At 51.2% G+C, this 143356-nt stretch overlaps 2 protein-coding genes across 8 annotated transcripts; one reads left to right on the forward strand and one right to left on the reverse strand.

The window, feature by feature from the left end:
• Positions 1-2150: 2150 nt before the first annotated feature.
• On the reverse strand, positions 2151-80680 carry MAST3 (microtubule associated serine/threonine kinase 3). Of its 7 annotated transcripts, none has more exons than XM_050934285.1 (28): positions 80634-80680; positions 68128-68159; positions 35653-35741; positions 34935-35007; positions 34148-34168; positions 31885-31963; positions 30547-30704; positions 28013-28088; positions 26535-26744; positions 26332-26433; positions 25269-25401; positions 23159-23226; positions 22504-22589; positions 21574-21782; positions 20410-20548; positions 20013-20145; positions 19634-19799; positions 18121-18222; positions 16932-17054; positions 15666-15775; positions 14832-14986; positions 14116-14348; positions 13032-13232; positions 12193-12419; positions 11858-11980; positions 9906-10042; positions 8980-9161; positions 2151-8212 (listed from the first exon to the last, which is right to left on the reverse strand). In XM_050934285.1, exons 1-28 carry the CDS (start codon positions 80670-80672, stop codon positions 6984-6986), a joined length of 4635 nt encoding a protein of 1544 aa, XP_050790242.1. In that variant the 5' UTR covers positions 80673-80680; the 3' UTR covers positions 2151-6983. The 7 variants fall into 7 exon arrangements, with proteins under 7 accessions (XP_050790242.1, XP_050790239.1, XP_050790238.1 ...); XM_050934282.1 differs by lacking the exons at positions 68128-68159; positions 80634-80680 and adding exons at positions 64325-64414; positions 67322-67786; XM_050934281.1 differs by lacking the exons at positions 68128-68159; positions 80634-80680 and adding exons at positions 64325-64414; positions 66683-66789.
• An 11484-nt stretch (positions 80681-92164) lies between these two features.
• On the forward strand, positions 92165-109710 carry IL12RB1 (interleukin 12 receptor subunit beta 1). Its single transcript, XM_050934297.1, has 15 exons — positions 92165-92231; positions 96324-96438; positions 97417-97586; positions 98154-98311; positions 100023-100068; positions 100845-100955; positions 101135-101208; positions 101625-101841; positions 102285-102458; positions 103007-103105; positions 104552-104698; positions 105071-105214; positions 106610-106706; positions 106799-106880; positions 107515-109710. The coding sequence occupies exons 1-15, from the start codon at positions 92189-92191 to the stop codon at positions 107971-107973; spliced, it is 2136 nt and encodes a 711-aa protein (XP_050790254.1). The 5' UTR covers positions 92165-92188; the 3' UTR covers positions 107974-109710.
• Positions 109711-143356: the final 33646 nt, after the last annotated feature.

Genomic DNA, 143356 nt, shown 5'->3' on the forward strand with positions numbered 1-143356 from the left:
ACATATGGAAGAGGAAGATTTGCCTTTTCAGTCTTGCACATGCTGATGACTCTTGCAGGGTGGGAAAGCAGAGCATCTAGATTCAGCTAATGCATATTTTACATATTTTGTGAGAACAGGCCCAGTTCCATGTTTAAATGAGTGCTGATGAGATGCTGCTCACCTGCCAGCAAAGCACACTGGATTTGGGAACTGGCTGACAAGGCTCACTGGAAATACATTTCAGAATGCACAGAGGCAGAGTTTTATTTTTGTCCAGGATAAATACAAAATCCAATTTTCTGGCCCATGTTTAGTGAGCACTTTGTCATTTATGCACGTTTCTGAGGATCCAGGGTGCTGCCAGAGTCCGTTTGTCCATCCTAAATTAATTTCAGGCCTCCCACAGATGACAACCACTCATAAACAGAGTAAGCTGGGAAGACATTGGCTCAAACATCTGGAGTGGAATCAATAGCAAACAGGCTTTCTGATTTGTCCAGGTGGTCATTGCTGACCCCAATGAGAGAAGCCAGAACAAAATGGATAGAGGACACATCCCCAAAGAGGTTTGAGGGGAAAGGGAGGAGAGGAAATGAGTAGGAGGCAGTAAGGGAAGGGTTTTTCCTTAGGTTTGGGGGAAAAGGTGGTTGACAAGATCTCACACACCGAAGACTGGAGTAGCGCAGGTGCTCTGAGCAAGGCCGGAGAGGAGGGAAATGACTGGGTCAGTGGTGCGGGAATTCAATAGGCTTGAGGTCACAGAACTGTGCAAGAGGACGTGGAAGAGTATGCCCAATTTTGAAAGAAATCAGTGAGTGGAGAAAGGGATTAAACTCATTGGGTAGGGACTATCTTCTGTTTGTGCAGCACCCTTGTGCCATGGTCCCTGAATGGGGCCTCTACAAATAAGGGAACAGAGATGAAAGGGGAGGAGATGGGGAAGGAGAAAGCATGCAGTGCTTGATGAAGACCACATCAAGTGAGTCACCAAGATTGTTAGTCAGTCCAGGCCATGATTAAGAGGCCTTATGCAGTTCAGCAGAGTAAGGGGAAAGACATCAAATCGGAGAGGTTGGAGGATGGGGTGGGGGATACGACAGCCACCCAGAGAAGTAGCAGAGAAGAGTAAGGCAGGTTGGTTGGGTTGTAGAAGATGCCATGGGAGAGTAGCTGGAAATGAAAGAGAAGCTTGACAGCAGTGCTGGTGAGGGAAGCAAAAAGAGTCTGCAATGAGGCAGAGAATTGGTTTTCAGAAAGCGTGAGGAGACAAAGGAAGTGAGATGGCCGTCAACGGTGCACAAGCTGGGGGGGGGCATGCCCCTCAGGGAGGCGAAAGAGGTTGGGGGCACAAAGGAACTGGAATCCCATACATCCTACAGGACCCACTGCCATAATAGCAGGAGGGGGATAAAAAGAATAGGTATTGCAGAGCAGGACAGGAGCAGGCTTAAAAAAAATAGTCCTCCCGTACTGGAAGCAATATGAATGCCCTAACGGCAGCCACTCTCCAGCTGCCCAGCTCTGAAGGCAGCGCCGCGCCAGCAGCAGCGCAGAAGGGATTACTTCAGATTAAAAGTGATGAGGGGGAGTGAGGGTGACCAATGGTAAAGGGGGCACGACTGGAAAAATTTGTGCACCCCTGATGTAAATCATGGGTCGCAGTGAGCTTGTTACAGGCAGAGCAAAGGAAGGGAAGGAGGTCATGAATGGGAAATATTTGGTGGTGCCAGATACTATACTCTAGCTTCTTGGGCTGGTCACTCTTGTGCATCCTTTTACTTGAGCAGACCAGTTGTCAATGCCACAGATGAAATCCTGGCCTTGAGCCTGCGGGCTGAGTTGACAGCATCAGCTAATGCTTCAACTAATTTCAGGATTTTACTCTAAAATCTACTGGCTGAGGTTGGGATGTGAACTGCCATTCAACAAGATCTTCACACAAAGGAACAAACAGGCAGTGGAGTCACAGGCATGGAATTGCAAAATCTCGCAGGAATTGAAGCAGTTGTTACAGTGCATGTCATTTAGTTCGTGTTACGTATCAGGAAGATTGGGTAGTGAACATGCAGGAGTAATCAATTTTTTTCCAAAATGTTTTTTATAAGCTTCAGTATCAGCAGTTCTGAACTAAGTAGTTCCCCCCTTGAACAGAAAACTATGAACTTCAATTCCATCTCAAGGAACAATTTTATTACAACATGAAACTTTTTCTGAATATATTCATATCAAGACCAGTGTTCAGTACAATACAGGAAGACAAGGTCCTGTTTACTTTTAAGACATTTTCCATAAAAATCCTTTGAATACAACTTCTGAAATGAGTTTTATTCTTACATAATAGTTCTTCAGCCACTGTCTTGCTGAAACCCTTTTACACCTGCTCAGTGTAAAGGAGATGTCCATTTTTAAGTTTTTTCAAAACAACAATGCTAACTTCCTGAGTGGTTAATAGAGAAGGCAGAGGAAGCAAGCAGAAAACCTATCCTAAATAAGCGAGATTAAATTAAAAAAAAAAAAAAGGAAATAACAATGGATTTCACAGAAACAGGATTACAACAGAGAGTAATTGTTGGCAACATCATTTCAGAAGCAAAAACACTTCATTCTGCACTGTCATCTAGCAAAGAACTATTTCGTTCACTAAATCCCAAGACCAGAAAGTGCTTCTGTGCCTCCACAGGCGGCTGATGTAGAATTAATACATGCTCTTGGCCACCAACATTATTGTTTGCTTGTTTTCTGGGTAAACTACTACAAGGATTAACACGAGAGAAGCAGTCAATTTAAAACAGCCACACAAACTTAAAAAAACCCCAAATTCTGTTTAAATAAGCAATCAAAATAGAAAGCTAGCATCACCAGTTACTCTCAAGTCTGAGGTGGGAAAAGGAATCACTTCACGGTGAGATTGGTGCTACAAAATAGCATAAACATTAGCATTATACAAATAATAATAAAAAAATACCTTTCTGGCAACTTTCCGCACATGGTTAGATATCATCGCAATACAAACTATACAGGGAGGGATATAAATAAGTGTTTTGACATAAAAGCCCAATACTTGCACTGTCAGTTTCTGCAAACACTGCAGTTAGAAAAAACACACATGCATTATCAAATGTAAACATTTACATCATATAAAACCTTAGAAATGCTGGAAAATGCCAGAGGGACTCTTCATACATATCCACCAGCACAAGAGGGAAAGGGAGTTCAGAAATTACAACTAAAGACAACTGAGACAACACAGAATGTAGTTTATTACATTTTTAATATAAATGTAGGGCTCTAATTAAATGCTCTGTTCACTCAGAAACCTCTGTGGAATGTCTGTATGTTCTGAGAGCACTTCCTGGGGAAGGTTTTAGAAACTAGCTGTATGCAGAATACAGCGGAGAAACTGCAAATCACTGACAACAGACAAAAACTCTGTTAATATTTGCATGAAGATACTGAAACCTGGCTCAGGGAAGGAAGGAAACAGATGGATAAATTCCAGTTGTGCTTTTCCTAACCAACTCCCTCTCATGTGGAACATCTCAGAAAAGATGATCAAACGGATTAATTTATTTTGGCTCAGAGCTATTTAAATCTCTCTCTACAAGAAAAAAAAGCATTAAACACAAACAAAAACCCACTATATGATTATAAAAATCAATCTTGTCTAAAACAAGTGGTCGGAAAACAAGACACCGCCCCCCCCCCCCCCCCCAATTCTAAACAGTCACAAGTAATCAGTAACCCTTCAGCTAATTTTCATTTGGTTCAGACACACAGGTCCCTGAATGAGCTTTGAGGTCTGACAGATCTATCAAACCCATAGCTTGCCTACTTATTACATCTTCATTGGCAATCCTATTGCTTACACAAAGCCTGAAAAAACAAATACTTTCAGAGAATAGGAATAAGCAGTACAGTGCTGTAGTTCTCATGCATGAGATACCAGATGGGGTGATCATACAAGTTCTTACAAACCTCTACAACTATCTAGGTTTTGCCTACATGTCTGAAAGTACAAATTGACCATTGCATGGACATTTAAAAGTGTGCCCAAGCTCAGTCTTTGGAAGTCAGATCATGAGAATTCTACTTTTTCTTTTCCTTTAAAAACTTTTAAATTGGAAGTTAAAAAAAAAAAAGGAGTCAAATCTTGAGCTGCTGTTAATGTGGCAGGAATGCACAAGTGCCAGGGGAGCACCAGTGAGTCCTTGAAAGTTCACATAATCTGCCCAGATGTCATAAAAAGAAACCCGCACTAGAAACCCAGCACACCATGCAAATCCCCAGCTATTATTTTCTGTTTGAAGGTTGAGTTCCTGTTCTAGCCCCTGAACAAGGCTGACACAATAGAAATAGCCATTGATACATTCTATTTGTGTTTTGTTTATTAAAGAATATACACTTTCCAAATGAGTTAGGAGAGCTTCAGTTTGGAAAAGCTAGACTGGCAGGTGGGCACTGCCCTACCCTACTCCTGGGAGCTGCCACTGAGAGCACGTTTATATGGGAGAGAGGAAAAGGACATACCTGGGGTAGAGAACACATTAAATAATTACAGCAGCTTTGTTGGTGATGAGGTTTGAATGAGGGATTAGGGGGCAGGAGGGGAGATGTTCAAGTCTTTTTTTTTTTTTTAAATGAAAAATGGACAAATCTGCAAGTTCCTCTAAAGAAATCTCTTAATGTTCCCTCCATTCCTGGTCCTACTCACAGTAAAAAGCTTAAGAAGGTGCCTTTTGTCAAGTCAAATTTATAGTCTTTCTTGTTTCCCTTTAACATGGGAGCACAATCTGAATGGGACCAGGCTAGCCAAGAGCAGCGGGAAGACAGGATCAGTTAAACAAGGTTAGACATCTGGTGCCAAAAGGTAACCTGTACTTGGCTGCTTACTCAGCATGTAAAGCCAGCGGGCAGGGTTTGTAGGCTCACCCTTTACAACAGGGCCTTGTGCTGAACAATGACAGTCCTCACATGCTGCAGATTCAAGGAAAGGTAGAAAGCACCGAAAGACATTAGCCAGTCCAGACTTTCCTTGCCCATCATGTCTAGTCTTCTGATTTGGACTAGAAGGTGCATGAAGACAGGGAACACAGGACCTACCAATGTGACAAGAGGAGACAGATACTGCTCATAGGCTAATCCCAGTTTTGTGGTTCTTTAGCTGTTGTCAAACTGCTTCTTAGGTGTCATCTTCTGATTCCAACAGATGGAATCCTGGAGCGGCTTATAAACTAACACACTAAGGCATATTCTAGCCCAATATATCAAGTCTCACTAACATGATTTAAAGGAGTCTAATCCCTTGGTGCCTCCCCTCTTGCTAGCGGCGCCTCAAGTGAAAATCCCTCAACTTCCTCAGCTGCTAAAGAGCAATTTGGATCAATCACCAAATGCCAGGAGATCCCCAAGCTCTCTTGCAACTAAGATTCACATGATAAAATCACTCCTGATGAGCCAGCCTGGTGACCATCTCATTGCCATGAGGCAGACATGGTAAGATTCTTAGCAGAGTCTCTTGTTCTGTGGGGAGGAAACACAATTAGCACCTAGAAGAAGGGAGCAGCTCACCTCACTGTGCAGAAACCCCTCTGGCTGAGCTAGCAGCCACTGGAAGGCTCCGAATATGTTACCATCCAAGCTCACTTAGCCAAGAAAGATAACCGCAACATGGAAAGAATTGGAGGCGACTTCTGAGGTTACTAAAACATTCATTTTCTACCCCAAACACCATGGCTTATATGCAGCATCAATTAACATAGATGGGAACCAGCCACACACAGCAAGGAAGTTCTCACTCTCACTCACAAAATCAATCCCGTCTTGGCAAACGTGCACAGCGGCCTGGAGCCGTGCTGCCCTTTATCAGTACCACTGTGTCCTAGAATTGGCCAAGTCAACATGCCAAAGAAGAACTGGAAGAGTAATGGTTCAGCACACACGCTAAAGAGGAGCTGTTGTTTGAAATGTATGTACGACATTCTGGGGGAGAAACGTTCAATGCCAGTGACAGCACAAGGCCAGGATATGGAAACTATTCAACAAGGTTTGTCTGGGATTTGTAATACTTGATTCATACATTCTTGGTGGGCATCAATCACATGTGTATCCCCTGCCCAGGAGCATCATAAAACACCAACGCAAAAATTCTTCCCAAACAAACATATTGGGGAGAGGGAAATTTATGCCTAATTCTGAGACATCTGGCATTGGCAAGAGTAGGGTACTGGACTAGATGGACCATTGGTCTGTTCCAGAACAGGAATCCCATCACTATAAAGTTACTGCTTTTACCTTTAATGAAGACCAGCTCTTCTGGGAGGAATAAGACACCTGTATGAAGATCAAAGCACCAAGACATACCCTGTTGTGCATAACCTTACCAAAAATGGTATTTTAAAGCTTGTCTCTTAACTGTTTTCTTTGCGTATTGCCACCTGAAACTGACAATAACAAAAGGGGCAAAACTAGTGGTTCTTAGAAATTACAGAAAACATACAGTGCATTTCAGAGGTGGGATTATAAACACTTACAAAACAGCGGTAATGCTTCTTCTAGCACAAGTCAGTTGAGATGCCCTCAGACGCCTCCTCTTAGCTTATAAAGGTAATAAATTAGTTACAAGGATTCACATCTAATCCTTTCTATTTACAATGGGGTCCTGCTGAGGAAATGCCATCACAACAGAGCAGCTTCCTTAGCTCTACAAAAATATTAACATCTTTCCAGTTAGTACAAAAGCCTTTTGTAAGTAAATTCATCAAATTATTCCTCACCCCCTGCCAGGTCTGATGTTAAAAATGTTTCAGATGCATTTACTCTCACAAAATGCAGGTATGTAATTTGAAGAGTGCATCTCAGCAGCTGGATGGTATGTCAGTCTCCAACACAGATGTGCTTTTTCTGGAAGCTGATCTCTTGTGAAGTTCATGCAGAGCTGAAGAAGCCCTGTCACTTTATCACTTGTTCACCTTTAGCAGTTCCTTTTGCTTAAAGTGTGGCTATTACTCATCCTTGACTTTTTTACGAGCTTGATCATGCATCTTTTGTTGATTTGCTCTGGGCATCTCAGCGTCAGTGCACTCATGCTCCTGCATTCCTGAGCTCCCCCACAACTTCAGTCTTGGAGGTGCTTTGCTCAGCTGGGATGAGCCCACCATGTCCTTACCACAACATGTCCTATGCGGGGACCCAGAAGCTGGTGAGGGCTCTTGTCCTGCACAGAGCTCTCTCTGCTCCCGGTTCTCTCTACACTGGGAGGAGACACTCTTGTATTCCACTGCTGTAGTTCCATCCATTTGTTCAGTATAGACCCTGGCCATCAACTGGATAGGGTAGGACCCTTGGCATTCCCACTCAGCTGTGTTAGTCTCCTGTTCATCGCTCTCTGACCCTTGAACTGCTATCTGGGGCACCACAGTAGGCATCTGCTCTGGGTTTGGGGGCTCGGAAGAGCTACCAAATGCTGAACTTGGTCTGGTCTCCACCCAGGAAGCTGCATGAGGGGCAAGTCTCCCTGGCGCACGCTCCTTGTTCAGCTTGGCCTCTGCTTTCATGCCATCCTCACTCACAGGCACCAGCTCTGGCTCATCAAAACTCACTTCTTGGACAGCTTCTTGCTTTTTAAAGGAGTCTCTGCGCTCTGACAGGTTCAGCCTCCTCATGACAATGACCTCCTGGTCGCGGTCGTGCCTTTCCCCTGTCCAGTCTCTCATTCGGGGGGTCCCTGGGTAAGCCACAGCACAGAGCTCTCCCACCTGGACAGGAGTCTCCCGCTCCCCCAGAGCCTCCCCAGTCCCATCTCCTGGAGGCATTTCCAGTGTGAGCTTCCGGCTGCTGATGGTTTTCTTTTCTGCTATATAGGTAGCAATTTTCTCAGCAGACTGGACTCGTTTTAGCAGAGGGGACCTGGGGCCTTCAGCACTCCTGGGCCGAGACACTTGCCTGACAATGGTAGGGGGAGACAGGGTCTTGCCCTGGAAGGAATGAACGTTTTTGCTGTAACTTGGTAGTGGCGATGGAGACCTCTGAGGAGAAGGCGGCTGTGGGACTGAGGAAGGAGTACATGCAAGGGGAGATGGGGGGATGCTGCTGGTGGACTTGCGACGCCCCACCTTGTAACGCTGACCACTGAGCTTCGGCACCAGCCCATGAAGAGAGCTCGGTCTGATGTGTCCTGCAGGAGAGGTGGGGGTGCTAGAGGATGGGGAGGTGCTCTGTGGGGAGACAGAATCTGCCAGAGAAAGAGAAAGAGAGAGAGAGACAGACAGACACACACACACAGAGAGATCAGCTCACCCGAGATGAATACTATGCTCGCATTCCCTACACATCACAGGGTTTGGGCAAGGTCAGCATTTCCAGCATCAGCCTCACATGTGGTGGGCCTGAATGAGAGGTCCGCCAAATCAAGGCACTTCCTGAATGGCTTGGAACCTGGCTACCTTACTCTGAGGGGCACTGCAAGTTATAGGGGGACCCACGGGTTCCAATCACTGCATACGAACCCAGCTGCAACCGCAGCTGACCTAGTGCTCCCTCTGGTCATTCTACTCTGTGCTTTATACACTGCGATTCACCTTCTTTGCCCCTTACTGTGAATTTGCAGGGAAATGTTCCTTAACTCTGGAAGATTATTCCCAAGAGCCACTACAATCCTCCAACATGTCAAAATACCTTTTGAAAGGCAAGTTAGCAGTTGGGGCAGACAAGCCCTTTGGCACAAAGCACTGTCACCATAAATGCATGAGTGACAGAGACACCCATCTGTACAAGTTAGCATACGTGTTCTCCTCTGGGGGAGCAGGCTTAGAGCATCCACAAACCCCCGAGTGAACCCTGGTGATCCAGTTACATTCCCAGCCTTGATCCTGTTGCAGGAACAGCCTGAGGGCACACGCTATACAGCCAGATACACCACCCCTGGAATGGACAGAGCACAGGGCAAGCCATCTCACAAGTAGCAGAAGCTATAGTTGGGTGCGTGATCAGAACCCCTACCTAATGGGAGGTCTGGAGCAGGGCTGCGGCAGGGAGTTGTAGGTCCAGGTGACAGACTGTGTGTGGGAGATCCTGGAAGGCTCTCGCTTGATGACAGGGAGTGATGGAGGCCAGATGAGAAGCTCCGGCTGGTGTGCAGTACAGTCGTTTGCTTGGAGATCTTTTTGAAAAGGCACTTTCTCCTTTGAGAAGAAAAAAGTCGCAGAGGAAGAGTTTATATGGAAGGGCCCATTAGAAATAAACTTCACAAAACCTCTTTTTATTCCCCTTGGGCATTAGAAAACAAGATTCCTCCCAAGTCTGTCTTCTAGGGAGGTCTACAACTCCAGGCTGAGTTTTCAGCCAAGAATTCAACTATTCAGGATTCTGCATGCTATGAACAATGGGGAAAGGAATTTACTGCATCACCATTTCACACAAAGGATGCCTTATAAAAATATTCTTTAGCAAGCCGCAAAGAGCCAAATCTGCCAACAAGCACATACAGGAACCTTACCATTAAAAGCTACTGCAGCCATTAATATCCAGGGCATTTTTAAAGTAAAAATCTCTATTCTTTGCCCTTGACATCCACAGCCTGTTTCACTGAGCCTTTGACCTCTGTTCCCCAGGGCATGCTATAACATGGCACTACCAGGCACTGTGGCTTCAAGAAGCTGAGTAAATTCCTACCCCTTCTGTTTGTGTGAAGCAAGGGGATGCTGGCCCAAGAGCAAATACAGAAGGTGCTGGTCTCTTTGGCTAACACTGAGAAGTACCATTCTCCCTGGTTGAGGCAGCATTTAGACTTTTTCCTTTCCCATCTTAGATGAATAAACTCATAGCTCCCCAAGATACATCAGGGCTTGTGTGCCAGCTTCTCGTCAGAGCTACACAGAGATGCCTGATAATGGAAGCCATCCTGTTCCCAGTCTATTTCTACTCACCGGTCCTGACTGTCCCTTTTCCTGCTTTTCTTACTCCTTCTGGCCATTCTAGTCTTGGAACTGTTTTTCCGAGCAGGACCGACTTTGATGGATGTGTTCTCGAGGGCGGTGGTTCGCAGCGCTACTTTATTGCCACTCTGTGAAATGCACCAAGCGAGTTGTTGCGACACGCAAGACACAAGCATGTTTACAGCAGATTCTAGGGCCAGAGGGGCCCATCAGAATCATCTTGTCTGACCTCCCGTGGAATAAGTGACTTGGTCCACCAAGCCAACAGCAGGAGCCATTGCTGGAGTTGGGATCAGGACTCGGGTACTCTTGGCTCTCTCTCCACTGCTTAGACTGCCAGACCACGTGTATGTTAGTAAGAAGGCTGAGCTTCCATTTCAATGGTGCTCGCACACTGAAGCTTGAGTCTCCAGCACCACTGCCCTGAGGGTCCCCCCGTAATTAACCATATCGAGGAAGGGTGTAAACTCCATAAAATATCTTGTCCGTGGGCCACGTACGTACATACGCTTGTCTCACGGTCGCTGAGTGAGGAGACAGGACTATAAGGGAGCGGACCCCCCATCAGGGCCCAGTCTGTGAAGCACAAAGGTCCCTACCACCCCACTAGAATTGCCTTTTGAAGAGACAGATGTTTTGGGCAGCCAGCATCCACAGGGAGAGCTGCATTTCCACCAGGCGGTCTCTAGGGCAAGGGGGTTCTCAAACTTCTCAACAGCATTTCTAGAGAGCGTGGGGTTGGATGTGCAGCGGTTCTGTAATACTCTATCCATACTGTACGCAGACCTGGTCACTGGGATATTACTGTATACACATATTGGTCTAGTTTAACAGGGGGCTGTAAGGAAAAAGAAGCAGGAAGTGAAATAATGGCTTAAGAGAAACTGCCCCTCAGCCAACACTTGTGGGCTATTATGGGCCATTGGCTCTGAGGACTCAGGCTCAATATCCTGCTGAGCTTACAGGACCGGTTTTGTCCAGAAGGGTCAAAGCCCAAGAACACAGAAGAACAAAAGGGACTACCGTAGTTTAAAAGGGACACGCTCTGAAGAGAAGGGTAGTTATTCTGGGGAACCAGAGTTCAGACACATGTTGGGTGTGTCTGAAGAAGTTAGTCCTGCCTACAGTACCGTTGGGGTGGTAAGCCACAGACATGCATTTAAAATCCTCTTTTCTGAAGAAGCTTTGTTCCTACTGTTAAAATAAGCAATAGGTTTAAGAAGGTTGTTTGGTCACTGAACAGCTCTGGTCACACAATCCTGAAGGGAAGAACCTGGGTGTCTGAACCTGGACCTACTGGTCTGTACACAGGATGCTCTAGCCCAGGGCCAAGTCTAAGAATGAGAGAAATGTGAAATTACACCCTGGGATAGGCAAAGTCGTGAGGCCCGACACCTGAGGGGAGCAGTAAGAGACCAGAGAGGGGCAGCTAGCCCTGCAGACAATCTTCCCACCCCTTCGCAATCATGCAGCCCCACCCACCTCCCCTCGCATTTGGGATCTCACAAAATCCTTAAGCCAATTCCAACCAGTGCTTACAGGGAGACTACATTCTGCTGGATTTTCAGCTTCTTTTAATAGAATTTGCCGGTGGGAAGCAAGGAGGAACAGCCAGGTCCCAGTGACCTGCCAGCTCTGTACAGCCCACGTTTGAGAACTCTGCTCCAGGGAAGCAGACACAGCAGGCAAGTCAGAGCCACACTGGCGTAGGGCAAAGCCAAGCAACAACAGAGAGGGGGTTATCACTGGACTCCTGCTGATTTGTGAATTCCCTCTCTCTCTTTCAGATAGTTAAACAAAAAGTTTGCTGCTCAAAGTCTTGACCAGCAGCTCACTCCCGGGGGCTCAGGAGGCATGTGCAGGGGGAGCAAAGTGTTAGAAGAAGCTGCACAAAGACAGCAAAGCACCCGGTGTCATGTTTACATCCAGGGCAGGCTGCTTACCTTCAGCAGCAGCTCCACAACATCCATGTGAACTAACCCTAGCACAGACTCTCCATTCACGTGTGTGATGAGATCCCCAGCTCTCAGCCCAGCTTCCTGGGCAGGGCTCCCATCTTCCACGCTCTGGAATGGAAGAAACAGGAAACGTTACTTAGGCAGATCTTCAGGATTATTCACACAGCATTTAAGCTTCATTGCCTGTTAGCGCCACCTCCCTCTCCTCTTGAGAGACCATTAGTCCCCTTCCACCACGGCTGCTCGGCATGCAGATCATAGCGCTTCATGCAGCACAGCACTCCTCCCTTCACATGCAGAATCCCCAGCCAGTCACTTACCCACACCATGTGATGCACCGCGTACACGTCGCTGTCCCCCATATACACACGAATAGCGCGCAGGGTGAAGCCGTATTTCTTTCCAGAACTGTGGATAATGATGGGCGGACGCAGGCTGGTGATGCTGAGGGAGGAATCCCGGCTCGGGGATGAGTCCCGAGAGGATGGATTGGAAGAGAGAGAGTGTGGGGAGATGGGGCTCATGAGGGCTCCACTGGCACAGTCATCTGCAAACAACAGGCAGTGTCCATTTCACCTTGGATCCCCCGCACCTGCCAGCACTCTGAGCAGCACGGAGTTGGTCCTCTCACACCAAAGAGTAACAGGGCTGCCAAGCGCTGCTGTTATTAACAGGACTTGGCCTGACAGACCACCATACGCAGAAACTTCTTTGCCTGAGTGAGGAGCACCTCAGTCCACCCCACAAAGGAGCCTAAAAATCTCACTTCCTTACCATTGTCTGTGCAGTTTGCCTCCCTTTGCTACTCTCTCAGCTTAGGCAGAGGGCAGATTTGCCAGCTTCCCTCTTACCAAGAGCTGGTTCCACTTTCTGGCTCTTGTTCAGTGTTATCATTACATGGGTCCCACTGCCGAGAGGCACAGAGGAACCCAAGAGGGCATAATTGAGCAGGGACTGCCTGGGAGGCCTTCTTGGTAATGCTCAAGCTGGTGAAAGTGTAACACAGACAATAAGAGCTACAAAGGGCCGCCATTTGGGGGCAGGACAGCTGGAACCAAAGTGCAGGAGTGCATGGTAGAGATGTCCCAGTCTGAAACATGCATTCGCTAATTACACAGCTAACACCATGCATCAGATTCACTAGCTGCTTCCCACTGACCTGAGGTGATGATCAGGGACAGGGCTGAGACAGAGGCAGATTTAGGCACTCTGCTTCCTGAAGACACACTCTGCTTCTCCGGTGTGTTCTTCCGACTCCCCAGCCTGCGGCCCAGCCCAGGCTCCAGGGCTCTTGGGGTGGAGCTCTTGGTGCCGGTGCTGTTGCTCCGCAGGCGGATGTGGTTCAGACTGACAATATCAGCTGGACAAACAGGGAGGAAGGGAGTCAGCAAGATGGTACTTCTTAGGGGCAGTGATGCCACTGCAGTGCCATTCTGATGCTGGCCAGCTGGTGTGATCCTGAATCAATCACTGGAGCAGTATCAAGTCTAAGAGCCACAGTCCCCTCCTCATAGGTAACCAGGGACTGGCAAGGTTTAGACTCTGCTGCTAGGCAAATGCCCAGCCAGGGCCATCTTGTCCCCAGTGGGTTATTCCCACACATGCCTGTCTCCCCAGAAGCCCATCCCCCATTTGGCTCCCTCTTCCATCAATTGTTCCTGCCCTAGCCTGTCAGTGCCCATTCAAGGGTACATGTGGGGTGTGGGTGTGGCACACCCAGCACCTGCACAGACCACACACGCTGCCACCCCGTCCCTCCCAAAAGGGATCAAGGAAAGATGAGCTAGCACACACAGGGGAAGCTATCACCATCCCCTTGAGACACCAAGTGATGCAAGCTCGAACGCCCGGCCACTCTGCACAGTGCAGGCTGTTCTGAGCTTAAAACACCTACTCTGGAGGTCTCCAACTGTACCTGTCAAGACAGGCAGGGAAATGACAGGGGAGAGAGGAGAGTGTGCTGTGCCAACAGGGCATATATACAGAGCATCTCTCCCCTGCGCTGGAACCATGTGGAGCAATGGAGAACCCTGTAGCTAGGATTACCTGGAGGCTCCCCAATGGCCTGGGCCTCTACCAGCCAATCCAGCATAAATGCCCCACACAATGTATACAGGCTACTTCCCCAGCAGAAGGCCAGACACGACGCTATGTCCCAGACTTAGCACAGAGCTTTGCCAAATGGCAAAGGTGACGCTTGTGGTGTCCTTAATACCCCACTCCGACATCCACAGCCCACGTACCTGATAACGCTGAGGACTTTGCTGCTCCTCCTGCCCCTGCTTCAGGGTCCCCCAGCACAAACATCGGCCTCTCAGCCTTTACAGAGCCTGGGCAGGGGCTCTCATCTTCGGAGGAGAATGCAAACTTTGGCATGGTCTCCAGGCTGAAGGTGCTGGTGAGGGTGGCAGTGCTGCAGCTTCGCTCATGCCGGGAGGAGTAGGCGGTTGAGCCGCAGGACGTCCACGATCGGAGCCTGTTGATAGGGGAGAGATGGTCTAAGAGACTGACTGAGGCTGGGGACACCACCACTGACACAGCACCATCACCATACCATAGGGCACAGCTCCCTTGGGCCATTTCTCCAACTTCAGGGCTAACTGCACTGCTAGCAGCCAAGGTCCCTGCTCTGGGGACTTCACCATCTCATCATGGTTCCAACCAGTCTTCTAGGAGCAGGACTTGCCCACTGCTGGATCTCCTGCTGCCCCCTCAGCAAGGGGACTCCCCCACCCTCTGTCAGGCAACTGCTGGGAGCAAACCTCAGTATTTTACCTAGAGCAGAAGCAAACCCCAGTACAAATAAGCGGCAGTGCCCAGGGCTGGCTGAGCTGCCAAGCCATAACAGTGTGAGAGTCCACACACCCCGCTCATCCCTGCTGCCTTCGGGAGTCCGCTTTCCCCTATAGGCACAGGAGCCTCGTGCTTCATGGAGGGAGATCTGGACAGTATGCACCACCTGGTCTCTGTGCCCGACAGCCGGCTCTTCTCTTCATCTCCTGAGCTCCTGTCCCACCGCTCTATCCTGTCCTCTTTCTCCTCACTCTGACTGCGCTCGGAGGACGAGAAGCTCAAGTTGGAGTGAGTTGCCAGGTACTCAGAGCTGCTATAAACCTGTAGCAAAGAGACCAGCAGAAGGCAGAGTTCAGCCACGAACCCACAGCACTTTACACCTTACGGTCCTGCCTCTGCCGGCATGGCTCCACCAAAGTCACTTGAGCTACCGAAGCAGACACTCTGACCATACGTCTACAGAAATCACCCACCCACCAATGAAATGCTGCCACCTCTGAGGTCAAATAGCTACCACATCTCATAGCGCACAGCAACTCCAGAAAAAAATTCAGGACAGAGTGAAGACTATGGGACCCTGGTGAACACTCCAGGGTTAATTCTCCTACCCTGGGGCATGGTGCCATGGGATCCTTATCCCAGAAAAGTCAGGATCCAGACTTGAGTTCTCATGAAGGGCAGCATCTCTAGCAACACCTTCCTCCTTAGCACCATGCTGGGGTGCTGGGTCAGTGCTCATTTTGAAGAGCACCCCTCGCCCGTGAATCACCAGCAGCCTTTCCCAGAGCATTCACTGCAGAGCTTTCAATGGTGCTTCTGCAGCAGGTGAGCAGACTCCCTGGGCTTTCCCTTGCCCGAGAGCTCAGAAAGCCCCTCTCAGGTCACTAGTAAAACCTGTGCTCTGGCAGAGAATGACAGCTTGGGGCTTTGGCCTCACGGGAGGGGGAAGGTCTCTCTAAACCCCCAAGCCCATTTGGTTCCACGGGGGCATTTCCAGTACCTTGCTGAAGCGGTGAGAGCATGATGAGAACTGGCCGATTTCCACAGATGATTCCTCATCGTTAGTTTCATCATCCTCGGAGCCCAAATGACGGTACCTCTCAGAGCGAGCTGAAAGCAAGAAGTGATAATGCAGCCAGGACTAGTCCTCCCATGAAGGTGGGTCACTCCTCCAGGGAGCTACAAACCCACCAACTTGGCCACACTCACTGTTTACAGAATATAAAAACATCTCCCCTGCTCTCTGCCAGAGCCCCTCACCGCAGAAATAAAGGCTGATGCAGGGATACCATCACTGTCACATGGGGACCAGTTCAGAGGAGTCTTGCTGTCCAAATGACACAGGGGTAGACCTCTTGCTTACAGTGCCAGAGGGCCAAGGTTTAAATCCCAGGGAAGCCCTGGCACAGAAGTGAAAGTTATTTTCTTTTGCTGATGCTAGGAAGTTTTGGAATGGATCTTAAAGTTCATGCTTCAGGGCTTATGCCAGTCTCTAGATAATAGGGGATTAGGTTTCCTGCAGTTTCCTATGAAGTGTCTGGTTCTGACCACTGTCAGACAAAATCCTGGACTAGATGGACCATGGGTCTGATCTGGTCCAGCAAGTCCTATGTTCCTCAGCGTGTGAACAGCCCATACTTTAAACACATCAAATTTCTAAATAATTAGGTCATCCGTGTCAGGCTTGCAGGAGTAGGGGAATTAACCATGCATTTTACAACCCCCAAAGTGACCCCCCGTGAGCCTCAGGTTACCGTGCACTCATTTATCTCCAGCTTTAACCCCTGATGCACCATGTTTTTGCCAGCTACGCAGGTCCATGAGAAAGCAATGCCTTCTGGCATGCAGGGCAGAGCAGCGGGAGCTTTCGTCTCTATACACATTGCTGAGGGCTATAGGCGTGTGCAAAATCCCACAAGTGAACCCTTCTGGCCACAGCCCTCTGCACTCAGCCTGACCTGCCAGTCCCTCCCGCCGTGCCTGGCAGGTAGCACGTCAAGGAGGTTGTGAGCCAGGGCACCATCAGCAAAGGGCTTATCTGAGCAAACCAAAGGAGCTGGCACACCTGGAGGCACTGCCACCTGAGGAATGACCAGGAGAATTTCACTCCACGCAGCAGTGACTTTATCATTCGTTTCTACAGCAAAGTCACTGTCAGAAATTTGCCCATAGCTTCCTGGAGAGTATTTCTTTGTTCTGGATAATTCTACCAAGACTCACTGCTGGGACAATTGAGTCAAAGACAAGAAGCAAGAATTGGCCTTACTGTCAAAGTAACTGGTATCATCCTCAGCCTCCAGCTGGGGAATGAATTCAGCCTTCTGCCGCAGCAGCCCATTCCAGTCCAGGTTGTGGAAGAAGGAATGATGCTTCACCTCATGGGCGCCACCTAGTGTCCAGCACAGAATCGCGTAGGTTAGAGCAGGCCTGACTTCAGGTCCCAGAACTGTCCCCACAGCCCAGGAGGTGCTCTCACTTTGGAAACAAGTTTATTTTTAATCTGACCCCTAGGGCAGATGGCTTGGATAGAATGGAACCAGCCTGGATTTAGGTTCCCAAAGCCAATCCCAACCAACAAGGTTCACAAGACCAAAATCTGGCCTTGGCCTCCCCAGCACGTCTCTAACAACAGGACAGATTCTGCTCTCGGTTACACCAACAAAGGGAAATCCAGAGTAGTTCCTTGACATTTACAGAGTTATGAGGCAGGATCTGGCCTATTGTCAAAATTATTGTTGGAGCTCTCATTAGCAAGGCAGAGAACAATGAGCAATGGCTAGAACAGGAGGAGACAGCAGGACACTAAGGCCGGAAAACACAGTGGCACAGAACTGTAGCTATGCCCTGGGCTATATACACCAACAGAGGGGTAACAACTGTGCTAAGCCGGCAAATGCAGGAAGGTGAAGGTGAAAGGAAAGGCAAACAAAAAACTAGGTGGGAACCAGAGAGAGAAGTAGGGGTCTTCAGGACAGACACACCAACATTTCAACACCTGCTGGAGCCAGGAGCAGAAGCCGTGGGTTATTAAGCACCAGGTGGCCACAGGGCATCAGGAGCATGCTTTAATCCCATCAAGTAGCTACCCACATAGGGTGCCAACATGCAGTCTGCACTGCCCAGATTCTCCAGGGAAGCGGATCTTTGGAGGGGAGGGGAATGTTTCCACCCCAACGGTAGAATATGGTTTGTAGAAAAGCTATGCTCAAGGCTGAGATGGGCAGTACCACCATGAGGGAGCAAAGTCCACGAGGCAGACGCTAAAGAAGAGCTCTTATAAACATGCTGGGGATACTTCTAATTGCCTAAGGCAGCGATCTCAAAGGTGAGACAGACATCAACTGAACAGACAAATGCTGATCAGCCAGGAGCCACTCCGGCCATCTCGCCGGTGACCACACCCTGTGCTGCCTGGCGGATGTAAGCTGTAAAAGTAGGGTACAGTAAGCGCATACCGGTGCCTAATCGTTCCAGAGGGCAATGCCTCAGCAACCTTGTGATCAAATCCTGAGCATCAGCAGGAAGAGCTTCATCACCTTCAGGCCACATAATTTCATCTGAAACAAAATGGAAAATGATGAGGTGACCCCTTCCTTTGAGAGCAAAAGGCCGTTTGCATCAGAACAGCCAGGGCAGAGAGCGGATCATAGACACACTGACTGGAGACTTGTAACTGACCACTCCACAGATGACTTGCACTACACCTTCTGGGGCCCCGCATAGCTAGTGGTCTGAGACTCCATGCAGCGGGCACTCCAAGGCTGGCTGGGATAGGAGCGGGCAGAAAGCTGTAGATTCACGGCCTGTTTTTCTCACAATGAACACCTCAGCCCTCCTTCCTTTATGGCTGCAGGGAGCATCCCACTTGGGTCGGAGTTAGGAGCGAGTTGAAGGAAGGTCATTATGACTTGGAACCTTAAGGCAAAGTACCTTTGCTAGGGAAGTTATTTTTGCACAAGCAAAATGCTACAGAGTAATGCAAAGCATGTGCTAGTCGCCTAACTCTGGGAAAGCTAAGACTCCCATGTCCACATTCAGTGACTTTAAAGCTACATCACAACCATCTCTGATTCACTAATCATATGGTGAGGGTGCTGCAAGACCTGGGTGACGCCCAACAACCTAATCCGAAGAGTTATTGTTACAAGAAAAATTAAGCAGTAATCAAAAGAGAAAAGTGAAATGGCAGCTGTACAAGGACAGCCTTGCAAGCCACGCTTCTCCCAAAGCCTGGGAAGGAAGCGAAACCCAACCAGACATGGCCCATCTACACTACGAGAACACCCATGCCTACTCAGATGATGAAACATCCCTGTGGCCCAACCCTCATTCCAGAGCACACCATGCTAAGGAACAGCATTCGAGTGCAGGCAATGATTAGGCTGTGAATTCTCCTAAGCCAGCTTCCAAAACATCTCTCCTTTCTTCATCCTGTCCTGGGTAGAGAATACATTGTCCTTCCTCCTTCGCCTGGAGTCAAAAGGAGGCAGGAATAAAAAGGAATCTGTTCATTTAGAGGATCCCAACCTCCTTGGGGCCACTGAATCAGTTCAAAAGACTACATGTCTGGCCCAGTACCTGCCACCTGCGAGCCAGCTGCACATTCTAACCTGCTCCTACACCCAGCCATAATCATGAAAGAAGCCCAGGAACCTCTGCAGGCAAATGTTCATTGGTAAGTGTTTGTAAAGCCCTTTGAGAACCTTGGATGGAAGAGGTTACAGAAGGGCAAAATATCATCTTGTTTATAAGCAGATGAGCTGTGCTCCAGGGCCTATAACAGGAAGCGGTGCCCGCATGGTTCAGAGTCTCAGTGTCCCAGAAGCACTAACCCAAATACCCAAACAACCCATACCTAGTGCTGATATAACACAAGAAAAAGGAGGGCTAGGAACACTCAGACCCAGAAAGCTCCTGGAACGAAGACAAGAGGATGGCTCAGGGTATTGACCATTGCTAGAGACCTACCGCTGATCACCTGCCCAAAGAGCTCTTCTGGGGTGTCTCCGAAGAAGGGGACGCAGCCCACAAGGAACTCATACAGGATGATGCCCATGGCCCACCAGTCGACAGGCTTCCCGTAACCTTGTATTAAGATCACCTCTGGTGCAATGTATTCGGGAGTGCCACACACCTGCATTCAAAGAGGTGTTGGTAATACTGGAACCTCTGCTCTCCACAGCAGCCCAGGCACTGCTGCAGCGTGCCCAGAACTATGCTGTCTCCGAGATGGGAAGATATGGATACAGCATTCCCACCCTCCCCCAGGGACCAAGAGAGATTGTTTGAACCAATGGCCCCACCCATTACAGTGTGGGATCTGAACCTACCAAGATCCTGGATGTACCTGCTTGTCCATGAACTCCCGAGTGTCCTTCTCAATGTGCCCTTCATACAAGTTCGTGGTCATATTCATCAGCCCAATCTTCGACAGGCCGAAGTCTGTTAGTTTGATGTGGCCCATCGAAGTGATTAACAAACTGCAGGAGAGAAGATGCACGTGTAATCTCACTGGCTCGCTCCCTAGCAGAGCCTGGTAGGAAGCAGGAGCCCACTCCAAGAATTACATTGAAACGGCTGACTGCTTTCTGCTCATGACTTGGAATCACTCAGGCAGAAGCAGCTCCCATCACTCTGAGTGGGGAAAGGACACACAAAGGAACCTCCCACCCCTTTCCTCACTTTAGAATCTGACAGCCTCTTGCCCAGGCTCCTCCAACCCTGAGCCCCCTTCCTGTCCTTACTTGTCAGGCTTCAGGTCCCTGTGCACAATCCCGTAGTTGTGAAGATATTCCAGAGCTAGAACAGTCTCTGCAAAGTACATCCGGGCCATGTCAACTGGCAGAGGACCCATGTTCTTCAGTAACGCGGCACAGTCCCCACCTACAGAAACATACAAGCTCTCCATGAGCCACAGGCAACTGTGCAGCATGCAGGACTGTGCTGAGGGCATCCTCATGTACTTCAAGCAACCTCTTCTTAAGAGGAACGTAGGACTCCCTACACCAAATCAGACCCTGAGCTGTCAAGTCCTGATACTGCCTCAGAGTGGCCGCAACCCAAAGCTAGAAAGAGGAAAAGTATCCCTGGCCAATTGCATATGGGAGAAAAGCCTTTCTTTCTGAACCTGCGTGGCCACTGCTGATCTGCTTCAGGTAGCACTCAGCTCTCCAGTTTCTGGAATGTTGCACTGGTACAAGCGGAGAACAGCAGGTCTAAGATTGAGACACATCAGAGGCCACTCCAGCAAGGAGGGTCTGTTGCAGCTCAAAGATGTTGGTTACCTGGCGAATGCATGTTTGTTACATGTTTCGATGCAGATGGACAGGAGAGGCTGGCAGAGGGAACAGACTAGACACATTAAATCACCATTCACAGAACTGCTTCAGAAAGAAGACTAGATTAAAGCAGGGGGGTATTTTTAATTTACTCTATTCCAAAACAGTGCCAGTGGCTAACACCACTTTGCCCCACGCACACACACCTTGCAGAACCCTCATTTTTTACAGAGAGGGAAATGGAGGCAGAGAGAGGGTAACACGAAGGAGCACCTGTCTCCAAGTCGTTTGCACAGACCAAGCTCCTCTCTCAACAGGTAGCAGATGGTTTTGGAGTCTCTGCTCTGCGAAGGAAGGAGGATTCTCCATTCCTGCAGGAACAGGACAGGCACGGGGAACAGAGGGCAGTGTGACATGTGCTCACACAGAATATCACAGAGACACTCAGCACCGAGGGGCCCGATGGCCATGACAGCTAAAAGCATTCTCAGGCCGCAGCCTTCACTTTGGGGATCTTTGTTTTCCTACCCTAGGACGGCAGGTTAAGAGTTTTGTTTTTTTTTAAATCTGCTCTAACAATCGCAGTGTAAAGCCACCATTTGGCCCTTGGGTGACCAGCTTGGCTCTCACCTTCCACGTATTCCATCACCATGCACAGGTGCCTTTTCGTTTCAAAGGAGCAAAACATGCTGACCACAAAGGGGTTCTCGGCAAAGGTGAGAATGTCCCTCTCCACAAACACCTGCTGGATCTGGTTCCGCAGAATGAGGTTTTGCTTGTTAATTTTCTTTATAGCAAAACGCTGCCTGGTTTCTTTGTGCCTCACCAGATACACGGCCCTAGGAGGGAAGAAAGCGATGATAGCCCCCTCCACGCTGCAAGCACTGCAGGGGTCAGTACTGAGTGCATGGGGCTCCCACAGCTGCTGTCAAGTGTATCGACCAGAACAGCTGGACTTGTTGCTTCAAAACACTTGTAAAGCATCGAGAAACCTGCATCTCCCACCACCCAGAGCAGTTCCCAGTGAGAGCAAGCAGGAGCTCAGGACTCTGGCATGGGGTTTCAGGAGGTTAGCCACTAACCTGCCAAGCGCTGTGCTCCCCACATGCAAAGGGTGATATTTGACAAGTCAATTACAACGGGCATTTGCAAGCAGGCTGCCAGCTGCATCCTCTTACTGAACACTGGCCTTATTTACAACACCAGCAGCGAGGCAGGCGCCATTGTCAGACATGGCAAGCTGCTCCTCGCCAGGAGGATTTATGTGCAGTAGCTGTAACAACACACTCAATGGAGTTGCGTTGAAGTGCCAAGACTGACACAGTAAACAAGATACCTGGCCTGCTCCGTCCCCCTCTGCACACACCAGCATTGTGCCTTCTTTCCAGGGGAGCTGGTCTTGCTCAGACCAGGCCCAATACTAAGGTGATTAGTTCACACTTAGATCGTTTGCAAAAAGCAGCCAGTGTTTGCAGCCATGAGTGCATTGCTCAGTGCAGTCCCAAGCTGGTAAGTTCCTGAGCGCCCTGCACTGAAGTAGAGGCTCTCTCTCCAACTTACCCATAGGCCCCATTGCTGATCAACTTGATGGTCTCAAAGTCACTCTCACAGGGTTTCCTCCGAGAAGTGGCAGCTGATGCCCGGCTCTGCGTGAGACACACACAAAGGGGTGTTTGATCTTTCTGCACATCCTGGCACTGTGACTGTAAATACAGTGCATGCGTCCCCTCCACCATTCGCTAGCCCTGGGAAATGCTCCTGCCCACCTTTCCCTACCCTATGCTGTCCATCACACAAAGGCACGCTTTCTTGCTAAAAGGGGCTAGCGTGACCAGTAAAAGCAAACTTAGACCTACACTCAAATCAGGCTGCTGCTGCTCAGCATCCTCAGAAGCCACCACATCAGAAATCAACTGCACTTTGCAAACTGTGGACTGTCAAGTCAAAACTGCCTCAAGCACATGCCCGTTCCACGTGTCCAGGTGCCAACTGGAGGATCCATGTACAGGAACAGGGGTGTCCATGAGATATGTACCTTCAAAAATTCACAGAGTTTCAGCAACCCTCTATGGATGGACAGTTCAAACTCCAAGCTCCCTGGGAATGCAGACAGCCTCCTGGCATTGCCTTCTACGGGATGCCAAGAGTTAATTTGCTCAGTGTCAGAGAAGCTGGTTGGGAAATGCGAACACTAACTCAGGCTGGACGGCCTTACCTCATGGGAATCGTCATTCTCTGGGGTCATGGTGTTCCCACTATCAAAATGATCCAGCTGAACCATTTCTGCAGAAAAACGGAAAGAGCCAGCTGTCAGGAATTCAACAGACTACACAGACATGCTGCTGCTGTTTCAGAGGGAGGAGGAACTGAAACCCATCTATCCTGGATTAAAGGAACGCCACTGAGATATGCACACTGCTCCCTTCTGGAGAAGTTCTTTATTAGAAAATTGACCACCTTTTCCAGACATAGGTTTGACCCTGCTGCCTCAACTAGTATCATGCTAGCAGAAGGTGCCATCTACACACAAAAGATGCCTCGCACAAATTCACTGAGCAACCTGCACTGGGTGCCAACTTCACCAAAAGCCGCAGAGACGTTTTTCCTGGCCTACTCCCACTGCATTGTCTGGGTTTGCTGCACACACAACCCCTCTGCAGCCAATATTCTGACTGCTCAACGGGATGAGATGGGCTGCTATATATGTGGCATCGGCAGACTGGTCTGGAAAAAGAACACATACAAAACTTTGCCCACATCGAGCCTCTGCCATCCTCGACTAACTTCTGGTCTCTCACCCATCCCTCTGCAACTCCAGGCTCAGTTCCTCCTAGGGCTGGGAGCACCAAAACACCACGAGGAAGCGTGGCAGGCAGCGTGCAGCCTGACTCACAGATATCTGTCAGAATGGAAGCTTCATGCTCATTGAGGCCTTTACCACTAACAAAAGCTAATGCCAAAAGTAGACAGTGTCACCATCCATCCCCCACTCTGTGTTCCGATGTTTCTGCAGACACCCATTAACAACTTTGTAGGCCCAACCTCTTTGATGTCTGCCTGCCTGGAGCCCCATTCATGCAGGGAAATTCAGGGTCCTGACATCAAGGGGTTAAACATTTATATAATTCTAACTACTCTGCACAGTCCTTCCTGCGTTCTCCCACATGCCTTGGCTTCCCCTGGATTAAGTGTTCTTGAAAGTAATCTACTGTATTTAATATGTAGCAAGCGATAATGAAGGAGAATTTGGTTCTGGCATGGAGAGACTTGGATACAATCCTGGAATGCACATCCCACTCCACTGCCATAGTCCAAGCATGGGTGAGTTTGGAAGCTGATGCACTTTTATCCCTGCACAGACTACTTCAGCACTGTGCGCTAATCCCTGGACAAGCAATCTGAACCCTCGCTACCACAGCATGGAGAGAGGCACGTTTCCAAAAACAACTTCAAGGCTAATTCCAATCAGTATCAGTCAGAACCTGCTGAAGAAAGAGTTACCTGTTGGTTTGAGAGATCTCCTGTTTGACCTCAGAAGCATCTATTCCAATGCAATGCGTAAGGAATAGGAGGCAGAGTTAACGATGCTATCGGAACCTTAACATTTGAGCAAGTAACATCGCAGCCTGAATTCTGCATGAACACGGATTTTGGGATGCAATGTTTATACTCTTACCAAAGAGCAAGATCCAGTGGGGGAGAAAGCACAAATCCCATCCTGCAGCAGTCACCTGCACTGCGGGACTGGGAGGGGTTTACTGCCTTAGGCACACGTTACGAAACATCTGTACTGTCAATTCACCAGAGCTGAGGGGAAAGGGCAGCCCAGAGGATACACCAACAGCTACCTAGACCCGCCCTGCTGGCTGTGGAGCGATTGCTGACAGTCCTGCCACATCTGCTTTGATTTCATTTCATAGTGCGGGTCCATCTCTGTCATTCTGCCCAGCAGTGAGATGTGCTGGAGCAACAAGCTTTCGATCTGTCTGGGAGCACTTTCAGCACAGGCAGGGGCAGCACAAAGGTCTCCACACCATGCTGCCATGCCACCACCCCACTTTGCCTTGGAGGTGCCACCCTTTGAGAAGCCTGTTCAGTCCTTCTTCTTTGGCTGAGAATGCCAGCAAAGCTGCCATTAGCGTTAACTGCAGCGGTGACTTTTGGGATTTGGGCAGCTCCTAGCCTGGGAGTAGCAGAGACCTTCCAACACATGCTAGCTCTGACTAACTGGCAGCAGCCATGCGTGAGAGGCTCCCGCTCCTCTTCCTGATCCCCTGCCTGGTCACTCAGCCAGACACAGTCCAAGAGCTGTAAAACATCCCTACCCTCCAGAGGGTCCTTGGCAAGCCCCAGCTGGCTGATGATGTACCGTGGGATATCAGTTTTTATTCCTTGGCCTGCTTTAGCATGTCCTTCAGCGGCTTCCAGAAGATGATAGAATTCCTCAGGATCAAACTCCTAGCCAAAGGAGAAAAATTGCAGTCAAGAAGTGAGTTCTGCCTGTGTGTCCCTAAACAACAGCACCTCCACCACATCAGCTGCTTCCCCAGGAGGCCAGACACGATGCTGTGTCCCAGGCATCACAGCGCGTAGGCACATACGTATTCTTAAACGGAATTACAGTCACTATCATAGATTGCAATGATAGGGTTCCCTTTAGCTTTGGAGTTACGGGATGCTACCTGGGCATCAGAACTCTGCAGGAGAACCATAGCTCCCCTGATCTTGGGTCTGTGTCTGCGTTTCCAGTGTAATCCCTCCTGGCTGAAAAATCCATCCATGTGCCCATGTCCCAGAATTCAGGGGGCAAGCTGGCTGTATGCCTGAGCTGGCATACCTACTATTCCTTCTGGCTGTAAATGATTCCCAGACTAGCCCTACTGAGAGAGATTTGGAACCGTGCCGCCAATAACTTTAGGTTTTCTAGGTGGATTAATAACCAAAGGAGAATGTGTGTTGGAGGTTAAGTGTAACGGATAAAAGATAGAGATGGACAAGAAAAGAAAAACAGATTAGACATTCCCACCTCACAAGGAAACCCAGCACCATCCTGTACTGTAATATTCATGGATCTAAAGATCTGAATGTCTTCATCGTCTCTCTCTGGTCCCTGACCAATTTCCTTACCGGTGAGTCTGAAGCCCAGAGGCTGGGTTAGTGAGTACAGTCAAGCTTGTGTTAGGGTTACACAGTTACTGCGCACGCAACAGAGGAGCTGCACTGCTGTTCAGTTGTTGGGTGCACGAATGTTGATCAAGCTGTTTTGCGCAAAGTGATTCTTTCTAATTTATTTCATGAGTAACGAGCACTTCCCTTTCCAAATGAGGCACACCTATGACAGAGACCTGCATATGCGCACAGCCTGGCAGGCCACGCAGTACTACTTACCAAGCACTCCAGAAGGCGGGCAGGGCGGGATATTATTAGCAGCAGCTTCCTGACCAGCTGGTCAATGAACCTCACTTCCTCACTCTCTGAACGCTCCTGGGCCTACAGAGAACGAGGCAAATGTCCAAGTCACCAAACAGCCAGTGTCAGTGGCGGGCCAGAGTTGGGAGGAGGGGGGATTGTGAGAACACCTCAACACTCACATCGTGGAGCAATTTCTCCAGTTTCTCCTGCAGCTCCATGAAGTAGCGTGATGTGATGAGAGCTTGTTGGGACTTGGCCAGGCAGTCTCGGGCCAGCTCAATGATCTGATGGTGGATGAACCCCAGCACGCCATCAGCAAGGGGCAGCATACTGCTCGACGAGCAGCTAGTGATGGTCCCCTGCAGGCGCTCCTCCATCTGCGCTGTGGCCTGCAGGGCAGAGCAGGAGATGACTACAGTGGGACTGAGACCCTGAGCTTACATCCGGGTGTTAGCCATCAGCACAGCTGACCCTGTGCAAACTCCTACTGCAAGTGCGCTGCCCCAGGGCAAGCCATGACCTGCATAAGCGAAGCACAATTACACTAGGGGCCACATCCTCAGCTGGAGTGAACTTGGAGCTATGGCAGTTTACACCAGGCGAGGCTCTGGCCCTGTGGTTTGCACAGGTGCAGCTACCTCAACTGGCTAAAAGCCCCAGTGCACATCCAAGCCTGTGTTCATTTAGCGAGTGAGAGAGAGAGAGAGAGAGAGAGAGCGAGCGCGGCCATTCCTGACCATCCTTCTGAGAAGATTGCAGAGCAGGCCCTTGTGGTCCAAACACTCCTAGCTGCAGCACAGGCCTCTCAGTATGACAGTGCATCAGAGATAGGTCATTTCCAAGTGATCTGGCACTCAGCAGTTACCAGCTCTTTCCCCACATAAAACTTTAAGTAGAAACATATGAAACCACAGGAAGGATGAAAACAAAGGGGCTAGTTGCTTTGTTTATTATCTCCCCGGGCAGGCTCGCAGCTGGGAAATTGTCAGCTGACAAAATGGAAAAGCCTGCTGCTGGAAGCTATGTTAACTCTGAGCTGCTGTGCCCAAGCAATTCAGCACATAAGCCTGGATCCCAGCTAGCACAGAACCAGAGGCTGGCATACACTGGGCTGTCCTTTATGACTGCAGCATGCCAGCAGCGTACAAAATAGTTGTACTAATCCTCACATTAGGGATGTGCTGGAAAGAATGTTCCTCTTATGTATGCGACTTTGAGCTGTGCCATGGCACCCTAGGACCAGTGCAGCTGTACAAACAGTCAGAATGAGAATTTCCCTGATTTTGTGATATTATGTCTCGCTATTTTAGACTGTGCTGCAACTGCACTGATATTGTTTCATTTGAAAATCTCAGCACCATATTCACGTGTTCACATGGACATTGTTTTAACCAAGAAGTGGTCTCCAGAGACTGTTACTGAGACAGTTTCATGTTGCTGCAGTAACACATGCTCCACGGTGACCAGGAGAGGACATTATGAATCTTCTGCTCTCTCCTCAGTGAATTACCAGGTTTCCAGCCCCCTCATACACCACCCCATAAGGTAACTTTGTGTCCCAGGACAAAGAACAGAAATGATTTTGCTGGGGACTGAACTACTGAAAAGACAAAGACACATTATGTTGGAATCATCTTTCTGAGCTTCGGGCAGTTACCTTCGGGAATCGTTCCTTGTAGACGTGATTCATCATAACAATCTCATTATCAAAAGCTCCACTTGTTCGTCCAGGGCTGCGGGGGAAAGAACAGGTTTATCTTCAGAAAACCAGGTAATTATGGGTTTGTGCAGTCTTAAGTGCCTCTGGAGACTCATCACACTTTGTTTTATAGTCAACTGCCACGTTTCACAAGCCATTAAAGCACATTCACACCAAGCACTCAGCATCCCGACAGGCATCTCCACCCCCAAATACGGCTCCCCAACGCACCTCAATGGCACCAACAGCAACACAACTCACTGCTGCCCCTGAAGCTTCCCCTCTGGAACTGCTCGTCATTCCTGACTTGTGGACCATCCCCCATGGCACCCCTACCTGTTAGTCTACCACAGAGCTCTCCAGGAGGAGAGACTGGCCGACAGAAGAGACCGCCTGGCAGCTGTCTGATCTGAATAACTGTCTGCAATAAGCTACTCCGACCTCCAAACTCATAACATTTATAAGCCAAGGTAGCTTTGAATCTAGGTCTCCAGAGCTGAGAGACTAATGTGTCCATTAAAGAAAGGGCTTGTCCTTTTGTTTTCCCTTGGGGTTATAATTCCTGCCCCAGTCCCAGCAAAGTATAACACCACTGGAGAGATGCCTAGACCACAGCCAACTGTGAGCAGGCCAGCAGTGTGACAGACACCCGGGGTCTCTTGAGCTGCTGCTGTAGTTGCCTTTTCACTGCTGGCAGCAAAAAGCTGAGTTTTGTTTTTTGCAGGGCACAGAGGGATCTTCATGTGAACGGTTTATCTGTTTTAGCCCACCAGTGAATTCAGCGGACCCTCCTTTCCCCCTTGGCCACAACGCCGCCACCAGAATCTTAATCCTGTTACACAAAGCCAGTTACAGGGAGCAGCCACCAACTCGTTAACCAAGATATAACAAATGCCAAGCTCAAAACCAGTTTCAACTCTCTCCCTGTTCTCATTTCAGTGACTAAGAAGTAAGCCACAGCTCAGCAAGGGACTCTTTATACGTGCTATGTACAAGTGATGGCAGCCATACAGCTAGCATTTCTTTGGTAAAACATTCATCCACTTGTAAAGCCCTTGAGATAATTAATCTAATTTTAATGAAATTTCAGGCGACAAGGCCCAGGACCAATTACAGCTCTCGCCCAATAAGAACCCAGGGAAGCGTGGTTACAAATGAGGCCTCTAAATACATTCAACAACGGGAAAAGGTATTTAACTGAAATATTCCCTGTAAGGATGCAAACTTGCTGAACTTGACAACTGGAGAACAAACCAATGAATGGAAACATGACATTCCAATGCACAACAAGTTTAGGAAGGGGCACTGTCAGACTCAGGAGGTCTGCATGTTTAGTCTATCTTAAGTTGCAAAAGTTGAGGAGGAGCTGCCAGGCACTCTGGCTTGTACTTCTCTGCTGCACTCCCATGCTGGACCTTTCTTGTGAATTTCATGCAATGTGCCTATGCACAAGAAGGGAACAGACAGATGCATCTACACACAAATACACTGCATGAAATCTGTGAGAATGCTGTACACCTGCTTGCGGTTCTGGGTCTGAAAAAGCAATGGTTGTGGAGAACGGGGGTGAGGGAAGAAAAAAGGCATTGCAAACAGATGTACCCAGAGCACCTAGCTTTTATTTAATACACACAATGCTTCTAGATCTAGTTACATAAACAGATTTTTTTAAATCTTTCAACAGTAAGTCTGATTCCTGGCCTCTTGACTTTGATCCTAACCTGCAGCAGGGTCTGCAAGGACAGATTTTCAGGTATGTCCTGACCTGATCTTAGGATCAGTTGAGAATTTACCTCTCAGTGTGCTGTGACCCACCCAAGGATCAGCGTGAAGATATGAGTCACAAGGGCAGGACACAAAACAAACATAACTTCAAAAAAAGCTTCTGTAATCTCAGCTTCAGGAGCCTGCGTCTCAGGTGTAAACAGTTTCCAGTAACAAAAGCCTGAGGCTAGCAGACTTGTGTATGGCCGGTACACCAAGTACAGACGACAGCCTCCCGAGAGGCCCGGGAGCACCAAAAGGATTAGTGTGAGATTTACTGCACTGTGCTTTGGAATCAAACTCCTGCCATTTTCCATTCGTGGAAGCTCTGCAGGGAAAGCAGTGGCATTTCTGTAGAACAGTGTCTGTGTAGTAAAGCATAAGCAGTACCAAGTTTCACACCACCAGACTCTAACGGAGAGCAGAGAGTCAGACTGGTGGTCAGCATTAGTGGTACAGCCAACCTGTGACCGGGCTATTCCATAACTGTCTACTAGGGGGCATCTTGCACCTTCCTCTGAAGCTGCACGTGCCAGCCTGTGTCAGAAAGAGATGGGCCTGCTCCTGTCTGGCAGTGCCTAGGACAATGAAATGCCTCCTTCACCAGCATCATTTACAGGCATCCGACACAAAATCTAGCACACGTACACACACGTGTGCACACACACACATGCATGCACACGTGCATGCGTTTTCGAAAGCCCGAGGCAGCCAGACGCTTTGGATACCTGAGGCTCCTGGATCGTGGCCGCAGGCAGGGGGAACGGCGCCCCTCCTCGTCTGTGACACACTCTGTGCTGCGGAAATGCTTAGAAAGGAAATGTAGCTCATCCAGGGTGGGCTGGTACGGTAACTGGTGCAACCGCTCCTGAGAGGATGAAGACGACTGGATAGAACAACAAATGCAAGCAGTTAGGAGCAAGCTAAATTCCTCCACTGGAGCAGGACGAAAACAGAGAGTTCATTAGAAACAGCTGCCTCGGACCCCTTTACTAGACTGGAAATACTGATGGGCAGCCTGTGGGCCTTGCTTTTTACAAACGCTCCCAAATTTGCTGCACATAAGTGTGAAAAATGGATTGCATTCGCCACCACAACATGAGATCAGGCACTGACAGATCTGACCTGCGACTCCTCTGCTATTCAAGCTCCCTACAGACCCTCAGTCCTTGTCTGTAGCATCCTCTTCTGGTACAGCTCTGGGCTCCCCAAACAGCTCCACAGTACATCCCAACCCAGCCATGCAGCCCCCAGGATTCATTTGCAGAAAAAGAACCCGCCACCTACAAAGTGCTGCAGCTAACTCAGAAGCACACTGTAAAAATAACATCTGAACAAAACATCTGGCCATGCAGAGAAGCCCCAGAGAATGCAATGTTGAGGAATGGAGACTACGGAACTCAGGGGAGATTTAAACCCTATGTCACATGGTGGCACTGGCCCCTTCGGAGGGAGGAGAGTCCAGAGTCTCTGAATCCCAGTTAGGATTAAAAGAGGCACCTGGGCCTGAGGAGACAGACTGGGTGAGTCAGGTGAGGGCACTAGGGACCAGAGACTGGAGAATCATGAGGGATCACGAGGCCCTACCGAGAAAGAGGGAGGAATGGTCAGGAAGCCAGTGGAGGGGGCCACCCAGCCCACCTTCCGGTGCCAGAGAGCCAGAGCCGGGAAGCTGAGAAGGGCTGGGAGACCAGATGGGGCTAGCCTGCTGGATCTTCCCATGCCAGAGACAGCAGGAGATGCCTGCTGGCTCTCTGGGCTGTAGAGCTGAAGCCAGAGGACCTTAGAGCAGCTGAAGCCCAGGCACGAGGCATGGGGAGGGACACGAGCACCATACCAGAGAGGAGAGCGTGGTGAGAGACGCTGAGGTTCATGTATGGACTGTGGGGACTTCTGTTGTTACACTTTGTACACAAAGGGCTTTTGTTTGTATTAAATTAACGCTCCAAGGGCTGTATTTATACTCAAGGAGCGTTTAGATTATTTCTGGGAACAACTGAAAGAGAAACCGAGGCAGGCACACCAGGCAGCCACTATTTCCCTCTCCTGTTACTGGATAGCTTTACCGAGACAGTGGAACTGGGGGTGTTAGTCCCATAGCCAGACGAGGGTAGCGAAGCCAGTGACCACCTTCTGCCATCAGCCCTGCAATAGGAAACACATGGATCACACAGGGAAAACTTTGTTTAAATGCAAACAAAGGAACAATGAATGTCAAAGTGCTGTGGGCAGGAACAGGCACCTCGCTCTGGCCCAGCCAGCTGCAATCCAAAGCCTCTTATGCCAAGTGTATTTTGATATCACTTCACGTAAGTAACAACGACTTTGTACAATTAATTTTATGGCTGAGGGGAATGTAATGCCAGAATCCTAGAAACTAGGTTATGTCCCCTGCTGCAGCAGAGGGACAAACTCATGCACGTGTCCCTGTGAACTGGTGCTGTTCTCAGTCAGTGAGCGGGGCGACAACTCCATGTGACAGCTCTATTCTGTGTTCCTTCCATGACTGCGCTTCAACAAATTCACTTAGGGAGAGGAAAAACATTAAGTTGGGATTTTTAATGAGAGTCAAATTTGGGCCCCTGGGATTTTATTCTGCAGAACAGCACGATTCCTACGGGCGTATGAAAAGTGAACATGCACAATGGACGCACCCCCTCCCCGCCCACGCTATAAACAAGATGCCAGAAATTTAAAACTTAGACGGGTATTTCTGCTGGGAGTGTTTTCTAGTAGACTAAGGGCTTTGGAGCCTAGCCCAGGGCTCTACATTCCTATGTCACTTCACCTCTCTGGCCTCAGCTTCCCCATCTGCCTAACCCAGCTGTCATGGATCCACAGGCTTGGTGCTATGCCCCAGCTTTTAAACAGTCTCTTAGAGGACTCCCATCGTATGCAGACCACCAAGGACTCTCACTGTTCCTTCAGGAACGGCCATGCAGCCTCACTGCCTTTGAGACTGAGCCTCTGGGCTTCAGCCATCCTGCTTCATGCTGTGACTTCTGCTCAGGGGGTCCAACTGAGAGACTCCTGCTTTGAGACTTGTACATGCCCCAAGGAGTGAGGCACTGCAGCTAGGATGTGCAGGATACCACACGGTGTTTTTCAAACACAGTAGGGTTAATTAGTCAACTGGAACGCGGAACTGGGAGTCCTTAGATTAGCAGAGAAATGAAGGTGAAAATAGTTCATTCCAGCCAAGCCAGAGCAATCCACCAGCCAAACTGCAGCGAATTCCATCACAGGCCCTCTCTCTCTCAGACTCCTTAGCCAGTCCCAGGAGAAAGCTGCCAGCTTCTTCCAGAAGCCTGTTCTTTATCCCCTGCCGGTCACCTCCCAGTCCTTCGCCTCCAGGCAGGGCCATGCTGAGTTCATCCCCACCCTGTCCCAGAGCTTTTCTCTGTCCTTGGGGCTTCCATTGTCCTGCTGGACCTCTGCTGATTTGGGTCAGTTTCAACCAGTTTCTTAAGGAGCTTATTCACTACAGCCCAGCCAGCAAGGGGACCTCATGTCCTGTGCTGTCCCCAAGAGCAGACTTGACCCTTTTACCTTCGCTGGGTACCAATACAAAGTACAGAGGGAAACTGAGGCACGCATAAATTACAGAACATTCCTGCGTTATCCCAGCAGCTCGCCGGGATAACTTAGGAGAATTGGCCAAGCCCCCACAATAAGGCCTTTAGCAGTGCCAAGGGCTCTCGCATCAGGAGCCGGCTCACCCTCGTACGTTGCTGGCATTATCATTTTTCTGTTTTCCCATCATTAGCCGCTTGAGAACAAAGTCTCATTTACTCCATGCTAGCTCTTTCCCATTTGGTAGACAAGGAGCTAACACTTCCCGTTTTCCCTAATGATTCTTGAAATTAAACCTGACCTCCTGGTTGTTTATTTCTGCCTAGGTACACCCGGGAGGTTAATGGTATCAGCCCAGCAGGGCCTGGAAAGAGCTGTTCCCATCTCCACCCTGCACATGCACTGGTGATTGTTCCTGTGACCTAGCTGTAGATTTCAGAGAAGCAGCTGTTTAGAATCCAGGACACTGTTTATAATCTGGTGAGAAGTTTTAAAGTGGGGCAGAATTTGGGTCTGGACTCCTGGCCAACGGCTGCATGAGGGGAACAGAGCCGTGTCTGTTCCTGGAGCCACAGAGAATTATGGAGGCCAGTCACAGACTGATTAAATCGGGCAGTGCCACAATGGGGGTTATGCTCAGGACAAGCACACAGAGACAAGGGACACGTCAAAGTGGAGCAGGCATTACCCACTGAACACAGGCCCCCTCCATTCCGCACCTCTCTCTGGAAAGGCTTGATTCCTTCTCATAATTACCTGTCAGTCCGAGCAGCATGACTGCAGGGTGATGGAAGAATATCAGCCAGGAGGAAGGAGCGAGACACAGTGGCAGAGGAAAGAAGGAAAAAAAGAACAAGATGGTAACCGAGAACCACACTCCCAGGCTTGCTGTTGTTTCCTATGCTCACGGGTTACCATATTCTCTCTGTTTGTGGGAACAGTGGCAGCTCTAGCAGGCATCACAGCTCACGCAGTCTCCAAAGAGCTAAGGGTGGAAATCTGCACACAGCAGAACTCTGGGGATGAAGTGCTTTGAAGGGACTCAGGAAAGAGGGCCTCCCCTTCCTACCCAGCTGGTGCTGTCTCTAAACACCCGCCCAGAACCCAAAATAAAGAGTTTTGCTCTGTTATGTTAGTTCTGGCTTGAGTCAGGTGCAAAGCAGGCAGGGTTTGTGCAGTGACTCTGCCACTGGACCTCCTCAGTCCAAGCCCTGCAAATCCCCCTGGCCCTTTTACTCCAGCCATGGGCAACTCTTGTTCAGAGACAGATCATCATACTGAGCTGGGCCACAGATTAATTAAAGAACATGATGAGACGCCCAAGCACACTCTCACTCATAAGCACGTGCACCATGCGGACAATGCTCTCTGAAGGTGAAAGGCAGCAGCCAGCAATTACCCACTCCACCACCTTTTGCCATGAAAGCAATACTGTAAATGAGAGCTGATTCTTTCACTTCTCTCTCAGTCCAACACTGTCTGCTGGTATTTACTTTCTCTGTTGGGAGGAGGAGAGGGAAGAAGGAAGCAAGCCCCTGCTTACCTGCGAGCAAAGGGAAAGTTGACAGATGTGCTAGTGGAGAAGTTTCGTGGGCTATCCAAGGGGCTGCTCCCAGCTGCAGACAGAGAGAGAGAAGTTAATGCAACATCTGATCCAGCCCATTGGCTTGTTGTCTGGGATTTCGCCTCTGACAGCAGGGGTTACTTAAGGTTCGGGTCACAAAGTAAATTGTGATGTAAAGATTTCTTATATTCCTATTGGAAAATAAACCCATTCCCTGAAGACAGGAGATATCCTGTGGGAAGGTAACTGTCCCTGTCACTGTCACAACAACTGCTAAAAGGACAAAGTTAAAACATGGCCTCCCCCACTCCTATCTTTATTTATTAACCCATGTCATGTGCAGCTGCCACTCTGCAATAGATACAAACCTCAAGTCCAACACACACACCCGTCCGAAGGAGCTGAGACCCAGGTTACTGCTAAAATAGAGAAACCAACACTGCTGGCACACAGCATCTTAACACAGCACATGCACCATCGAGAAGGGATTTCATAATAATCTGAATAAGAAAAAAAAACCACAAGAGCAACTTGGTGTTGCCTCTCCAGTCCTTCCAACGAAGGATCTTGCAAGGACTGAAGGTGCCAGCAAGCTGCCTTCAAGCTGCCTTCGGGCCATGCATTGCCCCTCCAAAGTAACCAGGATAATACCACTGCAGGTGCATAGCCTGCTCCCCAGAGCTCAGACCTTCCCTACCTGTAGGCACAGAGAGAGGGGACAGAGGCCGTGAGAGGGTTGGAGACGGCGTTCCCACCACCAGGCTTTTCCTGTTACTGCTCCGGCAGCTAGAAAGGGAAAACAGTGTCATTGTTGCACAGCTCCCAGATCCCAAAGCGAAGGGAGTGCAGATGTTTATAAGGCTTTGGGAATTATAAACCATCTCAACAGTCCAAGTGCTTTGCTTTACAACCACAGAACCCCAATTCATGAAGGAGAGCCCCAGAGGAGCGCCAGCCCCCGAGCTCAGCACCTCTGATATAACAGACCAGAGCATGACGAGCCCAGCAAAAGGGGAGAGCATGGCCTCTCGAATGCTTTTGAAGAGGGCTGGCGTGACTGTATTTAACAGGAGACTGGTCTCCCCCAGGTCCCACTTGCAGTTCCAGCTGGACCTAGGGAAGGATGGAGCTCACAGACAGTCAATATCCAGCAAATAAGAATAAAAAAGAGCCAAAAGGAGCTAACAAAGAGGAAGCAAAAAAGAAACTGCCAAGTCGTTTCATGCCCATAAATGAGAGTTTGATGGTTCCCAAATTCACTGTCGTAACCAAAAAAAATGCAGTAAATCACTGTTGTTTATGGTCTAACTTTAAACCACTTTGCTCTGAAACCTGTGAGCCCGAAGGACTAGCATGCCCTATTGCCACAGCTGCAGACACACCACTGGTGAAGCTGTGTTGGCTTTTGCTCCATAAAAAGACAGCTACAGCATCCGTTTCCCCTTTCAGCTGCGCTCCATCTCTATATTCAACCACTAGGACTTTGGCGACTACCTCCCCCGCCAGAGGTTAAATCTGGAGAGCCTTCTTTAAACAAAGGATGTGGAAAGCAGGAGCAAGAAATCAAGAGTGCAACAGAGCCAGGAGGGAGCGGAGAAACTTTTCTAGATGGAAAGCTATTCGAGAATCCAATCCAAGCAAAGGAATCACTGTGCTATAACCATGGCTATACCATGGCAATCTTCTGACTTATCCCTATATCATCAGCTCTTACAGCACAGAGGACAGGCATTGCAGCCTGCAAATCCAGGAAGGCTCACCATCTTGGAATCAGACCCATGGGCTGTGTCCCTGGGTGCTGGGATCCCCCAGTAATGCCCTTAGCAGGGAGTCTCCAACACGAAATGTCCAAGAATCATGAGATTGTAACAAAATCTCATGATTTTTAAGATGTACATGTGGGGATTCTTTTTGTTGTTGCTGTTTTTCTTTTTCAGAACTTTGCCACTGTTAGCCACAGTGCTGGTCCCAGGCCTGGATAAAAGAGGAGGGTTCTGCAGTTAGGTTTGCAACCCACTCAGCTAAAACTTTACTGCACAGAAAGAGTTAAACCAAAACCTGGGGAAGTGGGTGCAGAGGACACTCAAAACCCAAATCTGACAGAGCTTAGTGAAAGCCAAAAGGAAGCTGAGATCTTGAGACATGGAATCCTAATGATCAAAGCTGTAACAAGACTAGGCAGGTGGAATGTACCTACTTTGTATGGTGCAGCAAAGCTGGCACAGGTTACAAGAGAAATGAAAAAATACCATCTGACCGTACTTGGTGTAATAGTGGGACGAGATGGGCAGGGAGTGGGAAGATGATATCTGAAGGTGCTACAATAGTCGACTCAGGAGGAACACAGAAAAGAAGCGTAGGAATTATGCTGGACAACATCACAGTGAAAATCCTGCTGGCTTGGGAGCCAGTGAAAGAACAACCACCAAGTTGAAACAAGACATGTCAAGGGAACAATAATCCAAGGACGTGCACCAAACGCACAGCAAGCAACAGTGAAAAGGATTCAGTCTACAAGCAGGTGCAGCAGTCCTGGATGTCGTGCCTAACTACAACATCAAGCTGATGACAGGCGAGACTTCCAAGCACAAAATGGCAACAACTCTACTGACTGGAAAGAAGTCAGGGTCTCAGCAGCAGAAGGCATCCAAGCTGATAACAGCAAACGGCTCTTGAACCTCTGTGGCACAAACCCCTGTAAGAGAGGAGGCTGTCTCTTCCAGCACAAGAGTACTCCCAGGCTGACAGGAAGACCACCAGACAACGTGACTGTTAATCAGATAGACCATGAGTGTATAAAGTAACAGATGGGCATCTTCTTTGAAGGATGTCAGAATCAGCAGACGGGCAGATGTTTGCTCAGATCATTATCTTTTAGTAGCCATGTTACAACGTAGACTCAAAGATCACAAAGATGGGCAACAGGAGTGCTACAGCAAGAGAGAAGTTCAAGGACAAAGAAACACACATCAGATTGCACTTAGCAAATATTCCAGTGTTTTACAAGACCCGGCTGATGAAAAACTGGAAGACAGATGGTCAAACTGACAGAAGATGGTAGCTGAGACAGCAGAGGAAGTAGTGGGCCACCGAAGGAGGCAGAAGGAAGATGCATGGATTACATCTGGAACGTAAGCAATGATTGACAAAGCTCTGAAGGCAAAAAAGGAACAGTGCAAGACTGGCAGAACACTGAAAGGTGGATGCAAAAGACAGAGACAGGGACAAAGAAATAAAGGAGAGATGCAGGCAAGAGAGAAATGTCTGGATTCAGGAGGCTGCAGAAGCACAGAAGGGAAACTTTCAAGCATCTCTACAGATTAGTGAAAAACCTCTCAGGAAGAACCAGACTATCCCTTGTGATGCTCTTCAGGGACTCTCATGGATAGATGCTGAAAACATCTGAAGAACAAGCCAGACAACGGAAAGAATATTAAACTGTACAGAGCTGTCAAGTATCCGAGGGGTAGCCGTGTTAGTCTGGATCTGTAAAAGCAGCAGAGTCCTGTGGCACCTTATAGACTAACAGACGTTGGTTATTAATGAGAGTTTCCAGGTTAGAGAGCTCTTTTTTGATGTTTTCCTGTTTGCTGTATAGGATGCTGATCAGGTGGTTCCTCAGTTTCTTTGATAGAGTATGGCATAATCTCTCACTGTGGTCTGTGTAGTATGTAGATAGCAGTGGATTTTTTACCTTTAGTCCATTTGGTATGATGTCCATCCGTTTGCATTTGGAAAGGAAGATGATATCTGCCTGTATTTGTGCAAGTTTCTTCATGAGGTTGATGGATTTCCACTCCATACGGCTAAATGCAGTGCCTTGCATGGTGTCAAGTATCTGAGGGGTAGCCGTGTTACTCTGGATCTGTAAAAGCAGCAGAGTCCTGTGGCACCTTATAGACTAACAGACGTCTGTTAGTCTATAAGGTGCCACGGGACTCTTTGCTGCTTCTACAGAGCTGATGATTATGCACAGGTTTGAGAAATGCCAACACTAAATTAGAAATAGAAGCTGGACCAGTAACACCCAATGAAATTACAGCAGCCATCCAAGTCCTCAAACAGGTCTAAGCTCCCAGGACTGACAGAATTTAAGCAGAGGTACTGAAGGCAGGAGGCGATGTTCTGACTAAGCAGTTAACAAAGCTAACCAAACATGGGTGAAAGAATAAGTGTCACAAGACTGGAAAGATGGTATCATCGTGGCATTGCCAAAAAAGGGGGAAATTTTACTGAGGGCATGAACAGGAGAGGTACTGTAAGGCTATCAATGCCAGGCAAAGTATTGGCTACCATCAGCTGAACAGAATAAAGATGACAGTGGTTGCCATACTACAAGAAGAACAGGCTGGGTTCTGTCCAGGTAGATCATGTTGTGAACGGATATTCGCTCTTCGACAGATCACTGAAAAAATCTATTGCTTGGCAAACCCATCTTAATTAACTTTAAGGAAGGGTTTCATAGTGTCCATAGAGAGTCCCATGAAATATTGCTAGAAGCCATGGGATACCAGACAAGCAATCAACATAATAAGGAGTTTATATGATGGAAGCAAATATGCAGTAGGATCAGATACAGTCCTGGGTGAGTGTTTCGATATTGTGAATTGATTTAGGCAAGGGTGTCTTATCAACAATTTGCCTTGTACTATCGATGGACTGGGTGATGAAGCAGACAACAACAGGCATTGTTGAAGGGGTAAAATCGTTTAGTGTAGATGAGTTGACTTTACCAACGATACTGCTTTCCAAAGCACAACGTGGAACAGAACGACTGCCCTTCTATCAGAGGTAGAACAGGAGCAAAAATTGGACTGAAAGTAAATGTAGAGAAAACCAAGATTATGAAGGCACAAAACTGGAGAACGGATGCAAAGGTTAACGTGTCAGAGACAGGGATGTGGGCGGTCAGGCCGAGGGGTTCCTAGATCTGCTCTAGGAATTGTTTCAGGGCGGTTCTCTGGCCTGTGTTATACAGGAGGTCAGACTTGATAGTCACTGTGGTCTCTTCTGGCCTTGGAATCTATGATTAGAGTAGGAGTCGGAAGCCAGGAACAGGAACCCAGTGTCAGAGCCAGACTCAGAGCCGAGGGTCAGAGCTGGACACAGAGGTCAGGAATCAGAGACAACAGTCAGAGCCAGGTCACCTAGAGTGCAGCAAGGAAGGGGCAAGGCTGGGAACTAGCAAGCACAAGAGCCATCACAGGCGAACTGCTGTTGCTTGGCTCAGGAGCTGGCATGCTGACCCTCCCACCATTCGGGTGGTGGACCAAGTCCAGCAGCCTATTACAGGAATGTGTGTTAGGATGCCCAGAGACTAGCTCTGCTGCAACCCTGATTCCTGACAGAGTTGATGGAAATGAAAACAAACAGGTCCAAGTCCCTCTCTCTGTAGAGTGCAATGACATTTGGGATAAAGATACGCGTCGGAGATCAGGAAAAGCAAACCTCACTTTTGGAAGGATGAAAAACACTTGGCCAAGCAGAGGTGTCCACTCCAAACTAAAGGTCAGATTATACCAGGCGACTGTGCTGAGCACGCTACTGCACGGCGCAGAGACCTGGCCGAGGGCAGGCGCTAACGAGAAGAGACTGGAGGTGGCCCATCACAGATGGCTAAGGAAGACGCTACACATTTCCTGGAAACACAGAACAACAAATGGAAGTCGGGGAGCTGCCAGAGCCAGACGTGTTAGAAATATCATCAAAGAAAGATGGCTCAGGACATCGAGACACGTACCCCACATGGAAGATGGGAGACGTGCTAAGCCAGCCTTGAACTGGGTGCCTGAGGGGGGAAAGAGAAAGGGAGGAAGGCCAGGGGAGAACTAGCAGAAGACAGTGCCAGAGGATATTGAAGACACTGGTATCATCTGGGAGGAAGTATCACAACTAGTGACTGACGGTAACCAGGGGAGGAACTGGATTGCCAGACATGTCTGCGGCACAGGAGGAAGTAAGGTCTGACGTCAGGTTCTTGAGTGTTTAGGATACATGAGGTCACATTTTCATGGTTTTCTCTAAGGGCTAGAAATTTACTTGTTTAAAAAATATAGATTTTTAATTTCACATGATTTTAGCAGCTGGAGTCTGAATACCAATTATCTCAAGATTCCGGATACAATTACTCACTCATCTTGCTTGTGCCTACTAACAATCGACCAATGTATTCTATTTTTTTTTAAAGTTGTGATATAAATTCTACACAGTGCAATATAAAGCCATTCCCATAACCTTAAGCATTTCTTGCAGTGTATAAGCTGTACATTTTTTTAATTGAAATTCAGTTATAATTAGTGGTTCCTTCCAGGCCTCCCTCCATTTTGCTGAAAAAGGGCACATGAGACACCACCAGTGGTGGGCTGAACATCTGAGTGTATCAAGTACTGAGAGCAGGAAAACAGACACCGCAAGAGGGCTGGGCCTGTGAGGATCCATTTGCAGGATCTAGCTCAGTCTCCTTCTTTGGGATCTGCTGTAACAAATAACTTCCCTTTTCAGCAACAACAGGGGCTAGCTGCATGAAATTTATTAAAAATCCAGTATATTCTATTGCACGCAGGAGAACAAGTTTCACCTCCAGCATCAGTAACTTCCAATGCCTTGCTGCATCACAGACCTGTGGTGGCCAGTTTAAAAATCTGCCCTTCAGTGCCTCGACAGAGATGCTTGATGTGAGGAGCATATAATGAAATAGACTCGACTGATAAATTGTTCCAATCTCCTCTCCTCTCCTCTCCCATTAAACAGTCAGTATGTGCCTGGGGGCCAGACCCATGTCTGCGTGCTAGTGAGACTGCCTGCCATATTTCTGGACACACCGAATATTTATTATTTAACAATGAATAAAAAGTAGCAAACATTCACAGGAGACCGGAAGCAGGAAAACACACTCTACAGCGTCACGAACTAAAATTAGGGGAGATTTCCATAGATGTCAGACCAGGGACACATCTTCCATGAAAACATGAATACACCCAAGAGCCAGATTTAAATAACGTAAGTCAAGCTGTGTCTCTGGGACTGCTGCTACCCTAGACTGCTCGGTAGAAAGGCAGTGCAGAATTTCCATTCAAAGCTGGGAACAGAAACCCTCGCATCGGCACTAAAAATAATTAACTCCATTTACCATCATGAGGTACCCACATTAGCTCAGAGCTTCCAAAGAGAGAAAAGAAAACCAAGGAGCCTGGGAAGACGCTCTGTGGGGTCTAATCATGAATGCAGAGGTTATTTACACCAGGAGTAAGGCAATACGATGTTTTAACTCCAGACAGCTAATGTTTAGCAACCCCCACACGGCCCCTCCATAACTGCTGTATGTATTCTCGCTGCATCAGCGCACCACCAAGTTTCCATCTGCTACCGATTACACTAAACAAAGGTCAGTGGCCGAACCAGTCACCTAGTCTTCATTAGTCTGTCCTGCCATGCAGGGACCCCAACACCCCCCCGCAGCAGGAGGAACACCTGCTGTGGCTTCACGCAGACACAAATCGTACCCACAGGGCACTGCGTGAACATTTTTCCATGCACATTCATTGTTTTCTGAATAATATTCATTAGTCACTGGAGGATGGGCAGGAAGCTTCCGCAGGCTCTACCCCACTTTTCCTACTTCCCACACCTTCCCTGCATTTTCACTGGCACTTCATTCTCTTCATTTCTCACCTGCAAATACCTTGTGGTGCCTGCCATTCCTATCAGAGAAGTTGTTTATTTAGAGGCCATATTTTAATTACTCAGCTGATGGAACAATGCAGCATTGAGAGCCAATGCTGCAGCACCAGCCGTGAGGGATGCAAGGAGAGAAATACTTTTAACTCAAGTGTTAGATATGTGTCTTTAAGCATTTCCCTCTCTACCGAGGGGTGAGGCACCAGCAGCCTTTTCTCAGCCACAGTGATGACTGGGCTTGCAGTCTCTCTGGGACCTACCTCGCTGGAGCTATATCCCCAGTGCTCCCCATATTAATGCCTGGCCTAGAAAGACAGTTGTTTCCCCTGGCTGCAAAGGCATTTTCCAGAGCCCACACAGAGATCTGGGAGGCCAGGAGCCCAGCAGAATGCAAGAAAAGGATTGGACCTTTGTGTGGATAACGAGAACATCCAGAGCCACAACAGTAAATGTGGGTAAAATAAGATGTTTGGAATGGCTCTACAGCTCTTGCTGCAAGACATAAGCTGACCTCTAATTAACAGGGGTAAAGAAAAAGCCTTGGAGGAACCCTATGCCACAAGTTTTATTGCCCTTCCTCCAAAGCAGCTAGGAATTGCCACAGGGCACTAGACTGGTGCTCTGGAAGTTCCCATCTTCCTCCACCACCATTTTTCCTGGCCCACTCCAGTGGGTTTGTTTCGGTATTTGACTTTATTTTTTAAAAACAAGTTATAGCAGCTACAATAGCAAACCCCTCCCCTCTGCCTCCCCAAGTGTTTGAAATACTGACCCATGGACCGGTGAGGGTTCACTTTTACTGTAACTTCATGTTAGCAAATTTCTAATGCTAATTTGTAGCTACACTGAGATGAAGATTGACTGACATACATAAGATACCCCAAGAATAATAAACATGCTTGTTTAACAAAACAAATTCAAATGGATGTTTTGCAGTGATTTTGATTAATAAACGAGCAAGCTCTCATATCACCTCGTTAACTCATGTCAAGATGTCAGCTCCAGAGAAATGGTAAATAGTTAATCATAGCAAATCAAGACTGACAGCGAACATGTGCAGAATGCCACTGCTATCTTCCACAGATTCATAGATCCCAGGGCCAGAAGGGACCATTGTGATCCTCTAGTCAGACATCCTGTATTACACAGGCCACAGGACTTCCCCAAAAGAATCTTTACAACGGCAGCATGTAAATCCTGAAGAGCTTGGTGCAACTCACTGATTTTTGCAATACAATGCATCATTTTTTGTAGAGACACGATCACCCTGCACGCTCTCACTCCAGAGGTTTATTTTTAAAGTGAACACAAATCTTTGGCTAGGTTAGTTCCAGTAATCTCTATACAGACAGATTCTGATGATATTTCCTGTTTCTGCGCACTCCACCCTCAGTGCTACAGCTATCTCGCGCCATTTTAACCCTGCCCAATGCATCAGCTGCATCTGGCTCCCTTCCTCCAAAACAAGCAAGCCTTGTGCAAAAACGGCTTCTCACTCTTAAAGTTAGGAGTGAGGGGCACCAACCCAGCCCCCAATGTCCTGGCTCTAATCCTACATTTGTAAGTTTTGCCAAAAATGGAGTGGAAAACAGCTGTCAGCAAAAATCAGGCTATTTACAGAAGAATGTGACCCTCAGTGCGGCACATTTCCAAAGTCACCTTTCAGCAGCACCACAGCAACTATCACACCGTCAAGCACACTCTCACAGACAAGGAAACTGTTACAGCAACTGTGACCCAAAAGCCCCTCACAACAACCTGAGAGAGCACAAGAAAACCTGCTACAGAAGACAGGAAGTAAACACCGCAGCAAGTTGAGAACTGCATCATCTGACCTATCTCATTATCACAGCCCCAGGCCATGTCCACAGCATCAGTATTAGATTTATTTCATGAATATAAGCAAGGCAATCCCACCCCAGGCTGCCCCGCAAGTGAGACAGGAAGCAGAGTCTGAGAGCTAGAACATCAGTGCACGATGCATTCAGGTGTCTTGTTCCTTTCCTACAGAGCCAGGCCTAAGATGGGGCCTGTCACATTTCTCCATTAAATGTTTAAAGAAATAAGCATCTGGTTAAAAAACACCTGCCAATGCACCACACGGCCAGGGTGGCTCAGAGGAACGGGTCACAGGCCCCTTTGCCTTGGACATGGGCTCAAATCAAAACCTGGTCACAATATGACCAGCTGTTATCAGCTGGCTGCTGTCTAGTGGCTTGTGGGAAAGGACTGGATGGTCTAGACAAGGAATTGGCAACCTTTGGCATGTGGCCCATCAGGGAAAGCCCTTGGCATGCCGAGCCGGTTTGTTTACCTGCCGTGTCCGCAGGTCTGGCCGATCGCAGCTCCCACTGGCCGCGGTTCGCCGCTCCAGGCCAATGGGGGCTACAGGAAGCAGTGCGGGCCGAGGGACGTGCTGGTCCTACCTTCAAAACAGGCCCAGTCTGGAGCTCTGGGTCCAACACGGAGCCCTGCCAGGGCAGGAGGAGGCAGAGAGTGAAGCTTGCACTGCAGCTGCCCAGTTTGACTCTGATTGGAGGATTTAACTCTGGCGCATTTCACCAGCATTCACTTCAATTCAAACATTTTTAGTTCAAGTAAAAGCCACGCAAGGGGCCAAGCAAGTCCACTCAAGTTAGTGAAACCGGATCTGCTGCACAAGACCCAACTGCGGACTCCGCAGGCACAGTGCGCACTGTTCCTGGATGAGGATTGCAAGGCAATCCCAGGTGCTTCCCTGCAACGCCCCCACTCCGATGAGCCCAATCTCCTCCCTCTCTGGGCATCACACAGGTGTATGGGACATAATACAAACCACACGAGTCACCCGGGCACATTTTCAATATGTCCAGTCTGATATCACAGGAGAATTACACCTTCATTTAAAAAACAGGGTCTCAGTGTATAGGCAGGCCACAGTTCACACTGTAACCACGAGACAAGGCGCTGAGTCTGGACTCCTGGGTTCTATTCACGAATCCAGCACTGACTTGCTGTGAGACCTTGGGCAAGTCACTTCCCCGCTCTGTGCCTCAGTGTCCTTACTTCTGAAATGGGTATATGGCAACATCCAAGTGAAGAGCATTGAGACGGCCGGACTAAAAGCACGATGTCAAGTAGCTCATTTTTTAAAAATGAAACTGGCATCAGGCAATCAGATCAGGGTGCAACAGGTAATGTTGCTAGTATAGACCAGGGTTTAAATGGCTAACAATCGCAAAATGATGTCAGTCACAACTAAACTATTGCCTTCAAGATGACAGTGTAATTCAGCTGGCCCTGTTAACCGATTTCTCAGGCCCTGTCTACACCATTCGGGGAAACTGTCAGCCGCCTTCTAGCATGAACTGTAGCTCACTAGAAAGATGCTAGCTTGCTTACCCAGGCTTGAAAAAGTATGCTATCTGGGCCATTCACCTCAGATCAATTTACAGATAGCAGCTGTGATGCATGTGCTTAGTCCCAGCACAATCACACACTCCTCTCTACATTGTTGTAACTCAACAGTGCGTTCAGACAATTCCCTCTGCATGGTGACTTCTTTACTTTTTAACAGTCTGCATGGTCAAAGAATTTCAGAACTGCCTACTGGAATATAATGAAGTACAGCACAGAGCAGGCAGCAGCATCACCAACTCCAACTGTCCAAAATTTATGAGACAGAACCCCCAAAAATCATGAGTGGGCTTAAAACTCATGAGATTCTAAAATCAAATGTGTTTCGGGTTCTTTGCACTAACTGGGGGGCAGAGGGAGAGCCTTTAGGTCACACTTTGGTCACGTTTTCAAGCTTTTCTCTGCAACCATGAGGGCTAGAAACTTACTTGAACAAAAGCTAAAGCAAATGCTTAAGTGCTTGCAAGACCAGGGCCTACTTTTGCTGCTAAGTCCCGAGGCCTTAATCAATCAAACCCCATCCTAACACAACGGGCACAACTAAACATCTTGAAGCCACCTGCCCACGACACTAGAGTTCTGATGTGATAGCAAGATTTTGCTGTAAGAGAGACTGATGTCAGAGTGCTGTGCTGTCGTCACACCAACATGCAGTTCTGACACCCAGGCAGGAAAAAAGGGTCAGTTAAAATATCAAGATAAACGAAGATCACTCAGAGGCTGCTCCCTCCTGCTCTGCTGAGCTGTTCCAGCACCGCACCAGCCATTTCAACAGCCACGCGGCAGGAAACTAGGATTCCTCATACATTATAGGGCTCTTCATCGTACCAAACACCACGATACGTTTCTTAGCTATTATAAAATACACTGCACTGTAATTGTGTCTCTGGGTCTAGCAATACCAATGAACCACAAGAGCACTCCCCAAGCCCTTGGGGAGAATTACGGCCTCCTTAGGTTCAGCTGGATGCATATGACTCTTAGATAATCACTCTGATTATGTGTATTTTTTTAAAAGTCATTTCACGGAACATTCATTTCACAGATGTGCTTCCATGAGGACAACTATTATTATACAAGATAGAGCGGTGCCAGTCATACTCCCACCAATACAACTGAAGTTGACACTTTATCCCGAAATTGTTGTCCCCCCGCATCATTTAATTGGGACATTTTGTCCCCAAACTTGCACTCATCAAGTTTTACACATGTGGGTCAAAGAGACAAAATCTTTAAAGCTGTGGTTTGCAGGACTGGGCCCTGGAACGGACAGTTTTACAGTTCTATCTCAGTCTGTGTGCAAGTGAGTCAAATGCCCACATTGTATAAACATATCAAAGATGCTCACTCCTGGATTAAATGTGGTACCAGAGATTTCAAATCTCGCTCTCTATCAAAATGTTGCCCCCACTGTTCACTTGTTAAATTTTCATACATGCACCTTTGTGCTTTCCTCCAGGCTGCCCCTCACACCCTGTACACATTCTCAAAGCCCCGTCCCAGTTCTCCTTAAAACCCTTCTCAAAGCTCTCCTTTGCCCTGATGCTGCAAACAACTTGGCAATGGCTAGGCTGCTGCCATGCGGAGATCACTGCCTGTCGCCCTGACCGCTACTGTCGCATTGTTTCCTTGCACTCCCATCTGTAACCACATGTTGTCTCTTGGCTTATGCTCCAACAGTTGGGGCAGGGTTGTGGGTTTTTTTTGTTCTGGGTTTGTACAACAGGTCCTGGCCCCTGACTAAGGCTCGTAGGCACTAAGATAATACTAATAATAAATAGGAGCCCTTTTTAGGGAGCAAACATTTTAAAAAGTAGATTAATCACCCTTTTGAATTTGAATAAAATCTGAATTCCATGTTTTTAGGGAAGCATTTTATAGATTCATAGATTCATAGACTCTAGGACTGGAAGGGACCTCGAGAGGTCAGCGAGTCCAGTCCCCTGCCCTCATGGCAGGACCAAATACTGTCTAGACCATCCCTGATAGACATTTATCTAACCTACTCAAATATCTCCAGAGATGGAGATTCCACAACCTACCTAGGCAATTTATTCCAGTGTTTAACTATCCTGACAGTTAGGAACTTTTTCCTAATGTCCAACCTAAATCTCCCTTGCTGCAGTTTAAGCCCATTGCTTCTTGTTCTATCCTTAGAGGCTAAGGTGAACAAGTTTTCTCCCTCCTCCTGATGACACACTTTTAGATACCTGAAAACTGCTATCATGTCCCCTCTCAGTCTTCTCTTTTCCAAACTAAATAAACCCAATTCTTTCAGCCTTCCTTCACAGGTCATGTTCTCAAGACCTTTTGTCATTCTTGTTGCTCCTCTCTGGACCCTCTCCAATTTCTCCACATCTTTCTTGAAATGCGGTGCCCAGAACTGGACACAATACTCCAGTTGAGGCCTAACCAGTGCAGAGTAGAGCAGAAGAATGACTTCTCGTGTCTTGTTTACAACACACCTGTAAATGCATCCCAGAATCACGTTTGCTTTTTTTGCAACAGTATCACACTGTTGAGTCATATTTAGCTTGTGGCCCACTATGACCCCTAGATCTCTTTCTGCCATACTCCTTCCTAGACAGTCTCTTCCCATTCTGTATGTGTGAAACTGATTGTTCCTTCCTAAGTGGAGCACTTTGCATTTATCTTTATTGAACTTCATCCCGTTTACCTCAGACCATTTCTCCAATTTGTCCAGATCATTTTGAATTTTCTGAGCTTGTCTAACTAGACGGTGAAGCCACTCAGCCCTCACACAGGCTAGTGCCGGGGACCGTCAGAAAATACACAACAGAAAAAGATTAACGTTTTTGGGAAAAATGAGCTCTGGCCATTCCAGCAGCAGCCAGTCATTCAGTGTCGCTCCTCAGGGCAAACAGAGCTCTCCTGGTCTGGGAACAAGACCTGCTTGGTGGGAGAGGGGTGAAATGGTCTGGCCTGGTGCTGGCTGGGGGAGAGAGAAGGAACATGGGTAATACTTGCAAAACTGAGATCTGGTCTGCACCAAAGACCTGTATCGCTCAGGGGTGCGAACAATCCACACCCCTCAGCGACACAGTGATACGGACCTAACCCCACATGTAGACAAGGCTATGTGAGCGGGAGAACTTCTCCTCCCACAGCGCACCTACCGCCTCGCAGGGAGGTGGGCTAACTACGCTGACGCTAGAGCTCTCTCCTGTTGGCGTACAGCGTCTTCAATAAAGCGCGGCTGCTGCGCCAACGCAACATTTTAAGCGTTAACTTGCCTTGAGCAGCGCACTGCTAAGGCCCTATCCACATGGCAGGAACCTTGCTAACAGTGGTTATTTTAATGGCTGGGTTTAAACCCAGCCTAATTTGGGCAGAAATTCCTGTCCCAAGAACTGAAATCTATTCTAGATGATAAGGACAGAGATGCTGGTGTGGCTAGCACCACTCCAGCTGGAGTGTGCACAGGACCTGGATGGCAACAGTCTTGCCTGGGAAACTCCAAAGATCTTACAGACCAAACGCCCCACTGCTGAATCCCCCTACTTGTCTCCTTAGCTGGGGACTGGCCTGACTCTGAGGTGGCTCCCCCTCCAGAGCACTACTCCCTAGCCTGAGCTCCATCCTGCTTATCACCCTGGCTCTACAGCTGGGCACCCTGAAGTGTCTTTAATCCCCCTGCAATTACCTCCACTGCTCTGGGCCCGCCCCCACCTCCTCCAGCCCAGAGCTCAGCAGCTCCAAGCAGGAGAGGAACCCAGCCTGAGCAGAGCTTGAGTACGGAGACCTGGAACATCCTCTCCCCAGGGTGGCAGGACTTGGGGGCCCCAAATCCTGAGTCACAGGCACCCATCACACATCCCCCCCACTGCATGTAACCCCCCTGCATACAGAGACCCCTCACTGCATGTAGCCCCAAAAGCACTGGAACAGTTTTTAAGGGTGGGGGGGCTGAGAGCCACTGAACCAAACTGTAAATCCTGTATGTGACAGAAACTACTTCAAACCAGGTGGGACTCACCCAGCTCCAGGACCTATGTGTAGCCTCCATAGTGTACAGAGCAACCCCCCCCCCACAATTCATGTAACCCCCCAGGCTACAGAGGCCCCCTCTTCATGTAACCCCAATGCTGCATGTAACCTGTGCCACTGCTTGTGAGCACCGCTCACACATTGCAGTGATAACACCTCGCCCCCACTGCATGCAGCACCCCCCCATTCTCCTCCCCCAGCACCTAGCACTGCTCCCCTACTACATGCAGCCCCCCTTCCTCCCTCCGCACCGACTGCATGCAGCCCCCCATTCCTCTAGTACTGACCCCCACCGCATGCAGCCCCCCCGCACCTAGCACTGCCCCCCCACCGCATGCAGCACCCCCGCACCTAGCACTGCCCCCCCACCGCATGCAGCCCCCCCGCACCTAGCACTGCCCCCCCACTGCATGCAGCACCTCCCATTCTCCTCCCCAAGCACCTAGCACTGCTCCCCCACTACATGCAGTTCCCCCCTCCTCCCGCACTGCATGCAGCCCCCCTTCCTCCCTCCGCACCGACTGCATGCAGCCCCCCATTCCTCTAGTACTGACCCTCCCACTGCCCCCCACCGCATGCAGCCCCCCCGCACCTAGCACTGCCCCCCCCACCGCACGCAGCCCCCGCACCTCTTGGAGCGCTGCAGCAGGTCGCCCTGGCCCCGGTAGCCGGGCGGCGCCGCACCCCAGTAGCTCGGGTCCGACATCCCCGCCGGGCCCAGCCGGCACCAAACCGCGGCGCGGAGCAGCGGGCCCAGCAGCCTCCGAGCGCGGCGCAGCGAGGCCCGCCCCGGGGCTGGGCCCTGCCGCCTCACAGCCCGGCCCGCCCCCGCCAGGGGCCGCCCCTCCGCGCCAGGCCAGCCCCCCCCCTAGCTGCCCGGAGCTCCCCTTCCTGCCCCCCCGCACCTCTGCCCCCGTCCTGCCCCCCCCCGAGCTCCCCTTCCTCCCCCCCGTCCTGCCCCTCGGAGCTCCCCTTCCTCCCCCCCGCACCTCTGCTCTCCCGTCCTGCCCCCCCCCGAGCTCCCCTTCCTCCCCCCCGCACCTCTGCCCCCCCCGCGCCCGGCCAGCCCCCCCGTCCTGCCCTCCCCAGAGCTCCCCGCCCGGACCTCCGCCCCCTCTGAGCTCCAAGCCCCCCTCGTTCCCACCCCGTGCTCTCTGCCCGCCCCGTGCCTGGCCAGCCCCCTGGAGCCCACCTCCCTCCCCCTCCCCCACCCCCTCCCAGGATCCCAGCTCCCCTCCTCCCCCCCCCAGGACCTCTGCTCCCCTCCGCGCCCAGCCAGCCCCCTGGAGCCCTCCTTCCTGCCCCCTCCCGGGACCTCTGCCCCCTCCAAGCTCTGAGCCCCTCCCGGGACCTCTACCTGTCTCTGAGCTCCGAGCCTCCCCTTCCCCTCTGGGCCCCCCTTCCTCCCCCCCGGTCCTCTGCCCCCTTCTCAGCCCCCCTGGAGCCCCCCTTCGTCCCCCCCAGGACCTCTGTCCCCTTCTGAGCCCCCCTGGAGGCCCCCTTCCTCCCCCCCCGGACCTCTGCCCCCCACCCCCATCGGAGCCTGCCCCCAAGACCATAACTGAGATCACTGTGCCTCCAAGTCGTCCCCCCCACTGAGCCCCCCACATCTGCCTCCGGGCCTGCCCCCACTGAGCCTTCCTCCCACAACACCCCACCTTCCAGTCTGAGCCTACCCCCAAGCTCCACACACACACTGAGCCCCTTCCCAACCCAGAGCCCCTCCTGCAGTCCTGGTACCCCTCCAACTGAACCCCCTTCCCCTCCATATGAAGGCCTGAGACCCCTTCTTCTCCCAGCCCCCCTCTGCTGAGCCCCAACCCACCCCCAGCAGCCCTAAGACTCCCTCTAATTAAGCCCCCTTCCTCTCCCAGCCCATGTAGACCCAGCCCCACACACGCTGTCCCACAGCTGAAGTTTCCCTCTTGCCATGTGAGGGGCTGAGCCCCTGGCCTCTCCCAGCTGCCGCCCCCCCCCCAGTATCCCCCCTCTAACTGAGCCCTGTTTGGCCCCCAGACTGCATCCATCATCCCTCCTCCCCCATTGAGCCCATAGGTCCCCTTCCTGCCCCCAGGCTGATCTTATGCCCCCTTCCTTTCCCAGTCCCCAGCTATAGGCTTTCTGCTCCCACCGCCCAGGAGGGGCTACACTGCCCCTGTGGCTGCAGAAGGGGGGCGCTGGCAAGTGGGGTCATTGGAGGCACTGTCCACCACCCCACACCCATCCACCCTTCCTGCCCCACTGGCTGTACCCACCTTGCTGTGGTGTGTGCCGAGCCAGAGCGATTGTCATGGACACCGTGTGGCGTCTGTGTATTTCCTGCTGTCTGAGCCACAGATAAACAAGAACATCTGTAGAAGTACCACAGCAAGCCACATTCTGCTCAGCGCTCTCACCCATGCAGGCAAATCAGCCAGGCCCAGGGGAGCAGTAGGGCCTAGTGGAACTCCACTGAAATCACAAATTTTACAGCCTCTGTGCTGCTCCCATGCACATCACTGCCACGGAGCCCCCGCCCCTCCCTGTGCAGCAAGGACCAGCAGACACCCTGCAAAAGAGGGCCTTTCCCGCCTTACAGACAGACGTTAATTCCGGACACACTGCCAGGTGACAGGAAGACCGCCACAAGTGCACAAAAATCAAGCACTCAGTTAGGAAATGCCTGAAGGAAGGCTGCGCAGGCAACCACGTACTGCCTTTGAGGGCCAGATTTTCAGACACCCTCAGTGCCTACTGTTCTCAGTGGGAACTCCTGAAAAGCTGGGCCCATTTGTGGATACTGAGCCCATCTAAAAATCCTGGCCCATTAGGGTGAGCCAACTCCCACGGAACCTAATGGCAGTCTTCCCAGCGACTCCAAAGGGCGTTGGTCTATCACACAGAGCCCTATTTTTCACTAACCTTGTTCTCTAAAGCAACTGAGCAAAACTCCAAAAACCTTAAAACAAAAAATTCAACCTGGAGCAGAGACCAAGCCTGGAAAATTTCAACTTAAACAGTTTGCTAAAGTTATAAGCCACTGAAAAAGGGTTAGAACGGGTCATGTAAAGGAACCTTAAGTAAAGGTGTTGCTGCTGCCATGCCTATAACATTCATATTTCTACCGCTCACAGCATCCACCTCAGCCCCTCAGTGCAGGGCACATGTTTCAAATGACATTTTGCTTGTGTTTGTATCATCACCACATCAAAACAATCGAGGAATTGGAATCATCTCACCAACAGGAATCGCACTGTCTCAGCTGGCCACAGCACTGGCACAGATGTCCCTGGATTTTAGTCAGTGAAGATACTTGGGACAGAGAGAAAATTTAAGCCCAATCTCCCTTTTTCCTCTCCTCAAAATCCTAATTAATACTGAATCTGTGACATCCCAGTTGTCTCCACAGCAACCGTCTGATGTAATACCCAGTGCAGCAGCACTCCCACAAGAGAAGCCGTCCCATCTGGGCCAAATGAAGGATCTTCGGCACTAAGGTAGGAGGAGGAGACCGAATGTTACAAGAAAGTTAAACTGCTGTTTGCGTAAATGTTCTCTTACTTTGGGCTTGCTAGGGATGAAAAGCCTCCTTTAAGCACACGTCTGCTCAGTGAAGGAGGTGTTAAGCAAATGGGTCGCTGCAGGAACAGAACCCCAGAGCCACAGGAAAGCAATCCCCGCCACAGCAAGGGAATTGGGTTAGGCAAGAGCAGGAGGCTTTTCCACTCTGTGGTCACATAGTGTGGAGTGTCTTAAAGTTGCAGAAATGTATTTTTAAATCTGCCTAGCTTCTTCCTTCATTGGCAGAAGAGCTCCAGACAGCACGTTACAGATTTTGCATGTTCTTTTCTTAGGCTTGGTCTACACACAGCATTTGTACCAGTCTCTCACTATGTGGCTAGAGGTGTGAGTTTCTATTGGAATAGTGATACTGGTGCAATCCCCGTGTGGATGCAGTTGTACCAGTATACTAGCATAGAGGGAATACGCTGTTCTGCTCTACCGGCACTGGCACAGTTAACGGGGTACCGCTTTCGTGTTTAGACAAGGCCTCCAGAAAGCTGTGAACTTCCACTGCTCTTGCTGCATTTCACCCTTGAGAGGAACCACAATCCCCTGCAACAAGCCAAACTCAGCCCTACTGGCAAAGATCCATGTGGTGGTGAAGCTTAGTGCCAAGCGAGTCTGGCTCTCCAATTACGAGGCTTGTCTGTTCAAACCATTCCCTTTTTACAGGGAACGCTGGTAGCCTCCCATCTTTTCCTTTGGTACAGTTTAGCTCCTACACAACCAGGAGTTTAGTGCCTAGAAATCTAAATTAAAAGAGAAACCTGGACCCAATCTCAGCCTTCTTATAGCTACATTAATGAGAAATCCACTTCTTGCCAATCACACACAATGAAGAGTGTCCGATGCTTTTCAGCCAGACGGATCTCCCAGTGCATTTTACAAACCATGGACTTGACTCTGCAGCGGGACCCACATGCAGTGCTGAAGAAACGGGGACAAAGGGGAACAACTGTATTGGGGCCCTACACTCAGGAGTGTCCCCAAAACATCTGACTGGGGTGAAATTGAAGGTGGTGAGGCCTCGGCGAACACGATGCACCTGGGCCTCAAATTTCTCCTGACGGGCTTGACCACATGGACGGACCCCATTGCTTGTCCTTGGCCCCACTGGTACTGAGCATGCCCAGGAATCCATCCGTGCCAACCTCACTGCCGGGTCAGGGTCTATAGGGATCACTTCGCCCTGGACTGATCAGCGGTTTCCTGCTGAGCAGGACACATCACGCGTTTAACACCACAGAGCAACACTACATAACTTTTCAGGGCAGGAAATGAAGACAAATACCACAGCCAAGGAAAACGACACAGGGGATTTAGGGAGGCAGGAAGCAATTACTCATGCTGGAATTTAGCCAGGACACTACAGTTACCAAGAGTGCCCCTAAATCTTTAATGACTACAAGTGGTCAAGATCTCAGTTTACATCTTATCCCCAAATCAGCACCCCCAACAGTATTTTGCATGTTCGAGCATCTGTTCGTGACTGCAGGAAAGGGAAACACATGCTTGAACCTGGGTGCTTTGGAGAGTTCCATGCAGGTACTTGCTAGGCCCAGTCCTGCTTCATTTGAGAGCTGACAAGATCACAGCAAAAGGCAGTATGGGTGCAGCCTAATTAACACAAACAATAAGACACACAGTCGTTAAAGCAAGGGAGTTCTGAAGGCTCCCAAGACACCCAGAGCTCAGCCACATTGTGCCTATATAAAGCAAGCCACCTCCCCCAATCCAGTCATCATTGTGCTTCCAGCAAGACCCTTTATGCTGGAAGCACTGCATCACCATGACAACTTCCTCCATCACACTCTTCTTGGTGCCGCAGTTAGAGCGCTAATGCAGAAAGGAGCATCTGCATTGACATGTTCCTGAGAGCCAGCAATGGGTTTTCAGCAGCCACGCTGGGGAAGCATCGGAGGGTTTTTATTAGTGAACATGTCAGTGAGTTTGAGGGAGGGAACAATTAGCACATAATGATCTGACCAGCCCCAGTGGCCTCCAGCTGGGAGATCCAAAACCATGCCCCTAACCTCTGTTTGCTGGAAGCTGGGAATGGCCACAGGGGATGGATCACTTGATGATTCTCTGTTCTGTTCATTCCTTCTGGGGCACCTGGCTCTGGCCACTGTCACAAGACAGGATGCTGGGCTAGATGGACCTTTGGGCTGACCCAGCATGGCCGTTCTTATGGCCTTCAGCTTGCCTTTTTTCATGTATGTTGCCCAAGGGCTGGATTCAAGGAGAACAAAACCTTCAAAGTAAATTTCCAACCACCACTCTTTCCCCTGCAATAAGGTAGCTAGAGGAGCAAATTAAATTGCACCTAGAGATGGGAGTCCTCCCGCACTGTGCAAACATGGCTCCAAAGCCTTATCTACACTGGGGAAATTTCATGTCCCTCAGAAGATTTTACATAACCAGCTAGAGTTTTAAGGGGGAGGCATAGCACAGTGGTTTGAGCATTAGCCTGTTAAACCCAGCACTATGAGCTCAATCCTTGAGGGGGCCATTTAGGGATCTGGGGCAAAAATCTGCCTGGGGGTTGGACTAGATGACCTCCTGAGGTCCCTTCCAATCCTGATATTCTATGATGAGCTAACCCTGCACAGAGCCATCCACACTGGTCTCCCAGGCAGCTGTGGCATTGAGTTGGCTTTAGCAATCTTCACAGAATTTCCCTAGCGTAGACATGTCTAGAGCCTGCACTTCAGCAGCCCAGGCCCTTGCTAAACACTTCCCCACCTTTATGCAGAAAGCAAGTGGCAATTTTATTGTCATGCCCAGAAAGTTTCTTTTTGTATGCAAAATAAACGTCCTTCCTGAGACCCATGAATCTGATTACTACAGTGCTGGTCAACAAAGAAAATCTGTAGGCTTGCTGCTTTCCCACGGCCTGAGAGACCAGACAGATTCCATGCCTCAGCCATTCATATCCTGCAAAGTGCAGTTTGGATGACTCTTGCTGTATTTATGATTAAACTGGTTGCTGACTGGCTGGCAATGTCACTTATCAGAGACCTCCCTTACTCACCCTGCCTTGTACAGACACTTCTGGGCACAGTATCTCATACTTGTGTTGGAGATAGGGTGACCAGATGTCCTGATTTTATAGGGACAGTCCTGATATTTGGGGTTTTTCTTATATAGGCTCCTATTACCTCCCACCCCCATCCCAATTTTTCACACTTGCTGTCTGGTCATCCTAGTTGGAGAATTCTCTCATGCATTTATTTATATTAATCAAGTGAGATCTCTGTAACGTTGGAAAGCCTGCAACAGGGAAAGGAAAAACAGAGAGATAATCCCCCACCCCGTGTTTTAATTCATCTCCTGGCTTGATTAGTAGGGTAGGTGCTAAGTGATCCCAAGTGTAAATTGCTTGTTACCACCTTTTCAGAGAATATACAACAGCTGCCTGAAAAGCACAGTCTATAGCCTTTTAAACGTCAACTGTCAAACCAAAACACTGCAGCAAACAGGGCAAGTATCTGGAAAGCGTGAACAAGAGCAGTTAAGTGTCAGAGGTTCTCTAGAGAGCTTCCAACATGGTTTGAATCTTAAATTAAATTGTCCTAACTGATGTCGGCATACAGCTGCTGCAGTGATTACATTACTTGTGTGAGTTTACACTTTGCTCCTTGCATCGGCCGTGCGTGTCCTCACCAGGAGCACTTGTACCAATTGGACAGTCAGTGTGGGGCATTGTGGGATGGCTTCTGAAAGCCAGCGATAGTGGATGTAAGCAACGCAGTGTCTACATTCTCACTGTGTTGCCCTAACTACATCGACATTGACTCTACATCTCTCATGGAGGTGGAGTTCATAAGTCAATGTAGCAGGCGAATTTCGTTAGTGGGAGAGAAATTTTGGTGTAGTCATTTACAGAGTTAGGTCGACATAAGCTAACTTGCATCTACCTAACTCTGTGGTGTAGAGCAAGGCAGAGACTTTAAAGGGAGTTCTCTCTGCCTGAACCACTGAAGAATCACTCTGGAACTACTCTCTTGCTTGCAGATTACCTAGGCCTGGGTAAACAGGTGCAACCTCACTGATTGAAGAGAATTTGGTCCCATAATCCTACTTGTATAAGAATGAAACCAAACAGGCCTAAGAACTAAACATCAGCAACAAAACCCTGAAAAATAAGCATCTGCCACCCACAGGATTCTATTCTAATGGAAGTTTCACTCAAAAAAGCAACACTTTTCACCTTCTTCTGCAGCATGGGTCACTTGCAGGTTTGAACTAGTGTAAATGGTGAATTCTCCATAACCTGAAGTCCTTAAACCATGCTCTGAGGACTTCAGGAACTCAGCCAGGGGTTAGGGGTCTATTGTAGGAGTGGCTGGGGGGGTTCCAGGCTCCAACGTGTGGGAGGTCAGACTAGCCAATCTGAGTTATAGTGGAGATATACCCATCTCCTAGAGCTGGAAGGGACCCCGAAGGGTCATCAAGTCCAGCCCCCTGCCTTCACTAGCAGGACCAAGTACTGATTGTGCCCCAGATCCCTAAGTGGCCCCCTCAAGGACTGAACTCACAACCCTGGGTTTAGCAGGCCAATGCTCAAACCACTGAGCGATCCCTCCCCCCTGAGTCCCCATCTCCCTGCAGTGCATTCTGAAACTGGAAATAAGTTGAAGGCAGACATCTGGAATAAGCTTTGTGGCACTGCAGCATCTCCCCACTGTGGTTTGGTTTAGCATCTTTTCCCCTGTGGAAAGAACAATAACTACCGGAGAAAGAACGTGCATAATTCTGTGCCATAATGAAGCAGAATCAGAGGTTGGCATCAAACTCTAGCAGGACAATTAAGCTCAGCAGAGAAGAGGTGATTCTTAGTTTGACTGTTTCTGTACAGTTACCTCACTGAATTCCTTCTCTGTAAAATGGAAGCTTGTGACGAACTGGGAATGTTCTTAATGTTTGCTCTGAATACTGTGTTGGTGCCTCAGTGTCCCCATGGCAGTTCTTAAGTATCTGGCAGAGCAAAGGGCCAGTGCACCTAAATGCCTGACACTCTGTCTCCTAGCAACTGATGGCCTAGGCCCCTCCTCTGCAAAGGTGCCAGCTGAAGGTGTTGGAGACAAAGGGATCAGGTGACCTCCTGGCCCGGGAAAGGGGTTGAGCAGAGAGGAGGGGCTGGGAGGGGTGGTTAGTCTGGAGCTGGCTGGGGTCAAGGGTGGAGGGCAGACCTGGGGGTCTGGCTCACTGCCCCCCAGAATGGACCCAGCCGAGGGGTCTGGTTCGCTGTATCTACAAGCTCTGTTTTAGACCCTGTTCCTGTCATCGAATAAACCTCTGTTTTACTGGCTGGCTAAGAGTCACGTCTGACTGCGAAGTGGGGGTGCAGGACCCGGTGGCTTCCCCAGGACCCCGCTGGGGTGGACTCGCTGTGGGAAGCGCACGGAGGGGCAGAGGATGCTGAATGATCCAAGGAGAGATCCAGGAGGTGAAGTCATGTGAGCTTCTTGCCCTGAACAAGTCTGCTCCAAGGGAGAGGAGGCTCCCCAAAGTCCTGTCTGGCTTGGTGGGGAGGAGTTCCAGAGCATCGCCCGGGGACTCCGTGACACAGCTCATCCCTTCAGACCTTGGTGCCCCTACTGCCAACTTACTGATGCAGAAACACAAACCACTTAGAAACTCACAGCCAGTCGAACAGCCACCAGCACCCCAGGATCTCTCCTGGGTTCAGCTTGGAAAAGGTTTAGAATTTTGCTTTCTTAGGATGTTCTGAGGGCTCTCTGCACTCCCAGACCTGCTCTTCCCACGAGAAGTGTCAGTCCCACAGTGGGGGGTTGGATTTACATGTTGGGAGACTCCTCAAGGAGGAAAATGGCAAGATGCTGGATGGTGCAAGCCAGCAGAACTCCCTCTGCTGGACCACGAGAGAGCAAAGCACCATGGATTCCCCATCTCTGCTCATGTAAAAATGCACTCAACCAAAAAGTCTCTAGCCTCTGGTTTATCGACAGCATATGCTGGGCTGGTTGGCACACATGGAGTCTGCACAGCCACACACACACGCAGTCGTGGCATACACAAGCACAAATACATACACACACACACAGCGAATTGACTGTGCTCAATATGCACTCAAATCTAATTAGCACGAGAAGAAAGAGTCAAAGGGTTCCTAGGCAAACATCCTGGGGAGAAGGAGTATGAGTCTTTCTGCTGATGCCCTTGTGACATGACGTGTTGTGTCACTCAGACCCGCTTAGCAGGTTAGTGCCACTGGCACCAGGTATCTGCACCCTGTGATGTAGGAGAGATGCCTTTTGGAAGGGGCGTCAGAGCCCTGATCCTGCACCACTAATGCCAAGGCAGTGAACCAGGCCCTTGGGCTGATCTCAGAGAATCCAGATTTGGGGATCACAACAGGTTTGTCTGGAAAACGATAACACCAAGTGTAACAGATACATACATGCAGCCTCCTGGTGCAGACCAGCCAATCACTAAGGCCTGCCCTGAGCCAACACCCCAGACTCTTGCGCGCACAGGGTCCAGGGTCCTACCCACCTCACCACCACAGCAACACCTTCTGGACCTTGTGTCTCTCCGTGCCCCTCCTCCGTCACTCTGTTCACTCAACAATCATCATGACTGGGGCAGGAGCAGGCTCCATCTGGATCAGCCTCCCTACGTCTCTGTTCCCCAGCAGATCTCAGCTGAACACAGCCCCATTCTCCCTCGCCCTGCCCCAAACCTCTCTCCTTCCCCAATTGTCCTTAGTTACACTCAGTAAACGCATCAATTCAGCAAAGCACTTAGGGATAGAGCGTGTACAACAGGATGCACAGAATAAAGTCACACGTGCACACAGAGCAGAGCATGCACACGCACGTGCACACAGAGCAGAGCATGCACACGCACGTGCACAAAGTGTTCCTGTTAGCTGTAAGCAAGTACCCACTGCAGCTGTAAGGTTTTGAGACCCTCGTCTCTGCTGCCACCAGATCTGACCTCATGAGAAACACGGATCTTCAGACTGCCCTGGAAGCTGCCCTTCTCATTCCCAGCCTGATGCTCAGTCAGGAAAGTGCCTCTTTATGAGACTGCAAAAGAAAAACGCAGCCGCTCAGGCCCTGAGCCTGCAGACTCCCTGTGCTGAGGGGTTCTCTTCCTGCTCCTGGCCATTCCCTGCTTCTCTGCCCTTTTTGGCCAACCTGAAACCAGAGAACTTTGAATCCCAGAGAACAGGGTCCCTAGGGCAGGGCAGCCCATGGCCAGAGGTTCAGCCTCAGGTTTGCCTGAGCGGCCACACCAACATTACGGGGTGCTGGATTTGGAGCACATCCTGGGATTTAGGAAAGTAACAGAACTCAAACTGCATTGCCCGGGGCAGTTGAGGCAGCCCTTGAGGAAGCTCTCTCTGACCCTGGCTTCATCCCGCTCCCTCACTACGACTGCAAGACACACTGCACCCAACGTTGCCTGGCCGAGGCAGGGTTGAAACGTGCTCATTTTGCTCTGCTGCTCTTGAATTCATGTCACTCAGCTCAGCAGTGACCCGGCATGAACGTCTGGGGGAATATACCTCCGTGGAACAGGGCCCATAAGTACCGTCCACTCTCTGGGCTTTCAGTTCAGCACCAAGCTCTGCCTCCACAGTTCATGGATCCCGGGTACACACTGGGGCCAGGCCCTGCCTCCCAAGACAAAGCTCTCGGCTGGCTCCTGGGCTGAAATCCCTCCCAAGTGCCCAGAATGAACTAAGTACAGCTCCGGGCTAGAGGTGCAGCCCTTTCTCCCCAGGCCCACAGATTTGCTGCAGAGGAGCACTGCTAAGCAACCCTTGTTTTTCCATGATGCTGGTTCAGATGGACTCAGAAACCTGCGCCCTGCACACACACAGAGCTGTGTGCCCTGCCTGGAGAAACCTGAGTACACACATGGCTTCCCGCACGCAAACCAGCGGGGGCTGCTGCATTCAGAGGAGAGGATGCCTCAACCCGCAGCCCCATCCCGCACTCCGAATTCCTCATCCCCATCCCCCAGCCTGGAGCCCCCTCCTGCACCCCAAGCCCCTCATCCCCGGCCTCACTCCAGAGAACACACCCCCAGCCCAGAGCCCTCACCCCCTCCCGCACCCCAAGCCAATGCCCCGGCCCAGAGCCCCCTCCCACATCCCAAATTCCTCATCCCCAGCCCCACCCCAGAGCTGGCACCCCCTCCCGCACCCCAACCCCAGCCCAGTGAAGGTGAGTGGGGGAGAGCGAGCCAGCGAGGGAGGGGGAATGTAGTGGGCATGGCAGGGCAAGGGGCAGGGCTAGGGTGTTCGGTTTTGTGCAATTAGAAAATTGGTGACCCTAGCCCCTCCCTGGGGGGCTGTGAGCTGGTGGGGGGGGGGCTGACATGTTCCCAACTCCCACGGAGCCCCTGCCAGGTCAGACTGATGGAGCTGCTGCCAGACAGCGCGAACCCCCAGCCTTCCCGGGGGGCACATGGCTACTGGGAAGGGAACTCGGCTCCAGAAAATGCTCCCTGCAGCCTGGGAGTGAGCATGACTCCACTGGGTCAGCCACCAGCGCTTGGCCTGGGTGCAGCGGGTCCCCGGAGTGCCTGAAAACCACTGGGATCCATGGGGCACCTACTGAGCAGCGCCAGCGTCCTCCAGCCGAGCCAGAGAAAGCGAATGGCTGGGAAACAGCCCAAGTCCTTGGTGCATCGTCCCTGCTGCCATGACACTGCAATACCCAGGTCACGTTCCACCCTCTCCACACAAGGCTGAGTCCTGCCACCCATCGGTGCCCAGGGAACTGGTGCAAACAGGCACATTGGAACGAAAAGGAGCTGCCCAGCCTCTTCCCACACCCTTCTCCCCAAGCCCCTGCCACCAGAAATGCCCTCACCCCCTCTGCTGCTGAGCAGGCTTTGGGAGCAGCACCCTAGGGAGCCGGGGCAGTTACAGAGACACCCAGAGGGTACAGTCCCCTGCTGTTACATGCGCGCCTGTCCGCCTAATGGCAGCCGGGGTCCGAATGCTCTCAGTCCAGCTGGTCTCTCTCCAGCACACATCCACTGCGTGTGGGGGGCAGGCACAGCCTGGCTCTCCAGCTGCAGTCCAGCATTAATGCCCATTTCAGATGGAGCAGGGGCCGAGTGGGAATTAATCTGTCAGACAAAACCCTTCCCATTGCCCCATTAACAGGCTCTCCCTGTTGGAATCAGAGACAAGAGGAGGAGGTGAACTATTAGCCCATAATGCAGAGACCGCGCCAGCCTGATGCACACAGCTGCCTCCCCGCCCAGCCCAATCCAATCCACACAGCCGAGAGCGGGGAACCCCAGTCTGACCCACAGGGCCAGCCCCTCCTAGACAGACCTGCACAGCCGAGCCCCCTAGCCTGTCCCAACCCACACAGCCGAGAGCCAGTCCCCCCACAGAGATGCCCCCCCAGCCTGTCCCAACCCACACAGCTGAGAGCCAGTCCCCCCACAGAGATGCCCCCCGGCCTGGCCCAAACCACACAGCCGAGAGCCAGTCCCCCACAGAGATGCCCTCCGGCCTGGCCTGAACCACACAGCCGAGAGCCAGTCCCCCCACAGAGATGCCCCCTCAGCCTGTCCCTACCCACAAAGCCGAGAGCCAGTCCCCCCACAGAGATGCAGCCCGGCCTGGCCCGAACCACACAGCCGAGAGCCAGTCCCCCCACAGAGATGCCCTCCGGCCTGGCCTGAACCACACAGCCGAGAGCCAGTCCCCACACAGAGATGCCCCCCGGCCTGGCCCGAACCACACAGCCGAGAGCCAGTCCCCCCACAGAGATGCCCCCCTAGCCTGAAGAGACCCGACCCGCACAGCCAGGAGCAGAGCCCAGGCCATGCAGGACCCCCAGCCTGACTCGCAGAGTTGGGCCAGTGGGATCAGAGACAGGAGTGCTCAGAGCTGGGGAGTTGCTGACAAGCAGGAATGGATGGAGAAGGCAGTGGGGCAGGCTGTCCCCCATGTCAGAGATGCACAGACTGGGCCGGGAGGCTGCCTGCTTGGGGTTAAAGGCGCTGGCGCTCAGGCACTGGCCCCATTTCATAGCAAGAGAAACAAGGTCTCCTACCACCACTGCTGCAGGGCCCCTCGCATCTGAGCCCTGCAGTGCCCACCCCGACAGGCTGTGCTAGCAGAGTCCTGCAGCTCCCCACGTCATCCAGCAGGGGGAGCACAAGCCAACACTGGATCACAGCTCCAGCTGCAGGCTCCCCATCACCCCTCACTGCCCCTGCCCCGTCCAGCTGTTTGAGGGGAGGGGGCAGGTTAACTGCGCAGTGACAGTGGGCCCCGCACTGACCCAGGTGATCACGGCTATAACACAGCGGGCCCCTTGGCTGGACCCCCTTGACTCACCCCCCCGCCCCTGGGGCCATTCATGAGCAGCCTCAGGCAGAAGGTTCCAGGTGCAGCGGAAGGGTGGGCGCACTCCCCGGCTGTCCTGGCATGGCTGGAACACCCCCCCCCCTCAAGGTACAAGGGATGCTGCGTGGCAGAACACAGCCCACGGCGGCACTCAGACATGCCAGGTGCATTCAGCGCTGCAGCAGGAACCTCCTTTGCCTGCCCTGCCTGGGAGAGCACTACAGTTACTGATCTGTGCCCTGCTGCCCTGTGCGAAGGGCTCCCACTCTGAACAGCAGCCAGAGGGTTTACAGCCTGCTGCATGCCCCAGGGCGCACCCAGGGCTGCTCCCTTTCAGCTCTGTCCCGGCCCCAGCTGTGCTGGGTGGTGCTAGGGGACCACAGGGTCTTACCTCCAGGGATGCAGGGTTAGTAACGGGCTGCAGGGGCTGCAGGGGCTGCAAGGGCTCAGCAGGGTCGGGCTCTGGCTACTTGGAGACAAACTGTAAAGCAAGATGCACCAGACCAGTGTGAATTCAAATGCCGCCCCCTCCAGCGCCTCGTGCACCCTGGTGCTGGCCAGCAGTCACTCAAGGCCACACTCCAGGTTGCACAGACCCTCCAGTGGGACTTCCTGTGGGGCGTCTTGAGGGTCAGGACTAAGAGGCCCCTCAGAGATGGGGCAGGGCTGGACTATCAGGAGGGGCGAGAAGCAGCTGCACAACCGTTTATGTGCAATGAGTCCAAAACTGGAATTGCAGGGGGTTGCGGGCAGGGATCAAGGGGCCTGGGCAGAGCAGATGGGGAGCCTGGGGCTGGACTGGCAGGGAGCTGTGGCAGGTCTGGAGTGAGAGGCACTGGCAAAGCTGGGAGGGGGGCGTCAGGGCTGGGGAAGGAGGGGGCTCTGGGTCAGGAGTGAGGGGCACAGGCAGAGCTGGGAGGGGGGCGTCAGGGCTGGGGAAGGAAGGGGCTGCGGGTTGGGAGTGAGGGGCACGGGCAGAGCTGGGAGGGGGAAGCCCAGGGCTGGGGAAGGAGGGGGCTGCGGGTTGGGAGTGAGGGGCACGGGCAGAGCTGGGAGGGGGGGAGGAGGCCAGGGGAGGAGGGGGCTGCGGGTTGGGAGTGAGGGGCATGGGCAGAGCTGGGAGGGGGGAGGAGGCCAGAGGAGGAGGGGGCTGCGGGTTGGGAGTGAGGGGCACGGGCAGAGCTGGGAGGGGGGCAAGAGGCCAGGGGAGGAGGGGGCTGCGGGTTGGGAGTGAGGGGCACGGGCAGAGCTGGGAGGGGGGCAAGAGGCCAGGGGAGGAGGGGGCTGAGGGTTGGGAGTGAGGGGCAGGGGCAGAGCTGGGAGGGGGGAGGAGGCCAGGGGAGGAGGGGGCTGCGGGTTGGGAGTGAGGGGCAGGGGCAGAGCTGGGAGAGGGGGAGGAGGGGGCTGCGGGTTGGGAGTGAGGGGCACGGGCAGAGCTGGGAGGGGGGAGGAGGCCAGAGGAGGAGGGGGCTGCGGGTTGGGAGTGAGGGGCAGGGCCAGAGCTGGGAGGGGGGAGGAGGCCAGGGGAGGAGGGGGCTGCGGGTTGGGAGTGAGGGGCAGGGGCAGAGCTGGGAGGGGGGCAGGAGGCCAGGGGAGGAGGGGGCTGCGGGTTGGGAGTGAGGGGCAGGGGCAGAGCTGGGAGGGGGGAGGAGGCCAGGGGAGGAGGGGGCTGCGGGTTGGGAGTGAGGGGCAGGGGCAGAGCTGGGAGGGGGGAAGGAGGCCGGGGGAGGAGGGGGCTGCGGGTTGGGAGTGAGGGGCACGGGCGGAGCTGGGAGGGGGGAGGAGGCCAGGGGAGGAGGGGGCTGCGGGTTGGGAGTGAGGGGCAGGGGCAGAGCTGGGAGGGGGGCAGGAGGCCAGGGGAGGAGGGGGCTGCGGGTTGGGAGTGAGGGGCAGGGGCAGAGCTGGGAGGGGGGAGGAGGCCAGGGGAGGAGGGGGCTGCGGGTTGGGAGTGAGGGGCAGGGGCAGAGCTGGGAGGGGGGCAGGAGGCCAGGGGAGGAGGGGGCTGCGGGTTGGGAGTGAGGGGCAGGGGCAGAGCTGGGAGGGGGGAGGAGGCCAGGGGAGGAGGGGGCTGCGGGTTGGGAGTGAGGGGCAGGGGCAGAGCTGGGAGGGGGGAAGGAGGCCGGGGGAGGAGGGGGCTGCGGGTTGGGAGTGAGGGGCACGGGCGGAGCTGGGAGGGGGGAGGAGGCCAGGGGAGGAGGGGGCTGCGGGTTGGGAGTGAGGGGCAGGGGCAGAGCTGGGAGGGGGGCAGGAGGCCAGGGGAGGAGGGGGCTGCGGGTTGGGAGTGAGGGGCAGGGGCAGAGCTGGGAGGGGGGAGGAGGCCAGGGGAGGAGGGGGCTGCGGGTTGGGAGTGAGGGGCAGGGGCAGGGGCAGAGCTGGGAGGGGGGAGGAGGCCAGGGGAGGAGGGGGCTGCGGGTTGGGAGTGAGGGGCAGGGGCAGAGCTGGGAGGGGGGCAGGAGGCCAGGGGAGGAGGGGCACCGGGATAGCGGGGGGACGGGGCACCAGGGCTGGATGGCAGCGGGCGCGGCTGTGGGTGGGTCTGGAGCGAGGGGCACCGGACCGTGTACCCCCCACCCCCGCCCGGGCTCCAGCCAGAGCCCGGCGGTAGGGAAGCGCGCCCCAGACCCTGCGCTCTCCCGGCCGGGACCGCGGCTGCAGACGGTCCCGCAGCGCAGGGGGCAGCCCGGGGACCCGTCGGACCGCGCAGCCCCCCCGCAGCGCAGCCCCGCACCCCGCGCGCCCCCGGACTCACTCCAAGGTCAGGGACGGGATTTTCAGCCGGTCCCTCCGCGATTTCATGGCTGGGGCGAGCGCCCCTCCCCGCCCGGCTCCCAGCAGCACGCAGCGGCCGGCACCAGGCTGCGCTGGAGCGATCTGGGAACCGACCGCCCCCGCCCGTCGCTCAGCAGCTGCGGCTCCCGAAGGGGAGGCGGCCCCCGCCCGGCGCAGGGACGATGCGCTGTGCGGGGCCGGCTCTGTCCCCCCTCCCCGCCCCCAGCGCGGCCGGGCCGCCCCCGAAGACCCAGAGCTTCCGCTGCGCAGGGTGGGCTCGAGCCCGGCACCCACCGCATGGCTGGGGGCCAGGAGTGGCTCTCCCCGCCCCCAGACCTGAGGGGAGCCCCAGGCTGTGCAAGGTCCAGCCCCCCCCCCACGCCCCCCGCTCTCCCGTAGGGCCTGGGCCATATACAGGCCCATGAGCCTGCAGCAGCCTCCGCTAACAGAGCTGGGTCTTGAGCAGGGCTCACTTTGCGGTGCTGCAACAGACTTGGCACCAGCTCTGAGCCCTTTGCCCAGAGTCTGGGCAACCTTCAGCCCCACAGCAATCTGCCCCCATGTGGGAGGCCGGCTACTCACAGCCCCTGGCCACCAGCCCCGTTAGAGTCTCACTCACAGGTCCTGGTCCAGGCGGGAGTCACACTCAAACCACATCCTTCAGAGTCACTTGGATTTCCACAATGCATCAGAAGAGAACAGGGGCCAAACACGCTCAGTCCAACGGGCCCAATCCTGCGGGCTCCCTGCTTCCTGGCACAGGCCTTGGCACTGCACTGAAGTGCCACTGCAGACACAGGATCAAACCCATCCCTGGATCGACCCCACTGCATGATGCCAGGAGGGATTTGTCTCGGTGCCCAGGCTCCCCTAGCTCAGAGCAAAGTGCCTGGGGCGAGTGGGCAGCTCCACTGTCACTCCCGTTGGTGTCAGTCCCTCCACAAGGTACCAGTGAGAGACTCCGGCCAGAGCCTTCAGTGCTGTCTGGGCATGGAAAGGCTGTGCCGGAGCCAGTGTGGGATGGAGCCGCCCTGAGCACAGAGCAGCCTGGAAGGAGATAGCAAACCACCACCAATCACTTCAAAACAGCCCCATGCTGCACCCACCCCGGCTTTGCCCTGACGCGAGTAGTGCCCTGGGCCTGGCTGGGACTGAGGCGTATCGCTGGAGCTCCACACTGCAAGGGCCTGTCCCAGCAGGGAAAGGGGCTGAGTAAAGAAAAATGACACCCTTAAAAAGGCACCCTCCTCCCGACTCCAGCAGGGACCACAGTGCTGTCCCAGCCCCAGCTGGGCCCCGCAGCACAAGGGAAGGGCCAGAACTCTCCCCCAGGACAAAGCCCGTCCCAGAGGTTCTGGGCCAGGTGGACCTTAAAGCTCCTGCTGAAAAGCAGGGCAGGGCAGGCCCCCATCCACTCATACTTACATGCTTCCTCGGCGGGGCAGGCTCAGCTCCTTCTGCAAGGAGAGGGAAGAGAAGAGAGGGGTCAGCGAGCCGCTCTCCCCGCCATGCCATGGCAGCTCCTGCCAGCACCGTGACTGCCGCAGCCACAGAGCAGCCGGGGGGATTTCAGGCAGGGAGTGCGTCAGGCGACACAGTGCCCAGCCAGCGCATCGGACCCCACAGCCTAGCACAGGCTCTGCCCCTGCCCCCTCTGCCAGCTGGGAGGAGACAAATGGCTGCAGCTCAGCCTCCTCCAGCTCTCAACCAGCGGTGCCAGTGCGTGAGCCTCGCAGCTGGGTGCGAGTTACGGCTGCTAACACACAGGACATGGGGAACTCCCGGGTTCTATTTCTCACTCCCATGCTGGACCAGTGCAGGTCCTGGGGCATGTCTGGGACCGTTCTCTGGGGGCACATATTGGGAGCACGTAAGGCCTCACTGGCTGAGGTTTCTGAAGGTCTTTGAGATCCACAGGCGGAAGAGGCTCAGGGTCACCATGGAGAGGCGTGCGCCTCGTCTGGGGGAGCCAGCCTTCTGCCTAGCCGGGGAGGCTGAGAACGCCAGGCTCTGAGTAGGGAGCCAGGGCAAACCGACTGAGCTCACTCCTGGCTGGGGAAGGATCCTGCAGCATCCCACAGCTCTGCTCTCCCCGCATCCTGGCAAGCTGCAGCCCTGCTGGGCCTCTTCCTGCATCACTGGTCTGTCACCTCTCCTTGGGGTCAGACTGCTATTGGCACCGTGGCCCGGGCAGGGGCGGGTGTCTGGGCTGCCCATGTCTGGGTTCTCCCCAAGACACAGGTGCTGCCCTTAAAGCAACCCTAGCCATGTCAAACATCGGCCCCCAGTGACCCTGCCTCGTGTTCAGAGTCCTGTGGGAGCAGCACTCTCAGCTTCTCCGGCGGGTGTAACCCCCCTACGCAAACGTCTAACAAATTGCAGAGCGCAGGCTTATCCCCTCCCTTGCCCAGAAGGTCAGGCACAACGAGTGGCATTTCCCTGCAAAGATCCCTAACCCCAGCATGCAGGAGGGAGGAGGGACAGACGCATGGGGGAGGAGAAGCGAAACAATGACCTTGTACAGCAGCTGGCAAAGCTGCATTTCAGCCCCTGGGCTGGGGGTGAAAGGCTGCCCATCCCATGATGCTTTGCTTGGAGGCCTGGCACCCACCCAGCGTGAGCCCACAGCATGCGTGGAGCAGCCAGCGGGCAGCAAGCTCTGTTTACTTTTCCCCTCGTTTGAGAATATTTTTGCAAGAGCTGTTTGCTGGCGTGTGGCATGAGGGGATGAAGGTCAGTTCTTCGGAGGCCCCTGGAAATATCAGAGGGTGGTGCCGGGTGCAACTGCATCTGGGTGTGCACGTCTGTGTGCTGAGGGGCGCAGATGCAGGCTCCACTCAGAGTGTTCAGTGGGGTGCACAAGTGGTAGGTTGTGTGTGTGTGTCACAGTACGTGGGGGTGCCTGTGCCTGCACTAAGGTTGAGGAACATTCCCCTGCTAAGGCTGGTGCCTCTTCCACTGCCCTGCCAGCAGCCGGAGGACAGACAGGCTGAGCCCCACACCTGCTCAGATTCCCACGCTCTCCCGCAGCGGGCTAACAAATGCACCTGTCCAGCCCCACTGCCCCATTGCCCCAGCCCGTCAGCAGCTTAGACATAGATGTGAAATTACACAGAGTTACTGGCACAACTCTAGGGCCTTCGCACACACTCACACCTGCTCCCCCAGACACCCCCGTCACAGCATGGCCACTGACACATGCCTGTGTGCTCCCTGCATGTACGCAAACACACCCACATCAGCACAACCCCACCACATACACCTGCCATCCACACACACGCCCACACATCTCTTTCCTGCACAGCCTCTCTCCCCAAACACAGAACGGGGAAACCCCACCCATGGTACAGTAATGGAATGCTAAACTGTATTACACAGTCCAGCCGCAAGGTGGAGCTGGGTGCAACACCCCTTATTTAAGCTACCCCCAGCCACACCGGGCAGAACATGAAAGGCTCCTCTGGCACAGGAGCATGACCTGGCGTCAAAAGTAACTAGGGCCAGAGAACAGAAAAGACAAGGAACAAAGCAACAACGGCTGCAGGCTCTCACCAACCTGTCCCTCTCCAGTGCCCCGGAGAAACCTTCAGAGTGGACAGGCTGGAAACAAGATTTTGCAGCTTCCAAGTGCCACCAGGAAACAGATGATATTCAGGTATCTTCTTTAATCGATGCTCCAGTGAAGCAAGCAGAGAATATCTTTAGATTTTTCCCTTTACTGACACCAGTCACAGAGGTGACTAGGACAGGGTCCTGGCTACATTTCATGTATACTTTACACCTCAGAGAAATGTGGCTTATGAAAGAGCACGTTTTATTTCACCAGAGAATTCAAGAAATGAGGGAAAATGTTGACTGTTTTCTAAGAGCTCTCCATGCATTCACTGCAGACTGGGGTTTGGGGACAGCAAAACATGAAAATGTCAGGGACAGGCTGATTATAGGTTAACAGATAAAAACCTTTCACAGCAAAAGGACTCAGTGGATTATCTGATGATACTGGACTTTGGAAAGGGGATCCCTGACAAATTATCTTAAGAGACAATGCTGAACCCTACGAACACCAGAGACCATGGAGGAGACTAGCTACAGATTTATGGCAATTCAGTGAATATCATCTGGTCACAGTGGACTATTTTTCCAGGCATATAGAAATAATGTATTTGAAGGACATAACTGGGACACAGTGTTATTGAACAACTGACACGCATTTTTGCTCACTTTAGTATTCCAGAAGAACTAGTGACAGACAACAGGCCACAATTCACTGCAGCAAAATTTAAGTCATTCTAAATGAAATATGATTTTGATCATATTACCAGCAGCACCCACTACCCACAAACAAATGGAGAAGCTGAGATAGATGTACAGACAGCCATGAAAACGCTACAGCAGGAAGATCCTTTCCTTGCTCTTCTGAGCTACAGATCAAGACCTACAACAGTTCCTGGATATAGTCCAGCACAACAGGTGATAGGAAAACAACTCAGAACTACCATTCCAACTTTGGAAAAGAATCTGTTTCCAAAGTGGCCAGACAGTGAGAGACCAGCCAAATTGGATAGAAAAGCAGAGATTATGAACACTTTTATAACCGATGTCACTCAGAGAATTGCCCGGTCTAGAACCTGGCAATCACACGTGTGTCAGTCTGGATGGAGAAAAAGGACGGAGAACTCCAGCTGTCACCCAGAAAAAGAATTCAGGGCCAATCTGCGATTGAGACTGGCAGTAGGGAGTTCAACAGAAACCATCAACATCTACAGCTTGTTCCTCAGAAAGAACAATCAACAGAGCAAATGCTACGGATGGCGGGTGCAGAAAAGATAACATAAGGATTCCAAACACCCCACAGTCCGTCGTGGCAACTAATGGACAGGCAGATGGCCAAGTTGTTACACGTTCCATTTGTGTAATTAAAAAACCAGGGCAATTCAGAGACGCCTAACAGACCGATCCATGCTGAACCTCAAGGAGAGTGTGGTGGTGATGATATAAACTTTGTCAATGGTAGAAATGCAGAACGCGAAGGGGAAGATGGAACCTGATGCTAAACTATTACACTGGTCGGCTACTAGGTGGCGCAGTGTGTAACACCCCGTATTTAGACTAACCTTAGCCCCACCTGGCACAGCATTAAAGGATCTTACACTGATTCACTGGACACACCTGGGGCCTATCGCACTCAGAAGGAGCTTTGTAGCCGCTCCACATCTGGTGCAGAAGCCTGAGCTGAGCAGCACTGCAACCTTCCATGCACCAGAAGTACATGCCACAGTGTCAGAACAGCACCAACCCCCTCCTCTGCTCTCCAGCCTCATTTAGTCCTTTGAAGCCCCACCTGGCCCTTTCCTGTTGCTGCCCCAGGTGCTAGGAGCCCAGGGGCTAAGGAGGTTCCCCGGCTTTGCTTTTCATTCAGGAGCCATAAGAAGCAGGCTCCTCTCGGCCCAGATCAAAGCTGGGATGCCAAGAGGCAGGCAGGCATTTGCCATGGCAACCACTGCTGTCACAGTGCTGTGGTGCACCCGGAGGGAACGGCAGGGGAGGGGAGAAGTCACTGCCTTGTGAGAGCAGGGGCAGCAGGGATTGTGCACAGAATCCTGAGCTCTTGGAGCTGCAACCTCTGTCCACCCCCTGCAGCCCTCCCATTGCACCAGCCCATGCCAGGCCTCAGTCCACCAGCAGGGAACAGCAGTGGGGCTTAGCATCCATGTCTTCCACAGTACTAAGTAACCCACACAGCTGCTGGCGGGCGGGGGTGTGTGGACTGGGTGTTGTATCCTCTTTCACAGGTAGGGAAGGAGGCACAGAGACATGAAGGGATAGCAGCAGAGCTAGGAACAGACAGCAGATGTTCTGATACACATATGCACCAATACCAGCTCCCTGCTCCATCCACTCGACCACACTGCCTCCCAAAGGCCAACAATAAGGCAGCAGATAGATGCAGGGGGCAAGGCAAGGGCAGGGCATGGAATCACGGATGCTGTGGGGCAGGGTCAAGGATGCTGTTGGGTGGGGCATGGAAGAGTCAGGGATGCTGTGGAGCGGGATCAGGGATGCTGTGGGGTGGGGAGGAAGGGTTTTAATTTTGCAAAATTTAGAGATAGCTCATTAAAAAACAAGTAAAAATAAATAAATTAAAATAATTAATTAATGGAGATATCCCATCTCCTAGAACTGGAAGGGACCTTGAAAGGTCATCGAGTCCAGCCTCCTGCCTTCACTAGCAGGACCAAGTACTGATTTTGCCCCAGACCCTAAATGGCCCCTCAAGGATTGAATTCTCAGCCCTGGGTTTAGCAGGCCAATGCTCAAACCACTGAGCTATCCCTCCCCCAGTAACAAGTAAAATTGTTTGAGACATCATTAGTCCAGTTATCCCCTCCCACAATAACCCCCATTACTCAGATTATCCCCTCCCCAATAACTCCTACAGGATGCTCCCTATCCTGTTTGTTAATGATCAGGTGCAGTCTGATTAGCTTCGAGAACAGGTCTATTATGTGCACAGGCCAATCAGGGAGCATAAAAGCCCTACATTCGTGCAGCATTTTGATGAATCAGATGCAGCCCTCAGCCTGACAGCTTGCAGCAGGAGGGCTGCCCAGCCGGTGCCTGTTCCCCATGCTGCCTACTGGAGGCCCCGTGTCACGCTCAGGAGCGGATGGCTGGAGACAACCCCTGTGCAGGGCATGCATGAGCAAGCGGGTTCCCTGGAGGAACCGTTGAGCCCTGAGCCCTGTGATGGGGAAGGAGCCTGGGGTTAGAGATTAAACATTTATTATCGGGATGGCCATGATGCTCAACGGTTTGGGATTAGATCCAAGGGCCACGTCCCCCAGCCTCAGCAAAGGGGAGAGTGCAGGAAACCGGGAGCCACTTCACACTGCAGGGGGCTGACAGCTGGAGCAGCTCCTGCCCAGGATCCTACAGAGCAAGCAGCCCCCACCCCCCATAGTGCATGCCCCACACCCCTGCACAGCACTCCTTCCCATGCATGCCCCACAGGCCCTCCAGGGCACAGCACCCCACACTCTCACCTGCCTCCCTGCACAGTCACACACCCTCAAGGAAGGAGCTGGTTTTGGCAAGAGTATTTTAGGACTTCGAGTAGCAATTGTGCTGATGAAGGATTTGCCTCTGGGGGAGGAGGGCTGAGTTACACCCCACCCCCACATCCCCTACATCCCACCCGCATGGTGCAGGGTGCTTACCGATGATTCCACTTGGTGCACTTTCTCCCGAGATGCTGTTTTCCAATGGAGAAATATGAACGCAAGGCAGACAGTGGAGCATGCCAGATTAAATAACAGTAACACCGTGCCCTTGTGCAACAGCCCAGAGAGGTTCACTGACATTCAGAGACTGCACCTCACAAGCCCCTAGCAGCACAGAACTGTATGGCTGGAAGGGAAGGAACTATCAGCTCAGTCCCCTATGCTGAGGCAGGACCATGTACACCTAGACCAGCCCTGACAGGGGTTTGTCATCACAAGCTACTTTTGCAGATGGGGAAACAGAGGCACAAAGAGGCGACGTAATTTGCCCAAGGTCACACAGCAAGCCTGAACTGGGAACAGAGCCTCAGAATCCTGACTCACAGCTAGAACGGCCCTGGGAGCTGGGGTGGGCTTCCCAGTTAGGGAGACATACTCTCGCTAGCTTTCGCTGAGCTAACGTGCTAAACATAATGTAGCAACAGTAGCACAGGAAGCAGCAAGTGGTGGCACAGCCTAACCGCCCTGGGTCCATCTCCATGGGGCCCGGGTGGGTTGGTAGTACATGGAGTGGCTAACCTCTCCCACCTCTTGCCACTGCCCATGTGATGCTGCTGTTTGTAGCAAGCTAGCTCCGGAGTGTGTCACACCTGCAGCTCGTAACCCCGTCTCGTCTTATACCTCCTACAGCAAACTACAGCCATCGTTATGGGGCGCTTAAAGAAGAAATGAAGACGCAGTACCTGCCCAAGGAATTTCCAAGCTAGTTTTGATAGGAGCCTGCCCACCCCACAGCCATACTGGGGCACTAGGTCTGACCGGCACAAACCACCCCCAGTCCTGCATACCCTGTATGTGCAGAATCCAGCCTTCATCTCCTCCAAACACCTAGCTCATTGAACACCCAGATGGTGCCCTGCAGCAGGGCCTGGCAGAGGCAATCGCAGGGAGGGTGTGCACGCAGCCAGAGGCCACAGACACAGCACTGGGGGAACGCTCGCACAGGTGTCTGAGTGGTACTGGCTAACATTAGCAGGGGAAGGGGTGGGAGTGCACCGACCTGCTGGACTGGGAGTCTGAGTGGAGAATGGATGGACACGCAGCGGGAGGCTTCCTTTGGCTGGGGCAGCCAGGACACAATTGCTCAATGCTGCAGCAGAAATCACTGGAGTTCTGTGCTCACACAGGCTGGTGCTGCTGCAGCTTAGAGCATGGTCCTTCTCTCTCTCCTCTCACTTCTGGGCCAGGTTCTGCCTTCCATCCATGGGGCTCTGAATTCACCAGGGTAACGGCCTTTCCCTTCCATGGCAGTGGAGACAAAGTGCTGAGCATCCACAGGTGCTGCAGCACCCACCTCATCCCCCTCTGCAGACAAACCCTGGGCGCTCAGTCCCAGTCGCTACGTTAGCTCCTCATCCCTCTGCAGAGTGGGGGCCAAGAGGATGGACGGGGGCAGACAGTTGTCAGGGGACCAGGCCCACCCTCTGCTGGACTCCCTGGTGCCAAAGGCACCAGGCAGGAGCTGAGTGCAGGGAGCCATGAGCTACAGGTGAGGCCAGGCCGAAAGCCAATCTCAGAGCAGCAGTGGGGCTGCCCCTGTACGGGATGCACAGGTACCCCTGGCATTGTGGGCAATGGCTCCTGACTTGACTCACCCACATTCCACCTCAATGCCACACGCCAGCCTGGACCCCAGCATGTGGCCTCGATCGCCATATGCAAAGAGCACAGACTGGGGAGCAAAATAACTCCAACACGGTACATGAGAATGAGCCGCCTAGGGCCAGGGCACAGCAGCCCTGTGCATCCCTCTGTCCCCACCCGTCCCCCATCACATACATGGGGTGCTGTGCAGCCTCTCAGCCCCCCCATCACATACAAACACTGGCTTTGCATAGCCTCTCAGCTCCCCATCACGCACAGGTCAGTACCCCCCCACTGCCACACACACAGCCCCGTCACACCCATCGTACACACGCAGCCCCCCAAACACACAGCCCCGTCACACCCATCGTACACACGCAGCCCCCCAAACACACGCAGCCCCATCACACCCATACACACACAGCCCCATCATACACACGCAGCCCCCCAAACACACAGCCCCATCACACATATAATACACACACAGCCCCCCAAACACACGCAGCCCCGTCACACCCATCATACACACGCAGCCCTCCAAACACACAGCCCCGTCACACCCATCGTACACACGCAGCCCCCCAAACACACAGCCCCGTCACACCCATCATACACACGCAGCCCCCCAAACACACGCAGCCCCCCAAACACACGCAGCCCCGTCACACCCATCGTAAACACGCAGCCCCCCAAACACACAGCCCCATCACACCCATTGTACACACGCAGCACCCCAAACACACAGCCCCGTCACACCCATCCTACACACGCAGCCCGGCAAACACACAGCCCCATCACACCCATCATACACACACAGCCCCCCAAACACATGCAGCCCCGTCACACCCATACACACACAGCCCCATCATACACACGCAGCCCCCCAAACACACAGCCCCGTCACACCCATTGTACACATGCAGCCCCCCAAACACGCAGCCCCGTCACACCCATCGTACACAAGCAGCCCCCCAAAAGCACAGCCCCATCACACCCATCTACACACGCAGCCCCCCAAACACACAGCCCCATCACACCCATACACACACAGCCCCCCAAACACAGCCCCATCACACCCATCGTACACAGGCAGCCCCCCAAACACACGCAGCCCCGTCACACCCATCATACACACGCAGCCCCCCAAACACACGCAGCCCCGTCACACCCATCATACACACGCAGCCCCCCAAACACACAGCCCCATCACACCCACACACACAGCCCCATCATACACACGCAGCCCCCCAAACACACAGCCCCATCACACCCATCATACACACACAGCCCCCCAAACACACGCAGCCCCTCACAACCATCATACACACGCAGCCCCCCAAACACACAGCCCCATCACACCCATCGTACACACGCAGCCCCCCAAACACACAGCCCCGTCACACCCATCATACACACGCAGCCCCCCAAACACAGAGCCCCGTCACACCCATCATACACACACAGCCCCCCAAACACAGAGCCCCATCACACCCATACACACACAGCCCCATCATACACACGCAGCCCCCCAAACACACAGCCCCATCACACCCATCATACACACACAGCCCCCCAAACACACGCAGTCCCTCACAACCATCATACACACGCAGCCCCCCAAACACACAGCCCCATCACACCCATCGTACACACGCAGCCCCCCAAACACACAGCCCCGTCACACCCATCATACACACACAGCCCCCCAAACACACAGCCCCCCAAACACACAGCCCCATCACACCCATACACACACAGCCCCCCAAACACACAGCCCCATCACACCCACACACACAGCCCCATCATACACACGCAGCCCCCCAAACACACAGCCCCATCACACCCATCATACACACACAGCCCCCGAAACACACGCAGCCCCGTCACACCCATCATACACACGCAGCCCCCCAATCACACAGCCCCATCACACCCATTGTACACACGCAGCCCCGTCACACCCATCATACACACGCAGCCCCCCAAACACACGCAGCCCCGTCACACCCATCATACACACACAGCCCCTCAAACACACAGCCCCATCACACCCATTGTAAACACGCAGCCCCCCAAACACACAGCCCCATCACACCCATTGTACACACGCAGCCCCACAAACACACGCAGCCCCGTCACACCCATCATACACACGCAGCCCCCCAAACACACGCAGCCCCGTCACACCCATCATACACACACAGCCCCTCAAACACACAGCCCCATCACACCCATTGTAAACACGCAGCCCCCCAAACACACAGCCCCATCACACCCATTGTACACACGCAGCCCCCCAAACACACAGCCCGTCACACCCATCATACACATGCAGCCCCTCAAACACACAGCCCCGTCACACCCATCATACACACGCAGCCCCCCAAACACACAGCCTCGTCACACCCATACACACACAGCCCCCCAAACACACAGCCTCATCACACCCATACACACACAGCCCCATCATACACACGCAGCCCCCAAACACACAGCCCCATCACACCCATCGTACACACGCAGCCCCCCAAACACACAGCCCCCTCACACCCATTGTACACACGCAGCCCCCCAAACACACAGCCCCCTCACACCCATTGTACACACGCAGCCCCCCAAACACACGCAGCCCCATCACACCCATCATACACACGCAGCCCCCCAAACACACGCAGCCCCATCACACCCGTCATACACACGCAGCCCCCCAAACACACAGCCCCATCACACCCATCGTACACAAGCAGCCCCCCAAACACACGCAGCCCCGTCACACCCATACACACACAGCCCCCCAAACACACAGCCCCATCACACCCATACACACACAGCCCCCAAACACACAGCCCCGTCACACCCATCATACACACACAGCCCCCCAAACACACAGCCCCATCACACCCATACACACACAGCCCCATTATACACACGCAGCCCCATCACACCCATCATACACACGCAGCCCCCCAAACACACAGCCCCATCACACCCATCATACACACGCAGCCCCCCAAACACACAGCCTCGTCACACCCATCATACACACGCAACCCCCCAAACACACGCAGCCCTGTCATACCCATCCTATACCTGCAACCCCCCCAAACACATGCAGACCCATCCCACCCATCGTACACACCCAGCCCCATCACACTCATCGTACACACACAACCCCCCCAAACACAGGCAGCCCTGTTACATGCATCATACACATGCAACCCTTCAAACACACGCAGCCCCGTCACACCCACTGCTCACATGCAGCCCCCCCAAACACAGGCAGCCCCGTCACACGCATCATACACATGCAACCCCCCAAACACACGCAGCCCCGTCACACCCACCGCTCACACGCAGCCCCCCCAAACACACGCAGACCCATCCCACCCATTGTAACCACGCAGCACCCCCATCTCACACCATTGGTGCTGGAACTAGGGGTGCTGGGAGGGCTGCGCACCCCCTGGCCTAACATGGTTTCCATTAGATGCAGGATTAACAGTTTGGTTCAATGGCTCCCAGCATCCCCACTACACAAATTGTTCCAGCCCCTCCTCATCTCTGCCAGACACAGCCCCCCGCATCATCACCCCTCACCCGGACACAGCCCCCCCATCACCCAGACACAGCCCCCCTACTCCATCACCCCCACACAGCCCCTCCCGTCCCATCACCCCTCACCCAGACACAGCCCCCCCACTCCATCACCCCTCACCCAGACACAGCCCCCCTACTCCATCACCCCCACACAGCCCCCCCACTCCATCACCCCTCACCCAGACACAGCCCCCCCATCACCCAGACACAGCCCCCCTACTCCATCACCCCCACACAGCCCCTCCCGTCCCATCACCCCTCACCCAGACACAGCCCCCCCTCCAACACCCCCACACAGCCCCTCCCGTCCCATCACCCCTCACCCAGACACAGTTCCCCCCTCCAACACCCCCACAGCCCCTCCCGTCCCATCACCTCTCACCCAGACACAGCCCCCCCACTCCATCACCCCGACACAGCCCCCCTACTCCATCACCCCCACACAGCCCCTCCCGTCCCATCACCCCTCACCCAGACACAGCCCCCCTTCTCCATCACCCCTCACCCGGACACAGCCCTCCTATCACCCAGACACAGCCCCCCTATTCCATCACCCCCACACCCGGACACAGCCCCCCTACTCCATCACCCCCACACAGCCCCTCCTGTCCCATCACCTCTCACCCAGACACAGCCCCCCCTACTCCATCACCCCTCACCCAGACACAGCCCCCCTACTCCATCACCCCCACACAGCCCCTCCCGTCCCATCACCCCTCACCCGGACACAGCCCCCCTATCACCCGGACACAGCCCCCCTACTCCATCACCCCCACACAGCCCCTCCTGTCCCATCACCTCTCACCCAGACACAGCCCCCCTACTCCATCACCCCCACACAGCCCCTCCTGTCCCATCACCTCTCACCCAGACACAGCCCCCCCACTCCATCACCCCTCACCCCCACACAGCCCCCCCACTCCATCACCCCCACACAGCCCCCCCACTCCATCACCCCTCACCCAGACACAGCCCCCCTACTCCATCACCCCCACACAGCCCCTCCCGTCCCATCACCCCTCACCCAGACACAGCCCCCCACTCCATCACCCCTCACCCAGACACAGCCCCCCTACTCCATCACCCCCACACAGCCCCCCCACTCCATCACCCCTCACCCAGACACAGCCCCCCTACTCCATCACCCCCACACAGCCCCCCCACTCCATCACCCCTCACCCAGACACAGCCCCCCTACTCCATCACCCCCACACAGCCCCCCCACTCCATCACCCCTCACCCCCACACAGCCCCCCCACTCCATCACCCCCACACAGCCCCTCCCGTCCCATCACCCCTCACTCCCACACAGCCCGCTCCCGCTCCCGCTCCCGCCCCGGTTTCAGCGCTGGAGAAAGTTCCGTTTGCTGCCCGGTTCCCTCCCCGGGGACCCGGCCAGGGGAAGCGACCCCCGGGGGCGGCCCCAGCCGGGCGCTCCGGGGCCAGCGGTGCCGGGGGAGCCGCGCTCACCTGCAGCCCGCGCCGCCGCAGCAGGCTGGGCTCGTCCATGCCGCGCTCCCGGCCCTGCGCTGCGCGCAGCCTGCGCCCGGCGCCAGCCCCTCCGCGCCGCGCCGCGCCGCGCCCGTCAGCTGGTCCCCCGCCCTGCCCAGCGCCGAGCCGGGGCCGTGCCAGGCCCCCTGCGGGCAGCGCAGGTCCCGAGGAGCAGGTCCCCTGGGCCTGCAGCCCGCCCTGGTTCCCAGACTTTGGGGATCCCCTAGGCGCAGCAGCCCCCCTTGGACAAGATCTGCTTTTGCTTTTCAGTTGCACTGAACTTGTCAGCGCCTGGCCAGGCCTGGCTCCCTGCTCCTCCCTGTGTGCCCAGGGGTTGGCACAGCCACTTGGGGCAGCTGCTGGGCTGAGGACAAACCGCAGCTCAGCTGTACCGAAACAGGTGTGAGGTGGGTGCTCCCCTTCAGGCAGGCCAGGACGTGCATCTGGAACCCCAGGCAAGCCACCACTAGCAGAAGCACCCCAGGCCAGTCCCACGTGCCTCCCCAGGCCCGGCCATGAGCATGAGACCAGCTGTTCAGCCCAGCAGCCCCACTGACCCAGTGGGCCTGTCCCCCCTTTTAGCCCATCCTCCAAGCCTTGCAGGCCAGGGCTGACTGAGCCACAGGGGCTCATTAACACTTCCTGGCAGCATGGGGTTTGTCTGGCACACACTCAGCATCACCCTGTCCCAGCGACTTCCAGCAGCGACTAGCTTCTGGCACCTGCCCTTTGTCCTCTCAGCCTTGCTGCAGGGGGACAACATCGTGCTCTGCGTTTATGGCAGGCCCAAGCAATGCTCCGGGCACTTGAGGTGCAGGGTGGGGAGGTTTGGGACAGTCCTTAGTTCCTAGGGGAGTTCAATCCACAGTCTGGGGTGGCCCCCCAGAAAGCACACACAAGCTTTACCCTTACTGCAGAGAGCTCCATTGGGCCTGAGGAGTGGAGTTGTCAGCTAGGATCATCATCCTGGAACTTTGGGCTTTTTTGGGTACACCGGGCCCAGCCGTTACGGACTGAGACATTGAACTCGATTCAATCAGCTGTGGGAAGCCAATGCAGGGAGGCGAAGACAGGTCAGATTTGCTCATGGTAGCCTATGGCTGCTGAAGAGACGCACTACAGCGTTCTGCACAAGCTAGAGATTTCTTAGCACTGACGACTTCATACCCAGGTGCATTGCATTGCTGTAGTTCAGCTGAGACGCCATGAACATATGACAACCCCCTAGGGGTGATGACTCACCCTTTGAGAATGGTCCCTAAAATCAGTTAACGGAGTAGGTTTCCTTAGCAGCTCTTGCCATGTTAGTCGCTGCAGGGAATGTTTGCTAGGCCTGTCTGAATTAGACAAGGAGAGAAGTAATGCACATTTGCTGCCTTATATAGGGCATCCTCACATGCCCTGTGGAGACCAAGCACAGACCACTGAGGCCAAGTGCCCTAATGCAGCATGAATCCCAAGCTGTATGGACCCATCCACTGCCAGTATACAGTACTTAACTGGTAATGAAAGACGTACCTGGACTCAAGCATTTTTTATATTCATAACTGACACAGCAAGCCCAGAGGTGCCAGGCTCTGAACCGCCAGGCCCAGAGGTGCCAGGGCTCAGGCTTGGCAAGCCCCGGCCCAAATTAAGCACTTCCAGTATAGGAATCAGATAGCTGGATTCATGGTCTGAGCCTAAACCAGAGGAAGGGGGCCTGCTGGACCAACAGTCTGATGCAGTACAGCAGGAGATCCAGCTGGACCATAAGAATAAATGGACAGTTTTCACAGTAGAGAGAGGTAAATTGCAGGGTCCCCCAAGGATCTGTCCTGGGACCAGTGCTGTACAACATATTCCTAAATGATCTGGAAAAAAGGGGTAGACAGTGAGGCGGGAAAGTGTGCAGACTATACTAAATTACTCAAGATAATTAAGTTCAAAGCTGACTCCGAAGAGTTACAAGAGGGTCTCACAAAACTGAGTGACTGGCAACAAAAATGGCAAATGAAATTCAGTGTTGATAAATGCAAAGTAATGCACAGTGGAAAACATAATCCCAGCTATACAAACAAAATGATAGGTGGTAACAGCTAATTTAGACCCTAAGTAAGAGATCTTGGAGTCATTGTGGATAGTTCTCTGAAAACATCCACTCCATGTGCAGCAGCAGTCAAATAAGCTGATCGACTGTTAAGAAAGGGATGGATAATAAGACAGAAAAGATAAAGCTATTATATAAATCCCTGGTACGCCCACACCTGGAATACTGTGTGCAGTTCTTGTCACCCCATCTCAAAAAAAGATATATTAGAATTGGAAAAGGTTCAGAAGAGAGCAAAAACAATTATTAGGGGTATGGAACAGCTTCCATATGAGGAAAGATTAAAAAGACTAGAACTGTTCATCTTAGAAAAAAGATGATTTAGGGGGGATATGATAGAAGTCTATAAATTCATGATTGCATGGAGAAAGTAAGTGTTATTTACCCCTTCCCATAACACAAGAACCAGGGGTCACCCAGTGAAATTAATAGGCAGCAGGTGTAAAACAAACAGAAGGCAGTACTTCTTCAAACAACGCAGTCACTCTATGGAACTCGTTGCCAGGGGATGTTGTGAAAGCCAAAAGTATTACCGGGTTCAAAAAAGAATTAGATGAGTTCATGGAGCATAGGTACCTCAATGGCTACTAGCCAAGATGGTCAGGGATGCAACCCCATGCTCTGGGTGTCCCTAAACCTCTGACTGCCAGGCGCAGGACTGGACGACAGGGGATGGGTCACTCGATAATTGCTCTGTTCTGGTCATTCCCTCTGAAGCATCTGGCACTGATCACTGTGGGCAGACAGGACGCTGGGCTAGATGGACTATAGGTCCAACTCCACGTGGTCATTCTTCTGCTCTGAATGGGCTGCTCTGTTCTAACCACTCTTGGGCAGACAGGCAGCTTCAGCTCTCAACTTCCTGACTGTGTGTGTTAGTGGTCCCTGCAGGAGGATGTAGCCTCCATGGCCAGAAACAAATCTTGTCCTGAGATCAGGAATGGGGCTGGCTGACAGGCCTGCTGCAACTTTTCCTTCTCTGCTGCCTCCTGTGTCTCAGTGCTCAAATCCATCAGTCTTACTTTTGCCTGCCTCAACCGAAAAATGGCTCTTCACAGAGCCCAGCTGAGTTCCCTGTGTGTGGAAGAACAGAGCTGGGACTGAAGAGTCCCTTCCAGAGACCCAGCACCACTTGAGAGGCCCCATCTGCTTCCATTTGAGAGTAAACATAATCCAGGCTTGAAATGACTGCCCGGCCCAAATGACCATGGGGTGCTCCCCTGCACAGCTGTCTAGAGCTGGGGCTGAGTGGGGAGGGCCCCCAGAGAGAGGGAGAAAGGTGGATCCTTTGCCTTTCGAGGGCTGGGACCCACTGGTTGATGTGAAATGCTGCTAGCCGCTGCTGGAGCAGAGACACCTGGTGTGTGGGTGTGAATGAGAGAGAAATGGAACAGGTGGGTTGATGACACCTAGCATCCGAAGAAGCCAGTGAATCCTAGGCCCCCCAGACGGGCTCGGAACAGGTGCAGTGCTCACAAGGGACCTGGCTTCCATGGCGGCCGGAGGCTCTGTACAGGGGGAGACTGGATAAGGGGAGGAGGCAGGAGAGCTGGCAGTGGGTAATGACTGTGTCTGCTGGGCCCAGCTCACTGGGGCAGAGGGGCTGGGGGAGTGATGGGAGACTCATCACTTTAGCATGTCAAGAAAGTCTCAGAGCCTTCATTTCAGGGGCAGGGGCTGGCCAGGGCTCTCTCATCTGCGCTGCCTTCCCGCACGGTGCAAGGGATGCTTTTTTGCCTGGACAATGAGGACTCTGTGCCAAGCCTTGGTGCCACTCGGATCTGTTTGCCTTAAGTCATCTGTTTGGTCATGTGGCGGCGCCGGCCCCACCACCAGGCTCCCACTGACACAGGCGGCTTGTGACTAATGCTTTGCATTCAGAGGCAGCCCTTGTGCCTCTGGCTCCTGGGCAGTGGTGCTCACTGGGGCTTTTGTTCAGGATCTCAAGAATCCATCATCACCACAGGGCGGCCTTATCTCCTCCGCAGGAACAAACCCTCCCTGGTTGCCACCTCCCTGGAACAGAGCTGTTTATCCCTGTGGGAATGGAGCATCATGGGAGAGCAAAGGAGGTTGCTGCTCCCCGACCTGGATTGGCCTCACCCTTCTTCTGCCCACGATGGATTCAAGCAGGCTGCGCTGTTGGCTCCGAACCGAGTGCCAGCAGAGTTAGCCACGCTGGTCGGTGTTCACGAGTAATTGTGACATGTCCGTGAAATGTCAAACGGCCCCAGGAGCCATCTCCGGTGCGCAATGCCCGCTCCCAGATGCGGCTCCATACCAGGCCCCAGTCACTGCTGCACCAAACGTTCACAGCTTCTGCCCATGTGAGGAGCTGAGTAACAGATCCCACTCTAGGCCAGCCTCCCTGCACGTGCCGTTGTGTGGTCCTCATGGCTCCTGTGGACCCCACACTTTGCAGTCTGCTGCATTTGCTACAGGGCCAATAGAAACAGGAAGGAAACGCCAGGGGCTTACGTGCTGCCCCCACTAGCCATAGCTGTGTTCTTAATGGTTCCCACCATTGTTATTAGTGCCACACCATGGGCAGCAGTAGCCAGTCACTGTCACCCCCCTATGCTGCCACTGCAGCTAGAAAAGAAGGCAAAGTGCCACCAGGCACCAACATCCATCTACACTAACACTCCCACCATGGGCCACGAAAGCAGGGAGCAAGGCAGGAGGTGAGTGTCTCATTAACGATTGTGACGTTCCCTTCTGGTGTTATCTGGACCAGTGATCTGCTACGTCACTCCAATCCTTGACTCTGGGAGCCAGCCTGACCCTGCTCTGCTGTGAGAACCCCACTCCTGGGTGTTCACGCACAGCCTCTGGCATGGAACTGCTCCTTGGAATGACACTAGCCAATATCTCCGGTCCCAGACACAACCCTAGGAACCTCCCTCTTGCAGTGTCCAGTTATGCCCACTGGATGCTGCAAGCTTATATGAATTCGTCAATTTAACAAAGAAATTGATATGTACCAGGCTTGTTATCCCAAGGGGAGTCTCTGACACACTTCAAACCAAACGCACTGCTTCAGGTAGAATTATCACACAGATTTATTAACTATATAAGATAGATTTTAAGTGATTATAAGTCAAAGCACAAGTAGTTAGATTTGGTCAAATGAAATAAAAGCAAAACACATTCTAAGCTGATCTTAACACTTTCAATGCCCTTACAAACTTAGATGCTTCTCACCACGGGCTGGCTGGTTGCTCTTCAACCAGGCTCTCCCCTTTGATCAGCGTTTCAGTCGCTTGGTGTGGTGTCTGTAGATGTAGGTAGAAGAGAGAGAGCATGGCAAAGTCTCTCCCTTTTATCATGTTCTTCCTTCCCTCTTGGCTTTGCCCACCCCTTCAGAATCAGGTGAGCATTACCTCATTGCAGCCCCAAACTGACCAAAGGAAGTGGGGTGAGTGACTCACTCAAGAGCCCAACAGATCCTTTTGTCACTGCCTAGGCCAGTGCCTTTTTTTCCTGTGAGGCTGGGCTGGGTTTGCCCCATACATGCCTTGATGAGGTGTGAACTCCCCTCTGCTCTTGGAGAGTTTTGCTGGGCTTATTTTAAGCCATGAAGACACATTGTCAGCCTCATAACTACATACATGAAATTACAACCTATAACATTACTGTAACATTCTGCAACAACAATTACTATAACAATAATGCTCAGTGCATCATGAGCCTTCTGAAGACACCCGACATGACAAACTTTGCATTGGATACCACACAATCATACTGTAAGGATGAACATGGGGGAGTAGGGTGTTCCCACAGGGCACAGAACATCACAACGATAACCCAGGGTGACCAAGGAGACACGTCTTCCAGCACAGCTCTTCACATCCCAAACTCTGATCGATATTGAAAAGCCCAAGAGGCCACTCCCCACTTTAAGTGGAGAGCAGGGCACTGGGCAGGCTACCTGCTTCTCCATGTCTGAAGGCAAGATAGTAACCGACTGCTTTTCCTTTTTCCCTTTGTCTGTGCGCCTGTCTGCTTGCTCTCTGACGCCCCTTTGCCTTCCTCTTCTGACGTTGATCTTGGCAGCTCTTTCCTTTGGCTCCAAACTGGCCCTTTCCTTGCTCTCGCTCTCTCTCTGAGTTTGGGCTCATCTTTCTCTGAGCCTCTGTCCACAGCCTCTAGCTCAGGCCCCCCAAAAGGATCATTGACAATTAAGAGATTCTTGACTAGACAGACCATCCTCTTCTGCATCTCCATAACTCTTGTGACAGCCCTGGCCTGGGCTATGTGAGCCTGGGGCTGTAGATAAGCTCATTATTCTTGGCTTCAGCAAAAGCAGCCTACAAGCTCCAAGCAAGCTATGCTTTTAAACCTGAGTTAATTGGACTGCACTGCAGTATTTGCTGGGAGGCTCCACTCTGCATCCAGCCATTGAGAGAACATCTCTCCCCGCTGCCTCCTGTGCCGCAGACACGTCAGGAAGTCCAGTTCCTCCCCTGGTTACGGTCAGTCACTAGTTGTGATACTCCCTCCCAGATGATACCAGTGTCTTCAATATCCTCTGGCACTGTCTTCTGCTAGTTCTCCCCTGGCCTTCCTCCCTTTCTCTTTCCTCCCTCAGGCACCCAGTTCAAAGCTGGCTTAGCACATCTCCCATCTTCCATGTGGGATACGTGTCCCAACGTCCTGAGCCGTCTTTCTTTGACGATAGTTTCTAACATGTCTGGCTCTGGCAGCTCCCCAACTTCCATTTGTTGTTTTGTCTTTCCAGGAAACGTGTAGCGTCTTCCTCAGCCATCTCTGAAGGGCCACCTCCAGTCTCTTCTTGTTAGCGCCTGCCCTCGGCCAGGTCTCTGCGCCATGCAGTAGCGTGCTCAGCACAGTCGCATGATATAATCTGACCTGTAGTTAGGAGTGGACACCTCTGCTTGGCCAGGTGTTGTTCATGCTTCCAAAAGTGGGGATTGCTTTCTGGGTCTATTACTGGGCTACAATTCAAATCTTCAGCAAGATACCGCTGGCTCGGACGCAACGATAGAGGAGAGGAAGTGAATTCTCTGTCACTCAGAGAATGGCAGCTCTGTCACTGTGTTTTCTGCAGACATTTCCTCTTGCTCTGGTTCCCTTTCGCCACTCTCAGATAGAGTTGCAGAGTGCCCGGATATCTGCCTCGCAGCGTGTGGTGCTGTCAAAGGGGAAGATGCTTTCAGGAAGATGCTGTCCCTGTTTGCTGTCCCCTGACTTAAACTCACTCACCCTCCTTCCCATGATAGCAGGCAACCAGACGAGGGAACCACAGTATTTGCAGAAGTATTAGTAGCTCCAGGACCTGCCAAGCCAAGGCTGCTGGAGGGACGACACAGGCTTATCCAAGTACATGCCCTCTTGCTGGACTCTAGGTTGGTAGTTCCCAACCTTTGCAGGTACCTGTGCTGTTTTACTAAGAGGAGGTTTCATTGCACCACCCAGTGCCTGTGGTACAGTCTGGCCCTGCTAGAGGACTACTGGCGAGCAGCAGTGGCGCACCGGGGCCCAGCACGATGGCCAAGCACATGTAAGCAAGGCAAGGGAAGCCTCAGGTTCTACTCATGTTGCTATGCTGCATTCACCACAACAGCATCAGGGAACCATCCAGTAGCGCATGAAATGACTTGACTAGCATCTTCTGCAGCCAGTCGCCAAGGTCTGAAGCACTAATTCCAGTTAGCAGCCCCCACCAGAGACTGATGCCTGAGACACTAAACCAGGGCCCAACCCATCCAGTTGGAGAGACTATCGTAATGTCCCCCTTGGGGCTGGGAGTAGCAGCTCCACCAGCCCCTCTGCTATGCCATGCCCTGTCTATGCTGGAGCTCTGCTTCCGCCCCGCTTCATTTGGAGCCAGGCTATTTCCAGCTGCCAGCATGGTCGGGTCTTGTCCCCAGCGAGTTTACCACCAGTCATGTTGCATCTCTCCTCATCTCCGTCTGGATGGAATATCAGACCGTGGCTAAAGCCGGGATGCCAGAGGCTGCGGCATCGCAGGCAGTACCAGGGTCTGTCAGGCAACTGATACCACCAAGCATAAGTGACGTGCAGCGCTCTGAGCAGTCAGGCCCGGTGCACTCTGCTCTATGCTGCAGACTGAAAGGGCTGTAGCATCTCTTCCCGCCAGCTGGTGTGTGACCAGGCTCCGATGTTAATTCAGGCACAGCAATCTCTGCTGAGAAGGGCCAGGGGATCTCAGCCTCAGTTTCCTGCCCTCCCTGTGGAATCAGGATCCTTGGCAAAGGGATAAGTGGGCATTGCTGGCTGCATAGCTCTGTCCTCCCAGGCCAGTCAGAGACATCCCATCAGTGTGAGCTCTGACCTGGAACCACTACAGCCAGAGCAGCACCTGCTGATCCTAATTCTAAAGTGCTGGCTCTGCCTGGGATAGTGTCTCCCTGGTCGCAGCCTGCTACATACACACTGTTAAGGGAGTGACTCCTACAGTCCCAGCAGCAGGGGCATGTGCATTTCCTGCTGCAGATCCTGGGGCTGATCCCTGCTGATGGTTGCGGGGCCCTGTGTGGACACAGGGTGCTGTAGCAGCCATGACGGCTTGGAGCACCACATGCACAGCACTCTACAGCTGGTGGATCTGGGGGACAACACAGCCCTGGTCAAAGGCTCCTGGGCAGCTCCTGTAGCACTGGCCACAAGCTAGGCAGCGGGAAGGTGGGAGGGCTGTGTGCCTGCCCTAGAAGAGCTGGAGGTTTCCTACCATAGTACAAGAGCTGGGCAGAGGCCTGAGGCTCGCAGTACATTCGCTTGCCTGAGAAGAACAAGTTGCATGCACAGTACTGGGCATGCAAGCAGCTGCAAACAAGAGTCTTGACCGGGTTAGTCCTGGCCGTGCCACAGACCTGCAAGGTGACCTCGGCAGGGCCACACAGAAGTGTTTGGGGGCCCGGCCCAAGATCTGAAATGGAGGCCCTGTAAAGGGTAGGGGCCTATCCTCTAGCACCCTCCTCGGTGTAGCTATGTGGTACATTCTGGATTTTAAACCTATCTTAAGATAAGATCTCATCTCTAGCTCTAATGCACGGAACCTACAGGCCCAACCCTGTCAAATATTAGCATAAGGCAGTTGGGCCTAGAAGCCTTAATGTAAGTAAGTTGACCAGCAGTGATCCTAAGTCACAAGATGCCTTGAGATCTTATTCAAACAACAAGGAGTCCGGTAGCACCTTAACGACTAACAGATTTATTTGGGCATAAGCTTTCGTGGGTAAAAACCCACTTCTTCAGCTGCATGGAGTGAAAGTTACAGATGCAGGCATTATACACTGACACACGAAGAGAAGGGAGATACCTCACAAGTGGAGAGCCAGTGCACAAGATCTTATTGTGCAATATGCAGTTTTGCAGTGATCTTACATAAAATGCTGACTGGCAACCACGAGAAGTCAGTTGATACTGCTTTTGGGTTATTTTGAGTTAGCAACCTCAGCAAGTGCATAGCTGCAGGATTGCCATAGTAACCAGCTGATGTAGGTGCTAACAAGTTTGGGATAATTAATGTACTTGCCTACAGGCTAAGCACACCTCAACATGATTAGGGTGAGGAAGTTAGTTATGGGCAAAGGAGACAGAACACTTAGGAATATTCCTGGCAGCCAGCAGACCCTATAATAGGCCCATGCCTGATCTAGGTCCACTCCATACTCACCCCACAGTGGCGGCTCCCACCCCTACTCTGAGCATTGCAACTGGCACATGGAGTCACAGCACCACTCTGGTTTGGCCCGCCCTCCTCTGTCATGATGGGGGGTGTGGCTGGGCCAAACCTGGGTGGCTCTGTGACCTTGTGCACCAGGTCACACCACCACTCATTTGGGGGGCCCTCTCTGGGCCAGGGTGTGGCAGGCTTCATTCCCTGATACTTGTAAAGGGCTTGAGACCCTTGGCTGGAAGGTACCTCCAAGGGTACATCTACCCTGCAGAACAAACCAACAGCGCGACAGAGTCTCAGAGCCCCGGTCAACTGACTCTAGGTTTGCGGGGCTACAAACAGCAGTGTAGATACTCACACGCAGGCTGGAGCTTGGCCTCTGAGACCCAACCCTCTGGCTGGGTGCCGGAGCCAGAACAGGAACGTCTGCACTTCTAGTTCTAGCCCTGTAGCATGAGCTTGAGTCAGCAGACGGGGGCTCAGAGACGGGCGCTGTCATGGGGTTTGTCGGTTTGACTGCAGTGTAAACATACCCTTAGAGCCCAGGAGGTCAGACTTATGGACTGAGGAGTGTGGAGAGAGTCTTCTAGGGTAAACAGCAGTAATGGCCACTTGCTTCAAGTCTAGACACAGGGAACTGGCATGAGGGGAAAATTTCAAACACATCTTACATAAAACTTGGCTTCTTGTAAACTTTCCTGAGGGCTTTGCCCTCTCCCCAGGCAAGTTTGCTAATTACTTCTTTATTTAAACAAAGAGGTTTTCCTATCCTAGCCCATCTTCTCCTTTTGTGGATCCTCCAATGAACTGCTGTGCTGAATTTATTACAGGCACAGTTATTTCTACAACAGGTTGTGGTATCATAAGCAAGGGATCATGCCAGGATCCGATCAAACGGGAAGCTAGGGCTTAAGGGAACTATTTCATCCGAGGAGAAATTGCAGCTCCGTGTTCTCATCATGAAAGCACCTGCTTAAAGAGATGAGTTTTTCTCTGAAATAATCTTGCCTTAGAAATCCTAAATAAACCAGGGATGGAAAATCCCACCCAGAAATGCCAGCATCAGAAAAACTAGGAAAACCTCCTCAGAAAAGTTTCTTCATGCATGACAAACACACTCACATGTCCCTACAAACACATGCACACACACACACACAGGGAGTCATACTCTGGAAATCAGAGAAGTTCAAACACACACACTCATGCACACCTGGGTGTGTCAGGAAGATTCTCATCTCAGTTATGCTGGTGTAAAACTGATGTCAGTGGAATGACTCCAGATTTGCCCCTCTGTAACAGGGACTGGAGTGTGAAAGACTCCAGATTCAGTCCTGTGTGATGGAGATGGACTCCGGTGTGGGGTCTGTAAGAACACAATGCTTTTGCTTACTTTGCTCTTCTCTCTCCGGTTTCTACGTGTGGTGATCTTGTGGCTTTGGTGATGCTTTCCTGAAGTAACTGAACAGAATGGTGCACACATCAAAGTGGAATAGTTTTTTTGTTTCTCTTTTGCTTTTGGTAAGAGCGAGGCATGTAATGACACCTCAGTTTCTGCTCCAATGTGCACGCACCTTTAGTATGCATGGGAAATTTGTCACCTTTTATCAGAAACGCGAGTGCCGGATGAGTTGTTGTTGGAGATTGCTCTGAGTCCAGGAGCTCTGTGAGGCTCGGGAGGGTCAATGTGCAGAGCCAGTCACTGTGCCTGGAGTAAAGTCAGCAAGCACTGAGCCCTCGGTGTTTGTTCCCCTTGGTTCTTGTGTGGGAGCCACGGGGCAGATGATGGGTTGGCTGCTGTTGCTGGCTGCGCTAGCACTGAGAGGTAAGTGATTCTGTGGCATACGGAGATTAAAGATACTGTTAAAAGAACCATCAGAGGAGCGATGCTGGATGATAATGAGGCTTCCCCGCCACTTACTTTCACTCTCACAGACCAGGGGTTTGGCAGTAAATCGTTGTTGTTTTGGGTTGGCATTGGGGATTATTTCTAAAGCAACAGGGACAGGGTCACAACTCAATTACAAGGGCTCAGTGCTGAGAATCTGCCCTGGGCAAAAGGGAGCAGGAGCCACTGGAAAAGTCAGCAGGGTTCTCTTTAGGTCTAGTTCAGATTCCATGGCAGGAAGTTTCTGCTGTTCCGCCACGGGCTGAAGTTCTTCTAGAGCAGCTTTTCCAGAATGAGTATGAGGCTGGGAGTAGAGACGAACCCTCCGTTTCAGGAGCCCATATTTTCTGGCCAATGTCTGTTACGTTTGGACCTGCATCTGAATTCCTGAAGTAGCAACGTTTGGGTTAGTTACTCCTAGGCTGTGTGTCTCTAGTGCAGAGAGCTGAGCTGAGCTGGCAGAGTGACTGGTCAGGGGAGCTGCATTTCCTGATGGTGATTAGATCACCTTACTCCTATCGCTGCTTTTTTCGCCTTCCTTTTTGTAGTCCTGACCTGAATCTCCCCACCATGGCACAACCCGCCCCCCCCCGAGATGTCTCGTTCATAGTGCCCTGGGGACACTCAAAGGTACTGCAGTGCCAGGCCTTGCTCCTGGCTGGGGGAAAGTGTCCGATTCTTCACAATCATTCTGCTGTGAGAAGTGAGCTTCCAGTCCCCTGAGAGGCAGACGGGGAGGAAAGGGCCTTTGTTCAACAACTAGCTGGTGAGTGCACTCAGCCTTATTGAGTTGGAGATGGCCAGTTGCCTGGATCCTATGGCACCCCTTGTCCTAGAATCGTAGGACTGGAAGGACCTTGAGAGGTCATCTAGTCCAGTCCTCTGCCCTCAAGGCAAGACTAAGTATCTGGATCAACCCTGACAGGTGTTTGTCTAATCTGCTCTTAAAAATCTCCTATGACGGAGATTTCACAACCTCCATAGGCAATTTATTCCAGTGCTTAACCACTCTGACAGTTAAGAATTTTTTTCTAATGTCCAGCCTAAACTTCCCTTGCTGCAATTTAAGCCTGTTGCTTTTTGTCCTATCCTCAGAGGTTAATAAGAACAATTTACCTCCCTCCTCCTTGTAACAACCTTTTATGTACCTAAAAACTGTTTTGTTCCCCTCTCATTCTTCCCTTTTCCAAACTAAACAAACTCAGTTTTTTCAATCTTCCCTCATAGGTCATGTTCTCTAGACCTTTAATCATTTTTGTTGCTCTTCTCTGGACTTTCTTCAGTTTGTCCACATCTTTCCCAAAAGGTGGTGCCCAGAACTGGGCACAATACTCCAGCTGAGCCCTTATCAGCGCGGAGTAGAGTGGAAGAATTACCTCTTATATTTTGCTTACAACACTCCTGCTAATACATCCCAGAATGATGTTTGCTTTTTTTGCAACAGTGTTAAACTGTTGACTCATATTTAGCTTGTGATCCACTATGATTCCTAGATCGCTCTACCCCAGTACTCCTTCCTAAGCAGTCATTTCTCATTTTGTATGCATGCAACTGATTGTTCCTTCTTAAGTGGAGTACTTAGCATTTGTCCTTATTGAATTTCATCCTATTGACTTCAGACCACTTCTCCAGTTTGTCCAGATCATTTTGAATTTTAATCCTGTCCTCCAAAGCATGTGCAACCCCTTCCAGCTTGGTATCGTCCGCAAACTCTCTCAATGTACTCTCTGTGCCATTATCTTAATCATTGATGAAGATATTGAACAGAACTGGGAACCCTGTGGGACCTCACTCAATATGCCCTTCCAGCTTGACTGTGAACCACTGTCTGGGAATGGTTTTCCAGCCAGTTTTTCACCCACCGTATAGTAGCTCCATCTAGGTTGTATTTCCCTAGTTTGTTTACAAGAAGGTCATGCGAGACAGTATCAAGAGACTTACAAGAGACTTACTAGAGTCAAGATATACCAGATCTACCACTTCCCCCCTCTCCACAAGATTTGTTACGCTTTCAAAGAAAGCTATTATCGGCAGGACACAGGCTGCAGCTACTGGCCTTTTTACACAACCTGCCTGGTACTGTTACAAAAGCAATAAGAACAAACAAAATTGCATTGCATGTTACAAATGAAAATTATTCCTCCGCCCAGGCTATCCCAACGAGACACGTGGGGAGCTGTGGTCCCGTAAGTCATAGGGACTGTAGCTACCTAGTGCCTTTCAGATAGAGGTGATTTTCCTCTGGGAATCTGATGCGCTCACGAGGACTTTGAGCAGAGAGAAACAGAAGCCTTGCAAGGGGGCAGTGTAAACCACACACATTCTTCCCCCCTCCCACACACCTCATGCAAACACAAATGCCACATAGACCTTCTCTTACTCCACATGCAAACAGAATCTCTCTCTTACCTCCTCAATCTCTCTCTCTGCCCCATACAAACTCATGCACTCATACACCACCTGCACATGTTCCTTAGCACACACAGACACATCAGTCACAGTCCCTCACATACTCTCTCTCTCTCCCCCCCCACCCCCATACACCCTTGGACATACCCCTGCACACACAGACACACTTGCAGTTTGGAAGCATCAAGCCCTTCTGTAACGAACTGGGAACGTTCTTAATGTTTTCTCTGAATATGGTGTTCGTGCCTCAGTGTCCCCTAGACAGTTCTTAAGTATCTAGGTGGTGGAATAAGGGTGTGTGATTGCTGCAGAGCAAAGGGCCAGTGCTCCTAAATGTCTGGCACTCTGTCTCCTAGCAACTGATGGCCTGGGCCCCTCCTCTGCAAAGTTGCCAACTGAAGGTGTTGGAGACAAAGAGATCCGGTGACCTCCTGGCCTGGGAAAGGGACTGAGCAGAGAGGAGGGGCTGGAGGGGGTTTTGGAGTCTGGAGCTGGCTGGGGTCGAGGAGTGAAGTGCAGATGTGGGGGTCTGGCTCACTGCCTCCCAGAATGGACCCGGCAGAGGGGTCCGGTTCGCTGTACCTACAAGCTCTGTTTTAGACCCTGTTCCTGTCATCGAATAAACCTCTGTGTTACTGGCTGGCTGAGAGTCACGTCTGACTGCGAAGTGGGGGGGCAGGACCCTGTGGCTTCCCCAGGACCCCGCTGGGGTGGGCTCGCTGTGGGAAGCGAACAGAGGGGCAGAGGATGCTGAACGCTCCAAGAAGAGACCCAGGAGGTGAAGCCGTGTGAGCTTCTTGCCCTGAACAAGTCTGCTCCAAGGGAGAGGAGGCTCCCCAGAGTCCTGCGTGGCTTTGTGGGGAGCAGTTCCAGAGCATCGCCCGGGGACTCCGTGACACCTTTTTACTCTTCCTGCAGAGAAGGGCAGATCTGCTGTGGACCTGGAGGGCTTGCTTCATTTAAGCCTGTGGCTAATGGAGAAGGTGCAGGCGCTTTCCCCAGTTAGACAGGCTGTGAAGCAGGCTTCCCACAGAGCCCCAGATGATCCCATAGTCTTTCTTGCACGTGGGGGGGGGGACATCTCTCTGAAGGCTTGAAAACCCAAAAGACAGATGAAGAAGCAGAGGTCAATGCTGGGCCCGGGCCGCTGCAGCATGTGCTGCGAGCAGAGGAAGGCGACGTGCTGCAGATGCTCACTCCTGTGCTGAGGTTTAGCCTGTTACCATTATCAGTCAGCCCAAGGCTAGAATCGAAGGCCAGGCCTGGAAAGGTGCCTGTCTCTTTGTCACAGGCACAGCCCATTGTAGTGTAGGGCAGTTCCTATGGATCCTGGTAAAGCTTTGCCCTGAACCTTGAATCCAGCTCCAGAGGGCAGGGTCACTTGGCAGGGAGTGAAAACCTGCAGCCCATTGTGTGGGCAGGTGGAAAGGAAAACAACACTCTGGCAAACCCCCGAATTTCTGTAGCCTAAGCAGTTCCTGCCACTCCCTGCTCTGTACAGACCCTGGTACCAGCCTCCTGCTATTCACTACACATAGTTGTGGTAATGCCTAACACTGTACATCTGCTAAGGAAATCGAACAGGAAAGAACAACTCCAACTGCTTCTTTGTGTCCCCAGGCTCTGCTGAGGATCCAGATTTGGTTTGCTACAGGAACTGCATGCAATGCAATTTCATCTGCACTTGGAGAGCTAAGACCACACCAGGAAACGCCACCTATATTCTTAAGTTCTGGTGAGTCAGAAGCCCCAACAGTGGGACCACGGGAGTGGGAAGGATAGCGCTGTGATGACGCTGTTTGCCTACCTGATGGGCACAATAGAGATGGATAGGTAGATCAAGCAAATAAAAACCCACCTGCATTATGCACCAGGGAGTGCATGGTGGTGATGGAGAAGGTATCATGGCACATCTCAAAGCACACAAAACGAAGTCACTAGTACATTTTTGGGATGTCAGGTAATGTATGCACAAAGATGCTGGGGAGATGAAGGATGGATAGAAGGCAGGGAAGGAGACAGGGGACGGAAAGTCAGAAATCCACTGGAGGGGAGGGTAAGTGGAATGCCAGTGAAGGTGATGGGGTAGGTAGGATCTGGACAGGGAGGCAGGGAACTTAGCATTCATCCATCTCCCTAAATTCTCTGCCAGAACCCCATACATAGGCACTAGAAACAAGTGAGAGTTCCTGCGTGGAAGCCTGCAGACAGTTTGTACATGTAGATGGTGAAGATATTTGAATGCCAGGTGGCCTGAGCACGCAGCCTGAGGGATAAGACTCAGCGCTGGGGTGCAGAGTGTGCACATTAGTGTGCTGGCTCCAGCAGCAGGAAGATAAGCAGTAGGGAAGAAGAACGAGATTGGCCTGCTCCCTTCCATCACCGCTGGCCATGTTGCCCTGGGCTATGCCTGGCACAGCCAGCGCAGGCCTCGCTCAGACACACTCAGGATCTAGCCCAGTTAGAGTAAGGCACCCTCTGTAGATTCAGCAGTGGGTGGGCCTTTGCCAAGAGCAGACGGTTCCAGCGTTCTTCTCATTCACGCTCCCTGGGCAAGGCTGGCTAGAGCCACACAAGGCCTGTGTAACAATGGGTCGGCCAGGGGCTGGAGGGCAGCAGTGGCACTATGGCACCACACCACAGACACGCTGCAGTCAATAACTGACACACTCTGGCAGTGGCACTGCAGCAACCAGCTTTCTTCCTTCCCTAGTTATCACAGAACCTATTCCTGCAAGGAATTCAAGATGGCATCCTCCACTCACTACCGCTTTTCTTATCGGACGTGGCCGGTCCTAGAGAACCTCACTGCCTGGGTGGAATCCCACAGTGGAGGCAGAGTCGAGAGGACCCAGAACATCACTTTGCAACTGGAGAATGCCAGTAAGCATCCCTCTGAAGCATGCTTTCTTTGTAACACTGGCCCTTGCTAGGGCAGGGGCTAATGCCAGCTCCCTTGCTGCTGCTGCTGGATTAGCAGGGGGCCACATGAGCCTCCTTAGGAAGCAAACAGCTGCTTTCCTGTGATGCAAAATCTACAGCTTGTGAAAGCAGCTGGACTGACAGGCCTGGAACCTGCATCCTCATCCTGCCCAAAGGAAGGCGGTGGCAGGGGAGGCTCCACATGTTATCCTGCCACTGTGTGTCCCAGCTCTGCCCCAGATGAGGCTAGCAGAAGAGGGAAGCTCAGTTTCCACAGCCATTTAGCCCTGAGCCCCTGTGCTGGGTCTGCCAACATGGCAGCTGGTGGCACCTGTGCTGATGTTTTCTGTGACATGGACACCACCGTGTTTGTGTGCGCGCATGTACATATATGTGTTTGCATGTATGTGCACACACAAGATCTGTTTCTGAGGTTCCCTTGGCCCTGTTGAATCACACACCACCTCCACCCATCTGCCCCACCTGTTACAAGCCCCAATAACTCCTATTGTCTCATTGTAATTCCAGTCAAATTGGATCCACTGCCGCCTGATCAAATAACGTTCTCTAAATCCAATGGTACCCTGAGGCTGACACTGCAGCAGCTAGATAACTGGATTGTCACATACGAACCATTACGAAGGGAAGCTCGGTACAGACAGATGAAGGGCACCAAATGGACACAGGTGGGTTGAACAGACACAGTGACCAGGACTCAGAAAAGTGAAGTCCCAAGGGGCAGGGATGCTAAGGCAGGTGACCCCAATCCTGCTCAGGCTCACTACTTCTCCTCCCAGTAATCCCACAGTGAGGACGCTGGTTGCAGAAGCTGATGACCAGTAATTGTCAATACCATTATGTAAGCACGTCTAGTGCACCCACCGCCTGAGCAGCTCAGTGCCCTGGTGACGTATTTCCTGCAGCCCAGCTGCTCCTTCCATCTGTTTCGTTGTGTAATAAAGTCTCCCCTTCTTTATCAGGGATGGATTATGCTGTCACCCGTGACAGGATCTGGGGCTTGTTTGCAGGGATTACATAGGAGGAAAAACCCAGATAATAATAATAAAACCCCGCAGTTTGGTTCCAGTGAAGTCGTTCTCAGACACTTTAAAGATGTGATATAAATTGCCCTTGTGCTGCACTGGCCAACAGCACCCAGGCTCCAGCACCCCACACCAGCCCTAAGGGGAGGCGGGGGGTAATGAGGGCCTGAGAGGCCAGTTAGTCTCCTGGGCTCACCTGAGCAGGAGGGCCAGGGTTAACAAAGTGAAGCCCAGCACTAGAGAGCCAAGCACCTGAGCAAAAAGGGGCTGCTGGGGAAGGAGGCTGCAGTCGGTCTCTGGGATGAGGAAGATGTCAGGGACATGGAGACACTCCATGGGGAGACTAAGCCCAGAGATCCTGCCCTGGAGTAAGGACTCTGGCAAGAGGCGTGGCAGGAATGAAGTAGCCACAGGGAGTAGAGGAAGTTCCAGTAGCAAACCCAGAAACAGACAAGAAGAGAGAGAGAGAGAGAGAGGCTGTGAAGGAAGGAGACCAGGGAAATAGCAACAAGGACTGGGACTGAGCAGACCTGATTGCTGGTTGTGGGGTCCCTGGGCTTGAACCGATGTAGAGGGTGGGCCCAGGTTCCCCTGCCAGCCACCGGTGTCATGGCATAGAGCTCTGAGCTGGCCTGAAGGCCATCTGGAGATAGCATGTGGAGAGTTGTCCTGTTGGGCTTTGTAATCCCGGAAGAGGTGGATTAAATAGTCATTAGGCCAGAGGGCCAGAACTTGGATGCTTGCTCCCAAGTTCTCATCTTTTAGCACTGCAATCCGCACTGTTCTGGGATGGAGCAGGTGCCTCGATCCTTCTCGCAGAGCAATGAAGCTGCAGGAGCTGTTCCTGCTGAGAAAGTGCCAGCTTTGCCCCTGACGGTCTCAGGCTCTCTCTCTCTCTCCTGCGTATTTGTTTTGCAGAAAACTCCTTGCATGAGGCTCATAAGAGGTGGGCTCCCCACCACCAAAGCACTTTACAAGAACATGTGAATGGTCACACTGGCTCAGACCAATGGCCCGTCTAGCCCAGTGTCCTGTCCTCCAACAGTGGTCGGTGCCAGGAGTGTCAGAGGGAGTGAATAGAGCAGGGCAGTTATTGAGTATCCATCCCCTGTCAGCCAGGCCCAGCTTCCGGCAGTCAGAGGTTTAGGGACACCCAGATCACGGGGTGGAGTCCCTGACTATCTTGGCTAACAGCCATTGATGGACCTGTCCTCTAGTAACTCATCTAATTCTTTTTTGAGCCCAGTTATACTTTTGACCTTCACAACATCCCTGGTAATGAGTTCCACAGGGTGACTGGGTGCTGTGTGAAGAAATATGGCCTTTGTATAAGCTTTATCCGGTTTGTTTTTAGGTGGCGTGTCAGACACAAGGTGAATACAAGGGTAACAACATAACAGGTCAGCTTATTATACTGTACCCTCGCAGATACAGTAAATGCCATTTAAAGGGCTTGATCCCAGCACAGTGAGAGAAACGTTTGCTGGGAAGGCCTGGGGACCCTCCCTGCACCTTCTGCCCAAGAGTTCCTCTCAATATCACTGCACGTTCCTAGGAGAGGAGCCCTCTCAGCCTCCAAGTCAACACCCCTATTGCCCAGCTCTGGTTTATGTATGAACCAGATTTGTGCAGCTGCTCACAGCCTATAAACCCTTGTGCTGAGTCCCCACGTCCCACAAAGACTCCCTCAGAAGTGCCAGGGGAACAGATACACAGGCCTGTGCTGCCTCAAAGGTAGAGAAACTGGGAGTGGGTGTCATTAGAGGAAAGTGGTGGCAAAACCTCTGTTTTGTGAGACACGCTGCAGCTGGGGGAGTGCCTGGTCGCCTCCTCTCTCCACCCTCTGCCACTTTCCAGGCATTCAGAATTACAGCTGCTGATCAAATCCATGCACTGCCAGTCACTCAAACACCCACCTGCTCCTTAACTCTCATGCTGGGAGGTAATTTCTCATCTGACACGAGCGTGGCCTCAAGCCCCAGTAGCACTGAGTAAGAGTAGTATCCCATGAATTCTGTTCTGATGCTCGGAGACCCAAGCCTCTCTGACCCCACAGGCCCAGGCTCCCTGAAACTGGCTCCAGTTACATGGCAGCCAGAAGGGCACGGTGCACATATGAAGCTGAAAACTCCTGCTGGATTGTTCACTCAGTCCCCACTGTCTTGGTTTGCTTTAGTGATATGCAACTTGGGAACAACAACAGCCTGCGAAGTCCAGATTCGGCACAAAATGGCCCATTGGAGCACCTACTGGAGCGACTGGAGCAAATCCATCTTTGTTCCTGAGGGTGCGAGATTTCACATGGTTCACTCTGTGGGCTGAAGGGCTTAGAAGAGAGGCTGCCTTTGCGGGAGGGGAGGAAAATGAAGTTAGGCAAGAAGTGGCAGCTGAGGGGAGGAAAGCCAGAGGGCAGGACTTTGCAGAGAGAAACAAACAGGTGGCCAAAATTCCCTCCTGTCATTCCAGAAATTCCAGAAGTGAATTACACGGTGGGGAGACTCGGGAGGAACGGACAGAGAAATGTGACATTCCATTGGCAGGTAATACAGTGTGTGGATGAGACAGCTCCACCACCAGACACGCAATCAGGTCCGGGACCCTGTCACAATGCAGTTCCAGAGCGCAGTGTGAATGGGGCCTCAGGCAGTCCTTTAACTCTCCTGTGACAGGGCTACAGCCCTGGCCCCTCTTGTCCAATCAGGATGCAAGCTGTAGTTCCGACATCCTCCCCCATTCAGATCCCAGATGGGTCTGTGCCAGTAACACAGCAGCTGTGACAGCAGCTTCCTGGCCACTGCATGAGGGCTGCAAACAAGCCCAGCCTGCACGACCATTTACACAAGGCTCCCCTTAATTCTGCCCAAGTTATACATACACACACACACTCACACACAGACACAGCTTCAGGGGAGCCAGAATCTCGTCACTTAGTGTCACCCTTCCAAACCCCTGTCAGGAAGCCCGTGAGGAGCAGTGGAAAGTCTATTACACGCTGGCTCTCTACATGCCAGCGTGCAGGTGCACAGAGCTGAAGAAGGAGGTCCCTGAAAAGGATGAGACAACACTGACCTTGGCTCTCTCTGGGGCAGAGTATCACCTTTCTATGAGCGCATCTAACCCAGCAGGGAGAGGCCCTGTGCGGACGTATCGCATTCCTCCAGAACATCGCACAGGTACAGAGACCTCGGCTCCCGCTCCCTGCCTCAGACCAGCAGTCCCTCCAAAAAGCCGCTATCCTAACAAGCCTCCTGAAAGGATCAGACCCATCCACTGCTGGCCCTGCTGCCGTGGCCCCAGACAGGGACTGAAGACAGAGCACTGGGTTCCATGGCATAGCGACTCACAGCCATTTCCCTGGGTTATTTCCTTCTTTGCTATTTGAACTAACTGCATCCCCAAAGCTCTCAATGTTGTGAGGCCTCTGCAAGGGGGACAAGAGCCCACTTCTCCCTCTCTGAGCAACTGCAGGATCAGGACTTTGGGTACATAGCGAACAGAGAACTAGACTGCGCCCCTGCTCCCATGCTGCCTGCCCCTGGATGCCGTGAATTTGGTGCCATGTCTTTGTGCCGTTGGTGCCATGTTTCTGCTGAGATGTCTCTGTGTTTCCTCCCAGAAATGAGCTTTCTGAATGTCAGCTCATCTGGCAGCAACGTGACAGTGCAGTGGGCAGCAAAGACCAATGGGACCTTCTACTGCATTGAGAAGCAACCCCTGGAAGACCCCCAGGAGGACCACAAGGAATGTATCCACAAAAAACTCTTTGAGAAGGACAGCTATATGGATACAGGTAACAAGGACAAAACCCACCTCTAACATACCTTTCTTCGGCCTCCGTCTCCCAGCGCCCTCCCAATGGGGACCCTCCTCCTCTGCTAGTTGTTTGGAAACTAAATGCCCCTGTGATAACAGCCAGCCTTATCCAAACCCCCGCAGTCAGCCTGAATCTCTGCATCAATTTCAATGGCCCAAAGACAGGAAGAGTCAGTGTGAGGCAAGTGCACGGTTCCATCTGGTGCCAAAGCCAGCCGTGTTTTCCAAGTTCAATTTGCAGATGAGCCCAGGTGTCATTTGGGGCCTGTGCATGCTTTGGCCTCTCACAATGTTCCTTTACTTATGCTGGAAACTCACTCGACTTTGCGAAGTTGGGAAATCAGCTGAGATATGCAGCCTGCCTCACTTTCTCAGTGACTGTTATGGCCCAGTCCTAGTCTCACCATAGTGTAGCCAGGCCCTCCCCAGGGGATCAGGCAGTGCAGACAGAAAGGTCACTCCCATCCTCTTATCTGAGGGGGTGTGTGGGGAGGTTTGACGATATCTCCTGGTTTTATGCTCCAGGGACAGTGAAACCCAGGAAGTGTTACAGAATTGCCATTCATGGAGGGGGACCAGAGAAGCACTGGACGTTTGGTTCCATGTACCACTTTGCTACGAACAGTAAGTCTGCATATGGTGTGTTTCCACTGGGGAAGGGCAAGACCCACTAAAACTGCTTTTATCACACACGTGCTAGGCAGAGTGTGATTCACAGATGATCTAGGATAGGCAGGGCCTGTGATCCTCAGAAGAGAGGGGCTGACAGTGGAATTAGTTCTTTTTAAATGCATTGTTTGGGGGAGGGATTTTCTTCTCATGTTCTAAAAATTGGCCAGTTGCACGTAGTAATAGCCCCTCTGTCACGGAGTGTGGGGGAGTCGGGGCCCTGCACCCCGACTTCCTGCGATTCACCGTGACTCTCAGCCAGCCAGTACAACAGAAGGTTTATTAGACCACAGAAACACAGTCCCAAGCAGGGTTTGTAGGTACAACCAGGACCCCTCAGCCAGGTCCCTCTGGAGGGCAAGGAGCTTAGGGTATGGCTACATTTGGAATGTCAAAGCGCTGCCCCGGCAGCGCTTTGAAGTGTGAGTGTAGTCAGAGCTCTCCCAGCGCTGCATGTAAACCACATCCCTTACGGGTGTAGCGTGCAGCGCTGGGAGCCGCGCTCCCAGCGCTGCTGCCCTGATTACACTGACGCTTTACAGCGCTGTATTTTGCAGCGCTCGGGGGGGGGTTTTCACACCCCAGTTGCAGCGCTGTAAAGTGTGAGTGTAGCCAAGGCCTTAGACCCCAGACTCAGGGTTCCCTGCCTCTTCCCAGCCAGCCCAAAACTGAAACTACTGGTACTGCAGCAACCAGCTTTCTTCCTTCCCTAGTTATCACAGAACCTATTCCTGCAAGGAATTCAAGATGGCATCCTCCACTCACTACCGCTTTTCTTATCGGACATGTGCCCTACTGTGTCACACCCTCCCAGAGCCGAAACACCCCTCCCTCCATGCAACCTTCTACCCTCACTCAGGGAGCAAGAAATTATTTGTCACGGCCCTGCACGAAATGTGCAGGGCCCCTCAGAGAAACAAACAAGGCCACAGTCCCTGCCCTGCAGAAGGGACCATCTCAGTTTTACCTCACGCAATAAATGCATGACAAGAACTCATGCAAGACGGCGAGGGGAAGTCCTCTCCAGCCATACACAAGGGGCCTTTCCCAAACCCGCATGGCTCGCAGGGTGGCTCTTCAGAGCACTGGTCTGTATTCGTGGGAAAGCAAGACGCCTGTATAATCCTCACTCCGCAGAGGCAAGAATTCTTTAGGGACAGGCAGCCCTCTAAGGGTTCAGTCTGTGTTCAAGCAAAGGCTGAAGACTCATGTTGTCAGTTCTTATTTTCCTTAAACCATTTAGTGTGTCGCTTGTGATCCAGTGAACTGAAGTTAGCAGGTTATGGGCAGATGAAATAAGCCGGGGTGAGAAGATCCACAGCTTCCTGGCCTGTTTTCTAGCTACGAATCCATGTGCACTCAGCCAATTACTGCTTTTCTTTCCTACCTCCCCTTTCATAGCTTCTTTGGATGGGCCCATTCACATCCGGAACATCACAGCAAACTCTGCTTTCCTGCTGTGGAAGCCATCACTGCTCTCCCAATGCCCCGGCATGCTGAAGAAATACATCATCTGCTACACAAGTGAGCAGGACAACGGAATGGCACGTGAGTGTGAAACACCTAGCTTTGTCTCCCTTCCAACGCGTTACCGACCCCAGCGGGCTGAGGCATGGCCAGCCTCATAGGGAGGCAGTGCTGAGCTGGGCAGAAATCAGCCAGTGAGCGCACCGGTCAGTGAGTCCACGTGCCAAATAGATCTAGGGACAGGAGCACAGAGAGAAGCTGGGCAGGGCAGGGAGATAGAAAAAGAGACTCAAGGGAGGAAAGAAGGGGGCTGGTGGGCCCTGTTCTGTAGGTGGAGGGTGTGGTAAGCAGTTTAAGAACTGAAACTGGGACAAGCTGTTTCAGAAAGAAAGCAGAATTGGGAGGAGTTTCCATGCTGTTGATAGCTCAATTAATCAGTCATCATCTACTCAGATCATGAAGTGAACTCCTCAGCGACGCACTACACCCTACAGGACCTGCAGCCCAGCACCTCCTATCGAGTTGGGATTCAGGCAGCCACAGCAGACAGAGATGGGTCCTGCAGTCCCCGGCACCTGTTTAACACCATGAAGCTCGGTAACAGCCACTGGATCCTTCCCCCCATGTTTGCTTGGCCCAGGGCAGGGTCTGAAGTGAACATGTTGCAGGAGCTGCTTGAGGCTCAGACTCTCAGAAGAGGCTCTTTCTGCCTGCGGGAGTTTCTCTTCTCCCGGGCACCGGCATCTCTTCTCTCCTGCAAGCAGAGTGATGCAGTTTTTGCAGAAGCTGAGGGCAAAGATGCTCACAAAAGCAAAACCAGGAAAAACAGAAAAGTCTGTGCTTCCCCCAGGGGTCCAACGATCAATGGGAAACATGTACTTCTCTTTGTATTACGGCAGCTCCCAGAGGCCCCAGCAGAGCTCAGATCCTGCTGTCTTAGCCCCTATACCAGCATGCAGGGAAAGACTTTACAGTCTAAATAGGTAAGGCAGGAAGGGAGGATTGTGTTCCCCTTTTCCTGATGGGAGCTGAGGCGCAAATGGTAAGAAGTGATCTACCCAAGATAACACCGTGAGTCTGTGGCACAGCCAGGAATTAAATCCCAGTCCCCCTAGGCCTAGCCTGTGGCCTGAACCACAAAACCACCTTTCCTGGAGTGGCTAAAGCCCTGACCCTGTCCCCTGGCCTGGCCACAGCCTCCCTGACTGGAATCTGCCCTTACACGCCACAGGGGCAGCTAGACAGAGGCCAAGCCCTGCCAGAGTCAAAGACTTGCTAACACCCAGCCCCACAGGCACCATACAAACAGGTCACCCCTCAGGAAAGGGACCCAAGGCCTTGGCACTCCTTGGGCGTGTGCTACCGGCACTCGGGCTGGCAGGGCCCATAGGGAACATCGATGCTGCGCTGGGCGAGAGCCTCCCAGGCCAGGCACAGACTAGTGTTAGAGGGGCTCAAGCAGCTCAGGTGGGAGCTGTGCTCTCAAGCCTGCCTGTCCCCCTAGGCTCGAGATACAAGCTGCAGCCCGAGTTGCCATGTCCACACTGCTTGAGCCCCTGCTAGCCCCACTCTCTCCCCCAGGGCTGCTCACTTCCAAGTGCAGTGTGGACATTCATCACCCAGCTCCCTCAAACATAGGTGCCATTCCCAGTAGAAACAAGGGACCAGCACAGAACGCCAACACACGCCTCTATTGGGAAGGGTGGCGTGCCAAGGAAAGCAACCAGGGCATCCAGGGATTGTGCTGGGGGAAGAAGACTATCCATGTTCATGCCCACAGTGTGGTCACCTCAAGGCTCAAGCCATAGGCTATGCTAGTCCCTTCACTCCAGCACATCCTTGCCTCCTTGGCTGGGAACGAACGCCAAGTGCTGTCAGCGGGACACTGGGACTGGGGCAGGGTGGGGAATAGTCACTTGTACAAATGTTTTCCGTGTCCCATGTAATGCCAGTTCCAGAGTGCTCTAAGAGCAGAACTGTGTTTCCTCCTAGGTCCCAACCCTGCAGAGTGGAAGCTCAACCTCAGGTACCTCAGTATTTTCCTAGGCGTCCCTGTCCTGGCTGTGTTTTACCACTTCCTCAAAAAGAGGTGAATGCACCGACTTTGCCCTCCCATTGCTCCCATTCTCCCTGCCCTTTCGCTCTTCTGCACATTAACCAACCTCTGCCAATGTCTTCCAGGGCCAAGAAAATGCTATTCCCGCCTCTGCCCAACCCCATGGACAGCGAAGCCATCAAGTTCCCAGCTGAGGAGATAAGCCAGGTCAGTCTCTGACTCTGAACTCACCCCTGGGAAGAAGCTACAGGCCAGGTTTGCTGTGGGGAAGACGATAACTCGTGAGACACAAGTCAGAACATTGTCTGAGGGAGAGTAACGCTGCATGGGGAGTTGTGATCAAACCAGGCGTTGCAGCTCTCATGTAATTGCTGAACAATGTTCCAATAAAATATTAATTTGAGCACATCTGACCCCCAAACCCTGCCCCAAAAGGCCTAACATAGGGCGGGAAAGGTCTGGACCAAGTGCCATAGATATACAGACCCACAGTCAGCAGCAGAATTTGAAACTGGGTCCCTCAGCTCCCAAAACACAGGTCTCTTCCCACCCATGTTCAGGAAGCGCTCTACAAGAAGCAGGCTCTTAGAGTCGCTGTGGCCAGTAGCAAGCGGGAATCCAATCACAGGCCCTAATTCAGCATATGTCCCAGCAGCCTGGTGGCAGGCCCAGGCAGGGTCCGAGAGCTTGGAATTGTGTAGCTTTTTGCCTGAAATGCACCAGAGTCTGTTCTGCCTTCGGCATGTCAACATGATGGTTTGTACTCAGCGCACAGAGGACTGACACACACATGCCCCACATCAGGCTGCTTTTCACTGAATACATGCTTTGTCCTTTCCAGGTGAAGCCACGGCCAGGCTTTGTGGAGCCGTCAGAGAAAATCAGCCCAACAGGACCGCTGGTGACCAAGTTTATCTCGGACAAAGGGGAGCCTGATATGAACACAGAGACGCATTCGCTGCATCTCTACACCGTGACTGAAGAAACGGCAGAGATGTTACAGGCCAAGGAGGGGCAGGCAGGCTCTGAGAATGACCTGCCATTTGAGTATAGAAGGCAGGTGCTTCTGACCCCAGCGGAAGAGGAACAGGAAGAAGATGATTTCAGAGAATTCGCTGGTGTTTGTGGTCAAAATAACCTTGCCGAAGCAGGCACAGGGCCTTCTCAGCCCCACCCAGACGAGGGTGCTGCCATGGAGCAGACAGGGCTCTCTCGGCCTCTGGTACAGCTCTCCTTGCTGCTCTCAGACAAGCCCGTCATCATAAAGAATGAGGGCAGCTTTGACCTTTTACATAAGTGAACCTTGTCTTGAGGGTTCAGCTGGGACAGCCTGGGAAGACAGAGTGTTGCAGTGACAAGGCACCATGTGCTCAGGCCTGTCTGGGCAGAGACCCCATGGTGCAGGACACGGGAGCCTCAGCAGATCTCCTGAGAGACTTCCGATCTCAGTCTCTTTTTTCAGAGTTTGAATGTGAACTCTTTGCAGCAGGGGCTGTCGTTTATTATACATGTCCCAGTCCCACAATGAAACACTGAAGAGGAAGACAGATTTCAGAGCAGTAGCCATGTTAGTCTGTATCAGCAAAAACAAGGAGTTGTTTTTACTGAATAGGATGAATGAACTGTTCAAACATCCTTTATATTTTGATGTGTGAGAAAAGGTCCCACAGTCCAGCCATGGTCTCCTATTTTCTCATATTCCAGAGCCCCTTTCCTTGATTAGTATCAGGGGGGAGCCGTGTTAGTCTGTATCCACAAAAACAGCAAGGAGTCTGGTGGCACCTTAAAGACTAGCAGATTTATTTGGGCAGAAGCTTTTGCATCTGAAGAAGTGGGGTTTTTTAGCCACGAAAGCTTATGCCCAAATAAATCTTTAGTCTTTAAGGTGCCACCAGACTCCTTGTCATTTCCTTGTTGAGATTCTGTACGGTGGCAATAACCAGGGGTCGTGATTTTGCAGGCGGGAGTTTCCTTACAGAATGGGGATCATCTCATCACCTAAGAAATCCCCAGAGGTTTGTTCTTGGCACCGATCAGGAACACGAGCACGCTCCTCTGTTTGTAAATGTGCGTTCCCTCTGCTGCCCCACGCCAAACAATCTCACTTTCAGCAAGAGAGAATCCCTCAGCTCACAGGCCTCTGGAGCAGGGTGTGTACTGCTCACGATAACCATGTACCACTGAGTCTCTGAGTCAGTGTCGGTCTGTGGAGTCAGGCCTCGCACCGCAGACCCTACTGGAAAGGATATACCAACTGCTGAACAAAACCATTCCTGGATAAAGACTTTGGTCACTAAAACTGACAAGCTGGTTACAGATCCAAGTCTCTGTTCACCCACTACGCACAGAAGCGCAAATACCCAATAATGCCAAATGAGGGGGTGGTTTTAGGATGCAAAAATGGAGAATAGAATCAGCTAGAGACTAACAAACGTATCTCCCTTTCAGATTTGTGCTAGGGTTTGAAGCCAAGGTGGTGCTAATGACCCCTGCCTGCTTAATATAGTTTGTATAGTAGGAAGCTTGGAGAGCACCAATAGGCCACACGCAGTAATAGGAGCGAATCCTCGACTCAATGCTTATTCCGTGGGTGAAGCTCAGAGACTAGCTTTCATGTTTCAAGCTTAGGCTGTTGCAGGTAATTCGTGTCTTATTTAAGGCAAGGTTGAATCAGCACTGGGGATTGAGGGTTAACTTGTGGTTTGGCCTACATGACACATTTCTCGGAGACAGTCTCAGCACATGCTGAATGTTCAAAAACATTTAGCAGCTCAGGAAAGTACAGGGAAAACCTGATGCTACCAGATGCTCAGCGACCTTCCCTGCACAAAAACATCAGCGGCATATGAATCAGGCTCAGTGGGCACACAGCTACCTGAGACACAGTTGGGGAGCTGCCTTGTCCTTCACCCTGCAAAGATACCAGCTGCCTAAAAAGGTGAATCTAGTCCCAATGCCACTGGTTAATGCATGTGCAGAGCTGCTCAGCTCATATAGTACCAATAATCACTGTACTGCAAAGTGATCGGAGTTTGTAGGGTGAATTTATTATTAATAAATAATGTGCCAGATTTTAGTGAATCTCTTTTTGCTTATCTTCCTTATTCACCCCTGCCATAGTTTACATGTAAACCCCCGCCCCCAGAGTAAAATAGAGAGCTCCCCTCAAAAAACAATTATATAAAACAACAAAATCCAACTACAACAAATATTGTGGTACTAACCTAGTGTGCAAACAATCATTCTGCTGGCATGTTGCATCCCTTTCTCCTCCACTTGCTCTGTCTATTTAGATGGGAAACTGTTCGGGGCAGGGACTGTCTCCTACGCTGTTTAAGCAGTGCTCTGATCTCAACTGGGCTGCTGGGTGCTATCGGAATAGAGACAAACAACAAGTGAAGGTGTTAGTAATGAGAGTGTGTCTCTAGAATCCACGTCTGATCCCAGCAGTCCCTAGCATTGCCTGGAGTCCACGGGGTGCTGTGAGTGCAAGCGTGGCTTTGCTCCAATCTCGTCAGAATTCCCATAAACAAGATCTTTGCTAGAAAGAACCAGGAGATTTTGGGCACAGAGCAGAACAGTTTTCCTGGAGGTGGAGGGAGAACTAATCCTCACGGTCAGATCTCTGCAGATGCAAGAACATTACAATCCAGGTGGCAGTCATTTGCTCACAAATTCCCTTGGAGACAAGCCCAGATCATAGAATCATAGAAGATTAGGGTTGGAAGAGACCTCAGGAGGTATCTAGTCGAACCCTTGCCCAAAGCAGGACCAACACCAACTAAATCATCCCAGCCAGGGCTTCGTCAAGCTGGGCCTTAAAAACCTCTAAGGATGGAGATTCCACCACCTCCCTAGGTAATCCATTCTAGTGTTTCACCACCCTCCTAGTGAAATAGTGTTTCCTAATATCCAACCTAGACCTCTCCCACTGCAACTTGAGACCATTGCTCCTTGTTTTGTCATCTGCCACCACTGAGAACAGCCCTGCTCCATCCTCTTTGGAACCCCCCTTCAAGTAGCTGAAGGCTGCTATCAAATCCACTCACTCTTCTCTTCTGCAGACTAAATAACCCCAGGTCCCTCAGCCTCTCCTCATAAGTCATGTACCCCAGCCCCTGATCATTTTCATTGTCCTCTGCTGGACTCTCTCCAATTTGTCCACTTCCCTTCTGTAGTGCGGGGACCAAAACTGGACACAAATACTCCAGGTGTGGCCTCACCAGTGCCAAATAGAGGGGAATAATCACTTCCCTTGATCTACTGGCAATGCTCCTACTAATACAGCCCAATATGCTGTTGGCCTTCTTGGCAACAAGGGCACACTGCTGACTCACATCCAGCTTCTCGTCCACTGTAATCTCCAGGTCCTTTTCTGCAGAACTGCTGCTTAGCCTATCGGTCCCTAGTCTGTAACAGTGAATGGGATTCTTTCTTCCTAAGTGCAGGACTCAGCGCTTGTCCATGTTGAATCTCATCAGATTTCTTTTGGCCCAATCCTCCAATTTGTCTAGGTCACTCTGGACCATATCCCTATCCTCCAGCATATCTACCTCTCCCTCCAGTTTAGGGTCATCTGCGAACTTGCTGAGGTTGCAATTAATCCCATCATCCAGATCATTAATAAAGATGTTGAACAAAACCGGCCCCAGAACTGACCCCTGGGGCACTCTGCTTGATACCGGCTGCGAATTACACATCAAGCCTATACTTAGGGTGAGATGGGAGTTTTGCCATTGGCTCCAACAAAGCCAGTTTTTCATCCTTAGTCTTTATAATCATTTATCCCAGCTCACTCCCTGGCCTCTTGCTTATCTGGGCTGTTGTGACCTGACTAGGGGACTTTTTCAACTAGGGGAAGGAGCAGAGCATCAGGGCTTCTGGAAAATGACTGGCGAGCTCTTTCCTCTTAGACCTGGCAATGGAAAGTAAGACTGTTCTTCACCCAGTCATCAACACTGAAACTGTAGTGGCAAGTTAAGAAACCTATCAGTGCTCTGCATCATCCTTTCACTTCCTGATGCAACATCTAGCTCTTCTGCTCACTTGCTTGTCACTTTTTCATGGACTTTAGACACCGGCCTTATCATCAATAGTCACCTGCCCTGTTTTTTTTCCTATTTCAAGATGTTCAGCAATAAAATCTCTGTTATTTAGAAACTGGGAGCCCCTTTCATCCTGAGTGAGGACGAAGTGCTTTACGGACGAGGCACATGGATCACTTCACCCAGCATCAAAATGTCGCCACTTCAGGATGAAACACGACAGCTGCTTCACAACACTCAGCCACGTGTACAAGTGTTTAGAGCATGAAGTGAATATTCAATCCAGCTGAAACACCAAGGAAAATGGAGGGAGCTGGAACGCAACGATCAGAGCTGGAATTTGGCAAAGGCACCAGGATTAACACGATTCACTCTTGTGGCAAGTGCCATGACATTTTTAATAAGAACAGCTGGCCAGGACCAGTTTTATCCTTCTTTCTCTAGTAAGAGAGTGTCTCCTAACCCCATGCTTGGGCACTTTCATTCTAATTCAGAGGGAAGGATACCACCTGCGGAATAACCATCACCACTTCCTGCAGTACCTTGGTGTTAGTGCTCAGTCTCTTTTCAGAGTACCGGCCATCCTCACGGGTGCGCAGCAATGTTGGACCTGACACAGTCCTAGCACAAGATGCTGCTAAGGGCTCTCCTTGAGTCTAGTCACAAGTAGTCTGAACTCTGCACAGCTGCAAGAGCCACATCTGACAGTAGTTGCTGACCTGGGTGAAAAATGTTGGTGTGTCACTGACCAGCTTAGGGCTAATTGGCCTCCTTTGGTGGTAGCTCAGCAGAGGTGAAGGAGTGAATAATTCGGGTCTGGAATCAAATTCCCTCTTCTGCCTTAGGAACGGGCTGGTCCTTTCAACTGAGGGCTGGAACAGATGTTCCAAGGAAGATTCCCACTCACAGCCAAGGAGAGAGGCTGCATAGCAGAGCTGTTAAGGGACCCAGAGAAGATGCTGTGACTTGTACTGATTGCGCAATCTATCGAAACCAAACAGCACCGATGTTAACTAAGAGATAAACATCAAGCATCTCTGAAGTGAGTGTACCGCAACACAAATAAAAACAATAAGTGAGTCTCAGCTAAACCAACCTACAGAATATTTACCCCACGCACCTAAGACTGATTCTCAGCTTGCTTCCAATGCAGGTCTCTGCAGTCTGATTATAGCCTGGTTTCAAAGTGTGTTTTCAGTATTAACTCCTATGCAATTGATAGCTCCTGCCCATGGATTACATTCTTTGAGAACCAGGTCCTCAGCTGGTGCAAGTTAGCATTGACATGAATGGAGCTTTGCTGATTTAGGCCAGCTGAGAATCTGGCCCAGCATTTTAAAACGTCTTTACGTTCTGTGAAGGCACGAGCTTTAAGTCTTCATCTTTCTTATGAATTTATAACTTCTTTCAATAACCCTCTTTAAGCTGATGGAAGGACTTTGCATAAAAAATACCAAACAAAGCTGCAGTCAGCAAGGTCTTTCCCCGCCGCCCCCCGAACAGTTTGCAACAAGGAATCAGAATAAATCAACACAAGAAAGAAGGAATAAATGGAGCATTCCCCAGCTTGCATTCAGCCTGGATCTGTGATGCTGGCTGAGGCCAACTTTTCCAAAGCAGCAACTCCTGTGGCCCTTTTCCTAAGCACCTGTGCTAGGGAAGGAGAGCTGAGCTTGGGAGCTGGCCACCCTAGAACCTGCTGTATTTTCTTATCATCATAGAGCCTTCATGTGTCTGGTGTTGTGGGGGCAATCAGTGCTGTGCAGCAATACTACCACCTAGCACTTACAGAGCGCTTTCCATCAGTCGCTCTATGCATTTTACAGAGCAGGTAAGATCAATTGCTGCACTGCACACACGGATTAATTTCCATCTAGACAGGCTCTATTTGTGTTATGGTAGCACTTGACGCCCCAGTCTTGGCTGGGGCTCCATTGTCCTGGTCCCTGCTCCTAAAATCTTATAATCTAAAGAGACAGGACATACAGAAGGAGGAGGAGGATTGGCCCTGTTTGACAGATGGGAACTGAAGCACGGAGAGGGTAAGCAGCTAACCCAGCATCACACAGGGAGACTGTGGTAAAGCTGGGAATGGAAGACAGATCTCCTGAGTCTTAGTCCAGTGCCTTACCCACAAGCCTGTCCTGCTACATGCTGGCTACTGCCATTTGGGCAACGGAAAACATGGGTATTTTGTATCAGAGGGGTAGCCGTGTTAGTCTGGATCTGTAAAAGCAGCAAAGAGTCCTGTGGCACCTTATAGACTAACAGACGTTTTGGAGCATGAGCTTTCGTGGGTGAATAACCACTTCGTCTGACGAATTCACCCACGAAAGCTCATGCTCCAAAACGTCTGTTAGTCTATAAGGTGCCACAGGATTCTTTGCTGCTTTTATGGGTAGTTTGATCACAAAACTCCCCTTTGGTCTGTACTAGGAATGAATTTGAACATGCTCCGACCAGGGCAATCCAATCTCATGCTTCAGTGTATAAGCAGATTGCCAGAGGAGTCAGGAAAGATTCCTCCTCTCACAACTAACGTTGCACATTTGTGTTTGGGGTTGGGTTGGTGTTTTTTTCTCCCCTCATCTTCACCCTAAAGCCTCAGGTCACTGCAGGAACAGGATACCTGACCAGGGCTGTCCAGAGGGGGGGGCAAGTGGGGCAATTTGTCCCAGGCCCCGGGCCCCGCAGGAGCCCCCACGAGAATATAGTATTACAACTTTTTTTTTTAATGGAAGGGACCCCTGAAATTGCTTTGCCCCAGGCTCCCTGAATCCTCTGGGTGGCCCTGTACCTGACTAGGTCCGTCTTACGTTCCTACATGATTTCCAGGGCACTTTTCAAACTAGTGAGGGGAGCGTAAGAGAGATGTGGGCAGGGGGTGGGTTTGAGCCAGTATTTTACACCTCAATTCTCTGTCAGCAAGAGGCTCTAATATTCCAAGCCATAGATGAGCTATTTCTTAGTGCAGAATACATAGGGTGCTGCATCCAGAGAGGCATCTGTGCTGACAACACAGCTTTTGCACTGCTAGTGTCTCTCTCATTACTTGAAGTGCTTAGGGATAATTCTAGCATGAAAGGTGTCCTGTCCTGCCACCTGGTGGCAGAGGGCACATCCTGCTATGAGACATTGGAAGGCATGTACAGAAATATGGAGGATCGAGATAATGGCATCTAAGATCAGATTCCTCTCCTTACATCAACAGATTAACCAGCATCCTCACAGCCCTGATAATGCCTTGGATACTGCCCAGCAACATCCCCATGTCAGTCCAGGGAAATCTGCTCATCAAAGCTGTTCTTTAATGGGTTCTCTCTGGAGCAGGATCCATTCTCTGCTGCTCCAACATCTCCAGTGACTGAGAGTTGGATGTCACCACCCTTAGTGCAGCGTTCACAACATCAGCTGGCAACAGAGCACGAGTCCCTTATTAAATTTCCACCTTCCTAGCTTTAGTTTAACAGACTATCATTACCAGTGTACCAGTGAAAATAAAACTTTGTGCTTTTTTAGCTTCTCAGTGCTCCTCACGCATTCAGCAGCTGATCCTCTCAATGTCCCCATGAGGTAGGCACAGTTAGTACTATTGCCCCTGGCTTTTTGGTGGGGGAGCTGAAGCAGAGATGAAATGACACAGCCAGGTCACAGAGGGAGTCAGTGTTAAGTCTGGTATTAGAAGTCTTGAGTTCCTGGCCCCCAGTGCTGTGTTCAGGCCAGTAGCCTACACGTCAGTAAAATCATGAGGGAAACTGGACAACTACATCTCGAATGGGAGAATGGTGTGCCCCAAGATGCCCAGCATGCACCTCACAGTAGAACTGTTGCTTTCTCATCCAGAATTAGAGCAAAGGATTGAGGGGCTAATTTTACACACACACACGAGGATAGCAATGAAAAGTGATCTGGAAATACCATAACATGCCTACCGCAGGCCACGGGGTGGCAGCAAAAGCACATTGTACATGAAAGCTGGAGCCTAGCCCTTTCCCTCACAGCAATGTCTTCCTCAAAAAGCACACTGACACAAGTGGGCCAAATTCATCCCACCTCTGTGGAGTTACACGGGACTGAATTCAGCTTCATGTTTTCCTCAAGCTCCAGCCCAGGAATATGCAGGGCTAAGTGATGAGCTGCTGAATAACTGGGCAAACGGAAACAAGATCTGAGCCTTGACGATTGAGGAGCCAGGAGGTAAATGAATCTTGCTCGCTCAACAAGCCCATGGTGGTGCAGAGAGAGGCCGGCTCCTGGTAACTTGGAGATCAGCTGAGGCCGACCTGTTAGGAAGACAGCCAGGCCTGTCACACAGTTAAAGTGAAAGCAAAACAAGTTTAAAACCTCTTTTGTCATGTGTGCGTGGGGGGCATTCTGAACACTGTGCCGACTGCAGTAGGCAGGCTCTGCCTGTTAAATTCCCCCGGGATCTTCCCACTGATTCAGCTGAGTCATGAGTCCAGTTGCCATGAACCTCTAGTCCTGAGAGCAGAAGGTGGGCGGGGAGGTTGGCAGCTCAGTGATAGACCATGAGATTTCTCCATTGCCCCTCACTCTGCAAGGTCCCAAAATGCTTAACAATTCCTAGCTAGAGGCCATCTGACTCCCCACTGCAGAGAGCTCCCTGGGGGTGGGGGTGGGGGTGGGGGAACTGCACAGCAACACTGCACGCATTAGGAGGAGGAAGTGAAGAATATTGCGTTCAAACAGCACTTCTGGGGATGGCACAGGGAACTCAGGGAAGCAAAACACGATTGTCCAGACTGGCAACTGGGCACGACACCAGGTTAACATCCCGCACTCATGACAAGCACCCTGGGATCTTTAACGACAAAGGGTCAGGACCTCCATTTTATCTAGAATATAGCGTCATCCCCTTGTTTATAACACAACGAATTCCCAGAACAGGACAGCAAGTCGGCAAGTATCCCACCCACTCTGTTCCATTCCTTCCTGCTCTAACAGCTGTCACTGAACTCTAAGTGTTAGGCTGAACATTTGACACCATTAACCGTCAGGGTTGCAAAGAGGAGTTGTGGATCTCTCTGCCCAGGGAAGTTAGAAGCCGCTGGTGCTTTTCAGTTCACTCTCTTGTTCCTTGGGAGGGGATACATCATCTCTTCCAGGAGGTGTCCCTGTGTTATCATCATTGCTGAATGCTCCTCACACCGCACATACCCGAGAATATTTAGAACTACTTGGGTGCAGATACGGGAACTGAAGAGGTGCTGAGAGAACGCTGCACTATTCCCATGTGCAGCAAACTCTGATCTGGGGCTTTTTCTCTTAGTTTTAAGACAGTCATCTAACAAGACTCTTTTCCTTTCGGTGCATTTGAAGGACACAATAGGACACGTCCACTATCAAATCAAACCGGCACAAGCACCGAAGTTCCCAGAAATGAGCTGGAAGTCACTGGTGGCAGCAGAGGGCTTTTTCAGTTATGTTGCAATCTGCAGAGCAAGAAAAGGCTGCACATGGGTAGTCCTGAGCTCAGCCTCCGGAGGCTCATCCCTTAGCCCTGAAGGTCCTGGGTTCAACCTGCAGTGGCACCCACCAAGCAGTCATTACACATTCATTTATCGGAGACATGTTTACAGCATCTGCATGAACAGAAAGAACTCAGTGTTGTGACATAAGTTGTCCATGAACTTGCAGAGAGAATTTGGAGGCTAGATCTGGTTCTGCTGCACTGCTGCTGGCTTAAGTGTTCAGTGATATTTTTAAACAAACTAGAACTCACTCACTAGAAGATTCAATTATTTGTATTACTGTAGCACCAGGGAGCCCTCCAGGACTCTACTGTGCCCCCAGCTCAGGGCGCGCGCACACACACAGCAGGGGGGAGCTGAGAACTGACAGGCTCAGTGCATGAAGGAGCCATGTCATTGTCCCCACTTTGACTCGCTGAGAGGTGGGGCAGCTACAGGGTCCCCCTTCCACCATGACTGTCAGTGAGAGGCCCAGAAAAGCCCAGGGCCTGGAGGGTGGGTGAGCTGGGATGATCCATGGTCCCCTAGTACAGTGTCTCTCAAACCTTTTTACTGGGGACCCCTTTCACATAGCAAGCGACCCCCCCTTATACATTAAAAACACTTTTTCTATATTTAACACCATTATAAATGCTGGAGGCAAAGCAGGGTTTGGGGTGGAGGCTCACAGCTCACGACCCCCTGAGGGGTCCCAACCCCTAGTTTGAGAACCCCTGCCCTAGTGGGATCAAGGGTCAAGCCCTCCCAGAGAGATCCAGGCCACAACCCTGAGGTAAAATTGATCGTTTCCCTCCTCCCTGCCAGGGAGCCGCTGGGCAGGGCTGCCTGAGGTAACTTCTGAGGCGAGGCAGTGGCGAGGTTTCCCTGCTCCTGCTCCCGCTCCCAGTGTCTGACCGACCTGGCTCGCTGCTCACGCTGCACAAAGGCCCAGTGGCACACACCCACCGCTGTAATTAGGTGTTTACACACAAACTGTGGCAGTCAGTTTCCGATTACAGCCTCCTAAACTCTGTAATTAGCGGAGGAGCTGGCAGGGCCCAGTCTCACACTGCGCTTTCTAGGCTTAAAACCACAAAGCCTCGGCATTCGCGGCTGTCAGTTGTGTTTATGAGACACTGAGGCAGGCTGCCGGCTCCAAGCTGGGCACCTGCTGTTGAACAAAACACAAACCCATCAGGACGGGGGCGTCTGAGCAGACGTGGGGGGGGAATTCAAGGAGACACCGGTTACTTCACCCAGAGCAGCCCCTGTACGTACCTCGCCCTGACCCTGCATTGGGACTGCTCCACCTCAGGCTTTGCATGGATTTCTTAGGATACCAGGACTCAGTAGTTCTGGGGATCTCCCTGGAAGCAGGTGCTGTACCCACAACATGGAGTGGAGGGCAAGGAAGCCAGCCAGGCCACAAAGATGACAGTTCTGAGTCACTGGACAGCTCTAGTATGGGAAGGGATTATTTTTCTTATTTAAAAAGAAAACCAAGACGTGTATTTGGTGCCAGGATTTTTCAGATGGCAGAGAGAAGCCCAGGGAAGGAGCAGAGAAGCATCTACGGCATTGGGGTATATCCCTTTGTGGGGGGATAAGCCCACCCTCACCTGTTTGGCATGGCAATTCCACACAGTCTTACTGGATTTTACCTAGCTGGTGCTCAGAGCTGGGCATCTCCCTCTGAGTTTGGACAACAGGGGAGAGCCTAGAGATAAACACATTCCTGGAGCCATGACTCAGCAGGCAGCTGGGAAACAGAAAGTGTCAAGCAGAGATGATACTCCAGTCACAAGCAGCTCAGAATATCCCTTGGCCAGAAGCTGATGTGTTCTGGCTTGTCCTGCTCAGGACAGCAGCCTCTTTTCTAGTAAGGTCAGTGGCTGGTTACTCTTGGGGAAATGCACAGTGACTGTGAAATGATGAACCCAGAGTATCTGCTACAACGCGGTTCTAAGTGAAAGAACCCTCCTTCCCACAAGAGAAAGGGATTTTTTTAAACAGGAAAAAGTCAAGTCCATGGCTGAACAGCCAACTCATTAACAACAAGCATCTCTGGCTGGATTTCAAAAGCGATCCTGCAGCTACTCCAACGAACTGGATGAGACCCTTACTGCAAAGCATGTTATGGGGGGGAGGGGGATTTGTGATGCTTCAGCCAATTTGCAGCTGCATTAAAAGCAGCCAGACTCAAGCTTTTGTACCCTCCGCTCAAAATGGATTCACCATGTTATGTCTGCAAATCGGTTTGTAGACCCTGAGCTTCAAAAGTACCTGGGTTTGACTGACCCCAGTCCCCCGTGGTTGCCTTTCACTAATTCATAGAGTTTAAGGCCAGATGGGACTGTGATGACGTCACTTCTCAGTCTTCTGTTTGATGAGATAAACCAACTGAGCTCTTTAAGTCTCTCAATGTAAGGCATTTTGTTTAAATGGGCCCAGTTTACCAACAATCCAAATCACTCTGTATGACTGCCCTGTCCTCATCAGTATTTATCACTCTGCTGATCTTTGTTGTCATCCACAAATTTTATCAGCAGTGATTTTTTATTTACTTCCCAGATAATTGATGAAAATATTGAATAGCATTGGGCCTAGTACCAAACCCTGCAGAACCCTACTAGGAACACACCCATTTGATGATGGAGTCTCCATTGACAACTACTCTGAGATCCATCAGTTAGCTAGTTTTTAATCCATCTATCATGTGCTTCACCAATATTATATAGTGTAGTTTTTAAATCAGAATGTCACGCAGTACTAAGTCAAATTCCTTACAAAACTCTATTACATCTACGCAGTTACCATTATCAACCAAATTTGTAACCTCGTCGATGAACAAACTCAGGTTTGTTTGACAAGACATGTTTTCCATAAAACCATGTTGACTGGTATTAATTACATGCATATCCTTTAACTCTATCAGTTGAATTCTGCATCATTTCTCTCATTATTTTTCCCAGGATGTTAGGCTAATTCTCCTTCAGTTCCCTGGGTCATCCTGGTTGCTCCTTTTTAATGCTGACATGACATTAGCACTCTTTTAGTCTTCTGGAATTTCCTCAATATTCCAAGATTCATTAAAAAGTATCAGTGGGCTAGAGGTCTCCTCAGCCAATTCCTTTAGGACTCTTAGTACAAGTTATCCCAGTATGCTGATTTAAAAATGTTAATGCCTAGTAGATGCTGTTTAACATCCTTCTTAGTTACTAATGGATTGGAAAGTCCTTCATCATTGTCATATAATCCAAGTACATCAAGATGCTTCTTTCCAAATGCAAAACAAATATTTATTGAACATGTCTGCCTTTTCTGCATCAGGATCATTAACAATTTTACCATTTCCATGGCAATTACATAGGCAAATATGCTATTGCCAGAAGTGGATGTAGTGTTTGTATAGGAATATACTTTGCAACATACTCCATCAAACAAAGGAAACTTAATTTCCCAGTGAACAGTAGCCCCAGTACTTTTGTAGTCAGATCTAGATGGAGGCAGACTCTGACAGATCATTTGTGGACACACACAATTCTAATGAATCACTGCTATTTCACACACAGATCGAATTCAGACCAAGACCAAATTTGACAACTATTGGGTTTTGAGTCAAATGTATCAGACAGCTCTTGATTATGTTTTCCTGACCTAGAGGCAGCTGTCACACAAGGGAAGAGACAGCCAGCAAAAGAAAGGAACTTATATAACCTCTCTCTCTTGCTGCTAACAGCCTCAGGACCAGGCAACTTCAGTTCAGTCACACCGGTGGCCTGCAAACTCCATGCTAGCGTTATATAAGTATCCAGAAACTGGGTAACTGTGCCTCACAATGTTGTGTACCTACGTGTATGGGGAACCTTATAAAAACAGAACAAGTTAGAAGGGTTTTGGTCGGACTCTGATTAATGCATATCTAGCATCAATGGTACATTGAGGCTGACAAGGCAAACATCCCAAAGATAGATATTGTGCTCATTGGAGCTTCTATTGTGATGGATCCTTGTCTGGCTTGTTGGAGGAAAAGGGAGTTCTCGCCTCTTTAAGAGTGCCCTCTGTATTACAACAGGTACTGGAGGGAAAGGCTTACAGGGCTCCAGGAGGAAGCAGTTGGGCCAGGTGCTCTTCCTGCTGACTGGAAGGGGGGTGATGTTTATACCTCATGCAGTACTGCAGAAGCCTGCTCTTACCTGGATCAGGCAAGAGCACCCACCCACCCACACTATTTGCAAAAGGACCAGGTATCGTTGGGGACTGGGAAAGAATTTTCCCCTCACTGTCAGATTGCCCAAGTCAGATGAGGTTTTTTGCCTTCCCCAAAGCAGGTCTGGGACCCAGTGGGGTAGGGAGTCACAATTACAGCCAAGTAAGTAAAACTTGTGGCAGATATCCAGGGCATGTACTCGTTATGGAAGGGATACAGTTATTGGATAAAACAGATGGGAAGGAAAGCATTCCTTAAGGGAACTGAGTAAGGGGGGGTTGGGGCGCCTATGACTGGAACAGGAGGGAGACACCACCCTCTTTTTTCTAACCCCCCCACGGGAGCGAAGGAAGAAGGCTATGACATTTCTATGACTGAAACTCAGGGCACCAATCCCAGTCCTTTTATAGCCCCCTTTTACCTCATACAAGGGAAGGGTGGCAAGGTCTCAACACTGGGATAGCTGGGACCAGGTTGTAGGATTATGTGGAAATCCTTAAGGAGATGATGATGACCTGCACTGCATAATTTATTGCTGGGTATTCCCAGATATAAGTAAATACAGCTGTGAGCTGTAAACTACATCCATTCCCTCCTGTCTTCCTTCTGGCATGGCTTGAGAATCCAAAATGCACAGTTTCTGCCCCATTACATCACAGCCATGGGCTCGGCCCAGCAGGCACTGCGTGCCAAGTCTTGTGTGGTACTTCTGAACAATTGTGAAAAATTAAGTACACAGATTTAAGAGATTCCTACACCCTGCAGCAAAGGCACCAAACAGTATTTTCACACAGACCACAAATCCAGAATTGTTCAAACCCTAAGAAGGGCACTATAAACCCATAAGTGAGGGCTAATTTCTTCCCAGGTTTGAAGAGTCAGAATTCTGCTCCTTTCAAGATTCCTACTTGACAATATCTGGTGGTCAGAACCGCAAATATGGGTAGTGGTGGAGATTCACCCTGAAAAATGGCCAAAAGTTCAAATTTTCCAAGAGTCGAGAGAAGAGACCAGGTGTGGAAAATTTCAGCTTTTTTTTAAACAGGTTTTTTTCCTGACAGTTATGAGCAAGCCAAAATTGGACATTATAAATTAAAGTGTTTTGTAACTGACTATAGCAGTCACTACTGAAGACAGCTATAGTACAATACAGTAGGCTGGTTCCTGAAATGTTTTGTGTCTTGTGTAAAGCATTTGATACAAACACACTTCACTTCACTTCACTTGTTTTCACACAGGATTAAAAAGTTTAAACCAGGATGGCAATTTCTAATTTTTGCTTTAAAACAAACAGGAAGCTGCAGTTTCTCCAGAGTGCTACACAAATTCAAACCCCTGATTAGAGAGCCACTGGAAGTTTTCCTTTCTCACTATCTCTAGGTTGAGACAAATGTGCATACAGGATGTGGCATTAAACTAGAAAATATTTAGGCCCATGTTATACCCTTCCACAGAATAACTGACCCTTCCTGGAAAGCCCCCTATACCCTTGGACAGGGCAGATCAATGCTCTTACATTTACAAAACATGCCTTTTTCACTCACATTAGGTGCCTGACTTGATTTCTGCTGGTAGCACGCACTATCCCTTTGAGCTTCCTCTTGTTTCCTGAATTATGTGCTCTGAGTAAGGAATACCTCACAAGCCTGTGCAGTAACAATCTAATTAGGCTGCCCTGTAATTCAGCCTGCAAAATAATGCAAACAGATGGTTCAGGGCTTCCTAATTAGATTTACTTTTCATAGAAATATTTCCCAGCTGAAACTCCCATGAACTTGACTTGATGACACAGGAGTCTGTTGAAGCAAGTGAAGCAATACACAGCTCAGTGCAAGGGCGAGTCCTCCCTTGACCTCCCTTCGACTGGACTGTCTGGCATGTCTGCGTGGGGAGAATGGCACTGAAATGGCTCCTGAAATTACCGAGTTATATATAGCAAGGTAACTGTACGTGGCATTTGGTTGCAGATGAAAATGACTTACAAATCCCTTCGCAAGACAAACATTCGTTCCCTGGCCTGCCCAGTGACAGGCCAAACACAAAAAGGAGCACAGCACGAGGAGCAAACAAAGGCTATTGTGCAGCTGTTATCGCTACAGACCATTGACCCGAGCCTGCATGCTTCCCCCAGTTAGGAGCAGCCCCATTCTGAATCTTTGTGCACTGCTCTAAAAGATTCATCTGAGGGTATGTCTACATCTACAATTTTGCAGCGCTGGTTGTTACAGCTGTATTAGTACAGCTGTATAGGGCCAGCGCTGCAGAGTGGCCACACTTACAGCAACCAGCGCTGCAAGTGGTGTTAGATGTGGCCACACTGCAGCGCTGTTGGGCGGCTTGCGGGGGGGTTCGGGGAACGCGAGAGCAAACCGCGGGGAAGCAGGTCTCCTTCCCCGCGGTGTGCTCTCGCGTTCCCCGAACCCCCCTGCAAGCAGGTCTCCTTCCCCGCGGTTTGCTCCGGTGTTCCCCGAACCCCCCCCGCAAGCAGGTCTCCTTCCCCGCGGTTTGCAGGGGGGTTCAGGGAACACGAGAGCAAACCGCGGGGAAGGAGACCTGCTTGCGGGGGGGTTCGGGGAACATGAGAGCACACCGCGGGAAAGGATACTTGCTTGATTACCAGAGAGGCTTCCTCAGGTATGCTGGGATACCTGCTTATTCCACGGAGGTCAAGAAAACCGCTGGTGAGTGTCTACACCTGATGACCAGCGCTGGATCACCAGCGCTGGATCCTCTACACCCGAGGTTCGACCGGGTGTACGGCCAGCGCTGCAAACAGGGAGTTGCAGCGCTGGTAATGCCCTGCAGATGTGTACACCTCCTAAGTTGCAGCGCTGTAACCCCCTCACCAGCGCTGCAACTTTGTGGTGTAGACAAGGCCTGAGAGCCATCCCAAAAGTAGCAGAGAGCAGGGGGAGCTCAGCCTATACTTGTCAGGAGGAGTGTGTTCATTTGGTGGCTACCATAGACTGATGCATGTCATATCAAAGCAAATGACATCGCGAGACAGGCAAATAGTTGTCTGTGTGACGAATAGTAGCTCTGATAAATGCATCCGAAATACTGTGTTCAGCTTTCAGGATGATTAACATATTATCAAAAGAGGTTTCATGTCTCTGAATTAAATTCCATGCAGTCAATAAGAATAATTCGGGAGCTAGAGGGACTATCAGTAAAGATAGGGATAAGTATGTATAAATTGTCTTTGCAACAGCTGAGCAAGGGGACTTGGTAAGTCTACAGATATGTGAAGAGGCTGATCTCCAAGGAGGGAGACAAATTATGTAAGGTTCTACGAAAGACTGTAACGCTAGGAGCACTGAGTGAAATGAAGAACAGGGGAATTAGGCTATGGAAGAGTCTCCCAAGGGAAGGCATTGGAGCCTCTTCATTAGATGCACTTAAAACAAGACTTGTAGACAGACATACACACACACACAAAATGGTTCAGGGTTAATCTCCAGGAATCAAAACCTTCTGTTACTAGGATGGCTACTGAACTTTTAAAAACTGTTCCCAAACCGAGTAGAAAGAGAGGAATCATTTTAAACATTAGAAAGAGATGGAATCAATTTAAACCAACACACATATATTATTACAGAAAACCCGAGACACAGGCAAAAATAGAAAGGGAACTGGTGGGTAAGGACAGACAGACATTACTACCCCCAAAACAGCTTATTCTTGGTGAGAAATGAAGAAATTCCATTCCCTTTGGGAAAGATCGTGAAGCTGCCCAACAGAAGATTCATCGTATGGGCCTCATTGGCTGCCCACACCAAGAACTTTTACATTTGGAAGAATATGTTCTACTGGTGGATGTTTTCCTTCTTTGTATCAGGATTTCCAGGATCTGTCAGGAGCAGTCCCCTGTCCATGGTGCTCAGCACCTAAGCGCTATGCACTCAGGTGTGGTGGGTCTGGATGGAGTACCTGGCCCTGGTGCTGAGAGATCAGATCCAGGTGGTCTGGGAACTGGTTCTGAATGGCCATTTGTGGTAGATCCATCTGCCAGAACTTCCTCAGCCAATACAGAGCCACCAGAGTGATCATGACCATGTCCCTTTTGATCTTGGCAATCATGCTTAGAATCAGGAGAACTGGTGGGAATGCGAACAGCAAACCTCTCTTCTCCTGTAGGGGAATGGTGTCTAGCAGTGACCCTGGATTCAGGCCTCTTTTCATGGTGGCCAATAACTCTATCCCAGAGAGAAACCTGCTGGCAGAATATCACTGCTGGGATGATCTGTTGAAGGACTATTCATGGTTGGTCACTGATTATCTGCTCAGGAATGCTGCTAAACTGTTGCTGATTTTTGGCAACCCCTGTTCCAGAGGCTCGTTTCCAAATCCAGGCTGTGTTGGCAGCACTCCAGCTCTCTCCGGGGCTGTTCTTGCAGGCATTTGGCCTTCTCTGATGATCTCCCTTAGCTCTTCCCCTTTCTATAGGGAATGCTACAGAACACCAAGGGTCACCCTTTCCCCGTTAGGAAGTTACACTCTGCAAACAGTGCCTGACAGTCTGCCACTGAGAATGGCAGCAAAGCAGATGAGTAGGCTTTGTGCCCTGTCCTGGCGTGTGCCGTTCAGCAATTTTAACTTCTCTTTCACTAAAGATCCCATCAGCCAGGCCCATTGACCATGCGGATGAGTCTGTTGCAGGTTGGGGCAGTGTTTAAAACCACCGGATTTTGAGTCTGCCAGAGAAGCAGGTGAAGGCATCTGCCCCTCTGTACAGGAGAGCGTCTTTTACCTTTTTTGAGGGAGGGGAGGCATCCAAATTAAAGAATTAAAGAACGAGGAGGGTAAAAGACAGATTCTTCACAAAATTACTTTGAAAAAGGAAGAGCGTGATGCTCCATTGGAGCCATAGGCTGGACACATGCCGGGTTCCATTGCCTGGAACTGAGCGAGGGTCATGGTCACTCCACCCTCTGTGCCCTCGCATGGGAGCATACGGTGGCACAGGGCGCTACAGGACCCCAGTGGTAACTGCTATTCATAAAAAGCCACGTTCATGTGCATGAAGCCCATGCACCTCTACGATGGGATCCAAACGGACACATGCTCAAAGAGCACCAAGTTCCTACTCTTTCAAGGTTCAAAAACCCAGAGATAGATGGTTACTAGTGGCCCTAGCAATGAGCCAAAAATGTATCAATTCCTGTTCTTCAGTTAGTGAAGGAAGAATGCAGTGAGTCTGGGCTACACCGGAGCTACCCGATCAGATGATAGCGACACTGCAATGTTATTAAACATTGGCTTTTCATGTCTGACGGATTCCAGTTACAAGTTTCTCAGTAAAAGGGCCCTGTAGGGGCAGATTTAGAACAGAGCAAACCTGTTTGCTAGCTCTGAATTGTTCTGTGCTACTCTGGGAAATTGCTCTGTCTCTCTGGAATCTCCTAGCCTGTCTCTGCCAGTACAAACTGGTTCTAGCTTCCTCACATAATACACACACACACACACACACACACACAGTCTGACGTCTGAGCCAAGGAAGCCAGGCTTCCTTACATGCTGCAAGAGAGAAAGATTAGCTCTGCTGTATCACTGCCGTCGACACCCACAGATTATGGGTGGGGCAGCCAAATGGGTCCTTCTCCCATCAGTTCAGAACTAGAACTGTAAACAACAGTGGAGATGCTGCAGTTTCCTCAGTTGTATATACATGTCTCTGGGTTTAGTAAGTGAGGGTTTAAAACTCCTTCCTTAGTGTTTGAAATTAGACACATAGAGCCAGGCAGTAAACAAAACCGAACACTAGGTCCATTACCCAATACCGAGATCGGCTAATGATTTCCATCCAACTGGCCACATCCTGCCAACCTGGAGGAACTCAAACAAGGAGAGCAAGTCAGTCGAGTTCTTTGGAACCGATCCCAGAGGGGTTCTCAGGAAGCACCACAGTTTCCCAGAATCAGAGGCTGTCTCCATCGCCGATGTCATGTTGCCCACTCAGTGCTAACACTGTACATTGCACAGTCATAGAAACAATTTCCAAAGCCCCAGACTCCACCATGTGCTAGAGTGCCCTGGGAACTGCACAAGCAATAACGAATAGGCATTAGTCTGGCTGCAAGTCAATTACTTCTGAGCTACCTGCAATGTACAAATGGATATTAACTAGCCATCATCAAGTTTAGGCTTGAAATTATGTGAAGGCTTCTAACCATTGCAAGACTGAAGTTCTGGAACAGGCTCCCCAGGGGAGCAGTGGGGGCAAAAAAATGAACTGTCTTGGAGCCGGAGCTTGATAAATGTATGGAGGGGCGGGCATGACGGGACTGCCTACAATGGCATGTGGCCGATCCACCTGGCCATGTTCTTAAGAGCAGGGGATGGCCCTGATGCCTCAAGCTGCGTGAGTGACCTGTCCAGGGCTTTGAGATCCCTGGAATGTCAGGGTTGCAGAAAATCCCACTATTCTAGTCTATGTTATTTTGGTGCATTCCTGAATCATACTTTTGTCTGTTAACATTTCAGCTCGCGGGGTAGGAAGCAGGGCCGCCCGGGGGGGGGGGGGGTACGTGGGGCAATTTGCCCCAGGCCCAGGCCCTGCAGGGGCCCCCACAAGAGTTTTTCAGAGGCCCTGGAGCGGGGTCCTTCACTTGCTCCAGGGCCCCAGAAAACTCTCACTGGGCCCGGGCCCCCAGAGCTTCTTCCACTCTGGGTCTTCAGCGGCAGGGGGCTCCTTTGGGCGGAAGGACATTCCCCCCCCCACCACATTACTGCTGAAGCGGGACCCACTGCCGAAGTGCCGGGTCTTCTGTGGTAATTCGGTGGCGGAGGTCTCCCGCCGCAGGTCTTCGGGGCACTTCAGCAGCAGGTCCCGAAGCGGAAGGACCCCTGTCAGCCGAATTACTGCCGAAGCAGGGGTCCCCTACCGCCAAAGACCCCAGGCCCCCTGAATCCTCTGGGCGGCCCTGGTAGGAAGGAGGCACCATGCAATTTAAACTGTTGGATTGTTCCTATGGCCACCAGTGCCTGAAGATTTGCTCATCTCCATGGTGATTCTGAGTAACTGAAGTCCAGTGCAAGCTACTGGAGGGAGAGAAGGAGCATTCACTCTTCCAGGGGTGGTTGTATGGGAGCCGTGGGATAACAGCAAGACATTCTTGCTTCTGGACCCGAAGAGCAGCTCACCAACAAGGAAATTGGTCTAATATTACCTCACCCACCTTATCTCTCTAATATTCTGGGACTGACAGGGCTACAACACTAAATTCTTTGAGGCAGGGACTGCGTCTTCGTATCCCTTTGGACAGCGTGTATTCAGAGAGGATTACACGGGTAAAAATGATAAACAATAGAAATAGCCAGGTAACTCCCAGTTCCCCAGTACTGCCCTGCATTGTCCATATGGGCATGAGCCAGCCTACGTTCTGGGTGGATGGGACTCTGGACCAGAGACAAGTGCTACCCAGTGAGTCACAGGCAGCCCGGATGAGTCAGAGTCTTCCTTTACATTGTTTCTTATTCATCGAGACAAGCAAATAGGCAGCTTTAACTTGCTTCAGAGACACATCAAAGAGAAAACCGCTCCCGCCTATAGACAGAGGGCCATGCTGCCCAGCCCTGCAGCAACAAAAGCAAGGATCTAGCTGCAGACTCCGGTGGCTCCCTCGGCATCTCTCTACCAGAGCAGGGCCCTTGATTTAATACATGTTTTCCATATGAAAGTGGATGGTGTGTTTCATGCAAACAAGGAGAATGTGGGTCAGTGCGTTGAAGGCAGTGAAAGGGCTTCTCGTCTCCAGAAAGTGTTAGCAGCCGGCCAGTTCTGCTGGTGGTTGTGTCTTACCACAGCCTTCTGAACCAGGAAGTATCATAACGTTTGTTTTCGCAGTTTGATTTGCAACTAGGACACCTGGCAGAAGCAAATAATAACAGCCCCACGCTAAAGACCCTGTTGCAATGCAGATATCCACCGCCAACCCTGCCTCAGCTGAGCCATGCTCTTAGCAACAACCCATATTTAGCAAGGCCAATGAACACAGGCTTTAAGCAGATGCCCCTAATGAGTGTGCGAATCAGTCATGGAGCTGGAGACTTCCTCTGTTCTCAGACAGCAGCCTGCCTGCCCTCTGTGAATCAGTTCCTAAATGAACTGCCTTTAAAAAGGTAGAAGCCAAATTGAATAGTTTAACTCTCTCGTGCATGGATCCCTTTCCAACATTACAGTCTGGAGTCATTCGGGAATAAGAGGGAAAGATTAGCACAGATTTAATGCCTAGGAGGGAAAGAGAAAAGCGATCTGCTCCCCACCCTGCTGCTGAAGAGAGCAGTCAGGCAGAGCTGGAAGTGAATAAAATCTGTTGCAAGACAGTCCAAATCATGGCCTGATCACAGCACAGGAATCCAGAACCCCTGAGTTCAAAGGCCTGTTGGGACCCTGGGCAAATCACTAAGGGAACATCGACACTGTAAAAAACCCAGACCTGTGCGGCAGCCAGTCTCACAGCCCAGACACTGACTGAGGCTCACACCCCCAGTGGGGCTAAACCTAGCAGTGCAGACATTCCTACTGGGGCTGGAGCCTGGGCTCCGAGACCCACCCTTCTCGCCAGGTTTCAGATCCTGGGTTCCAGCCCAAGTGCCAAGTCTGCACTGCCACTTTTCACACTATAGCACGAGCCCGAGTCAGTTGATCCAGGCTCAGACTTTGTGCCGCAGGTTTTTTATTTTTTTGGCAGTGTAGATGTACCCTTAACCTTTCAGTATGAGCTTCTCCATGGGAGATAAGGGCACCTACTCACAAGGATGTGGCAAGGATTCCTGTTTTTAATGGACTCTTGACTATAAAAACAAAATTGATCCTCAGGCTGCAAGTAACCTGTGCCCGAGGGAACACCTTCCCTTGCAGCAGACGCCAGACGCAGGTGCCAGTCTGCAGGGCCGGCGCTTCCATTTAGGCAGCCTAGGCAATCGCCTAGGGCGCCAGGATTATTAGGGGGCAGCATTTTGCTGGGGGGCACAGCAGGTGGCTCCGGTGGACCTGCCGCAGTCGTGCCTACAGAGGGTCCCCTAGTCCCGCGACTCCAGTGGAGCTCCCGCAGGCATTCCTGCGGACGGTCCGCTGCTCCCGCGGCTCCGGTGGACCTCCCACAGGCACGGCTGCGGCAGCTCCACCGGAGCCACGGACCAGCAGACCCTCTCCGCAGGCACGACTGCAGCAGGTCAGCCGGAGCCACGGGACCAGTGCACAGGGTGGTGAAATGGCCGTGCGCCTAGGGCGCTAAAAATACTAGCGCCGGTCCTGCCAGTCTGTATGCAAAAGAGAAGGATTCTTGTTCAGGTAGCATTCTTACCACTATAAAATAAAGAAATACAGTCAAACCCCATCTTACAAATGGGTGGCAGCTGGTTGGGGACAATGGAAATACTACTTAACCCCTCTAGGTCTTCTGCCCATCTCACCTCCTAAATAGTCCTGGCACACTGCAAAGAGTTTTGAAGTTTGCATGCAACACACTCACATCCTTTGCTCTTGTGTTAGCAAAACTGGACTGAACACTTGAGAGCTGGCATCTTCCCCCCGCCCCCCCCAGCACATGGACCTCTCACACACAGGACAAGAATCTACCCTGAAGGGTAGAGTCTGCTCTCTCCTCTCTGCAGAGCACTTCAAGAAATGCAGATAAAGTGCTGATGACCATAGGCCTGAGGAGTGATTCCAGTTTGGGGAAGTGAGTTCAACCCAAAGGTCAAGCAGCTCTTCACTCCAAGATTTAGAACAAAACTCAGAGATAGTAGGGCCAGAAAATACCAGACCGGATGAGCCAATCTGATCTCCTTGCACTTTGCAGGGTTTCTCCTGACCTCATTCCCACCAATACCTGATCTAGCCTGTTCTTGTATTTTTGCAGAGAGAGTGCTATTTCTGCCTCCCTCTATTTCATTGCCTAATTACTTTTGCAGTTAAGGACTTTTTCCTACTATGTAGCATGTTTTTCCTTCCTTAGCTCCAAGCCATAGGAAAGCAGAAGTGAATATTATTATGTTGAGGCCCAGTGGATGCTGGAGGGGAAAGACCAACTTGATGCCAGATAGTTATTGGAAAGAGTAACTTGAAAACAAGCTCTAGCGCAGAAAAGGATTATCTACTGGGCAAACAGCCACAAAGCCAGTGAAGTAAACAGTGTAACCCGCTCAGGGGAGAATTAAATGTTGATACAGGAGTTGATTTGACTTAATCTTTGGGAAAACAAATCAATCTCTAGGATTTTATTTTTTTAAAGCAGCCTTTAAGGAATTCCACTTTAACAGGGAAACTGCATGTACAGTGTTCTGCATATACAGAGCAAAATGCCACACTGGCTTCGCAAAAGCCATAACAATTCTCTTTTTCAGCACAGCATACTTCAGCTACATTCTCATCACCATATTTCAAGGCTCATAAGAGCTGGATGGAAGAAGAGGAGAGGAAAGTTATTCATTTAGCACCCAGTATGCTGGGCTCTCTACGACCCACAAAGAAGGCATGAGCCCTGCTCCCAGAGATTTACAATCTAGAGAGACAATGAAACTCAGACACATCCTGCTCTGGTGTCCAAATGAAGTCTAACCTGAAGAGAAATTGCCTACTTGGGCAAGTTTTTCATAAGATATCTCAGTGTCCCAGAAGCCCTAAATTATCCTGTTTTTTAATTTCATTAGTCAAAATTTGTTTTTGTTTTTAACGGCACTATGTTTATTCAAGACCCATCACTGCACTGAATGGAATTTGTTCTGTGTTTATTAGAAACAGTCCAGCAACGTGACTGTTCAATGTGATGAATGGTGTTTGGAGTGAAATGTCAGAGAAACACAGACACTATTGAAAGTGGTTCTCTTGCTCAACGTGAATGTTAACAACACAACACCGAGTTATCAGAAAAAATCATCCACTCTGAGAAATACACCTGTCACTGTTGATTCAGAGTCGGGCAACACCAACAACAGCATTTACAACTCATAACATACTTTATCACTATTTTGCAACCCTAAAAAAATGCCATCATCACAACAATGTCCTAGTTTCTTATTTTGAAAATACAGTCACCTAATCTCAAGCATTGACTGGGCTAAAAAAACAAATGAGAACCAATTAATTCTTTCAACTAAATGTTTACCAGTATTCTTACAAGTCTATATTATTTTAATGGAAAGTTACTTACCTATGTACATATTTAGTGTTTATTTCCTCTAAGAACATTTTATAATTGCAACAGTGCCCTGCAGGGTGTGGATTAAAGTGCAGTCATTGATACCTAGCTGCCTGATAGAGCGCTGACAATGAAACTGTATTATAACCACACCCTGCCATGCCTTATTGCTGAATGAAGCAAGCTCTCCATATCTCAATGTCTGGCCATGCAATAATGATGGGAAAGAGTCTTCCTTACTGTAATGACACACACACATGGTTTTCAAAGGCCCTGGGATGATTTTAGCTCTGGTGTGCTGCTGCTGCAGCGTGACTTCTAATGGGGCGAGTTGAAGTTGACCAGCGCCCGAAGAGCTCTGTGTACTCGAAAGCTAGTCTCTTGCAACAGCACATGGTCCAATAAAAGCTGGTACCTCACCCACCTTGTCTCTTGAGCACTAGTGGTGGAGCGGTAGCAGGGTTAGTTTATAATGGCCACTGGTGTTTTTAGCCATGTGTTGCTCTAATCCTGCCCCCAGGGGAAGCCCCTCTGTAGCCTATGGCAATCTGCGATTGGTTTATGCCCTGAAGCAGGACAGCTTATATCTCTTATTATCCATGCAAACGTTTAACCTATTTTGAATTCCTCTAAGCTTTTGGTGTCAGTGGGAACAGGGTGGTTAATGCCCAATGGTAGGGTGCCTGGCCTTTTATCAGCTTTATGTTTGCTGCCCTCAAGTTGCATAGGTGTCAGGCCAGAAGGGATGTTCTATGGAGAGTGAGTAAGGGGGCCAGACCTACCTTCTCTCCAACATAACATTTTTTCTGCACACTTCTAAAATGCCTCTCTTATTCCTTTCCTTTCTAAGCAGCCCATCGTCACTTTATCCCAGTGGAGGGGGCCCAGTTGCATTATAAAACAACTGGCATGTTATTCTCTGCCCTGTTCCTTATTCACCCCAACCTCTTGTTCTGCACCCTGGGCTGCGCTTCCTACGGAGTTGTTCAACATGGCATCCAGCTCTTATCCTGAGTGCTGTTGGCAATGCCCTCCCATCTCAGCACTGGCTCCCCTCTCCCGGCCTCACCAGAGACCCTGTTTCAGATACGTTCCTCATCCCTGGCCATAAAGACTAGAGGCCTGCCTGCATCCCACCCCTCTGTCCATCACACTGTCCCAGGGTCCCAGCCAGAGCAGCACCAATGGGTGAGGGGCCATGCCGCACGTGGAAGACTCCAAAGGGTATTTATGATTTGCAGTCGCCCTCTGTTCCCCAGATGGAGATGGGAGAGACACACAGGTGCTTGGGAGCCTGGGAAATGGGGAGAGTCCTGGTCAATTTGGGAAGCTGAGCAGCTTGGAGTACGTGGCATTGGCCAGCCTTGAATCCCACCTGCCCTGGTGCGGCCCATTCGCCTGGCCCCAGGCTGCCCTTTGCAGCACCTCACAGCCCTCCCCACTTTTCACCAACCTAAATAATTTGAGGCACTCTGCAAATGTTGCCATCTCGTGGCTCACCCCCAAATTCCACATCACTGACAAAATAACTCCGTGTTGGCCTGCTCCCCATACCTCTCAAACTGCTCCTGCCCATCTTGACTCAGAGAATGAAATGCACAAGCCCTAGGGTTAGGAGCACGAAACAAATTATTCATGTAAGGAACCTAAACAGCTGTGGGGTTCATGCTTTTAGTGAAAAAAACCTCCTCCTACAATTTCAGCTTCGTGAGTCTTCACTTCTAATAGGAATGTTCAGTATCAGGACTACAGTTTTACCATTTCTGCAGCCAGCCACTCTCTCTGCTGCATAGATCAGGCTCCTACAGCCAGGGCTTTGGCAGGCAGCTTCACACAGTGTGGAAAGCAGCGGATATTTCTTGAGCTGAGCTGTTACATTATAAAACAAGGGTGTGTGAGCCAAGCGGTTGCCTCCACACACAGACTTGCCTTGGTGTTTATTCCTGGGACTTTCTGTGGCTATTTATTGAAACAACTGTGACCATAACAGCTGTGACCTTAGTTTCCACTTCCCATGGCAAAAACAAAGCAAGTCCCAGGAGATGCTCCAAGTGTATCTCACCAACCTCCACTATCAGATTATCTCCCAGGAAAGGACATGCTGCCCTATCAACACACGCATGCCTCTTGATTCACCTCTGCCTGTTTCCAGAGGTTTGCACCATAAACATATTTTGCTCCCTCTGCTAAACAGGGGTGGATTAAGGCTAAAGACGACGAGAGAAACTTTAAGCTTCCCTGTGCCCCAAGACACTGTCTTCTACTTTCTCCTCCCCCTGCCTGATGGATATTTGTCTTTTGCCCACCCCCAACTCCTTGATTTTGCTCCAGGTGAAGTTTCTCAGGCCCCTCCCTGCAGGGGACAGTCCCAGCCCATAGCAGGGAGCAGCATCTCTGCCCCTTACCACGATGAATCCATGTGCCCAGCTCCAGAGAATCCTGCCTTAATTCAACCCTGTTCTAACATGTTCTCTCCTTGAATTTCTTATCCTAATCCAGGGGTGGGCAACCTTTCAGAAGTGGTGTGCTAAGTCTTCATTTATTCACTCTAATTTAAAGGTTTCGCGTGTCAATAATACATTTTAACTTTTTTAGAAAGTCTCTTTCTATAAGTCTACCATATATAAACTAAAGGACTATTGTATGTAAAGTAAATAAGGTTTTTAAAATGTTTAAGAAGCTTCATTTAAAATTAAATTAAAATGCAGAGCCGACTGGTGGCCAGGACCTGGGCAGTGCGAGTGCCACTGAAAATCAGCTCAGGTGCCACCTTCGGCATGCGTACCCCTGTCCTAATGGCTGCAGTTTGAAACTTTAGCTAGGGGCAGCAGCAAAGGGAGAAAACAAGGATAATGGACCACACGGAGTTCAGATCCTGTCGTGGTGAAGGTCACACACACCTAGACAGATGGACACACACAGCTTTGGAGGGCAGAGTGGGGAGAGAATTTCCACAGATAACAGTAAGATGCTAGTGTTTTTGTGCAGTGAGGAGAGAGGAAAGCCAGCTCCGTACCACTAGGATGCAGTGACCAGTCACAGTGTCTCATTCCCACTCCAGGGGGACTGTGTAGGGGAAGCTTCATACATGTCAAGTATGAGCAGTGTCCACAGCAACAGACATTCCTATCATCGGCAGCCAGGCTGCTAGCGGTGGTTTAGCCAAGAAAAAAAACATAAGGAGACTGCGTCAGTCTGAACCTGCTGGATCAGGAAACTAACACAACAATAGAAAATGTTTCCCCTACAAATATCACCGTAATTGCAATGTAAATGCACCCAGCAGGAGGATTCACATTCCTACAGATCAGGCTAGAGCTTCTGGCTCTCCTGTCACTCTTCACTGGAAGCATCATTTACACCAGGCCCTTCCAGCCTGACAGCTCTTCCCTGCTTTCGGGAGGAGCAGCAGCAATGCAGAGCTACTGGGGGCGGGGGAGAGGAAGTGGCTGACTTTAACTTAAACAGTAGCAACAGAAGTGAGGTAGCCCCTAATAGTAGCAAGAACAGCCAGCCCCCCCCCCCAGCCCCTTCAGAATTCAAGCACTGAACAGCAGCAACTTGTCCTACAGTTTCCTCTAAAACTCTGACTTCCCATGTGATTAGAAAACAGCTTAATTTATTTTTGGTGGTCAGGAGTCCTCCAGAACTCCCTTACGTCTCAGATGTAATCACTCCAGTAAGGTCCTGTGTCCGCCAACCCACCCTTCTGGAAGTGCCACAGAGCCACCCCCTTGAGCCTTGCTGCTCGTGGTCTCCAGAGTGCTTCAATCCTGGTCTCTGCAACAAGCCCAATCCCAACCTGAGCAGCAGATCGCTTGGCATGTTTAGAATTAGACTGAGCAGAGCAGTGTGATATTTGCTGCTAGGGAGATGGACTGAATGGGTCCCAAGAGCTCTCAGAAGAAAGGCCTGCCTGTTTTTTAGGTGGACTGAAGCTTAACCAGGCTCATAGTTTCTCCTACGCCTTATGCTTCTGATAAGTGAGTTTGTAAAGCTCTGTCGAAAGGCTACATACGTCATGAGCTACGCTTCTCTCAGCCATCGCCAGTGGAATTCTACTCACAGGCCCACTGCAACAGACTGGGGGTATGAGACTGTAAGTGTGTCATGGCTGCACGCTATGTCTCTTCACAAGGAAGGAGTGCAAGCACCTTACAGTCAGTGACAGCCAGAGGATGATCCCCGAATAAGGCTAGTAGCAAGAACACTGCTCCAGCATTCTCCCCAAAACTTCCTCTGCCTAGGGGTTATTTGTTTGCTCTTTGGTAGCCAATTCTTTTTTTTCCCCGGTGGTTTTGTTACTAAAATCCTTCAGGAAGCAGAAAAACCGACCGGCAGGTACCACGCCCATCATATCTAAACTGCTCTGACTTGAAGTGCAGCAGAAGTGCAATAAAGCCCTTTGATTGTTCTCACGTCCACCCAGCGCCCCTTGCTCTGGTCATTGTTTTCCACTCAGCACTGCCCTGCTGCAACCCACCCCAACCGCTTCCAGTAGCTTTCAACCAGTTCTCAACACTGATGATCAGGACTCACCTGGGGAAAGCCCAGCCTGTCCAATCAGCTATCAGATTTCCTCATCTCTTTGGCTCAAGAACAGTTGTAGTTACCCAATCTTGTCACTAGGTAATTCCTCCCCCACTAGTCCTCCACACCCATCAAAGAGTCTTTAAAAGGTTTTAGGGCCAGATTTGCATCTCCATGGTCCTTTGGCCCCAGCGTGGTAATAGAGGAGAGGCGATCCCAGCCACAGCAAAGCCCATACAGACCCTCTGTCCCCTGCAGCAGTTAGGGTCTAATCACACACTCATTGCAATCTCACAACAGTCTGCAAGGCCCCTGACACCACACCTGGTGTCAGGTTTCACTACAAGCTCATAGGGATCCCCTATGGTTTTCTGTTGAAACCAGCCCAATCTGGCTATTTCCTGTGGTTTCACATGAAAGCTTGTGGCTTTGAGCGAGTTTCACTTGAGTATTTGGATCAGTCTGAACCCAAAACTTCAGACTGCAGGGGGCTGCAAGACAGTTCCCTGCAGCACCTGAAGAAGGTTAAAGGCCAAGTACAACTCAGTGCTACGTTCAAATCTACTTCAGTAAAATGGACTGGAAAGGGGGCACATTCACTGCCCGAGGTCAGCGCTGTTTCTGTTGTAAGTAACCCCAAAGTGTGGCACAAAGCAGATGCATCAGGGCAGCCGGAGAGGCTTTTTTTCAAGGTATAAATATGGAGCAAGGGACCCTGCAGTTAGTGGGTGCCCAGGAGCTGGGATTGGGGAACTTCTTACCATGCACAAACAGTAAAGATCCCCACTAGAAACGAAATCCACCAGACTTTACATACCCCCAGAGCTTTGTGACGGGAATTCAGCACTCAGATTGCCCCAGTGCACCTGCAGTGGAACCCCACTCCCCAGGGCTTCCTGTGGGTATAGCTGTCAAGTCCTGGAGCACCTGCCGGGGATCCTGATTTGATATTTGTAGGCAGCCACCTACCACGGACCTGTGCCAGCACTGCCCGAGTTTGTGGTGTGGCGGCTTCTTGGTATTTTCACAGCATCCCGAGCTAAGGATGCAGCAGAATGTTCTGCCCTGCCCTGCCCTGCGCCTGGCAGCCGCTTCCCTTACTTAACTGTTTATTGCCTCAAATGGGCCCCTAAGAGCTTCTGGACAAAGGAGAGTTCATCTGTCAACTGCAGTACGAAGACAACTTTGAGGAGTTATTTTATGGGAACTGGTGTAAGTGCAGCACCCGGCAATGACAGGCAGTGATCCTGATCCAGGCAGGGAGACACCGGGCTAACCCCACCTCGATCTTTCCTGTGTCTCTTGCTCCCAAATAAGGAGAAGCTGCTTTCAGAAGGGGAATTTTTGCTGCACCCTGATTGGTCACTGCTCACACATCAGTGCAAAGGCTTTCTAAGCACAAGGCAATATAGGTTGTGGAATGGGAGGGACAGCCCTGGCCTGGGAGTGCCAAGGGTGCCCTGCAGATCGCTGGGATGGTGAAGGGTTTTATCACAGTCATTTGTGCTTATAAAACAAGTAGCGCAATCAATCAGTTAATAGAGCAGGGAAGCCTGGCTGAGCTCAGGCCTGGAAACTAGTAAATGCTGAGCTCTTGCTCTGACAGAGACTGGCTGGATGGTTGTGGACAAGGCACATCCCTTGCTGTGCCTCAGCTTCTCCCTCTGTGCAAAGATTTATGTTAAAAGGCAACAGAAACTTTCCAAAATACTGAGTCGCTGACGTTACAAATTGTAACACAAACAAAAATTCAGCGTGTGTGTGAAGAGAATCAACATTACAATACAGAAGCTGTGGAATGACCAAATGTAAGACTGACCAGACAGCAGGGGGGTCAGGGGAGACAAGACATCCAGCCTATATTTATTTGGCAAAGCTCTTGGCCTTGAGCAGCCAGTTCTGACCCCACCTCTCCATCTCCTGCAGTAAGGTTGTGGGGGCTGCCCCACACGCCCTGCACAGAGATTTGGGTCCTTCCAGCACTGCTGGGCCAGCCTGTGATTTCAAGGTAGGGCTGCGGGTTTGGTTTCTACTCAGAGGTTTCTGTGAAACAGCGAAACTCATTTGCACTTTTTATTTCTTTTGCTCCTGAGACTGATGGCGGCCCCAGGGCATGAGAAATCCCAGCTCAATGAAGGACAATCCAGACCCTAGTCAATGCCGTGGTTTGAGAAATACAGACGTGTACGGGTTGTTGAATCATTCCCACACACCTGAGCTACCTGGACAGAAACAACTCGTAGTCCTCTGCAAAGGCCTATTAAACCAACTCTCCCATAGAGGGCGCCAGCGGGCAGGGAAAGAGGATTCCTTGCTCCGTGGGGATGGGGGAGCTCCAGGAAGGGGGGTGTTGCAGGGACCCTGGGGGTGTAGACAAAGAGCAGGCATGACAGAAGGCTGCGGTCAGTCTCCCATCAGACCCGTTCTGAATCTCTTGCCTTCTTGTTTTGTGCAAAATTAAAGTAGAGAAGGTACAAAGTGGCTGTTTTGTTTTGCAGAATTCCTGGCACACAATCCAGGGTGACATCCTGGCCCCAGTGAAGTGATTGGCCAAATGCCCATTGATTCCAACAGGGCCAGGCTTTCACCCTTAGCTTCACTGCAGAGAGACAGTGAAGACGAATGTCACCCAGTTCAAAGGTGGCAAAACATTTCAAGGCAGATTAACACTGACATCAGCTATGGGGAGGGGACCTGGCTATGCCCAGCAGGGGAACCAGCCAGCCCTGCGGGATGGCATTGCAATGCTCAGTAGCCATACCATTAGCAGAGGTGCAAATGGGCTCCAAAGGGAATGTCTCCCAGGCTTCCTTGGCCACGTAAAATACCCCAGGGAAACGAAGGGAGATCTTCCCTGGAGCTCTGTGTTGGAATGCAGCTCCCCACCTAGGACCTCCTGCTCCCTCTGAGCACCACACCCATCCTTGGCTCCTCCAAACTCCTGGGGCCTCTGAGCACCGTGATGGGACTTGGCCACAACGTGCCCCACTTCCTCGGATGGCTGCCCGCCATGGCACTGGGTTCCCGTGAGCACCTTCTCCCTCTGGGCATCTTGCACAGGCCTGGCTCCTGCTGCCTCTGAGCACCATGCTGGGACTCAGCTCCTGCCCCTGCTCTTCTGCTTGCTAGTTTGATGTCCCAGTCACTGGAAACATCGTTATTGGTGCTCCTGGCCTGCCACTTCACCACCCCTGGCTGTACAGAAAGCTGGTGGCCCCACACCCAGCTGACAGTGCAGAGCTGAGGAGGCCTCTCAGCAGGCAAGAAGGGTTCATGACCCAGCTGTGAGGATTTCACATGAGTCACCGACAGCCACTGGTACAACGGCAGGTGGAAGTGATGCCCCCAGCCACAGAGGAAACAGGAGATGCCACCAATACACATTAGATGTTAATCGGCAAGAGAAGGTTAGCGCTTTGAGCTGCAGGTCGCAGCCAAGAGCTCATCTATGCTAGGAAAGGGATGCTTGAAACTGGCCAGTAAAGCTCATATAATCAGACATTCAGTGTCTGACCTTGTCGGCAGTGGTGCTGTAAGCCCAGAACTCCCAAGGGAGGTGGATGCCTAGTTGTGATGCCGCTGGGCTCATGTCCGTGCTGCCTCCATGGCCTATCCACTGTTCAGCTGTGAGAGGGCCTTGTTACTGTCAAGAGAGCTGTCTAACAATGCGCGCTTGTATTCTCAGAAAGGAATTAATCTGTGTGCAGCCCGGGTCCATGTCAGGAGGGAAGAGTTGGCACCAGCCACACAGAAAGACCATTTTTCCTTCCATCCATTCAAGTGCTGATGACATTTCTGTGAGAAAATCTGTGATTATTTCTGGGTGTAAAACATTATTAATAGCTCCAAAAGGTCATGCATCCTTCTGCCTCCGTTCATGCAAGGAGCCCAGGCTTCTCTGGTATGTGCCAAAGATAAACTGAATAGGTGATGGCTCCATGCTGGGTGATAGGCCTCTCCCCTTTACATTCTCCCACCTTTATGCCAAGAACTGGCCAGGAGACCAAAGGAGTGGGTGTCCAGAAGGCCTCAGAAGAGGTTTGTACTGGTCTGATCTGGCTAGTGATATTTAGGGGGGGGGAAATAATAACTGTCTGAAAATGGAACAAGTCACAGAGTGCACTGCCTATTCAGTCCTGCTGGAGAGTCTATATTGTTTAAGTTTCATCTGTAAGGCTCCCAAAAAAGTCCCTTGCCCACAAGGAAGAGATAATCCATTTGAAAGACATCAGTGCAGTCAAGGAACTATCCCCTAGGCCAAGAGACCACTTTTAGGAATGTATTCCTGATTTCCAGCCCAAATGTTCCTCTGCTTACTTCCATTCCCATCCATGTCCAGAGTTATCATTATAATACGTAGTGTGGCAGGGATATTAAAACTCCTGCCTTGGGGCTTACGATGCCAATCGCTAACTCTTGGAGATCAGGAGGAGATCTAACGAAGGGACAGATTACTGCACATCTGCTACACTTGGGGGTCTGGCATTTTCCTCTGAAGCATCTGGGACCAGCCAGTGTCGGAGGCAAGGGGCTGGACTTGGTGGACCTCAGGTGCAATCCAGCCTCATCAGTTTGATGTTTCTTTGGAGAAGAGAAGCCACTCTAGGGATTTTTGAATGTCTAAGCTCATCCACCTATGATAATACAGGGGGGCCTTGCATACCTGGCCCTGGTGCTTCTTTTTTTGTTGACGCTGCTCTACCTTTATGGTAAGCAGATGAAACTAGAGTTCTCAGAATGACTGACCATGCAGGAGGCCTCAGGAGAGGGTTCATCTTGTACCATGAGTGATGCCCGGGAAGAAAATAATGGGAAGGAGTATGTTGTAGGTTGGCACAGCATAGGGCAGTGGTTCTCAGCCAGGGGTCCAGGACACCCTGGGGGGCTGAGAGCAGGTTTCAGGGGGCTGCCAAGCAGGCCAGCATTAGACTCGCTGGGACCCAGAGCAGAAAGCCGAAGCCCAGGGCCCTGAGGCCCACCACATGGTGCTGAATCCCAGGGCCTAGGGCCCCATCGCCTGGGGCTAAAGCTAAAGCCTGAGCAATGTAGCTTTGCAGGAGCCCCTGTGGCATGGGGCCCCAGGCAATTGCGCTGCTTGCTGTCCCCTAATGCCGGCCCAGGCTTTTATATGCAGAAAACCAGGTATTGTAGCACAGGTGGGCCATGGAGTTTTTATAGCACAGGGACGAGGGACTCAGAAAGAAAACAGATTGAGAACCCCTGGCATAGAGTTTCACATCCTGCAGACTCCATGTGGGCAGCACATCACAGAGGGTGAATTGCACCCTGCACTGTGCACTTAACATGGCTGTGATGGGGCATTTTCTGACAGATATGAACTCGATGGATCGTCTGTGAGGCAGTACAACGAGAGAGGCTTCTTAGAGAGGTCCCCGTTGAAAGATACACCAGTTGTCCTATGAGTTTGCAACTGGCTAGCAAAGTGCCTCGTTTCTGAGGAAAAGGAAATTCACTTAAATCTTGTCCAAGCACATTGGGAAGTTATGAGTGAGAAGGAAAGAAAATGCTTAGGTGGCACTAGCGGTTTCCTCAATATCTCAGTCCAGGTTCGGTTAATAACAAGAGTGTATATGAGTGAATTGCCAGAAGCTGCAGTAATGAACCATGGTTCCAAATGTCAACAAATGAAATTCAGCAAAGAAACTGCATCTTAGCCCCTTGCATTTATGCAGTGCTGGTGTTACATGTGCGTGTTTAGCCATACCAACAATGTGGCCAAGTTGCTGGGGCTATGGGACAAGGATATTAAGTTTCCTGGCTTTTTTGTGTCTTAATGGTGAATTAATCAGTGAATTTCAGAATGATCAGAACAGAGTGATCCTCACAGCTTGAATTAACGTGTCTATCTATGTACCAATGTGTATATCCATGAGTGTCTGTGCTCATCACACTAGTATCTGAGTGAACTGACCCAGGCAGTCTCTTGTGCAGCTTTTCTATGTTCTGCCAAAAAGGATCTATTACCTAACTGAGAATCCTGTTGGGGGCTGGGACCCTTGTTTAGAGATCTTTATAATAATTGTCCTATAGAAGGAAAAACTATTGTTGTTATATAAAGGCTCTGATTATTATTGACTGTAGCAGATCATTAATAATCCATCTATTGCCTCTTGTCTTACACTGAAATGGTATGGGCAGGGACCATCTTTTGTTGTGTGTTGGTACAATGGGGATGGGACCTTCCGACATTACTGAAAGATCAATAATAAATATCAATAAATGCTTCTGAAAAGCCCGATCTAAGTTCCCCATGGAATGGCGG

The sequence above is a fragment of the Gopherus flavomarginatus genome, chromosome 24, assembly GCF_025201925.1.
Source record: "Gopherus flavomarginatus isolate rGopFla2 chromosome 24, rGopFla2.mat.asm, whole genome shotgun sequence".
NCBI lineage: Eukaryota > Metazoa > Chordata > Testudines > Testudinidae > Gopherus > Gopherus flavomarginatus.

Bases quoted from the DNA above. Each gene is read 5' to 3' on its own strand.
- MAST3 (XM_050934281.1), bottom strand. From the start codon at position 66,729: ATGAAATCGCGGAGGGACCGGCTGAAAATCCCGTCCCTGACCTTGGA. The intron at 35,008-35,652 runs GTAGGGAAGGTC...CTCTGTCTGCAG, and splicing joins CCCTCTCTCTGTGCCTACAG to CTGGGAGCAGCCCCTTGGAT. The intron at 18,223-19,633 runs GTAGGTCTCTAG...ATTTTGTTTCAG, and splicing joins CTTTGGGCAGGTGATCAGCG to ATGAAATTATGTGGCCTGAA.
- IL12RB1 (XM_050934297.1), top strand. From the start codon at position 92,189: ATGATGGGTTGGCTGCTGTTGCTGGCTGCGCTAGCACTGAGAG. The intron at 92,232-96,323 runs GTAAGTGATTCT...TTGTGTCCCCAG, and splicing joins GGCTGCGCTAGCACTGAGAG to GCTCTGCTGAGGATCCAGAT. The intron at 98,312-100,022 runs GTGGGTTGAACA...GTTTGTTTTTAG, and splicing joins AGGGCACCAAATGGACACAG to GTGGCGTGTCAGACACAAGG.